Source organism: Salvelinus alpinus, chromosome 6 (assembly GCF_045679555.1).
Source record: "Salvelinus alpinus chromosome 6, SLU_Salpinus.1, whole genome shotgun sequence".
Classification (NCBI taxonomy): Eukaryota; Metazoa; Chordata; class Actinopteri; order Salmoniformes; family Salmonidae; genus Salvelinus; species Salvelinus alpinus.
Genome location: NC_092091.1, coordinates 42,749,863 through 42,894,041, shown reverse-complemented (window position 1 = coordinate 42,894,041; position 144,179 = coordinate 42,749,863). Strand labels below are relative to the sequence as shown.

The 144,179-nt window shown below is 45.1% G+C and overlaps 2 protein-coding genes across 7 annotated transcripts in view; both read left to right on the top strand.

The window, feature by feature from the left end:
- The first annotated feature begins 28,203 nt into the window (after nt 1-28,203).
- LOC139577547 (VWFA and cache domain-containing protein 1) lies at nt 28,204-111,472 on the top strand. Its single transcript, XM_071404601.1, has 26 exons — nt 28,204-28,739; nt 64,330-64,392; nt 72,812-72,960; nt 77,503-77,609; nt 81,221-81,347; nt 84,949-85,093; nt 85,345-85,561; nt 85,791-85,940; nt 87,545-87,778; nt 88,320-88,469; nt 90,156-90,279; nt 90,536-90,653; nt 95,153-95,321; nt 95,520-95,662; nt 96,155-96,336; nt 97,183-97,293; nt 97,878-98,000; nt 99,067-99,283; nt 99,616-99,776; nt 100,001-100,087; nt 103,694-103,810; nt 104,347-104,498; nt 104,902-105,063; nt 105,473-105,550; nt 106,704-106,805; nt 108,494-111,472. The coding sequence occupies exons 1-26, from the start codon at nt 28,488-28,490 to the stop codon at nt 108,733-108,735; spliced, it is 3,882 nt and encodes a 1,293-aa protein (XP_071260702.1). The 5' UTR covers nt 28,204-28,487; the 3' UTR covers nt 108,736-111,472.
- A 3,817-nt stretch (nt 111,473-115,289) lies between these two features.
- Nucleotides 115,290-144,179, top strand: part of LOC139577552 (ribonucleoprotein PTB-binding 2-like) — a 71,511-nt gene continuing 42,621 nt past the window's right edge. The window contains exons 1-2 of one of the 6 annotated variants that reach the window (XM_071404610.1): nt 115,290-115,660; nt 132,654-132,720. In XM_071404610.1, coding sequence (XP_071260711.1) covers nt 115,334-115,660; nt 132,654-132,720 — 394 coding nt within the window. In that variant the 5' untranslated portion in view covers nt 115,290-115,333. The remainder of the gene's footprint in view (nt 115,661-132,653; nt 132,721-144,179) is intronic. The other 5 variants (XM_071404611.1, XM_071404608.1, XM_071404606.1 and 2 more) reach the window with 5 other exon arrangements.

Below are 144,179 nucleotides of genomic sequence, written 5' to 3'. Positions count from 1 at the left end.
GCAGTGGCTTCTTCCTTGCTGAGCGGCCTTTCAGGTTATGTCGATATAGGACTAATTTTACTGTGGATATAGATACTTTTGTACCTGTTTCCTCCAGCATCTTCACAAGGTCCTTTGCTGTTGTTCTGGGATTTATTTGCACTTTTCGCACCAAAGTATGTTCATCTCTAGGAGACAGAATGCGTCTCCTTCCTGAGAGGTATGATGGCTGTGTGGTCCCATGGTGTTTATACTTGCGTACTATTGTTTGTACAGATGAACGTTTTACCTTCAGGCGTTTCGAAATTACTCCCAAGGAAGAACCAGACTTGTGGGGCTCTACCATTTTTTTCTGAGGTCTTGGCTGACTTCTTTTGATTGTCCCATGATGTCAAGCAAGAGGCACTGAGTTTGAAGGTAGACCTTGAAATCCATCCACAGGTACACCTCCAATTGACTCAAATGATGTCAACTAGCCTATCAGAAGCTTCTAAAGCCATGACATAATTTTCTGGAATTTTCCAAGTTGCTTTAAAGGCACAGTCAACTTAGTGTATGTAAGCTTCTGACCCACTGGAATTGTGATACAGTGAATTATAAGTTAAATAATCTATCTGTAAACAATTGTTGGAAAAATTACTTGTGTCATGCACAAAGTAGGTGTCTTAACTGACTTGCCAAACTGTAGTTTGTTAACAAGAAATTTGTGGAGTGGTTGAAAAACGAGTTTTAATGACTCCAACCTAAGTGTAAGTAAACTTCCGACTTCAACTGTATGTATCTCAAGAAGAGTGACATTATCATAGAAAAGGATTCCTAGTAAATGAATACAAAGGTTTGTGAATAGCCTAATGATGGGTAGTTATTCAGCGCACCTGCCATTAACAGGAAATCATGTAGCCAGTTCACTTCACAAGCTGTAAGTGCTCACATGTGATAACACTGAGGAGGACAAGCATTTAATAACTGTGCTTTGGATGTAGCTGTAACTTGGACCAACATCTGACTGATCTACTGTATAGCAGGAACACTCGTGGAGTGTAGTTTATGTACTAAAATATATATGGTATTTAGAGAGAAGCTAATTGTACCCAGGGAGTTTTTTTTACAGTATTGAAGTCGTGTCATGATGGCAGAGTGAACATAAAGAACACACCAGTCAGCCTTTTTGTATGATGAAGTGGTAATATTGCGATGACAGAAATGGGTTGAGAGAGTACAGAATATCTCCTGCCGGTCTTCACTGTTATGCTCCTTTGGTTGAGAATGACCCTTACCAGTTTTTGTATTCATTTGTTCCTGAAAGAGGAAAGCTTTGAGTTGATGATAACACCAACGACAATTTTCTCCACCTTGGAGAGCTTAATACCTCTATTGGCACAAACTATTTTTCACACCTCCAATACATGTCATTAAAAACTGTGGCAGGTAGCCTAGCAGTTAAGTAACAGAAAGGTCACTGGTTCGAATCCCCGAGCCAACTAGGTGAAAAATATGTTGATGTGCCCTTGAGCAAGGCAATTAATCGTAATTGCTCCTGTAAGTTGCTCTGGATAAGAGTGTCTGCTAAATGACTATATTCTGTTGAAAATTTTTTTTACAACTGGCTGCCGTTCCATGACGATTTATGAGTCTTCACTCTACATTCTTAACTTCCGGCGCCGAAAAGAGATGGCCGCCTCGCTTCGCGTTCCTTGGAAAATATGCAGTATTTTGTTTTTTTACGTGTTATTTCTTACATCGGTACCCCAGGTAATCTTAGGTTTCATTACATACAGTCGGGAGGAACTACTGAATATACGATTAACGTCAACTCATCATCGTTCCTACCAGGAATATGACTTTCCCGAAACGGATCCAGTGTTTTGCCTTCCACCCAATACAATGGATCTGATCCCAGCCGGCGACCCTGTGCGACGCCGAAAAAGGGGAAAACGAGGCGGTCTCGTGGTCAGGCTTCGGAGACGGGCACATCGCGCTCCACTCCCTAGCATACTACTCGCCAATGTCCAGTCTCTTGACAATAAGGTTGATGAAATCCGAGCACGGGTAGCATTCCAGAGAGACATCAGGGATTGCAACGTGCTCTGCTTCACGGAAACATGGCTAACTCAAGGGACGCTAACGGAGTCGGTGCAGCCAGCTGGTTTCTTCATGCATCGCGCCGACAGAAACAAACATCTTTCCGGTAAGAAGAGGGGCGGGGGGGTATGCCTTATGATTAACGAGAAGTGGTGTGATCATCATAACAACACACAGGAACTCAAGTCCTTCTGTTCACCTGATCTAGAACTCCTCACAATCAAATGTCGACCGCATTATCTACCAAGGGAATTCTCTTCAATCATAATCACAGCCGTATATATTCCCCCCCAAGCAGACACATCGATGGCCCTGAACGAACTTTATCTGACTCTTTGTAAACTGGAAACCACACACCCTGAGGCTGCATTCATCGTAGCTGGGGATTTTAACAAGGCTAATCTAAAAACAAAACTCCCTAAATTCTATCAGCATATCGATTGTGCTACCAGGGCTGGAAAAACACTAGACCATTGTTATACTAATTTCCGCGACGCTTATAAGGCCCTCCCCCGCCCCCCTTTCGGAAAAGCTGACCACGACTCCATTTTGTTGATTCCAGCCTACAAACAGAAACTCAAACAACAAGCTCCCGCGCTCAGGTCTGTTCAACGCTGGTCCGACCAATCTGAATCCACGCTTCAAGACTGCTTCGATCACGCGGATTGCAATATGTTCCGCATCGCGTCCAACAACAATATTGACGAATATGCTGATTCGGTGAGCGAGTTCATTAGGAAGTGCATTGACGATGTCGTACCCACAGCAACGATAAAAACATTCCCAAACCAGAAACCGTGGATTGACGGCAGCATTCGCGTGAAACTGAAAGCGCGAACCACTGCTTTTAACCAGGGCAAGGTGACCGGAAGCATGACCGAATACAAACAGTGTAGCTATTCTCTCCGCAAGGCAATCAAACAGGCTAAGTCTCAGTACAGAGACAAAATCGAGTCGCAATTCAACAGCTCAGACACAAGAGGTATGTGGCAGGGTCTACAGTCAATCACGGATTACAAAAAGAAAACCAGCCCCGTCGCGGACCAGGATGTCTTGCTCCCAGACAGGCTAAACAACTTTTTTGCCCGCTTTGAGGACAATACAGTGCCACTGACACGGCCCCCTACCAAAACCTGCGGGCTCTCCTTCACTGCAGCCGAGGTGAGTAAAACATTTAAACGTGTTAACCCTCGCAAGGCTGCAGGCCCAGACGGCATTCCCAGCCGCGTCCTCAGAGCATGCGCAGACCAGCTGGCTGGTGTGTTTACGGACATATTCAATCAATCCTTATCCCAGTCTGCTGTTCCCACATGCTTCAAGAGGGCCACCATTGTTCCTGTTCCCAAGAAAGCTAAGGTAACTGAGCTAAACGACTACCGCCCCGTAGCACTCACTTCCGTCATCATGAAGTGCTTTGAGAGACTAGTCAAGGACCATATCACCTCCACCCTACCGGACACCCTAGACCCACTCCAATTTGCTTACCGACCCAATAGGTCCACAGACGACGCAATCGCAACCACACTGCACACTGCCCTAACCCATCTGGACAAGAGGAATACCCATGTGAGAATGCTGTTCATCGATTACAGCTCAGCATTTAACACCATAGTACCCTCCAAACTCGTCATCAAGCTCGAGACCCTGGGTCTCGACCCCGCCCTGTGCAACTGGGTCCTGGACTTCCTGACGGGCCGCCCCCAGGTGGTGAGGGTAGGTAACAACATCTCCACCCCGCTGATCCTCAACACTGGGGCCCCACAAGGGTGCGTTCTGAGCCCTCTCCTGTACTCCCTGTTCACCCACGACTGCGTGGCCATGCACGCCTCCAACTCAATCATCAAGTTTGCGGATGACACTACAGTGGTAGGCTTGATTACCAACAACGACGAGACGGCCTACAGGGAGGAGGTGAGGGCCCTCGGAGTGTGGTGTCAGGAAAATAACCTCACACTCAACGTCAACAAAACAAAGGAGATGATTGTGGACTTCAGGAAACAGCAGAGGGAGCACCCCCCTATCCACATCGACGGGTCAGTAGTGGAGAAGGTGGAAAGTTTTAAGTTCCTCGGTGTACACATCACGGACAAACTGAATTGGTCCACCCACACAGACAGCGTTGTGAAGAAGGCGCAGCAGCGCCTCTTCAACCTCAGGAGGCTGAAGAAATTCGGCTTGTCACCAAAAGCACTCACAAACTTCTACAGATGCACAATCGAGAGCATCCTGTCGGGCTGTATCACCGCCTGGTACGGCAACTGCTCCGCCCACAACCGTAAGGCTCTCCAGAGGGTAGTGAGGTCTGCAGAACGCATCACCAGGGGCAAACTACCTGCCCTCCAGGACACCTACACCACCCGATGTCACAGGAAGGCCATAAAGATCATCAAGGACAACAACCACCCAAGCCACTGCCTGTTCACCCCGCTATCATCCAGAAGGCGAGGTCAGTACAGGTGCATCAAAGCAGGGACCGAGAGACTGAAAAACAGCTTCTATCTCAAGGCCATCAGACTGTTAAACAGCCACCACTAACATTTAGCGGCCGCTGCCAACATACTGACTCAACTCCAGCCACTTTAAAAATGGGAATTGATGGAAATTATGTAAAAATGTACCACTAGCCACTTTAAACAATGCCACTTAATACAATGTTTACATACCCTACATTACCCATCTCATATGTATATACTGTACTCTATATCATCTACTGCATCTTGCCATCTTTATGTAATACATGTACCACTAGCCACTTTAAACTATGCCACTTTATGTTTACATACCCTACAGTACTCATCTCATATGTATATACCGCACTCTATACCATCTACTGCATCTGCCATGCCGTTCTGTACCACCACTCATTCATATATCTTTATGTACATATTCTTTATCCCTTTACACTTGTGTGTGTGTGTAAGGTAGTAGTTGTGGAATTGTTAGGTTAGATTACTGTTGGTTATTAGTGCATTGTCGGAACTAGAAGCACAAGCATTTCGCTACACTCGCATTAACATCTGCTAACCATGTGTATGTGACTAATAAAATTTGATTTGATTTGATTTGATACTGGAAGAAGAATATGTTAACTCTCAGTATTGGACATGGTTTTCATCAGCAAGATCTGACTACGCCCTTCTGCTCTAATCATCCCTCTATCACTATCACTGAATCTCTCTCTCGCTTTCTCCCTTTCTATCTATATCTCTTCCCTCTCCATCATAGACGATTACTAATTTCCTGCTAGTTAAGTGGGAAGTGAACAAAGCTCCTTCTGCATTATTCACAGAGGGGGGAAATATTGAATATGGACAGAGTGGGAAGAAGAGAAAGGGAGAGAGAGAGAGAGAGAGGCCTCATATCCTCTATGTTTTTTTTTAAGTGGCTGTAGGTGCATGGATTAATATTAGATCTTAACCTGTAATCAGAGGCCCAGTAATGAATGCATAATACCACAGCATTACATGCTGACCAAACTGCATGCACGCCATCGCGCATAACTTGTTTTGTTCACCCACACCTGACGCAATCAGGACACGCAGGTTGAAATATCAAAACAAACTCTGAACCAAATATATTATTTTGGGGACAGGTCAAAGAGCATTAAACATTTATGGCAATTTAGCTAGCTAGCTAGCTTGCTGTTGCTAGATCATCTGTCCTGGGATATAAACATTGGGTTGTTATTTTACATGAAATGCACAAGGTCCTCTACTCCCGACAAATAATCCCACAGATAAAACGATAAACCAAGTTTGTTTCTCCTCATCTCTCCTCCTTCCTTCAGGCTTCTTTTTCTTCTTTGGACTTCATATGGCGGTTGGCAACCGACTTTACGGTGCATTACCACAAAGATGAACTGAGTGTGGACCTCAGTTCATCTTTCAATCACCCACGTGGGTATATGCTCCTAAAAACCAATGAGGGGATGGCACATGGGTATGTGCCCCTAAAAACCAAATTGAGATATGGGAGAGGCCAGACTTGCATGATGTTGCACGTCACAAATATACCCAATTTCTATTTTAGCGCCTGGCTACGCAGACGCGCGCGAGCAGTGTGGGTGCAATGATTGAATAACATGTATGTGTACATTTATTTTGCAATGCTGAGGCACGCAACGCGAGCTGTGTGGTCAGCATGTTAGCCTACCCTCCTCTTCTCATCTACTGACTTTGGTTTCTGTTTTAAAGGCAGAGCTGACTTTATTTTCAGAAATGTATACACACACATACTATTAGCCATTATCCTTTATCAACCCTAACAAGCAGGCAAGCCAAGCAGGCTAATCAGCCGGCTGTGGTTTGTGGTTCTGCACTCCCTCATGCACACACACACACACACGCACACGCACACGCACACGCACACACACAAGTCTCATCAGAAAAAAAAGCACACTGTTCCAAGTAGTCCATGGGGCGTCCTTTTTAACCATGACAGACGCCCACCAATAACCTAGCAACATTAAAAGCTGCGCTGATTGGTCAGAGTTCGGACATTCCCTGTGACGAAGTAAATGCACGTGAGCGAGGAAGAACGCTAGAGAGCGAATCCCCGCGAACGGGGAGTTCGGAGCTTGCTGTGCATGCCATGCCACGAAGGAGATTCGCGGCCTCGTTTGAGCGAAACGAAAGGCAAGCAACAAGTGACTCAGTAGATAGCTAACATTACATGATTGTCAGTAATAGTGTGTCAATGGAGTTAGCTTTGCCCATTCAGCTAGAGCCGGCTATGCAGCATCTCTTTTAGTTGCCAACTAACACAAATGTCATGTAACGTTAGTTAAGTATCTCAATAGTCCTTTTGTAAACACTTCGATAACCACACTAAGCTAATGCTAGACGACGCACACTACTAGACAGCTTCAGCCCAAAATGGATTTATACATGTAAATATTCATGGCTGTGAGCTGATATTAACTGTTTTCATAACTGTTTTCATAAAACAGAGGAATAGAAACTTGTAAAATTCCATAGATAGATAACATCCGTGATAGATAACATTGTATACTGTATAACATTGTACATTCTTTATACACCGAGTGTACAAAACATTAGGAACACCTTTCTAATATTGAGTTGCACCCCTTTTGCACTCAGAACAGCCTCAATGCATCGGGGCATGGACTGCAAGGTGTCGAAAGCATTCCACAGGGATGCTGGCCCATGTTGACTCCAATTAATTTAGTCCGTTTTTTAATTGAACCTTTATTTAATTAGGCACGTCAGTTAAGAACCAATTCTTATTTGCAATGACGGCCTACCACGGACGATGCTGTGCCAATTGCGCGCCACCCTAAGGGACTCCCAATCACAGCCGGTTGTGATACAACCTGGATTCGAACCAGGGTGTCTATAGTGACTCCTCTAGCACTGAGATGCAGTGCCTTAGACCGCTGTGACACTCGGAAGCCCCAATGCTTCCAATGCGCCATGCCAATGCTTTCCATAGTTGTGTAAAGTTGTCTGGATGTCCTTTGGGTGGTGGACCATTCTTGATACACACAGGAAACTGTTGAAAGTGGAAAACCCAGCAGCTTTACAGTTCTTGAAACACTCAAACCGGTGCGCTTGGCACATACTACCATACCCCGCTCAAAGGCACTTAAATCTTTTGTCATGCCGATTCACCCTCTGAATGGCACACATGCACAATCCATGTCTCAGTTGTCTCAAGGCTTCAAAATCCTTCTTTAACCTGTCTCCTCCCCTTCATCTACACTGATTGAAGTGGATTTAACAGGTGACATGAATAAGGGATCATAGCTTTCACCTGGATTCACCTGGTCAGTCTATGTCATGGAAAGAGCAGGTGTTCCTAATGTTTTGTACACTCAGCGTATATCTGGCACACCTGGCTCATTTGGTTGTGTATTCTAAATCCCTATGAACATTTTAAGATATTATTGGGAATACTACAATGACATCTTCATACAGGTATGGTGATGCAAAATGGATCCTATGAGACCTAATGGAGTTGTTTGGCGGCCATATTGGGAAAAGGCTTCTGTGGGGTTAATGCGCGAATCCACATTCGGAAAGCTTGTCTGATGGATAGCTGTGAATCTAAGCTTTCCAATGATACAGTTTATGATTAAAGGGCATGTTTGTTGTATACTGACAATGTCATAGGGTCAAATCCCTATGGGGAAAATGAATGGGATGGAGGGATGAAAGAAAGAGCGATATCCCAGAGAAAGCTGCCATTACTGCACTGCTATCACACGTGTTCCAACTCTAGGGACATAGACCTTCAAGAAAATCCCTATGAGACATCATCAGCCCAAGTGAGCCCGACGGCCCACATTAGGGGGTCTGGCCCATGTACTAAAGCTTGAGGCACAGTCATAAATACAGACAGAAATAGCAATGGCTTCAACTGGGAATTGGCTTAGTCTCAAAGGCATATTCTGATGTAGTTAAAGAGAGGGGAAATGGGGGGGGGTCTGGTTATATTCTTCTGTAAAAATAAAAAAATCTTTCAAAAAAAAGATCCAGAATCTCAAACAAATGCATTTTCATGGCAGCTGGGTCTGCTTTCTTTTAAAGTGTCCCTCCCCCAAATATATACCAATTGAGGGTAATAGAGGATATTTTGTGGGGGGGCAGATTTGTCCTAAAAACCCTCCAACTGACCCAGACACTTTTCCTCTCTTCTTCCACAGCAGCACTTCAACAATGTCTAAGCAGGTCCTTGTGTGTTATTTAAGCCTAGCGTGGCGGCTAACTGAAATTAAAAACCCATAGAGCAGCAACTCCTCCCGTTTCCCCTTGGAGGTGAGCAGCTCTGCAGCCCTCTCTGATCCAGCAGTGGAAGGGTTACTGTCTAGGGATGTACATCTTTCCCTTTCAAGACGGTTCGATCCGTATCTAGATACATGGTCTCCGATACCATACAGGAACGATACAGTTTCAGTTTGAAACAATTCGGTGCTATTCGGTTTGATTAGAGAAATGGATCGATGCGATTTGGTTCGACGTGATACGAGTCGATGCACTAACATTTGTGTAATCCTATTCATTATTCCATTCTAAATAAAAAATCTGCTGCTGATGGAGCTCATGAGCTGGGCACATCTCTGAGCTGGATCTCTCTGAGCAGACTTCTATGTGTGTGTGTGTGTGTGTGTGTGTGTATATATAAATATGATGTATACGTCTACGGTGTATGTAGGCACCTGAGCTGAGCCATAAGGGAAACTGGGCATCTACCCCCGCACTATAAGTTTGGGTGGGGGCAATGTTTTGACAGACTGAGTGAGATTCTCTTCTTCTCCTGCTTTGACAATGCAGTGCCGGTAGCAAAAGTGATTGCTGTCCTTGTTATGAAATGATCAACTTTAGCCTGTATATCTAATGACCATATATACTGATTGTTTAAAGCAAAACTACCAAAACTATTGCTGATGGTGAACCTGAACAATTCACATAGAATCTAATGTAAGGCCCAATCAGAATGTGGCCTACCTATAGCGAGATGAGAGTTGTGTCTCCAACCATAGCTTAGTTTACTTTTATTCCGGTAAAACAAAAGATTCAACAGCGCATTTGATCAAAAATAACAGAGCAAATTTAATTGGTTGTCCCCTCAACTAATAAAGCCTAATATTGCTCAAGCCATTTTACAAACATTTGAATGCTGAAGGTAACGCTCAGATTTTCCAGATCAGGAATAGGCCTGCCTCTCGTTGGACAGCGTGCGAAACAGCGCACAGTTTGACTTGGCTACTGATTGATATTGCCTGGGGTTGTTCGGCATGCAAAGCTCAATGACTGTCAACATAATTACATGCTTCGTTCGACACTGAAGGAGAGGACGCAGTTGTCACAAAAGATGAGAGGTATTTTCAGAAGAAAGCAATTTGAGGAAAAAAACGTTAGCAGTGGTGGAAATGCTCGTCATGCTTGAGTAAAAGTAAAGACACCTTAGTATAAAATTACGAAAATAAAAGGAAGTAATTGGTTTTAAATATACTTAAGTATCAAAAGTACAAGTATAAATCATTTCAAATGACTTATATTAAGCAAACCAGATGGCACAATTGTATATATTTTTAAATGTGTATTACTGATAGCCAGGGGCGCTCTTAAACACTCAAACATAATTTACAGATGAAGCATGTGTGTTTAATGAGTCAGCCAGATCAGAGGCAGTAGAGATGACTAGGGATGTTCACTTGAATTGGACCATTTTCCTGTCCTGCTAAGTTCGGTGTCAGGGGAAATGTATTGAGTAAAAAGTACATTATTTTCTTTAGGAATGTAGTGAAGTAAAAGTAAAAGTTGTCAAAAATATAAAGTAGTACTTCAAAGTATTTTTACTTCAGTACTTTACACAACTGAACATTAATGAACCAGTGATTCCTAATGTTTGAATCAGTTTTTCTGACTGATGCATTCTACATTTGAATCCGTTTGAGGTCCTGCAGGCCAATCCCACTGGGCACAGATGTCAATTCAACGTCTATTCCACATTGGTTCAACATAATTTCAGTGAAATGACTTGGAAACAACGTTGATTCCACCAGTGTGTGCCCAGTGGAATGCACTCATATCGTATTGGTGAATTGTTACATCCCTATTACTGTCCCATATAGGCTTTTTATTATATCTGTCTGGTTAGATTTGCCCCCTCCTAAAATCTGAGTTAAATCAAGGTTGGACCAATACCTCCCTAGACAAAAATAATAACCCTGACACCTAATGGAGCACAAAAAACCCAACTGAAAACCAAACCAGTGATAGAGCGCTGCATGCCAAGCAATGGCTGCTGATTTTGATACTGTACATGATTGGCCATGATCCCAGATGATGCCAGCCTTACTATTGGTAAATGTGGCTGTCACGCAGCCATGTTGTTATAAGGGGAACCTGTTTGAAGGAAAGGGGAGAGGTCATTTTCAGGAAACCCCCTTCCCTACCATTGCCAGGAGGAGAGGACCCTGTGCCTGTTATCTATTAAGTCCTGGTGTCCTCTGAGGTTTTCCGATCTGCTGATAGATCACCGTAATGGGACAGTCTGAAGTACTGTAGTTGAAATCTGATCTATGGCTAGCTGAGAAGGAAGAGGAGGAGGATGGCTCATAGCTCATCATGTTTGTGGCAAAGAAAATACTGACCGACTCAATGTCTATTTATTTACTGCAATCCAACTTCAGATATGTACTGTACACAATGCAGTTTTGCTAATCATAAATTACTTGTCTCTAGCTCTCTAAACGGTTCACTCAAACCAACTGGTAAACAATGTTTTACAGAGAAATTGACTAACTATCACAACTTTTCTCTAGACTGGGATATTGAGTAAGACATAAATAGAATTAATTGAACGGGCTTGGAACCTCTAACCCTGGCAATTTTGCTACTCATTGATACACTCGCATTGTCTGCCTGATATTATGATGCCATAATTTCCATGGTAATGTGGAATGTTCATTCAAATGATGCTAACTGATGTGGCTCATGCAATGGAATGTATTTCTTGTAATGTCAGTTGATTTAATTATACAAATCACACCACAGACTGATGGGCACAGATTTACTTCCTGCTTTTACTTCCCGCTTTCCCACATTAAAAAATACTCCAGTTTACTATAGAATACTACAGTACTTACTGTATAATTCTATAGTAAACTATAGAATAGTATAGTAAATACTACATACAGTATTATCCACGCAAAAAAACACTGTCGTAAATAATGCGTTAGTGTCTGCAAAAACACTACACTTTTTTAACTATAGTAAATACTAAAGTATTTATTTGCATATATTGTACCCTGCCCATTCACCTCCCCCATTATTTAACCAGGTAGGCCAGTTGATAACAAGTTCTCATTTACAACTGCGACCTGGCCAAGATAAAGCAAAGCAGTGCGACAAAAACAACAACACAGAGTTACACATGGGATAAACAAACGTAAAGTCAATAACACAATAGAAAAATCTATATACAGTGTGTGCAAATGTAGTAAGATTAGGGAGGTAAGGCAATAAATAGGCCATAGAGGCAAAATAATTACAATTTAGCATTAACACTGGAGTGATAGATGTGCAGATGATGATGTGCAAGTAGAGATACTGGGGTGCAAAAGAGCAACAACAAAAAAAGAACAATATGGGGATGAGGTAGTTGGGTGTGCTATTTACAGATGGGCTGTGTACAGGTACGGTGATCGATAAGCTGCTCTGACAGCTGATGCTTAAAGTTAGAGAGGGCGATATAAGTCTCCAGCTTCAGTGATTTTTGCAATTCGTTCCAGTCATTGGCAGCAGAGAACGGGAAGGAAAGGCAGCCAAAGGAGGTGTTGGCTTTGGGGATGAAATATACCTGCTGGAGCGCGTGCTACGGGTAGGTGTTGCTATGGTGACCAGTGAGCTGAAATAAGGTGGGGCTTTACCTAGCAAAGACTTATAGATGATCTGGAGCCAGTGGGTTTGGCGACGAATATCTAGCAAGGACCAGCCAACGAGAGCATACAGGTCGCAGTGGTGGTTAGTATATGGGGCTTTGGTGAAAAAACGGATGGCACTGTGATAGACTACATCCAATTTGCTGAGTAGAGTGTTGGAGGCTATTTTGTAAATGACATCGCTAAAGTCAAGGATCGGTAGGATAGTCAGTTTTACGAGGGTATGTTTGGCAGCATGAGTGAAGGAGGCTTTGTTGCGAAATAGGAAGCCGATTCTAGATTTAATTTTGGATTGGAGATGCTTAATGTGAGTCTGGAAGGAGAGTGTACAGTCTAACCAGACACCTAGGTATTTATAGTTGTCCACATATTCTAAGTCAGAACCGTCCAGAGTAGTGATGCTAGTCGGGCGGGAGGGTGCGGGCAGCAATCGGTTGAAGAGCATGCATTTAGTTTTACTAGCATTTAAAAGCAGTTGGAGGCCACGGAAGGAGTGTTGTATGGAATTGAAGTTCGTTTGGAGGTTTGATAACACAGTGTCCAAAGAAGGGCCCGGTGTATACAGAATGGTGTCGTCTGCGTAGAGGTGTATCAGAGAATCACCAGCAGCAAGAGCAACATCATTGATATATACAGAGAAAAGAGTCGGCCTGAGAATTGAACTCTGTGGCACCTCCATAGAGACTGCCAGAGGTCCGGACAACAGGCCCTCCGATTTGACACACTGACCTCTATCTGAGAAGTAGTTATGATTATGATATTGGTTATGATATCGTTTAGGACCTTGAGCGTGGCTGAGGTGCACCCATGACCAGCTCGTAAACCAGACCCCAGTTCTAACTACCTACAGGTTATGGAAAATGTGCTCTTTTAGTATTTCTCCAGTAAGGTCCAGTAGCCTCCACTTCTGTGTCAAAGAGAGTAAAACAAAAACACTATTGTAAATACTATAGTAATGTCTGTAAAAACACTGCAGTAAATAGTACAGTATACTATGGTCCACAAAAACACTACATTAATTACTATTGTATATGCAAAAGTTTTCTTTAACTACAGTGTTTATACTACAGTTAACTGTAAATACTACAGTATACTACAGTGAATTTTATAGTATTTATACCATAGTATACTATAGTATTTTTTTATGTGGGTTGCTCCAATTGCTACATTCGCAATGGCCACCAGCCACCCATTATGCCATCATTGTTGCTGCAGGATTATTTTCCTGCTGTAGCAAACTGGCTCAAATTAAGATCCTATATCTGTAGCTGGGTTAGTAGAGGTAACAATGGAGCATTCAAGCACAGCACCATGATAATACAAGGTCTAACAAGACTCTATAAGGAGAGCCATGGTCTGCTGCTTTATATATATATATATATATGAGAGAGAGAGAGAGAGAGAAGAGAGAAGAGAGAGAGAGAGAGAGAGAGAGAGAGAGAGAGAGAGAGAGAGAGAGAGAGAGAGAGAGAGAGAGAGAGAGAGAGAGAGAGAGAGAGAGAGAGAGAGAGTATACCCATACCCATACTTTAACGATTACAGCTTCTCCATCCTAGAGGGGGAGATCAACAATTTCCAGGCTCGGGGACATGTACTAGTTTGTGACGACCTAAATGTCAGAACTGGACAAGAGCCTGACACACTCAGCACACAGGAGGACAAACACCGACCTGGAAGTGACAGCATTCCCTCACCCATATGCCCCCCTAGACACAACTACGACAACATAACCAACAACAACGGGTCGCAACTCCTGCACCTCTGTCGGACGCTGGGTATATACATAATCAATGGTAGGCTTCGAGGGGACTCCTATGGTAGGTACACCTATAGCTCTTTTAGTAGTACCGTGGACAACTTTATCACTGACCTCAACCCAGAGTCTCTTAGAGCGCTCACAGTCAGTCCACTGACACACCTATCAGATCACAGCATAGCACAGCATATAGATGGAAGGAAAATAGTGTGGAAATCTACCAAAAACAGTTAGACAACAACAAATTCAATCCCTTCTAGACCATTTCCTGGACAAAAGGTTTCACTATAATAGTGAAGGTGTAAACTTGGTAGTAGAAAACCTAAGCAGTATATTTGACCTCTCAGCTTCCCTATCAGATCTAAAATTTTATAGTAACAACAATTAATGCTTTGATGAAGAATGTAAAAACCTAAGAAAGAAATTGAGAAACCTATCCAAACAAAAACATAGAGACCCAGAACACCTGAGCCTACACCTTCACTATGGTGAATCACTAAAACAATACAGAAATACACTACGGAAAAAGAAGGAACAGCACGTCAGAAATCAGCTCAATGTAATTGAAGAACCCATAGAATCTAACCACTTCTGGGAAAATTGGAAAACAAACAACAACACAAAGAGTTATCTATCCAAAATGGCGATGGTATGGATAAACCACTTCTCCAATCTTTTTGGCTCTATAACAAAGAACAAACAGCAAAAACATATACATGATCAAATACAAATCTTAGAATCAACTATTAAAGAATACCAGAACCCATTGGATTCTCCAATTACATTGAATGAACTACAGCACCAAATACAAACCCTCCAACCCAAAAAGGGCTTTGGGGTTGATGGTATCCTAAATGATAAAATATACAGACCATGAATTCCAATTGGCTATACTTAAACTCTTTAACATCATCCTCAGCTCTGACATCTTCCCTAATATTTGGAACCAAGGACTAATCACCCCAATCCACAAAAGTGGAGACAAATTTGACCCCAATAACTACCGTGGGATATGCGTCAACAGTAACCTTGGTAAAATCCTCTGCATTATCATTAACAGCAGACTCGTACATTTCCTCAGCGAAAACAATGTACTGAGCAAATGTCAAATAGTTTTTTTACTAAATGACCGTACGACAGACCACGTAGTCACCTTGCACACCCTAATTGACAAACAAACAAAACAAAACAAAGGCAAAGTCTTCTCATGCTTTGTTGATTTCAAAAAAGCATTGAACTCAATTTGGCATGAGGGTCTGTTATACAAATTGACAGAAAGTGGTGTTGGGGGAAAAACATACGACATTATGAAATCCATGTACACAAACATGTGTGCGGTTAAAATTGGCAAAAAACACACATTTCTTTCCACAGGGCCGGGGGGTGAGACAGGGATGCAGCTTAAGCCCCACCCTCTTGAACAGACATATCAATGAATTGGCGAGGGCACTAGAACAGTCTGCAGCACCCGGCCTCACCCTACTAGAGTCGGAAGTCAAATGTCTACTGTTTGCTGACTATCTGGTGCTTCTGTCCCCAACCAAGGAGGTCTTACAGCAGCACCTAGATCTTCTGCACAGATTCTGTCAGACCTGGGCCCTGACAGTAAACTCAGTAAGACAAAAATAATGATGTTCTAAAAAAGGTCCAGTAGCTAGGACCACAAATAAATATTCCATCTAGACACCATTGCCCTAGAGCACACAAGAAACCATACATAACTCGATCTAAACACGAACTTGGGAGAGGCGAAGGTCGAGAGCCGTGTGTCCCCCGAAACATGACCCAACCAAGCCACACTGCTTCTTGACACAATGCCCACTTAACCCAGAAGCCAGCCACACCAATGTGTCAGAGGAAACACCGTACATCTGGCAACCGTGTCAGCGTGCATTCGGCTGGCCCGCCACAGGAGTCACTAGAGCGCAATGGGACAAGGACATCCCTGCCCGGCCAAACCCTCCCCTAAACCGGACAATGCTGGGTCAATTGTGCACCGCTCCATGGGTCTCCCGGTCGCGGCCAGCTGCAACAGAGCCTGGACTCGAACCAGGATCTCTAGTGGCACAGCTAGCACTGCAATGCAGCGCCTTCGAACACTGCACCGTTCGGGGGGCCGTGAGTGTAACGTTTACTGTTAATTTTTTATTGTTTATTTCACTTTTGTTTATTATCTATTTCACTTGCTTTGGCAATGTAAACATATGTTTCCCATGCGAAAAAAGCCCCTTAAATTGAATTGAAATTGAGAGAGAGAGAAAGAGAGTGAGAGATAATCAAGATTGTTGTTACTGATTGTCTTGTTTGTGACAATCTTAATTATATATTTTTTTATGATGTTATTATTGATATTGTTAATGAATAACCTCCAAAGGAGATTGTTACATCAAGCAATTGAAATGTAATTGAGAGAGAGAAAGAAAGAGAGAGATGAGCAGAGCAGAGCAGTTATTTCTGCCATTCCCTGCCTGCCTGTCTGTCTCTCCTCTCCTCGGATCCGGCTAATGTATTCACGACTCCAGGATCCCGTGCTAATCAGCCACACTTACCCTCTCTCACTTCTTTCTCTGTCTCACTCCCTTTATCTTCCCCAACCAGGTGGCTTTGTAGCCACACGGGATAATTAAAATTATGCAAATGAGATAATCCTACAAGACAAATCCCTCCCCCTTAATGAGGAACCCTCCCTGGCTTCTTGTGTAATGAAGTATTTCTCCCCAAATAAACGACTCGTCAGTCATCTGAGACGATAGGCCAACCAGGCATTAGGATTAGTGTTTAATACACTACACTCTTAGAAAATAGTGTTTCAAAAGTGTTCTTCGGCTTTCCCCATAGGATAATCCTTTTTGGTTGCAGGTAGAACCTTTTGGGTTCCAGGTAGAAGCCTCTTTAGAAAGGAACCAAAAGGGTTCTACCTGCAACCAAAAAGGGTTCTCCTATGGGGACAACTGAAGAACCCTTTAAAGGTTGTAGATAGCACCTTTTTTCCCTAAGAGTGTACTTAGTTGCTGTCTGAAAACTATCCAATTGATAACCTGTCAGTAGCGAATAACTCCAAAGTATTAATGAATAGTGAAAGGCATATTTGAATTGCCTGTCAAACATTTATGACATGGTTGCTATTCGAATCATGTACCGTAGATCACAGCTGCTCACTGTAGCAGCAATTCAAAGGCAGGCTGGCATTTCTGTTTCATGTGTGTTCCAACTACCAATGAGTGGAGTGGAACTAATGGGGCTTTCTAAAGGTAACGGGGGCTGGAAATGGGGCTTTCTAAAGGTAATGATCGTGAGCTCCAGCTTGTTAGTGCGACATTGTCTGTCTGTCTGTCTGTCTGTCTGTCTGTCTGTCTGTCTGTCTGTCTGTCTGTCTGTCTGTCTGTCTGTCTGTCTGTCTGTCTGTCTGTCTGTCTGTCTGTCTGTCTGTCTGTCTGTCTGTCTGTCTGTCTGTCTGTCTGTGTTTCATATAGTTGTCTCTCTTCTGAGAGAGAAAGTGAGGTCTCTGCGTGTAAAGGGGCTTAGTCCAGAGGATAACCGTGTTTGTGTCATCATGCGTGTGGTTGCTCATATGTGTGTGAGCTTGGTGCAGAGAACATTACACAGAGACCCCAGCATGTGACAGCGCACCGATCCACAGTGCTCTGTTTAATGTGTTTGTGTTTGTGTGTATGCGTGTGTGTGTGTGTGTGTGTGTGTGTGTTTGCGCGTGTGTTTGTCGAATATATGTGCTTGTGTGTCACTGTTTGATGTGGCCCGGTCTTGGAGCGATAGTACTGGCTAATTAGGCATAGGGTGTTTAAAGTGTACACACGCACACACACACACACACACTTGTTGCGCTGTGTCCCATAAGGGTGTGTGGTTAAGTGTGTGTGTGCGTACGTCCGATGTGTCAAAACAGACATGTTTTTCAACTGTCTTCGTCTGTCTTCTAGTCAACAATAAGCATGCACTGACATGCTTTGGTCTTTGTCTGGTGCCTAGCCCATCCACTGGACCAATCCAATCCCTGATTCACTGGAATCCACAATGGAGCAGGTCTCTCTCTCTCTCTCTCTCTCTCTCTCTCGCTCTCTCTCTCTCTCTCGTGTCAACAGCATCCTCTTTGGCAAGTTCGACTTGTAAAAGCCAGGGCTCTGCTATTTTCTCTGGAATTTACCTGTCTTATATCAGCTCGCTTGCGCTGAAGTGGGAGGGGTGGACATATTTCAGGTGTGTCCTTAAAAACGTGTGCCAATGTGCCAATTTCAAGCAGCGCTACTGGTGACATTTAAGACTCACCAAAAGCTGGTCTTAGCGTTAACGCAGTTGGTTATGACATCGATGTTGCCGGCTGAGGTGCTCAGTAGCCTAATCAGTAGCCTGTTTTATTAAAATATCAACAAAATGGTCAACAGACATTCCCGTTTTTACTTTCTATTGGACATCATTTTTCTCCATGCAGATTCTGTGAAAAGTCTGGACTCATTAGGCCTATGTGCAATGCCCATTGAATGGAAGGTGTCAGTGATTGTAGGAAGTCTGTTTAGGAACATCAAGTTATTACAATGGACTGCTTATTGTTTTTCATCTGTTGGACCTAACTGTCAAAATGCGGGAATTCAAATCAAATCAAACTTTATTTGTCACATGCGCCAAATACAACAAGTCAAATACAACCTTACTGTGAAATGCTTACTTACAAGCCCTTAAACAACAGTGCAGTTCAAGAAGAGTTAAGAAAATATTTACCAAATAAACTAAAGTAAAAAATTATAAAAAGGAAAACACAATAAAATAACAATATTGAGGCTATATACAGGGGGTACCAGTACTAAGTCAATGTGCGGGGGTACAGGTTAGGTCATTTGTAAATGTAGGTAGGGGTGAAGTGACTATGCATAGATAATAAACAGCGAGTAGCAGCAGTGTACAGAACAAATGGGGGGGTGTCAATGTAAATTGTCCGGTGGCCATTTGATTAATTGTTCAGCAGTCTTATGGCTTGGGGGTAGAAGCTGTTAAGAAGCCTTTTGGTCCTAGACTTGGCGCTCCGGTACTGCTTGCCGTGCGGTAGCAGAGAAAACAGTCTATGACTTGGGTGACTGAAGTCTCTGACAATTTTATGAGCTTTCCTCTGACAACACCTATTATATAGGTCCTGGGTGGCAGGAAGCTTGGCCCCAGTGATGTACTGGGCCGTACGCACTACCTTCTGTAGCGCCTTACAGTCAGATGCCGAGCAGTTGCCATACCAGGAGGTGATGCAACCGGTCAGGATGCTCTCGATGGTGCAGCTGTAGAACTTTTTGAGGATCTGGGGACCCATGCCAAAACTTTTCAGTCTCCTGAGGGGGAAAAGGTTTTGTCATGCCCTCTTCACAACTGTCTTGGTGTGTTTGGACCATGATAGTTCGTTGTTGATGTGGACACCAAGGAACTTGAAACTCTCGAACCGCTCCACTACAGCCCTGTCGATGTTAATGGGGGCCTGTTCAGTCCGCCTTAACCTGTAGTCCACGATCAGCTCCTTTGTCTTGCTCACATTGAGGGAGAGGTTGTTGTACTGGCACCACACAGCCAGAATTCTGATTGCTGTCTTTGGTGCTGAATCCTTTTGTAGCCTAGGCTATTTACCTGTTCATTTATTTAACTTTCACGTGGTAAAGTCACTAACAGGCCATATCAGCCATATCAGGTGATGGTAGGCTACCATTATAACATTATAACATAATATTATAACATTTGCGTAAAGTGGTACTATGTTGGATGAGTGTGTTAGGGGCAACCCCCCCCCCCCCCCCACCCCCCCATTATGAATGTGTTTCTACCTTTAGACAATGACCATCCCAGTTAGCGCTAGTTTATGCTAACTTGGTAGCTTGAACCTTCACTAGCAGTAAATGCTAGCCAACTAGCTAGTTAGCATAAGCTGCTAGGAGTGCTAGCTAGCAACCTTACTACCAGATCGTCTGAGGTAAAATACATAAAAAAAGATAACGTAACTTAATTGCAGTTGTAAATGTTTCCACTAGTCACTGATAGCGTTACTGTTAATGCAACTTTATAGCCTTTTAGCTATTTTACACAGCATTTTATGTCATATAGCTAGATAGCTAGCTAAGTTTTTAAGAGAGAGCTTTTCAATTGGCATCCCTCGCCCTGTTTTCAGTCACAGGTAGGGACTGGATTAGGTGTGAGTAGTGCAGGAGGTGGGCACATGAGTTGTGCTCCAATTTTACTGGAGATAGCTTTATTTGTGACCTATGTACAAAGTAGAATCGTGCAATAGCAGAGCATAAGAGAATTGCCACATCAATGTTACACTGAATTAATTAGTTAAGTTATGAGTTATTGTTATTATATGTTATATTCCAATGTTAATGTTATATTTCATTCCAATATTATAATCCAATTAATATATTTTTTTATGAATTAAAAACAACAACTGAAAACCTTTTGCTCCCGAATGCCCCTTTTCTAAAAACAACATTTCATGAAATACCTAAAAAAGTGTAAACTGTAGCCATTTGTTTCCCCTTTTATAGTTTATTCGCCTCAGCATGACCTTCATACACATACCAATTTTTTCCCAAACGTTGCTTTTTTGTGTCAGCAATTAGACATTGTTCTTAGGGGGGGCTAGTTACCCCTTAAGTCCCTACTATTTAATAAACTATATTCAATGGATAGGACAAACATCCATGCCTCCTGCTGAAGAACCCTTAGCCCTACTACTTGTGCACACATTGCCTTATGCTCATGGAACGAGAGATGCAATTTATGACATCATGCTTAGAAAAATTGTTGGTTTAAAAAACAGATTGGGTTTTAAGACAATTTTACGGAAAACAATCAAACTTATTAGAAAGATTCACTGTCCATGGGTTTGTGGTGAGAACATACATGGCTCGTATGCAATTTGCAATGCAATTTCATCTGCTATATCTGGAGAAGTGCAAATATGATCTTTAAGATGGTTCCATGATGTTTATAAAGCGTTACATTTGCGAGCAGTAGGCTATAACGCTGAGTGGACATTCCCCCTTTGTCTTTATTCTGGATCTTTATCCAGCTCCTGTGAACAGTTTGGATGTGCGTAAAACCCTCCGTAGTCTAAGTTGCCTTGTCTGTATTATACGCAATTATGGTACCTGTAACTGTATTTAGACATAGCCTATTTAAAACAAGTTGTTTTGTTTTCATTAGAATTTGATGAGAATTATTTACTGTCTTTTTAGGCCTTATCAATAGCCTAGTGAATTTAATCTTGCTTATTGACCACGATTGACATGTCCATGTGCAGATCGCAATTTACAGTACGCCTAGCTCCTATATCAGTATGAATGCTATAGCCTATGTTTAACAATGTACTTTCATATTGAAGCAATGCAACTAGAACAATGTGGACTGCAAACATGTTCAAAGTATTTAGCAAATATGGGGCAGGCTATTTAACGAACTTCATCAAAACCCAGCCCTTTTGCGCCTCCGCCAGCTACTGCACCCATAACTCTGGTTGTGAAAATAGCAAAAATATTTCTGACACACCCCCGTAAGATTTACCATTGTGTCACGTTCTGACCTTAGTTCCTTTTTTATGTCTTTATTTTAGTTTGGTCAGGGCGTGAGTTGGGGTGGGCATTCTATGTTGTTTTTCTATGTTTTGTTCTGTATGTTATATTTCTATGTGTTTGGCCTAGTATGGTTCTCAATCAGAGGCAGGTGTCGATCGTTGTCTCTGATTGAGAATCATACTTAGGTAGCCTGTTTTCCCACTATGGGTTGTGGGTAGTTATTTTCCGTTTCAGTGTTTGCACCATACGGGACTGTGTCGGTTTTCATTTATTCTCTTGTTCATTTTGTATTCATTCTCGATTAAACGATATTATGGATACGTACCACGCTGCATTTTGGTCCTCCTCTCCTTCCACCAACGAAAGCCGTTACACATTGCGTTAGAATATAGCCCATAGCCTCAAAACAAGGTTAAAACTTGAATTTTGATATAATGGATGATCAGTCCATCCATAGCTCTGTCTATGAATTTGAGAGTGGTTACATTTCTCCAGACCAATCCCTCAGGTTTTTACGAAACAGGGGTGGTAAGAACGCTTTGTTATTGTTTCAAGTGCTGATTGCCAATTTATGAAGAGCAAAGTCAGGCATGGGATGCATACACATGCTCATAGGAACCCAGACACGTGTGCCTGCACGTACGCTAGGGCTGGGCGATATGGACCAAAATCCATATCACGATAAATGTAGTGATTTATCACGATAAATTGAACGATACACTTTTAACATTAATGTGCACGACAGTTATTTTGTTTATATTACCCTTAAAACTAATACTACTACTTTGAATGTAGTAGCTATCAATTGTCTCATTAAGGTATACACACACACACACACACACACACACACACACACACACACACACACACTGAGAATGCACCTGTAGCACTCTCCCCATGCAGGTGTGAAGCAGAGAGCTGTCTGTCTCTATGTTCTAATCCTCTCCATTAATAAACACATCTCCTTGACATCAAAGCTCAGATGAGGTCTCCTCACTGTGGCCTGGACACATGAGGAGAGGAGAAATGTTTTCCTGTACTGCCTTTGTTAAAATGGACATATATTTCACCATGGTTTGTTTACTGTTAAAATATATGCTTTTATGCACTGTGCATATATTTGACCCTTCTTCAGCAAACATCCTTCTGTTTGGAAGTGTCTAAAAGCATCTTTTACGACTATAAAAACATCTGACAGCTTCTCGGGCCAAGGACACAAAAACAGACGTCTCATTCATGCTGCGTGTCTGTGCTCTCCATCTGCCCACCGGCTGACTCCCCTGGCTCCGGCTCTAGCCCTCCCACAGCAGGCTTTGAGGAGTGGGGCTGGGACTGAGGCTGGGGCTGGGACTTCTCTACTTCTCCGGGGCAGGCAAACACTAATCAGATCACTGGGAATGGGAGAGAGGCTAGTTCCAGGCTACACTCATAGAAAAAAGCAGTCCAAAAGGGTTCTTTGGTCATCTCTATAGGACTACAGCTACAGTAGAACCCTTTTTGGTTCCAGGTAGAACTATTTTGGGTTCCATGTAGAACCCTCTGTGGAAAGGGTTTTTACATGTAATCCAAAAGGTTTCTACTTGGATCCAAAAGGGTTCTACCTGGAATCAAAAAGGGTTCTTCAAAGGGTTTGTGAGGGAAAAATAACTTATTTACCTGATTTATTTGATATTAATGGTTAACAATTCATACTTAACTATTAGTAAGACATTTCTGTCCTACTAGTGCATGTTTTTATGGTCTCCACTCTAGTTCCCTGCAGCTAATCTGGGCATATGGTCACCAGAAATGGCTTGAGCTGACAAATGAGTTAAAGACTGCATTACATAGACAAGAATGTGTTTTACTAGGGATAGTTTAGGAGTAGATCAATCCCTCTGTCACGCCCTGATCTTAGTTATCTCTGTTTTCGTTATTATTTTGGTTAGGTCAGGGTGTGACGAGGGTGGGTATGCTTGTTTTGTCTTGTCTAGGGTTTTTGTAGATCTAGGGTTTTTGTAGATCTACGGTTTTTGTAAGTCTAGGTAATTGTAGGTCTATGGTGGCCTGAATTGGTTCCCAATCAGAGGCAGCTGTTTATCGTTGTCTCTGATTGGGGATCCTATTTAGGTAGCCATTTTCCCTTTTGGTTTTGTGGGTTCTTGTCTATGTGTAGTTGCCTGTCAGCACTCGTTTTGTACAGCGGTTTGTTTAGTGGTCTTTCTTCATTAAAAGAGGAATGTATGCATATCAAGCTGCGCCTTGGTCTCCTCATTACAACGTTCGTGACACCCTCATTGTCTCAAAATCATCCTTGCATCTGGGAAACTAAACCAGGGTGGGGTTAAGACAACAACCCTGTGCAGATAACGACCAGATGAACCCAGAGTGGTTTATGATGCCCCAATCTGCATGGGATGAGTGGAACCAATCATGACTAAGCATTTTTAGTGTCAGCTATATATAGTACTCTGCATTTGTGTGAAGGTTAGGTTACTCGGTCCAACACTCAAGGGTGTGTGGTCGACCAGCCTCATTATTGCAATAATTAGTCAATATTAAATAAAGATGATTGTTTGAAGAAATGACAAAGTCTCTCTCAGTTGATCAGAATATTCCACTACAGGTTCTCCTATGGGGACAGCTGAAGAACTGTTTAAGGTTCTAGATTGCACCTTTTTTTCTAAGAGTGTATATCCGGATAGACTGAAAAACGTCCTCCCCTCCCTCCTTACCTCTGACCATGGATAGTAGCTACTGAATATGAGCAAAATGTTGGAGATTTATAGATAGAGTATCCACCTTATTTGCGCCAGCTACCCAGTCCTGGTCAGTGTTACTTTTTATCTTCCAGACTAAAGGGCAAAAGAGGAGACTAGAGTTGAAAATTAGCTGGCAGGCTAAATCTGGCATATTTACAGAAATGCTGATTAAATGTAATAAAGTAGCCTAAAGTAAAATCCTGGTTAAGACATGGCTTCATTGTTGAAAATACATTTTCCAAAGGTCAAAGAAACAGTAATGACAGGGAGGAGGCTAATCGGGTGTTCATGTAACAGTGTAGCTTCCGTCCCTCTCCTCGGCTCGAACCAGGGACCCTCTGCACACATCAACAACAGTCACCCACGAAGCATTGTTACCCATCGCGCCAACAAAGCGGCGGCCCTTGCAACTACTTCAGGTCTCAGAGCGAGTGACGTCACCGAATGAAACACTATTAGCGTGCACCACCGCTAACTAGCTAGCCATTTCACATCGGTTACATTCACATGCTATAAGAGTTATCGGATGTTCGGAGTTCTGACTGGGAAGTTTCAGTTGGATGACCCTCCAAGTCGTAATTCCAAGTGGGAAACTCAGAGACAATCCTGTTACCCAAGTTGTGATGTTTCACCACTGACCTTTCACCTTTTTAACCAAAAGATGACCACAAATCTGCTTTTGACAATTACACACTTATCAATATGGATAATGTGGAGCTAGTTTGACCTTTTGTCAATGTTAAGCACACTAGCTAACTTTATTAGTGTAATAGCCGATTTATGCTTGATCCAGCAATGCGGTCCAGAGGCTCCGTGTGGAATTTTACGCAATTGCGGAGCCTCCGGAGTCTTGCGGAGGTCAAATCTAGCACCGTACCGCACCGCTGTGCGCCTCCCAAATGTTGTAACAATGCAGAGGGCTCCGTATAGCGCCATATAGCTCTGCATTAACATGATTGGTTGACGGCACTAAACACAAACTCACTTCTTTGACAACTTCCTTCACAACAGCTCCGCGAAGCGCAAGAAGTATGAATGCCCTGACTTCTGCAGAGGCCAAATGGCAGTAAATGTGGCAAATGCAGAACCCCCCCCCAGATTGACCATACATTTACTTTCAGGCCATTGGTTATAGGTCTTGTAGTTGAAGAAGCTGACAATGCGCCATCAGTGCATTAAACTGCAAACTTTAATGATGAGACTCTGCATAACTCATAAGGGGATATAAAATAAATAAATGATAAGGGGAGAGGAAATGGCGACAACTCCACACACTACATCATGGCAGCTCTGACTGATCTTTTACCAAGAAGCTCTCGCTCTAATACAGGAGCCAATTAGAATACAGGTATGGTTGCATGTCACAATAAAAGTCCTATACACATATAAACATCACATTCCAGTCCCACATTAGCAATGTTAGCTAGCTTATCAAGCTAACTAAAATATTACTGGTTGAAGAATTGAAGAATTGACCAACTTCAAAAGCACTTGAACACAATTCGATTTTAGGATTTCCCATTTCTCAGTTTCCTACTTTCCATGAGCACATGAATGCCCCAAAAGACCTCAGCTGGGTCATAATTAAGTTGCGTTCCCCTGCTCAGACGTTGCACGCATCAACCAATGGTTGCGTGGCACGTTATCGACTGTGCAGTCGCCAGTCGGGCACCAAATTGATATAACATATGATGAGGTTAGCTGATACGTAAAATACCTATCCAGGCATTGTACGATTTGGCATGCGTCAGCAACATCTGAGCAGAGGAACACGACTTTACGCTCATGTGTACTATTCTCCAATCAGGGCTTGGAACAGAGCGAGGCCCTTTTTAAAGGCGGCTGTTGATTGGAGGTCATCAACTGGATGGAAGTAGGCATGTGGCAGCCCTTCTAAAGAATCACATGAAATGTATATTACTCTGAGCAGGACTTTACTGTCATTAGAAACCCATATTCTTCCAAACACAGTCACATCTTATTATCAGATCTCAGTTACATTCATAAAATAAAATACAGAGATCATTTAAATGACATACAGTATAGTATATGGAGTAGCCTAGAACCCGGTGTGTCTGTTCTGTGAATTACATTATGGACACCGAAGACAGTATGTTCTATGGGAGACTCCGGCCCCGGTTTAACTTGCTTTACATTATGGACACTGAAGACAGTATGTTCTATGGGAGACTCCGGCCCCGGTTTTACTTGCTTTACATTATGGACACTGAAGACAGTATGTTCTATGGGAGACTCCGGCCCCGGTTTTACTTGCTTTACATTATGGACACTGAAGACAGTATGTTCTATGGGAGACTCCGGCCCCGGTTTTACTTGCTTTACATTATGGACACTGAAGACAGTATGTTCTATGGGAGACTCCGGCCCCGGTTTTACTTGCTTTACATTATGGACACTGAAGACAGTATGTTCTATGGGAGACTCCGGCCCCGGTTTTACTTGCTTTACATTATGGACACTGAAGACAGTATGTTCTATGGGAGACTCCGGCCCCGGTTTTACTTGCTTTACATTATGGACACTGAAGACAGTATGTTCTATGGGAGACTCCGGCACCGGTTTTACTTGCTTTACATTATGGACACTGAAGACATTATGTTCTATGGGAGACTCCGGCCCCGGTTTTACTTGCTTTACATTATGGACACTGAAGACAGTATGTTCTATGGGAGACTCCGGCCCCGGTTTTACTTGCTTTACATTATGGACACTGAAGACAGTATGTTCTATGGGAGACTCCGGCCCCGGTTTTACTTGCTTTACATTATGGACACTGAAGACAGTATGTTCTATGGGAGACTCCGGCCCCGGTTTTACTTGCTTTACATTATGGACACTGAAGACAGTATGTTCTATGGGAGACTCCGGCCCCGGTTTTACTTGCTTTACATTATGGACACTGAAGACAGTATGTTCTATGGGAGACTCCGGCACCGGTTTTACTTGCTTTACATTATGGACACTGAAGACATTATGTTCTATGGGAGACTCCGGCCCCGGTTTTACTTGCTTTACATTATGGACACTGAAGACAGTATGTTCTATGGGAGACTCCGGCCCCGGTTTTACTTGCTTTACATTATGGACACTGAAGACAGTATGTTCTATGGGAGACTCCGGCCCCGGTTTTACTTGCTTTACATTATGGACACTGAAGACAGTATGTTCTATGGGAGACTCCGGTCCTGGTTTTACTGGCTAGTTTCAATTTCACAAATAAGAAATGTAGCCTATTGGTGAGTTCCAGACCGACAAGGTAAGGCTCCTGCGCAGCCAGTTGGTTCTCCCTCACCTGGGACGACTTTAGAGATTCTTGTTTTTCTGCAGTCAGAAGACTACAATATCCACCATTACTGCAGTAACATAGCAGTCAACCTAAAGCACCTAAAAAAGTTTTTTAGCCCTATGTAATTTCTATCCGCTTGATGAACATTTAAATATAAACGATATTCCACAGTATTTGTCTATACTGTGGTTTGTTGTTTTATAAAATACTATGTTGCTTCTACAGATGTAGAGCAGCTATTGGTAGATCATATGTCCAGCATATTGTTTTACAGTAGCCAAGTTGTTTTGGGAGACCGTTCTCCAAATACAATCCCAATCCATTCCCAACTCAAACGCCATGCCGTTGTTTTGCTGCCGTACTCCTACTTTCACCCCCATTGTGATTCTCCGGCTTACGCTGTACTGGAGTTGGTGCGGAGTGAGCAGGATCTATCGACAAATGCACAACTATCAGCGCTTTTATGGATTGTATTCTCCTACCTTCGTGGATTTCCAAAATATGAATTGATGTCGTCGTTTAAAGTCGAGGAATTTCGTCTTGAAATTAAGGCCAGGTATAGCTACGAAGTTGTGAAATAGTTCCCTTGGAAGTTTTTCTCACGGCTGCAAAGCGAATTTCCAGTTTACTATTCAACAACTACACCAGCCATCATATGGCGAGGCGAGTAGGGGGAGAAGGATCCGTGATTTTAACACGAATTCCATACACAAATTGGAATAAGAACGCGAGACTCCACTGGTGTAACTTCATGGCTGTTTTTTGGAGCTTTGTGGCAGTATTGTCGCTTCTATGTTGTGGATTTTGTGGCGCTGAAACTGAGTTTTCGATCTTGGAGGAGGCACAAGTTTTAGCCGTACAAATGAAAAAACTGTCCTCGCAGGAGCTTGGAGTCTTCACCATGCAGGTAACCACACTTTTCTGTTTCGATTTCTGTCAACATTCGACACATTTTAAATATTCATTCAACAACATACTTTTTAATATATTGTATGTAGTCCTAATTGCGCATTGTATCATCAATTGGTTCATTTGCAATCTACAATCGGCGAATCATTTTGCATTATCTTTAGTTACTACATTGTTGCAGTGCTACACTATTGTAACTTTGTTGTCAGAAATGTAATTAATGTTCCATCAAACTATATCTATTACAGCCGCGTTCTTTCTTAGCTTGCGGTATATTTGCCTTTGAATGGCTCAGTAACAACCATTCTGAAAGGCGTTCTCTTTGAAGGATATTGACAATGTTGCTGTGTAACAACAGTAACAGCACCTTGAAATAGTTGGTGTTGGGACACATTATCTGGAACTTTATCGCTTATAGGAAGGATTAATTGAAGGGGTCAGAGGATCAATTATTCTGATAACGTTGTTTACTGGCAGGATTTCAACATTGGTTAGCCGCATTATCTTCTCAGAACCTTATTATTGGCGTGACAAATGTTTTTGGCGGCCTATAGCATAAAACACCCAAATTGGTGTGTGAATGGAGAGGGGAGGAAGACGGTTTCTTTGAACTTCAAACACTGGGTTCACATTTCCCCCTCCTGTCACCACTGCTCTTATTCCAATGAATAGTATGACATTGCTACATATTAATTCATTCGATATGCCGTTAGTTTGAATAAAAAACATAATATTTCAGCCGGATTTTTAAAAATTAAACGAATTGGTCGGCCTATACTTATTTTTCCTTTGCCTGATAGTAGGCTATGAGGAGAACACCAGTAATTAGAATGGTTGTTTATTTAATAGTTGTACATTTTAATTATCGATGGATTGAAATGACTAGGCTACCTTCATTTTGCTTCCACATTTTGTAGTTATTTTGTGAATACAAAGTGTATTGTACACAATAGCATGCCATTACAGATTGATACTTCATTTTTTATAAACCTTTCTAAATATCCCAGAAAAGAAATCTGTGTTATTTGAAATGTAATCCAGACTACTTCTGTAATGGGAAACACTGTTTTGTATTGTTAATTTTGAAGGTAGTGTCTCTTGATCAACAAATGGCTAACCGACTATACTACAGTGGTGGCTGTGAGACATGTGGTGACGGTGGTGATGCAGGGGGTTACTTCAGAGGCAGGCCCCATAGTTCTGGTCAGTAGGGGGCCCGGCCCAAATTGTGTTTCATCTCCCCACTACTCTGTATCCTACCACTGAGACCCAGCTTTCAGGCCTGCTCTGATCCCCGGAGCGTCCTTTGTCACGATTTCTCTTCTCTTGCCCCCTTCACAATTTCTCTCTCTCATTCTATCTGTTTTTGTTTTGTTCTCTCTCTCTCTCTCTCTCTCATTGGCCTCACAATACCATATTATCCATTTTATTTTACGATTGATGTCTTTAAATATTCCTGCCTTTGCTGTGGTGTACTTCTAATGAGTGGACTGAATGAAGGCTCATATTCTGTCTTCTGGTTTGAGGCTGAGGTCTGTTTGTTTCTGATTTATCCCACAAAAACATTTCATGCCAAAATGTATTTTCATCGTTTCCCTTCTCTTTTTTTTTTAAACTTTTTTTTGCAACATTCTAGGTTGACTCATATTATTTGACAAGCTGTAAAAATCTAACTTGGCATTTTAGCTCATTTCTCATTTAATCCAGGTGTTGCTTTGATATAAATCTGTGTTTGGTCAGACCTCTTTGACCGCACAGCGAGGTGATGTGAATCCAGTCAAAACTGTAATCTGCCCATGTAAATAAATCCCGAGATGTGGCTATGGGATGGTAGCTCTCTGCCCTGACACCTGTGTGTTGCTGCTTAGTCAGACACGGTCTGGCCCGGGCCTGTTGCTCCAGGTGTGTAGAACGGTCTCTAGCAATGCTACCTGGGATTTTCCATATGCCGTGGTCAGGATGAGGTGCTCCGGCCATGGCGAAGCCAGGGGGAATATGACAGGGGAAAAAAGACAAGACGCACAAAATAATCTGATAAACCTGACAAAATTCCTGTGCTCATGGCGTGGTTTCTAACAGCGGTCTAGGCCAGTCCGTTTTTGCTCCTCTTTTAATTAACCAAACCTCACTTTGTCCTCTTAACTCCAAATCTGTGGATGTAATGCAACGCCAACCAAACCCCATCCCCAAACCCTGGTCTTGTTTGTAATTTGATGTGTGTCACTGCCCTGTCATGGTCTCTTGAGTCAATGGGTCAAATTGATGCAATCTGTCAGTGAGTTATTCAATTATCAAGGGAGCCTGGTAGCACAGACAACCCTATGTTCTCAATCGTGTTTGTAACTTAATGCGTAGATAATCAAGTGCTTCTGTGGAGAGGAGCTTTGCCGATGAGTGAGTAGGCCTACCTCTGCAAGCATTTTTATGGGCATTCAGTGGTTGAAATTGTTATAATTTTGAATGAATAATTGTTGACCCAGTTTTAGCTGGTTTTGAAGTTTAAAATCGTAAGTTAAACAAACAGATGTTGTGGTTGATATTTTTATACACTAGTGCAGTGGTCACCAACCGGGCGATCGACTGGTCGATCTTCAAGGCATTCCTCGTCAATCGGCAAACATTTCTGTAGAAAAGCTTGTGCTCCCCTTTTAAAATTTTTTTGTTGCACTGTTGGCGCACTTGATTCAGAAACCCTGCGCGCTGGATCGGCAAAGTGTTCCCAATTTGAACCATTTAATTTGCAAACTCCTGCTACCTGGCGGACCGGGAGAGCTGTGGCTAAATGGGATAGCTCAAATCACCATGCCTGCAGCTTGCACATCCCCGGCCCCAGCTAAGTTTGATACTAGCCTACTTGACATATCATAACTTTTAAAACGATGACCAGAGAGTCTGTCAAAGAATACAGCAAAGTGATGCTGTCTTTTTGTGAGTTCATGTTGAAGTTTTTATTCAGCACTGTCAACACTGTTTTTATTCAACACTTTTACTAAACATAAAACACACTTCTGCCTACTTCCACTCGTGCTTCAGCTGGAATTAATGAGTAGCCAAGTGTATCAATAGGCCTGCGTTTTATTATTAGCATCTCGTCGTGTCTATTTTAATATCACGGAATATTTAACTTTCTCTCGTCATAGGAATAACATGAATTTGTGCCTGAGGCGGATGCAGTGCGAATTGAGTTTCGCCATCAGGTGGAGGACAATGTCCCCTCTCTGGTCAGTCTCACAGGAGGAAAGGAATGAGCAGGGACCGTGAGAGCTAGACCCTCTGCTGCTCTCTCCCTCCGCTCAGACTAATGCTGTGTTCAAGGCAACTGGGAACTCGGGAATCTCAGACTAATGCTGTTCAAAGCAGCTGGGAACTCGGGCATCTTTCTAGAGCTCCGGCCTGAAGATCACGGACATGATTTGACCCCCCCCCCCCCCCCCCGAGTTCCCAGTTGTCTTGAAAGCACCATGACCATCAGATGCAGGTACCATCAGACCAGTAAAATAAACAAGCAAATTATTTTAATTTGTGTTCAGCTGTGCCTCGCAAGTGCTACACGAACTGATCTATTTTATTATCAAAGCTTGAGTTTTGAAATATGATATGGTCTGAGAACAATATCGGCGGGCCGGGCATATAGCCGATATGCTGTGGTAATGTATTAGGCCTACTCCACAAAACTCATTCCTACATAACAGTTTTTAATAGGTTAATGTAAAAAAAAAAATGTAATGTTTAATAATTTTTTAATATATATTTTTTTAAATCTGAGCAGTACATCTTTGCTTGCTAAGTGATGTTGACTCAGTAAATGTTGGTGGCCACTGTGCTAGTGGGTGTATTCTTTCTCAGCTGTTGAGACAGGCAGGTAGCCTAGTGGTTCGAGCGTTGGACTAGTAACCGAAAAGTTACAAGATCGAATCCCCGAGCTGACAAGGTTATAAAATATGTCGTTCTGCCCCTGAACAAGGCAGTTAACCCACTGTTCCTAGGACGTCATTGAAAATAAGAATTTGCTCTTAACTGACTTGCCTAGTTAAATAAGGTTAATAAATTAAATAAAAAAACACCGACCCAGGCCTACAGTATAGGCTTTAGGTCCAGTTAGGCCTAGCGACCTAAGCAGAGCATAGGGAATGCATTATAAGCTTGGTTAGACCTCTCTCGGCACATCCTATCTCTCACTCTCTTCCTCCCTCCCATTGGTCAAAAGACAAACTATAAAATAGTAAAATGCACCAAAATATTCAGATGTTTCTCTGCAGAGCAGCTTCAAAGCTGGCTATGCTCCTCTTGTAATGGCTTAGGTTGCTTTAAATCATGACACATATATTTTCTAAATTGCACTGTAGTAGACGATGCAGCCCCCCCCCCAAAAAACACAGAAGTACACTCAGAAAGATGGCTTCGTCTAGATCAGTATTGCCTGATCCTGTGGCGGTTACCGGCCCTGGCTCTCACATCCATCACTCTTAGCCATGCTGGGGTAGAGTGGCTGGGTCTCTGTGGCGGTTACCGGCCCTGGCTCTCACATCCATCACTCTTAGCCATGCTGGGGTAGAGTGGCTGGGTCTCTGTGGCGGTTACCGGCCCTGGCTCTCACATCCGTCACTCTTAGCCATGCTGGGGTAGAGTGGCTGGGTCTCTGTGGCGGTTACCGGCCCTGGCTCTCACATCCATCACTCTTAGCCATGCTGGGGTAGAGTGGCTGGGTCTCTGTGGCGGTTACCGGCCCTGGCTCTCACATCCGTCACTCTTAGCCATGCTGGGGTAGAGTGGCTGGGTCTCTGTGGCGGTTACCGGCCCTGGCTCTCACATCCGTCACTCTTAGCCATGCTGGGGTAGAGTGGCTGGGTCTCTGTGGCGGTTACCGGCCCTGGCTCTCACATCCGTCACTCTTAGCCATGCTGGGGTAGAGTGGCTGGGTCTCTGTGGCGGTTACCGGCCCTGGCTCTCACATCCATCACTCTTAGCCATGCTGGGGTAGAGTGGCTGGGTCTCTGTGGCGGTTACCGGCCCTGGCTCTCACATCCGTCACTCTTAGCCATGCTGGGGTAGAGTGGCTGGGTCTCTGTGGCGGTTACCGGCCCTGGCTCTCACATCCGTCACTCTTAGCCATGCTGGGGTAGAGTGGCTGGGTCTCTGTGGCGGTTACCGGCCCTGGCTCTCACATCCGTCACTCTTAGCCATGCTGGGGTAGAGTGGCTGGGTCTCTGTGGCGGGCCTCCGGCTGTTGCCCTCCCGGCCCCCTGGCTACTTTACTCCCTTGCACATGTTTCTCTGACAGGGCGAGCTGCTACTCCTTTGTTCCAATGCCTGAACTCCCGCTGACCTCGCCTCTTAAAAGCTGTGTTCTGTTTGTTCAAAAGATCTCGAACGTGGTTACTGGGTGATCTTCCTTTTCGGGTTTATGGGCTCTCTGTCGTCCTGTCGTATTCTATTTTGTTTTACGTTGAAGCAGTTGGTTACGATTCCACATAGCATTTGTTAATCGGCAAGGTTTAGGGACCAGTCTCGTTTACTTATTGGAGCAATTTAAGATGCGTGTAAAATTTTTGGTTGTCAAGAAGAACCTAGTGAAATAGCTCAGCTCTGAAGCAGTATGCTCCCTCGCTTCCAATGCTGCAGGAGACTAGCCATGGCAACATTTTCAATACATGTGAGTTGCTTGTGTTTCAGCCTTGCTCCAGGCGGTGAGATACTCAATCCCCTTGTTTCAGCCCCTTTTAAACCCCCCCCCCCCCCCCCCCATCTCCCCTCGCCAAGGCCAGGAATGAATAAAATGGTGAACAGCGTTGTTCGAGATGAAGGATTGACGGTCCAGTCTCCAGAACACGGCTGTTTTCCAAATGTCACACTATATAGGCCCCTGTGGGCCCTTTTCAAAAAAGTTGCGCACTATAAAGGGAATAGGGTGCCATTTGGGACATTTTCTCATCTGGTCTGGACAAAAGGAGTGAGTTACAGTATGACTACATAGTTGATCTCCTTTCCTTCCCGCCTGAGTTGACTGGTCTGGGCCAGCTGCTGGGTTTAAATCAGTTGGTACACTACGGCGTGGTAGACTAGATCATTTATCTGATGGGATTCCCACATAACTGTTTTTGTAAAAGTTTTTTTTGTTGTATGTTCGCAGACCAAATCGTTTTTAAGTTAGCTCGCTACCTCTTCTGTTTTTGCTCTTGTCCTCCCCCCCCCCCACCCGCCTCTCTCCCACCTTCCTGGTATCTTGTACAAACTGTCCCCTGGGATGCCATGCCAGAGTTAAGAATCAGGAGGGAATGTTCCTCTGCAACTGTCTCACTTAAATGGACCAAAACATTGGGCTATATTTTTGTTTTTCCTTAGTTATAGAAAACCGCCTGGCCTCCTCACATTCCTGAATTTCCTGACTTTTAAAAAAATCAGTTCCATCAAAGCTATGTTCCCTTCGAGTGTCCGGTGATCAGTTAGTTAGGCCCAGAAACTGAAGGTGGGGTGGCCAGTAGCAAGAAATGGCACAATCCAGTTAGCCTAACACTCTCCTCTCAATCTCTCTCTCTCGCTCTCAGAAAAGGAGCTTTATGGTAGCCTGTCTTTGTGTGTGTGTGTCCTCGGGGGGGATCCCTGTGTGTAGATCCAGCACGCATGACCCAGTATAGCAGGGCAGAGACCTCTCCATACCACCCCTTCACTCACCACAATGGGCTCGGCTAAAATTAACTGAACTCCCAAAAAAAGAAAGAGGTAAAGAATAAGGAATGGGGGATGGGGAGGAGCAGGCACACTGTTGAGGGAAGTAGGGAGATCAATGGCTACCCTCCCTCCTCCCACAGCCCCGTACGTTTGTTAGCTCTTGAGAATTCCCCAACCCCCCTCTTCTATTCTCTTCTCACTCTTCTTCAGGAGGCTTTGCATTCCCAATGAGGGGAGAGTTGGAGCCCCTACTGTTACGAGACCAGGTTGGTTTTCAGTCGCTAGCTTTGGCTCTGTTCTCACGAATTTAAGGAGAACATCGAGAGATGTAATGTGAACTTGCGTATTTTTGGCGTCTCAAACGCTACCGCCGGAGGTTGCATGCCACTTGCCCGACGGTTGCCCCCCTTAAGCAGAGCAGTGTGAGCAGAATTGTCTCGTTTAGCTCAACGTTCATGAAGCAAAAAATCCTAATAGCAGATTATTTTCAAACAGCTGTAATGTATAGACATTTTCACAATATTTTAAACTTGTTTTATTGAGTTTTACCTGAGATCGCAGTGACATGCTGTTACGTTCTAAAAGTGTTTCTTAATAGATCCTGTTAGTCCCTGTTAAGGGGGACCGGTTCAACATTTTTTGGTGACGTAGGATGTGAAATGTAAAACCACTTGAAGCTGGGATGTCCCTCCTACCATTTTATTCGGTCTTCCGACTATGCATTAACTCCTGGCTGAACCCGACCCCACAGTCACTGACAAAGCACATGCCCGCAGTCTTTACATCGTAACGCAGCAGGAGAGAGCGGTTTCATCGCTGTAACACATCCAGAGATCATTTTTTTATAGCCATGAATTAAAATGAATCGTAGATTTTAAACGAAAAAGCACTCTTTGTCATAGATTAATATGAGATCAGAGGCGAGTTCCTCGTGATTTCAGGAAGCCAAGCTAGAGCTTTGTGAGACGTCCACAGCGATGAGGGCAGACGTTTTGATTAAGAGAGACCTTTAGTAAATATGCACATTTTCTATAACACTAAACTTAGAAATATGTATTTAACAGTTGTAAAGGAAGGTGATATCTTAGTTGTTTTATAAATAAATGTTGTTTGATATGCTAATATTATTAGCTAGCTAGTGTTACTGTCTTGCAAGCTACATGCTTGTGAATTGTTGCATTATTCAAGAATGTAATATGGTTTCGTTGCATTATTCAAGGGTAGAGGAAACGCCCCTTGCATTGTTGAATAGTTCGCAAGCTTACTGGCTAGTCGGTGGCTACTGATATTTATGGTAAGTTTGGAGCCGCAGCGCAAGAATGTCACGTTGGCAGGCACAACGAAAGGTAGAAATGAGGTTGTTGTCTTAGATTGAAATGTTTAAAGGTCAACTTCCCCATAGAACCAACTTCTCAGCTTTTAAATGGCCTATGTGGCATTGATATGAGTCAGAAATGTTAATTCTAGTGTCAAAATGGACTACAAAGTTTAACTAGGATAATTTTGGTATTTTTTATTTTATTTTACCGTTATTTTACCAGGTAAGTTGACTGAGAACACGTTCTCATTTGCAGCAACGACCTGGGGAATAGTTACAGGGGAGAGGAGGGGGATGAATGAGCCAATTGTAAACTGGGGATTATTAGGTGACCGTGATGGTTGAGGGCCAGATTGGGAATTTAGCCAGGACACCGGGGTTAACACCCCTACTCTTACGATAAGTGCCATGGGATCTTTAATGACCTCAGAGAGTCAGGACACCCGTTTAACGTCCCATCCGAAAGACGGCACCCTACACAGAGCAGTGTCCCCAATCACTGCCCTGGGGCATTGGGATCTTTGTTTAGACCAGAGGAAAGAGTGCCTCCTACTGGCCCTCCAACACCACTTCCAGCAGCACCTGGTCTCCCATCCAGGGACTGACCAGGACCAACCCTGCTTAGCTTCAGAAGCAAGCCAGCAGTGGTATGCAGGGTGGTATGCTGCTGGCAATTAATGTCATTAATTATTAATTATTATTAATTATTAATGTCAGTCTCGTCCAAAACGGAATTTGGTAAGTGACTGTCATGACTTGAGGGTTTGAATTACAATTATCTCAACAATTCATGTCCCCTTTTGCTTATTAACATGTGGTGGCACTGTGTTTTCTGGGAAAAGACTGGGCGAGTTCGCTTTGCGTGGCTGAGACCTCTCCTTAGGAGGATCAATTGAATGGTAATTGAGCAAAACCCCCGGCGTACCGTGCAAACATTGAATTCCCCAAACAACACAGTGCATCTTTGGTCGTAAACTTCATGTGCAATGCACACACTGATCGGAAAATAGCTACTCTAGTGAAAATAGCTTCCGTAAAGTTGTTCGACAATCAGATGGGCAGGGTATGTATTACATCCGACGCTAGCTACAAGTTCTGTGGGCTGTCAAACGTGAGACTGTGCCTGGTGTTGGTTACGGTTGCTAGCTACTCTGACCCAGAAAATATAAACGCAACAATTTCAACGGTTTTACTGAGTTACAGTTCATATAAGGAAATCACTCAATTGAAATAAAATTAATTAGGGCCTTAATCTATGGATTTCACATGTCTCAGAATACAGATATGCCTCTGTTGGTCACATAAAAAAAGAATTTAAAAAAAGTAGGAGCGTGGGTCAGAAAACCAGTCAGTATCTGGTCTGACCACCATTTTCCTCACGTGTGGCACATCTCCTTCGCATTGAGTTGATCAGGCTGTTGATTGTGGCCTGTGGAATGTTGTCCCACTACTTCCCAAACATGCTCAATGGGTGATATCTCTGGTGACTATGCAGGCCATGGAAGAAGTGGGACGTTTTTATCTTCCAGGAATTGTGTACAGATCCTTGCGACATGGGGCCGTGCATTTTCATGCTGAAACATGAGATGATGGCGCCGGATGAATGGCACGACAATTGGCCTCAGGATCTCATTCACGGTATCTCTGTGCATTCAAATTGCCATTGATAAAATGCAATTGTGTTCATTGTGTGTAGCTTATGCCTTCCCCATACCATAACGCCACGCCACCATGATGCACTCTGTTCACAACGTTGACATCAGCAACCTGCTCGCCCACACGACGCCACACACGTTGTCTGCCATCTGCCCGGTACAGTTGAAACCGGGATTAATCCGTAAAGACCACACTTCGGTGGTCAACGATGGTGAGCATTTGGCCGCTGGAGTCGGTCGCGACGCCAAACTGTAGTCGGGTCAAGATCCTGGTGAGGACGACGAGCACGCAGATGAGCTTCCCTGAGACGGTTTCTGACGGTTTGTGTAGGAATTCTTCGGTTGTGAAAAACCCACAGTTTCATCAGCTGTCCGGGTGGCTGGTCTGACCCTCAGGTGACGATGCCGGATGTGGAGGTCCTGGGCTGTTGTGGTTACACTTGGCCTGCGCTTGTGAGGCCGGTTGGACTTACTGCCAAATTCTCCAAAACGATGGAGGCAGTTTATGGTAGAGAAATTAACATAAAATTCTCTGGCAACAGCTCTGGTCAGCATGCCACTTGCAGGCTCACCTCAACTTGACAGTGTGTTGTGACAAAACTGCACATTTTAGTAGCCAGCACAAGTTGCACCTGTGTAATGATCATTGTGTTGATTTCGCTCCCTTGATATGTCATTCTCTCAGGTGGATGGATTATCTGGGCAAATGAGAGAGGCTCACTAATAGGGATGTAAAGAGATGCATCTAGAACATTTCTGTGATCTTTAATTTCAGCTCATGAAACATGAGATGAACACTACATGCTGCGTTTTGTGTTTTAGTTGATAATGTTAGCGAGTAGCAAGGTGTTGCAGAACGAGTCCTATGAAACGCGTTCCAGACACTGGTTCTTGCCATAACTGATTTTTGACAGTGTTTTTTCCCAATGTCCTCGGGCCCACGGTGTTTATAGTGGAAGTGACTTGGATGGTGTTCAGGCCCTGCTGATGAGCAGCCAAAGGGAAGTAAAGGAGATGTTTGGACTTGGTGGCGCAGGTCCTAATCCAGGACCTTGTCATCTTCCGTCTGGACTACTGCAACTTCCTGTTGGCTGGGCTCCCTGGTTGTGCCATCAAACCCCTGCAACTTATCCAGAACGCTGCAGCCCGCCTGGTGTTCATCCGTTCCAAATTCTCTCATGTCACCCCGCTGATCCGCACCTTCCACTGGCTTCCTTCCAGTCGAAGCTCGCATCCACTGTGAGACCATGTTACTTTCTCACGGAGCATCAAGAGGATCTGCCTCTCCCTAGCTTCAGGCTACGCTCCAACCCTACACCCCAACCAGAGTACGCTGTTCTGCCACCTCAGGTCTCTTGGCCCTGCCACCCCTACAGGAGGGCAGCTCCCGCTCAGCCCAGCCCAAGCTCTTCTCTGTCCTGGAACCCAAATGGTGGAACCAGCTTCCCCCTGAAGCTAGGACAGCAGAGTCCCTGCCCGTCTTGCGAAAACATCTGAAACCCTACCCTCTTCAAAGAGTATCTTTAAATAGGAAGTGACCCTGGATGAACTCTGACCACTTGTCTCGCTGTAACACAATGTTGTTTGGCAGATGAAAGGATAAAAAGAGTGGTGGTCTTTCTTTGTATTTATTTATTTTTAGAAAGGAGAGTGGGGGGAAAATGGCTCACTGATTCGGAGACCACTTTCATACACAGACAAAGTTTCCACTAATTTACCATGCCTGCAACTTTTTACCTGCTATTTGTTATAAAGGGGCAGGGGCTAAAATACTTCATGATTCCTGCATTTTCACACCCTGTATCCAAAATACAGGAATCGGGTCCTGAATGGTTCTCTGCTTCTATACAGTAAATTAATTAACACTTCAATTGTTTAACACCTTCCTAATTTGAAATGCAAACAGTCCCACTGGTTTAACACCCGCCACCCCTCCCAATCTTCCAATTACCCACTGATATGTATAGATCGGGTTACACATACAAGGTGGTAAATAACCAGCTGTTTAAAAGGGGGTCATATAAACATCGACTTCTATTTATTTATTTTTTACAGGTAATATACCACATCTTCTTTCTGAAATGGGTAATAGAGTAGTGTTGGGTGCTTTGAGTGAGAGGGGAGACCAGGTGTGTGAGAGACACACACACACACACACGCAGCAGCAGCTGTGTTTGGCTATCAGTGTCTCTAAGCTCAGAGCTCTGTCTGCCGAGGACTGGGTCATGCTATCTGGACTGACTCACTGGCTGGTTGGGTATGGCAAAACGGGCATTAGCAGCACCAAACGGGCCCGCTGCTCAACATCAAACTGTACATTTCCTCCTGCTACTACGTCAACATTACATTACATGGCTGTCAGAAGAATACAGCTCGTATGGTTTGGGCTTTATGTGTCCCATTACGATCTGCTGGGTTGAGACTTTCTCTTTCTGTGTGTGTGTAAGTTTATGACCTGACGAGTAAGAGGTGTGATTTATTTAGATGCAGGAAAGAGATTTGGCGGAGATATGCCTGTCTTGGTGAAAGTGTGGTCATACCACCCAGCCCTATGATTTGTAGTCCTCCCCCAGTCTCCTTTCCAGCACATTTATCACCTGATTTACTTAACAAAAGGCACATCTCAGTAGGTAGTCCAGGTATCCTCAAGACACATGAGTGGGGGTGGCATTTCCTCTTTTGTCCCTCAAGTTAGGGGGGGGGGGTGATACCATCACAAATTCCCGATCAGACGATCTCCTTGAATGCCCTATTGTTTGAAATTAGCAGCGCTATTTTGCAACACTATTTTGTTTTTACCCTTTTAGTGTGTGTACTTTACTGTATTTATACTTGGGATGTTATTTTTAAACTTAAAAAAAGAAGAAAAAAAAGATGATTGATGTCTTTAAGCACCAGACTGTGGTAAACAGGCAGTATATGGGTATAGCCTGGTACCCAGAACTACCCTCTGGCATTCTTTTCAGTATGCGGGTTGAGTAGCTGCTGAGTTGGGTTGACTACCCAGGCTTTAAGAGGCTTGTAGGACAGATGTTAGGTCAAATCAGATTTTATTTGTCACTTGCGTTGTGTAGAACTTACAGTGAAATGCTTTTTTTTAGCCCAAACCAACAATGCAGTAAAAAAAAAAATAATATATATATATATCTCTCTAAAGAAATAAAAGTAACAAATAATTGAAGAGCAACAGTAAAATAACAACAGCGAGGCTATATACAGGGGGGTACCGGTGAAGAGTCAGTGTGCGGGGGCACCGGTTAGTCGAGGTAATTGAGGTGTTTGTCTGTGCCAAGGCTGGTGGGCTGGCTGGTCCTGTGCCAACGCGCCTCTAGCAGAGCCTTGGGGACAGCTTGTGTCAGTCCCCGGTCCCTGGCGTCTGCTGAAAGAGCTAGTGTGTGTGTAAAGGAGGCTTGGAGAAAGACACCGAACACTGTGGGAATGCAGGTGGGCTGTAAAGTGTGAATGCATGTGTGTCTGTGTTTTTTTTTTTTTTTTTTTTTAATTTTATCCCCTTTTCTCCCCAATTTTTCGTGGTATCCAATCGCTAGTAATTACTATCTTGTCTCATCGCTACAACTCCCGTACGGGCTCGGGAGAGACGAAGGTCGAAAGTCATGCGTCCTCCGAAGCACAACCCAACCTAGCCGCACTGCTTCTTAACACAGCGCGCCTCCAACCCGGAAGCCAGCCGCACCAATGTGTCGGAGGAAACACCGTGCACCCGCCCCCTCGGTTAGCGCGCACTGCGCCCGGCCCGCCACAGGAGTCGCTGGAGCGCGATGAGACAAGGATATCCCTACCGGCCAAACCCTCCCTAACCCGGACGACGCTAAGCCAATTGTGCGTCGCCCCACGGACCTCCCGGTCGCGGCCGGCTGCGACAGAGCCTGGGCGCGAACCCAGACTCTGGTGGCGCAGCATAGCACTGCGATGCAGTGCCCTAGACCACTGCGCCACCCGGGAGGCCCTGTGTCTGTGTTTTTAACGAGGCCTCTATCCTAGTGTTTTGGTTCGCTGCAGTGTGAGGGGAAAGCCATATGGAGTATTCCAACATGAGAGGCTAGCTGTCATATGTTTCCTGCATCATCGGAATTGAAGCACAGGCTCGCTGTCTCTCCCTCCTCCTGTGTCTCTACCCTTCTTTCTATTGCTCAAGGTGTGAAATCCTGTCATGATTTGCATTCAAGAAACGTGTTGATGTCCTTGGGGTGTTCTCTTTTGGTGCATTTACATTGAGAAAGGTACCCCATTGTTTTACCCAAAAGGCTCAGACTTTTGTCTGCCTGGACCATGGGTCCAGTAGATCTGCTCTAACTTGGAACCAAGGCATGGTCTTGGCTCCAAGGTACTTTTCAGCGTGCATTTACATTACGGCTAACTCTTCAGCTCCACTATATGCTCCGCAATGTGCTGTTTTACTCGGGGCGCCTTATTTTTGAGAGCGGAACAGCATCTTTATTCTATTTTGCCTACTGTACAGTAGCATATTCATCAATTCTGCGTAAGTACAATAACTTTGGTCCAGTTTTTCGCGGGTACTCATTAAATTGTTGCTAGTTGTTGTATTAAATTCTATTCTAATTTCACAAGTTGCTTTTGTTTACATTGTGAACGTAGCTAGTCTATATAGCTAGCGTGCTAGTAGTAGCTTCTTGATTTCATTCATCTTAATAAAACAACCAGTGGTGTATAGTCGAGGCCATGTACAACAAAGCTAGAATGCGCACGTCATCCATCGCGATTTGAACCTCTCTGATTCTTGAGCATGGACACTGCCATTGGACATGACGTGACGCAACGCGAGTGCGTCACGGGCAGTGCCGGACGCCCGGTGGCTGTAGTGTCACTGTGAACGTTAATACCTTCTTGAATGATGCGGAGGTAGTTGATTCTGCTTGCCACGTGTCTTTAGCGTCACACTCCTGATGTATACAATGACCCCAGAGCTTACAATAACGTAAAACACTGGTGTGTGGGGGTCTCAATGGAAAAACAAAATATCTCACACAAATCCACAATGACAGTGTACCCACAATAATGATTGTGACTGAATAGCTGAGAGAACCCGGCCTATTTTGGGAGATTTCCCCGTATGCTCGCTGTCAGTAGACTGTGTTTGACACATTGTCAGACGCAACAACAGCTCGTTTCGCTTCACATATCTCACGCCACATCTTTGTGTGTGGTGAAATCATTCACCAATTCCCCCTCTCTTTGCTTTATCCTTGGGTAAAATGTTCCCTAATGTGTTCTAGCTACCTGGAACGCAGTGAAACACTGCACGGATGTTTTCCCTGTTCTCATTCCATTCAGCTGGTAATCCAATGTTGAAGGACCTTAGCCACGGGGTCTGGTGCGGTGAGCTATAGATTGCTAGTGTATTGTATTTGCCTCTGTCTTTTCTCTGCGTTGGTTATCTCAGCTGAGTCTGGCACCCGCTGGGTTAAAGCCAGGATTTGGCACGTCTTATCGTCCTTCATCCAGACGCCATTGTTGTTTGGGTTTAAAACAAATGATTAGGTGTGACAGTTTGTCAGAATGCCGGTGCTTCCAGTGGGCATTTCAACTCGCGCCAAAACCAACAGCTGGTCATTTCCATGTGAAAAGACCCATGAGCACCTAGGGGAAGTTTATAGGAGCAGATCAAATTGGGTGTCAAATGAAAGATAAGAGTCTCTCTCTTTGGGGGAAATGAAGGCATAGATACCATTTTCCATCTGAAAAAGGTGTCCGTAAGTAATAGCTTTGATTTCTGGTCAAGCAGATTGAAAAGAGGTCTTAGAAAACATCTACCAGGAAGTCACAATAATGTTGAAGTAAATACCCCTGCCAACTAGTAGTCACACTTTTTTGGGGGAGAAATGCTTTGCCTTCTGTAAGTTTGAGAAACAGTGCCTTGTAACGCTACCAAAAACTAGGGATGCACGATATATCGGTGAACATATCGGACGATAGTAGCTAAAAATGCCCACATCGGTATCGGCCCGATGTCGAGTTTAACACCGATGTTAAAAAAATGATGTCAAAGCTACTGTGCATACCTATATAACGTACATGACGTAATGATGCTACGTAAAAGTTTGCGCTGCACGTGCAACACAGCGTTCCTAAACTAGCCCGCCATGTCAGCCCGCAATGTCTGCTGTGTGGATCGAGCAGTCAATAAGTCGAGCAGTCATTTGAAAGAGTAAGAAAATTTCAGCGAGACAACTCAGAGACGAAATCTATTAAAGCCAAGATAATGGAATTCATTGACCTTGGCAATCAACCGGTCTCTGTCGTGTGTGATGTTGGCTTTCGCCGACTGGTCGAGCACCGGTACACACTACCAAGTGCGCTATTTTTCAGATGTTGCCCTACCGGATTTACACAGTAATAGCGTCACTGCTATTAGCTTCACAACATACATACTATGGAACGCCGTTTGGGTCTTTTGCGTGTCAAAATAGATACAGTAGCTCTGTCAAAGCTGTACAGAAAAGTCTGCAAACAAACACCAGGCCACGAACAATGTGTTTTACATTACCGCGTTGGCAATAAAGCATCATTTGTTTGACCGCAACTTCTGGGGTATCTAGCTTTAGCTTGGTACCTAGCTAGCACCAATACAACCAGCCTGAAAACAATGACCAGTAGGAACTGCAGTCATTTTCATTATTCTTATTGGTGCAAAGGATCACACAACTCACGGTTCAGATCGGATCACGGTTTTGAGTCACGGATCGCATCCTTTTTCAGATCAGCAATAAAAAGGGAGATGAATAACTTTGCTTTCCATTTATTACTTAAAGAACACTTAAAGCAAGGAATTTTTCAAAGTTAAAAGAAAATCTTGAAATAAATGGTCAATACTCAATTGTTAAATTAAAGTGCAATATGAGGCATGATACCTTCTTCCTTTGAAGAATAGTGAATGAAAAAAAATAATATATATAATAAATATAAAAAGATAAAATATAATATAAAAAGATATTGAGATTATAACTTCAAATAATTTTTCAAAAAGATGAGGATGTCTACATTGTCTGGGGAGAGGGTAGACCTCTTTGCAGTCACTGTGTCCCCTGCCGTGGAGAACATCCTCTCGCTGGGAACTGAAGTGCCAGGCACTGCCAGGTAGCATTTTTCCATCATGGCAATGTGAGGGTACTTACACATTGCTTTTCCACCATGCCAGTGGATCACCATCCACTGGAATGACGCTCGCTGCCTTGTAGGATGCCACCTCCTCTTTGGTGTTGGCAAACGTCTTGCATGCATCCTTGCTCGCAAAGGTCTCCCCGAAAAGCTCCTTCGTTGCCAAATTATTTTGAAGGAGGAGATGCGTCTGAGTCTGCTCCTGTCGGCTCTGTGGCTTGACCCTGCAGAAAAAAATTACTTGATCTATTAAACTAACTAAATATAAATTTTCACATTTCATAGAACTATAATTGTGGCAATAACATTTAATAAAAGCCATTATTCCAATAAAAAAATTGACGATTCTAATAGCAAAAGCATAGACTAAGATTAGACTGCAGTATATTTATTAAGTAATTCACTTTTTTTGCTCTCTCTTCAGTGGCCACAGTCTCAGTGGTGAGATCACTGTATGTCCTCCGGTGTAGTGCAGCGTCTAGGTGAGGCAGGGACTGGAACAGGCAGGAACTGGAACAGGCAGGGACTCGATCCTTTGGATCCAGTGCAGTCGATCTATGAAGGTATTCCTGTACTTTAAGGGGGGGGTATCTGGTGCTCAGGTCCTCTCTTATGGCAGCCTTTTTATCTCTAGTGATGGTGCGTCTTCCTCACTTGGGGCCATGGGTTGTAGAATCGTTGTTTTCAGAGGTAGGATCATGGACACAGACGGTGCAGTGTCAGTGCTCCATAGGGCTGTAACAGTTTTGAGGGGTTTGAGCACCTGGAGGACCTCCTCTGCCACTTTCACGTCATCAGACAAGGTGACGACGTCTTTATTTCTGTCAGGGTTTTGTCTGCCAGTGCAGAGTATACAGCGCTCCAACATGTCATAAGTAGAGTTCCATCTTGTTGTGACATGGTGTATGAGCTCGTGGGTCGGTAGCTGTAACATTTCTTGCTTGGTCTTAAGCACATGAGCGGCTGTTGTGCTTCGGTGGAAAAAGGAAACCACCTTCCTGATCCTCCCAAGGAGGTCGGTCCATCTGGTTCACTGAGATTCCCCTTTGGGATGCTAAATTGATCACATGTGCAAGCTATCTGTGGCCCCAGTCCAGCCTCTATCACTGCATTTACTTGGTTCTTGGCATTATCTGTGGTGGTTGGGATATTGCTATTGGGCCTCTCTAGCTTCCACTCTGCTACTGCTCTTAGCAGTACCTGTGGCAGATTTGTGCCTGTGTGACTCTCATAGAGGGGGCGTGTCTGTAGCGCCAGACTTTGCATCTACCACTCCTCTGTGGTGTAGTGAGTAGTCAGTCACAGTCACGTAGCTTTCCGTTCCCCTGGAGGTTCACCCGTCTGTGGTGAGGTCAACAGAGAATATCTTGGATAGTTTGTCGGCAATTTTGATATTTTCCTGTTCATAAAGATCTGGCACGATCTTCATAGTGAAGTGGGTGCGTGAGGGGATTTCCTAGCGTGGCTCAAGCACCTTTACCATATTTTTTAAAACCCTTTGTTTTCCACAACAGAGGATGTCTGCAGCGATAAACATCCCAAGAGATTTGGTGATGGCTTCAGCCCGGTCGGATTCTATAGCAAAGGGTTTAAATGCCGCGGTGAGAAGTTGTCTCTTGGCTGAGTTGGCTCCCGCCACTGATACACCAGGCTGATGACGCTTTAACTGTGTGGCCACGCTCGATGTATTTCCATGATCAAACGGCCAACTTGTGGCACGATGGCTGCAAACCGTAATGGTGTTGTCCTCCACCCTTCTTCCGTCTTCATATTTAACAGGAAAGCCTTTTCCAGTTCCACTTTTCCAGTTCCAGACTTTTCCAGTTCTTCAGCTCTTCCACTGCTCTTTTTTTTTCTTGGCTTTTTGCAACGCGAGAATCCAGGATCGATTCGTTGGGATTCAACGTTCCCCGTTCACGTGAGCAGTACACACAACTGCTTTTTAAAATAATCAAATCAGCCTTTTTGGCTTCAGAGTAAAACACAGCATGTATCTGTCTTTATTTTTTCACTGCGACTCTGCATCGAGATTTAGGGAATTATTACTTTAAAAAGTAACAGCGGCAGTAAAACCTGTGTTTCACACTATGATGGTTGAACTTTGCAATTGATCTGCGGTTCACATGCGTGCCGAACCGTGGGTGGTGATTGATACGGATCAACTACGGTCCGTTACACCACTAATTCTTAGCAATGATTTAGGAATCCTTATGAGTAAGTATTGTTCGCCTATTGAAATTGAACTTCAGTTCATGAAAATACATAGCTAGCCAGCTACTTAACCCTGTTGCCTGAAGCTAACGTTATAAGCAGCCAGCTAGCTTCATCTGGCTAGTGAGGCTCGACCGGACAGGGGTTGTGTTGTGAAGCTAGCCACAATAAGGATTAGGCACAATAGTGGAATTTGCGGTTTGCCTTCAAAATAAAAGTATGTCATTGACAGTGATGCAAATGAATACAAATAGTAGAATTATGCCATACTTTTATTTTGAAGGCTAAACGCAAAGTCCACTATTGTGGCTAATCTTTAATGTAATAATTATGTATACTACAGATCAGGGACCCATTATGCAGTGCCATTACTGTAATTCTGTTACCGGGTGTAAAATCACTTCACTTACTGTAGTCCAATAACCAAAATATTTTTGTTCAAACTCAAGTGGTGCTTTTCAACTGTAACACCTGTTTTATACTTGTGTATGATGTAATACTAGGGAAATAGTTTCCGTAGTTAGACTTGTGCAGAGCAGAATCAACAACCCCTGCATAATCAAAACAGTTGCTCTTTGAGAAGGTGTTATCAATCGAAGGTGTAAACAGTTAGTCATTGTTATGGAAATGGACCCGAAAAGCCCCAGCGGCCTTGACTTTGGCCCAAGTCAGAGCCGGCCCACTGAAGCCATGGTCCAGTATCATGCTTGCAGATACCCATAGACCTCTAGTCACTGCGCTAACGCTAGTTAGCTATTACGCTAGTTAGCTATTACGCTAGTTAGCAACTTCCTTCAAACCGCACGCGTAGACATAGAAATGGTATCCGCTATTTCATCTGACTCTGGGGATGTAGATTAAGGGCCTCGTTGTCAAAATCGTGAAGTTTTTTTGGAAGCTTGGTCGCATAAACTGAGGGAGATTTTGGCTGTGCACCTGCACGGTTCTTTGTAAATTGTTTTAAAGTCGTCCTTATGCATAGTTGTACGGTTTGCTAAATGTTGAAATCACTTTTTTTTGGCATACATTTTTTAAGTCTCGGCGTACATCTACATTTTTAGTAATTTAGCCAATGTACTTATCCAGAGCGACTTACAATAGTGAGTGCACACATTGTCGTACTTTTGTGTAATTCCATTTACCATGGAATTTCCCAGCTGCAACACATCTCTAGATTCTCTCTCGGCTCCCAGCTCTCCCGCGCTCTCTCTCTCTGTCTCTCTCTCTGTCTCTCTCTCTGTCTCTGTCTCTCTGTCTCTCTCCGAAGGGAGAAAAGCAAACATAAGTTTATTTTTAATGAGAAGCCTGGTAAAAATGTTGAAAAAATGTTATTTCAATACTAAATGTCTCACAGTCGTGCTAGATAGAGCTGTGTGGTTTCGTTATTGCCGCTGTGCTAGTTCTGAAGCACAGGCCCTTTCTCTGCCTCCAGCTCTTCCCTTTCTCGGTCCTTCCTTCCTCTATCTCCCTTTGTTGTAGCCTTTAGGTTGGTCGAGATGAAGCTCATTGTCCCATAGGAAACAGTACGGGTGATTAGTTTTATCCTTATAGGAACATCCCATCAACATCTGTCAATGTTCCTACTGTCTGGCGCGTGACTGTGAAGTAGACTGGTGTCTTTCCATGCAGTTCCTTGGTTGATAAAGTACTTCCCTCCCCTCTCTGCTCAACCATGGCCGGGTGGATGGAGATTCTCTGTGTGTGTGCGCATTCATTGAGTGTTTTACCTGTGTTCTTTGGCATTGTGGTTTCCTGCCGCATAAGGGGCTCGCCGCATAAGGGGCTCGCCGCTCGTAATCCTTCTCTGAAGCTCTAATTCATTTATCAGTGTGGATGTGACGCCAGCAGCTGTCACAGTCTAGTGGCTGCATGAACAGGTCGGAGTTGGAATGACCAAACGTCTTCTAGGGATGTGTGAGCGGCGCGCGCGTTTCCTTTATTTGCCTAGACTGGGCTGATGTTTTCCTTCCTTGCTCACCACAGTCCCTTTCCTTTCCCCTTAGCACCCTTGCTAGCCAACACAAATTGTATGGGGAGTTAATCATGTCTTGTGCAGTGCTAGACTAATGTCAAACTAGGACATGCGGCAAGGCCAGGCCAGGAAATGCTATGCTAGGCTATCAAATGCTACAGTAAGCAAGCGTTTTGCTATCAAGGCCAGGGAAGGTTCTCTATGTATAGGTGATGTCGTGCAGGCTAAGTCACAGTAGGTTTAGTGTTGGCCATGCCAGACCTAAGTATGACGAATCAGTCAGACCTCCTCCTGTAGGATGGATCACCTCTTCTCGTGATCGTCAGAGTCCAGAACTCCATAACTGGCCTCAGTGTGTGAGTGAGTCCTAAATAACAAAGAGTTCGACTGATTAATCAGCATGGCCGATTTAATTAGGGCCGGTTTCAATTTTTCATAACAATCGGAAATCAGCATTTTTGGATGCCGATTTACATTGCAATCCACGAGGAGAATGTGCGGCAGGCTGACCAGCTTACGTGAGTGCAGCAAAGAGGTAAGGTAAGTTGCTAGCTAGCATTAAACTTATCTTATAAAAAAACAATAAATCTTAACAATCACTAGCTAACTACACATGGTTGACGATATTACTAGTTTATCTAGCTTGTCCTGCGTAGCATATAATCAGTGCAGTGCCTGTTAATTTATCATCGAATCACAGTCTACTTTGCCAAACGGGGGATGATTTAACAAAAGAGCATTCGCGTCAGGGTATATGCAGCAGTTTGGCCCGCCTGGCTCGTTGCGACCTGTGTGAAGACCATTTCTTCCTAACAAAGACCGTAATTAATTTGCCAGAATTTTACATAATTATGACATAACATTGAAGGTTGTGCAATGTAACCGCAATGCCTAGACTTAGGGTTGCCACCCATTCGATAAAATACGGAATGGTTCCGTATTTCACTGAAAGAATAAACGTTTTGTTTTCGAAATGATAGGTCATTCATATGGTCAAATCCAGAAACTAAGGATCGTATTTCTGTGTGTTTATTATAATTAAGTCAATGATTTGATCAATCAGTCTGAGCAGTGGTAGGCAGCAGCAGGCGTGTAAGGATTCATTCAAACAGCACTTTCCTGTGTTTGCCAGCAGCTCTTCGCAATGCTTGAAACACAGCGCTGTTTATGACTTCAAGCCTATGAACTCCCGAGTTTAGGCTGGCAATACTATAGTGCCTATAAGAATAGTCAAAGGTGTATATGAAATACAAATGGTATAGAGAGAAATAGTCCTATAATTCCTATAATGACTACAACCTAAAACTTCTTAACTGGGAATACTCATGTTAGAAGGAACCACCAGCTTTCATATGTTCTCGTGTTCTGAGCAAGGAACTTAAACGTTAGCTTTTTTACATGGCACATATTGCACTTTTACTTTCTTCTCCAGCACTGTGTTTTTGCATTATTTAAACCAAATTGAACATGTTTCATTATTTATTTGAGACTAAATGTATTATATTAGGTAAAAATAAGTGTTCATTCAGTATTGTTGTAATTGTCATTCTATATCGGCTTTTTTTGGTCCTCCAATAATCGGTATCGGCGTTGAAAAATCATAATCGGTCGACCTCTGTAACAAAGACCCCGAAACTACAGCCAGACAGGATCTCACACCACACACTGAAAGTGGAGGACGAGGACCACCCCAGGACTACTGCTCATCCCTTTCTTCTCTCCCTCCCTCTCTTGCTCTTTCTCCTTTCTCACATGTTCTGATGATCTCTGTTGTGCTTCAGAGAGAGAACTTCAGGCCAGTACTGTGCTAGATTCTTCTGAAGTAGATAGGCAGTTCTTTCTGAGTGTCGATATGGTAGGGGAGCGGTTGGCTTTGTCCTCTGAGGTGGTTTGAGCCGGGGCCGTTAACAAGCCTTCAGGACACCGTGTGTTTGCCTTGTTAGACTTTTGTTAAACACTTTCTCTGGGACGTTTGATCAGAATTTACTCTATCTGGAAAAAACGCCTACTTCCTCAAAGTATGTTGAAAAGTTACGTTTCCCACATATGCCGTATAGCAGGATGGATAAATGCCATTTCTGTTCTCTTTCAGCCTCTCATTCGTCCTCTTTCCCTCCTTCTTTCCCCACCCCTCGTTCACCTCCTATCTCTCTCTCTCTTCACAGTGAAAGACTCCAGTACGGGGTGTGTCACCAGAGTGTGACTCTGTCTGGCACTGCCAGGGCGGCTGGCTGGCTGGCTGGCACGGGGGTCTAGCTAGCGGCTGGCACGAGGTCTCTCCTCTACAGAAGGTGTGGGTGAGACCCTGGGCACAGGGCGGCCTGGCAGGCACCTGGTCGTCTGTGAGCACCGCGGGTGGGAGAGGGCACAGAGGGCACGGTTTAGTCAGAGCCAGGAGGTGCTGGGGTCAGGGCAGGGTTCAAAAGAGTGACCCATAATGGCAAACGCACGCACTTGGTCAGGCGTGGGTAAGTGTGCACACGCCGAACACCACGCGTCTTATCGATAACAAAAAAAAAACGACATACACACTTAGAGGCACTCTAAAAGCGGCTCTGCAATATAGCATCATGTGAAACACACACACTGGCATGTGGCGTGCAATGTCTTGTACTAACAGCCGACACACCTTTTTTTTAACGATTCTTGGCCCGTCTTATATCCCGGACAATATTACACTCCGCTCCTCGTAAAAAGTGGCAAGTAGTCTCATCTGTTCATTCCAGGATTGTTACCGAACTCCATACAGTGGGAGGTTGTTCTGGCCTCCCAACTCTAAAGGATTTGTATCAGCTTAATGGAAGGGCTTAGATATATTTGGTTTTGAGCTTGTGTTGGAACAGTTCCCACTTCAGTGACATGCTGTTATTCCCATCCAGACTTGTGTGTGTGATAAAGTCTGAGAAGTTGGACGGAGCTCCGTTGCTGTGAGACTTTGATAGCCGCGGTGGAAGAGTCTTTCCGTGGTCAATTTGTTTCCCGTTATACGGTAGGGTGCGCAGCAGGCGTCTACTTTGGGTCGGCGTCCTGACGTGAAAAGGATGTCTCTGTAAGGAGCACGGTAACCCTAACAGCCTGTAGGCGGGCTCTAGTAAAAAAAGCACTTTAGCGGTGGAGGACCGCAGACATTACAGAAGTGTCATGTGTCCTCCTTGAGAGCACTACCTCTTATCCCAGAGCACTGTATTATGTCCCCAACTCTAGACTCAATGGGTTGTAGCCTGTTATTATGAGAATTCGGTCCTCTTCTTCGAAACCACTATGGTTTATGTCACGATGGTATAGATTAGCCCGACTCCCTCTGACTTCTCCGTTTCTTCTGGCGTCTGTGGATGTCCTGAAGGGACTGAGAGGAAGGCATCTACCTCCACACGTTCCGTCTGATTTAGCCTGGCTCTGGCAGCGCCCCTGACTGCCGGCATAAACATGGAATAGAGTCTGACTGGGGCGTGGTTATACTGGGCTAAGCTGGGCTTGTTCGTCAGATCCAGGTATGCTCTGCCCAATTGCAGACCGTCACGTTTATAGATTCCGTCGTGACTCTGAGAGAGAAAATGGCTGCCTGGATCACTCCTCTGTCTCTCAGACGTCTTCTAGACCGCTGCACTCTTTTCTCTTAACTCTGTCACCCATTTAAGTGTTGTATCATTCAGCTCATTGGATTGGTTGTTTCTTTTTTAACAAGCCCTTGGTTACAGTACGAGGGCTAGGTCTGCTCTTCTCCCCACTCAAATGGCAAGCCCAGAGGGAAGGGTGGAAAAGTCCCAGGCTGAGGTAGAATCCCTCCACTTCTCCACACCTCGGCTCCAGTTTTACAACCCCACATCTGTCTTACCCCTCTTCTCCCCTGGCCTACACCAACTCAACATCCACCTCTCTGCTCCCCCTGGCCTACACCCCTACAACCAGCCCTCTGCTCCCCCTGGCCTACACCCACTACAACCAGCCCTCTGCTCCCCCTGGCCTACACCCACTACAACCAGCCCTCTGCTCCCCCTGGCCTACACCCACTACAACCAGCCCTCGGCTCCCCCTGGCCTACACCCACTACAACCAGCCCTCGGCTCCCCCTGGCCTACACCCACTACAACCAGCCCAGTCCTCCCTGTTGGCCCCCTTCTACAGCACTCCTGCTATCTGGGTTTGATTGGATCCCCCTCCACCCAAAGCTCCAGACTGCATGGTAACCGACAGTAGACACCGGGGCAGAGGGGGTAGTCCTGGCCCCAGCCCAGTCCGGAGCTCTGTCTGTGGGGCAGGAAGTGAGGGAGCGCGGGGGCTTTGTGATCCATCTGGGGGGAGATGGATGAGCACGGGGAATGTCAGACGGAGATGTGAGCTCTCTCTTGGTTCTCTCTCGTTTTCCATTCTCTCCACTTGTCGCCCTATTGCGAGCAGTGCATTTCTCTTTGAAGCTCAGAGTTCGGCGCTGGCGCGGAGGCAAGGTTCACCTCGCGATTTCTAACACCTTCAGAAGGATGAGATCAGACGCAGGCGCCGCTGCTCTCACTCTCCCATCAGCCACTGCAGCAAAGCAGCCTTACGACTCACAAATTCACAATGTGCTTTTTTTGGGGGACGGGAGCAGAGAACAATTCATCTCGTTTGTGTGTCTGTGTACACGTAAAACGGCCTTAGGATGTCCAGACAGACTTTAAAAAAAGTAAATTTGAACTCCAGGTAGATGGAACACTGAGCTGTTATTTTGGCACAGCAGTTGGCATTCCCCTTCCATGTTTACTGATCATTCTCTCTCTCCCTTCTCTCGTCTGTCTGTCGGTCTGTGTCTGTCGTCGTAGGTATGTAGTGAAGGGTTAGGGAAAGGTTCTAGTTGTTTTTCTCTGTTCCTATAGACCTTGAGCTTATTCGCCTCATTAGACAAATCCCCGTGTCTTGAAAGAATGCATGGATCTTGTTCGGGTCAACATTTATGACCCCGTTTTCTGTTGATATTCAGTTACAATCTAGAAGCAAAAATAATTGTTATCTTTGTTTCTGATTTGGAATGACATTTCCCTGTGCACATTATTTCTCAGTTGGACACTTTACAATAAACAGGTGTAGCTGCGGGGAGAGGTGTGGAGAGTGAAAGTTTGTAATAAAACACCAGCCTCCACTGTTGTCATTGTTCTCTCCCTCTCTCCATCCTTCCCCCTCTCTCCCTCACATGTGGAAAGCATTATGTTCTGTCTACTGGAGCAGTGAGTGGGGCAGCAAACAGTGTCTGTGCTGTGGGCCTGGGAGGCTGGGACATGTCTGGGATCAGTGTAGGGGATCTGCTCTGTGCTGGGTGTCCCGGCCTCTCTATGGCCCCGCTGTTTGCACAAAAGGGGGTTTGTTATTTCAGAACCGCACACTCTTGACAGGCCTCTCTCCCTTGACTGGGGGAGGAGGGAGAGGCAGGGGGAAGGGAGGCCCCTCCAGAGTTCACCAAAGTAGAGATCAGGCCTAAAGCACAGGCTAGTCTAGGCTGCTACATGGGTGTGATCATGATATAGCTTGGTTTTTGCTATGGTTATATTTTTAGGAGCCTTTTTTTTTTTTTTTCAGGGTGCCTGTATTGCTGTTTACTGCATGCTCCGTTCTATAACTGAGGTTCTTAACATGATGGTTAATGAGGGTATCCCCATGCTGAGAAGCCATCGTATGTGGCTAGTCGGAGCGGTTCTTTGGGCCCGAGGCCTTGGAATGGCATGGTGTGATTTATGGGCTTTCAATGTTTTAGGCCATGCCACAGTAGGTTAGCGTAGCAACGAACTAGAATCATTACTCTACCAGACGTACGCGTACTGGACCTCCAGTATTCCTGTGATTAACCATGTTTTTCGACCTAAATTGAGTTGTAGATGTGTTTTTTTTCCTTCTCTCCAATAAACAGCCACTTGACCTGTCATTTATTATGGTTCAGTCAGAGTACCATGACAACTGAGGCATATTTTCAACAATACAGAAAAAATATGTGGAACTAATTGCATGTGAACTCATTTTGCTGTGTTTTCTTTCCCCCTCTGCATAGCGACGCACGTACACACTACTCCATACTCCGACGTTGTCCTAACATTTCTATGTCTTAATTCCATTCTTTTACTTTTAGATTGTTGTATATTGTTAGATATTACTGTAGTGTTGGAGCTAGGAACACAAGCATTTTGCTACACCCGCATAATAACATCTGCTAAATACGTGTATGCGACCAATAAAATGTGATTTGACACACCACACACACACGCACACACCGTTCCCAAAAGCCTCCCTCTTCAGTGCAGAGACAAGAGGGGGTGTGGATTTAGAGATGTAGCCTGAGGGTCAGAGGGTTCGTTAGTAAAAGCTGAGACACATTGGTAGGATTGTTAGTAATGCCTGCCGACATTGACTGCCGACACTCTGTTCAGAGGTGCTAAGTAATCTCTTGTGTTCACACAGCAAAGACCTTGGAAGTCGTCAGCCACTCACTCAGCCTTGTGAAATCACTCCAAACCAGAACGTGGCAATGGCGTTGTTTGGCAATGCATATCCGTGTGTATTCCTTATGGTTTAGATTTCAAGCTATCTTGAGCTATTTTGTAGAAATTCCTTGTTGACACCTAGCAAAATGTCAAAGAATCAATTGAATTCATTCTCCATACTGCCATTTCCAGCCCATAGCCAAATGTTTAGCTAGCTAACGTTAGCATATTGACTAGCTAGCACAACAGTGCAGTGTCCTTAGCTAGCTAGCTAACACAGGCAGCTGTTTCATGGAAACTAGCTAATCCATTGTGATTTAATTATGTCAATACTAGTTACAGTAGCTAGTTACCTTGGAGGAAGTATTTAGTATTGTGTGCATTGCATCTGTCCACTTAGCTAGCTACTATCCATAGCCTACATTGCATTCGGGACAGCAGGTAACCTAGTGGTTAGAGCGTTAGGCCAGTAACCGAAATGTTGCTGGATCGAATCCCAGAGCTGACGAGGTAAAAAAAAACTGTCGTTCTGCCCCTGAACAAGGCAGTTAACCCACTGTTCCCCGGTAGGCCGTCATTGTAAATACGAATTTGTTCTTAACTGACTTGCCTAGTTAAATAAATAAATACGAATTGTGACTGGCTCATCCGTTAATGTACGGAGAAAATGCTAACTTTTAGCTTTTTGTTGTTTGCTCCCACGTGGTAACGCTGTTGTTCGAGTAAGAGAAGGAACGGCCTCCTATCGGCAGTGAGATTCTGTGTGCTTTCATACTTAAGATTAACAATTGAAATTGATTACATCAAGTGTTTTGCAGACAAGCAGGGACGGCCCAGTCACTTCATTAGAAAATGTTGTCTTAATCTGTGGCGCTGAATTGAAATGCAGACATTAATAAACTAGAACATGTTTCTGAGGTTTTAGAAATGTCGCATTTTGGACTTGCTCTCCCCAATAGTGAACCCTTTGGTTTCTCCAGTACTCCCAAGATATCGGCATATAGAGCTAAAATGCTCCAAGTAACAAATACACTGCAATATGGAAACTAACCCTACAATCAAAATGGTGTATAGCAGGGAATCTGTGTTATAGTATGTGTAGAGAGCCTGAAGAAAACCTTCACATCGGAGGCAGAACTAGGGTTGCCTGACTCCCGGCTCTAGCCCTTTCTAGTGCAATGAGCGAAGCGTTTCTGAGAGTGGGGATGGCAAGGAGAGAACCAGCGTACCAGCAGCAGGATGCAGCATCTACCTCCGTCTATCTCAGCCTCCTAAAGGCTGTCTGTCTGTCTTTTCATCTCTTGATGTTTGTACCACGCTTGAGTCGTCTGTCCTTCCCGCCCACCCCCTGGGCCTCCCACCATCGCCTCCCTCTGCGAAGCACGTGGAATATATACTCCCAAACACACACATGCAGGCATACTATGGGCGAACTTGGTGCACCACACCGAAGCAATGCGTCCATGTTTCCATCACCCCTTCAGGGTGTCAGACAGACCGATAGACAGACCAACGGGGATCTCCCAAACCCTGGTCCACTGATCAGTCCGCACCAAAGAGAGGATTAAATCCTGTAGTTTTCTGTGACTGACCCCCAACCCACTCCCTCCCTCACCAGTCCAACCCGAAATGACTGTGGCTCAAGGCTTCGGACTGGCCTTTGAAGGTGACTGAATTGCTAATAGGTTTATTTTCTCCACTCCACCACAACCTTCTCTCGTCACAGCCTTCTAATGAAAATGCTTCGCCGCCTGTGTCCGCTCCCTATCCCCAGCCTGGATGATTTGAGGATTCTCTATTTTCCAGCTGTGGTTTGTCGGCTATTTTTAAACTGTCAGCATTGTTGTGTGCGTTGTAACTGTGCTCAATGTCATATTTTAGTTTTCATTGAATCTGTTAGGCTACAATGGGGCGGCAGGGTAGCCTAGTGGTTAGAGCGTTGGACTAGTAAACGGAAGGTTGCTGGATCGAATCCCCGAGCTGACAATGTTAAAAACTCTGTTCTGCCCCTGAACAAGGGGCTGTTCTGTTCCTAACCCACTGTTCCTAGGCCGTCGTTGTAAATAAGAATTTGTTCTTAACTTCTTACGGCTGAGATCCCGTTAACGGGATCGACTTGACAACAGCCAGTGAAAGTGCAGGGCACCAAATTCAAACAAATCTCATAATTAAAATTCCTCAAACATACAAGTGTTTTACACCATTTTAAAGATAAACTTGTTAATCCCACCACAGTGTCCGATTTCAAAAAGGCTTTACGACGAAAGCACACCATCGAATATGTCAGATAGGTCAGTACCTAGTCACAGAAAAACACAGCCATTTTTCCAGCCAAAGAGAGGAGTCACAAAAAGCAGAAATAGAGATAAAATGAATCACTAACCTTTGATGATCTTCATCAGATGACACTCATAGGACTTCATGTTACACAATACATGTATGTTTTGTTCGATAAAGTTCATATTTATATCCCAGAATCTTAGTTTATATTGGCGCGTTATGTTCAGTAATGTTTTGCCTCCAAAACATCTGGTGATTTTGCAGAGAGCCACATCAATTTACAGAAATACTCATAATAAACATTGATAAAAGATACAAGTGTTATACATGGAACTTTAGATAAACTTCTCCTTAATGCAACCGCTGTGTCAGATTTCTAAAAAACTTTACGGAAAAAGCACACCATGCAATAATCTGAGTACAGTGCTCAGACACAAAAACAAGCCATACAGGTACCCGCCATGTCGTGGAGTCAACAGAAGTCAGAAATAGCATTATAAATATTCACTTACCTTTGGTGATCTTCATCAGAATGCACTCCCAGGAATCCCAGTTCAACAATAAATGTTTGTTTTGTTCGATAAAGTCCATCATTTATGTCCAAATACCTCCTTTTTGTTTGCATGTTTAGTACACAAATCCAAACTCAGGAGACATGGGCAAGTCCAGGTGAAAGTTCAGACGAGAAGTCATATGCAGTTCGTAGAAACATGTCAAACGAAGTATAGAATCAATCTTTAGGATGTTTAAATCATAAATCTTCAATAATGTTTCAACCGGAGAATTCCTTTGTCTGTAGAAATGCAATGGAACGCAGCTAACTCTCACGGGAGCGCGCGAGACTGAGCTCGTGGCACTCTGCCAGACACCTGACTCAAACAGCTCTCATTCCCCTCTCCTTCACAGTAGAAGCATCAAACAAGGTTTTAAAGACTGTTGACATCTAGTGGAAGCCGTAGGAAGTGCAATATGACTCCATAGACACTGTATATTCGATAGGCAATGACTTGAAAAACTACAAACCTCAGATTTCCCACTTCCTGGTTGGATTTTTTCGCAGGTTTTTCCTGCCATATGAGTTCTGTTATACTCACAGACATCATTCAAACAGTTTCAGAAACTTCAGAGTGTTTTCTATCCAAATCTACTAATTATGTGCATATCTTAGCTTCTGGGCCTGAGTAGCAGGCAGTTTACTCTGGGCACCTTACAAGCTACTCAATACTGCCCCCAGCCATAAGAAGTTAACTGACTTGCCTAGTTAAATAAAAAATAATAAATAAAGTTAGGCTGGGGAATTGTTAGCTAAATTGAGATGAGTGCTGCTCATGATGATATTAATCTAGTTGGCTCATTTATCCGCACTGATCAGAACATTTTGCGCTCACGTTATGTAGCGTAACAAAGTGGATTATTTTACTCTTCAGTCGTGAAGTGGAAACGGCTATGAGCAACAACGGCTCAGCCGCGAAGTGGTAGGCCACACAAGATTCTCTTGTCTGATGAAACCATGATTGAACTCTTTGGCCTGAATGCCAAGCGTCACTTCTGGAGGAAACCTGGCGCCATCCCTAAGGTGAAGCATGGTGGTGGCAGCATCATGCTGTGGGGATGTTTTTCAGCGGCAGGTACTGGGAGACCAGTCGGGTTTGATGGAAAGATGAACGGACTGGGTGTCTATTGAAAGTCTATTTTTTGGTAAATTAAGGCATAGATACATTTTTCAACCCTTTGCCGTCTTAAACATTAGGCATAAGTAAAGGCTGATTTCTGGATAACCAGATGCAATTACTCCAACTGAATTGGCTACAATGAGAAATCAGTCACAAACCACAAGTGGGTCACCTGCTACTGTGATCCCTTCCGCTGGCATACTGTTATGTTCAGCTCATAGCGATTTTCTTTGCAAATTCTGTCGTCTGGTGGTCTAACCAAGTGTTAAAACAGTCGGTCTGGACAAACCCTCTCTTCCGGCCAATCTATCTTTCTCATTCGCTCTTTCATATCCCAACTCCTCCTGAGACACCCGCAGGGAGTGGGGTCATGGCCAGGGTCGCCATTTGTATCTCACCCCTGGAGCAATCAGGCTTAAGTGCCTTGCTCAAAGGCACAGCAACAGATTTGTATTTCCGAGCCAGCAACCTTTTGGTTACTGTCCCTAGCTCTCTAACCTCGAGGCTACCTGCCACCCCGGTAGAGTAGACGACAATATATTGTACTGTGCTGAACCATACTGTACTCTATTGTACTGTACTCTACTGTGCTGTATTGTACTGCACTGTACTGCACTGCACTCTACTATGCTGTCCAAACTTGTGAAACTTGAGAAGAATGACATACCCATCATTATGCATTTCGGTGTAGTACAGATCAGGGAACCAGAATGTAGTTCCGTAACCGGAGTGTGAATCCACTTCACATAACATAGTTCAATAACCTAAAGGGATTTATTTAAACTCAAGGTGCCATATCATAGCTCACACACCATTATTTCTGCAGACATCTTTGAGTCTTAATTCGGAGCATATATTTAAGAGTTTTAGGAAAAAGTGGACATATAAAAACCTGAGGAAGATTTGACTGTAATTCCGTTACCAAAGTTTGCTTCTGCACAGTTCTTCCACTAAATTAGTTTTCGTAAATGTTTCAGTGGAAATTGTTAAGTAGTCCTTGTACATAGTTGTATGGTTTTCTAAAGTTTTTGAAATCAATGTTTTTTTTGTTTTCAAACCTTTTAAAGTAAAAAGAACTGAGTCAAAGCGTAATTCCGTTAACTTGGAATTTCCCGTATGTAAAAAGGGTCACGTTTGAGCACCTTTTATCTCCTGAATGTTTTGGCATTCAGGTCCAAAAAGTCACTGTCTGGCCACTTCTTCAACGTGCAAACATGTATGGAAAGTTTGGTTTAAATCAAAAGGGATGCTGTCAAAGTGATTGATTTCAAATGGATTTACCCTGGATTTATTCAAATAGACGCCCACCCACATCTGCACACCCCTCCCACTCGTCGCCAGCGTGGCATGGAATGTATAGAAGGCTTATCTCAGCAAGAACGTGGTAAAAATGGGCCATTTTGAGGGGGGGGGTCATATAAATGTAAATCTTATGTGAAAGGTGTATAAGTCTTAGTTAATTTGGGCAAATTAGGCCGTGGGTGGGTTTGGTCATTGAAGAGGCCACCCCAAGCTTTAGGTATAAGACAGAATATAGGGGCGTCACATCAACTGGGCCCGGTGGCCCAGCCAGGGTGAGCCGTATTTGGTTAGAGATTGAGGCATTCCCCCCCCGCCCAGGGTATAGGGAGGAATCCCAAAACAAACGGCCTGCACGGTGGGAGACCAGCCAACGATACAGTGTTAAGCTAACTCTAACACTAGCTAGCTAGCTGTGGTGGTTCAGTTTGTTTTTGTGCTTCGTGTGATTTTATTTCACAATTGAATAGGTTGGGGTAGTTTTCTAAATAACACTGTGGGTGAAATGTGCAGCTTTTTGTCTTTTTGTGTCTATGTTTCCCCCAAGTTTTACGAACACATACCTCCCAGTGTCGACCGAAGCCTACCACTTTAACAACAGTAGAGAGAATAAAACCAGCTCAGACAGGACTGTTCTCTACCTGACAGCCGGCTTTTTAGGTTTTCCTTGTGTTGATATTTAGGAACCTAGTTCAGCGTGACAAGTCTCCTCTTGATTGTGTGAGGTCCCATAAATCACCGCTTGTTTTGACATCTACTTTTATTGGGGGGGTGGGGTGGTTGGTTACCATGGTAATGCAATAAAGTGGAGTGAACTCTGCGTTGGCGGGCGGAGTGGAGTGAAGCATGCCGGGTAGTTGGTGCCCCTCTGCTCTGTAATGTGTCCTACAGTATGTGTGGACAGGACTGGACAGGGGGGTGGTGTGTGTGTGTTTAGTGAAGCAGCAGAGAAGCTTACAGTGAAACACCTGCCACTTTAAGTCAACATTTATTTAACTGTTGTTTTAGTGTGCCTCCACCTTGCACTAAATGTTGTGCCTGATGTTTGGGGGGGCGTGCGTGTGTGTGTGTGTGTGTGTGGTACTCAGGAGACAAGCTTGCTTAAAAAGTTGTGTTCTTGGGTGTGTATTTTGTGTGTACCAGTATTTTATTTGATTTATTTCACCTTTATTTAACCAGGTAGGCAAGTTGAGACCAAGTTCTCATTTACAATTGCGACCTGGCCAAGATCAAGCAAAGCAGTTCGACACATACAACAACACAGAGTTACACATGGAGTAAAACAAACATACAGTCAATAATACAGTAGAAAAATAAGTCTATATACAATGTGAGCAAATGAGGTGAGATAAGGGAGGTAAAGGCAAATAAAGGCCATGGTGGCGAAGTAAATACAATATAGCAAGTAAAACACTGGAATGGTAGATTTGCAGTGGAAGAATGTGCAAAGTAGAAATATAAATAATGGGGTGCTAATGAGCTAAATAAATACAGTAGGGGAAGAGGTAGTTGTTTGGGCTAAATTATAGATGGGCTATGTACAGGTGCAGTAATCTGTGAGCTGCTCTGACAGCTGGTGCTTAAAGCTAGTGAGGGAGATAAGTGTTTCCAGTTTCAGTGATTTTTGTAGTGCGTTCCAGTCATTGGCAGCAGAGAACTGGAAGGAGAGGCGACCAAAGGAGTATTTGGCTTTGGGGGTGACCAGAGAGATATACTTGCTGGAGTGCGTGCTACCTAGCAGGATCTTGAAGATCACCTGGAGCCAGTGGGTTTGGCGACGAGTATGACGCAAGGGCCAGCCAACGAGAGCGTACAGGTCGCAGTGGTGGGTAGTATATGGGGCTTTGGTGACAAAACGGATGGCACTGTGATAGACTGCATCCAATTTATTGAGTAGAGTGTTGGAGGCTATTTTGTAAATGACATCGCTGAAGTCAAGGATCGGTTGGATGGTCAGTTTTACGAGGGTATGTTTGGCAGCATAAGTGAAGGATGCTTTTTTTGAGAAATAGGAAGCCAATTCTAGATTTAACTTTGGATTGGAGATGTTTGATGTGAGTCTGGAAGGAGAGTTTACAATCTAACCAGACACCTAGGTATTTGTAGTTGTCCACATATTCTAAGTCAGAACCGTCCAGAGTAGTGATGCTGGATGTGCGGGCAGGTGCAGGCAGCGATCGGTTGAAGAGCATGCATTTAGTTTTACTTGTATTTAAGAGCAGTTGGAGGCCACGGAAGGAGAGTTGTAATGGCATTGAAGCTCGTCTGGAGGGTTGTTATGTATGTATGGGTTGGTATTGGTATGCATAGCATGCATAGCATACCAACCTATACCAGTGCAGGTGTTAACTGTTTTCTTGAGGGCTCATTGAGTTTGTGTTGGTGCTCGTGGTCGTTCAAGGACATCTACTATTGCTTCAAGGTCCAACGTGTTTTTAGGATTTGTGGATGATGTCTATTGTTGCCTACACCGAACATGTTGAATGGGTCCAGGTTGTTTTGCAGTCAGTCAGCCTGTAGGCAGCATTTGACCAGCTGTTATTGGCAGAGAGGTTTGGAGCTCTTTCTTATTGGTCTATTAAATCATTTACCGCATGGCGATGTTACCATGGAAGGCCAAAACCCCATACCACCAAAACAGGCTGAAATTTCAGGTGGTCTATTCAAACAGCTCTTACATTAAAAGGGAATTATACTTTTTTTTTTTTTTTTTTAAATGTCACAGTATTTTTCCAACCTCATAGTGTGGAAATATACTGAAAACACAGGGAAATATTATTTTTTGACTGCTGTGGGCCTTTAAGCAATCAGAATAAATCCCATGTGGATTTGCATCTGTGTGCAGTGATTTTTTTTTTTTTTTAAATGAACGACTGCAGTAAGTCTTTCTACAGCATACTAACCATGTTTCTCTCTCTCTCTCTGCAGAGAATCTTCAACTCGTTTGTGTACACAGAGAAGACCTCAAACGGAGAGACGGAGGTACAGCAGGTGAGTCACCGGGTGCTTCTGTGTGTGTGTGTGTGTGTGTGTGCGTGCGCACACGCACAAGTGTATTTGCACAGTATGTGTGCTTGTGACTCTGTCTGTGCTGCAGAAACAAACACACACACACACACACACACACACACACACACACACACATAGCCATCATCAGAGGAAAGGAGGGCTTATTAAAATTCTACAGCTGCCGTCTCATTGGCTTTGAAGTTGTCTTTTGTTTTTCCCTCCCCCAGTCTCTAATGCACTACACAGTGTCAGTGCAGGAAGGCTTCGCTCTGACTAGGAGATGCTTGAATAGAAACATGGCTCCTCTACCTGTACTCTAATGCAGCGTTAGAGACCGAGATATCATCTGCGCACTCCCATGGTTTGCAATAAAGAGGCTACTTTAGTATATAAGAGTAGAATGTTTCTCAACACTTCTACATTGAAATCCAAATGCTACCATGATTACGGATAGTTCTGAACAAATCGTGAATACTGATGAGTGAGAAGGTTACAGACGCACAGATGTCATGTCCCTCCAGAAATGCTAACCTCCCCTGTAATTGTAATGGCGAGAGGTTAGCGTGTCTCGGGGATATGATATTTGTGCGTCTAACGTTCTCGCTCGTCATTATTCACGATTCGTTCAGGACTATCCGTAGTCATCCGTAGCATCCACATTTAATGTGGAAGTGTTCAGAAACACTCAACTATTGACTATTTTAATGTGCAAGTGAATTTGTCCCAATACTTTTGGTCCCCTAAAATGAGGGACTTTGTATAAAAAGTGCTGTAATTTCTAAACGGTTCCCCCAATATGGCTGAAAATACCCTCGAATTAAAGCTGACAGTCTGCACTTTAACCTTATAGTCGTTGTATCGTGGAGTACAGCGCCAAAACAACAACATTTGTTCATGTCTCAATACTTTGGGGATTTGGAAGCTGTGTGTGTGTGTGTGTGTGTGTGTGTGTGTGTGTGTGTGTGTGTGTGTGTGTGTGTGTGTGTGTTATAGGTCTGGTCACTGTTGGCAGAGCAAATAAGCTGGCACTGTTCGCTTACTGCCCATTCCTGCACTGCAGTGGTCGGTGATGTTTCGACTGCATGGTTTGGTAGACTGGCTACTACTATTTCCACTGGCTCAGTATAATATACAGTTCAGCGCTTGGTTCTGGATCAGTTTAATCGATCGGTCCATTTGATAGATCTGTTTCTGCCCCACAGCTACTGATCCTGAATGCTAATCAAGTTCACAGCTCTGTTGCTGGTTTACCGCGGGTCATTTCATAGGGAGTTGTAACCATACGAGAGCGCCTCCAACATCAACCAACATTTCAAAGAATGAAGGTCAATATGGGCGCTAACATGGCGGCTGTTCTTAAACCCTGGCCTAACTCTCTCTGTACGGTGCATTCGGAAAGTATTCAGACCCCTTGACTCTTTCCACATTTTGTTACGTTACAGCCGTATTCTAAACTTTGATTACATTTAAATGTTTCCCTCATCAATCTACCCACAATGCTCCATAATGACAAAGTGAAAACAGGTTTTTAGACGTTTTTGCAAATGTATTCAAAACTAAAAAACTGATTTACACTTATTTACACAAGTATTCAGACCATTTCCTATGAGACTCGAAATTGAGTTCAAGTGCATCATGTTTCCATTGATCATCCTTGAGATGTTTCTACAACTTGATTGGATATGATTTGGAAAGGCACACAGCTGTCTATTTAAGGTCCCACAGTTGATAGTGCATGTCAGAGCAAAAACGAAGCCATGAGGTTGAAAGGGCTTGATTGTGTCGGAGGCACAGATCTGGGGAAGGGTACCAAAAAATTCCTGCAGCATTGAATGTTCCCAAGAACACAGTGGCCTCCATCATTCTTAAATGGAAGAAGTTTGGAACCACTAAGACTCTTGCTCGAGCTGGCAGCCTGGCAAAACTGAGCAATCAGGGGAGAAGGGCCTTGGTCAGGGAGGTGACCAAGAACCCGATGGTCACTCTGACAGAGCTCCAGAGTTCCTCTGTGGAGATGGGAGAACCTTCCAGAAGGACAACCATCTCTGCAGCACTCCACTAATCAAGCCTTTATGGTTGAGTGGCCAGAAGGAAGCCAGTCCTTTACAGCCCGCTTGGAGGCACCTAAAGGACTCTGACCATAAAACAAGTTTCTCTGGTCTGATGAAAACAAAATTTGGCCTGAATGCCAAGGGTCACGTTGGGAAGAAACCTGGCACCATCCCTACGGTGAAGCATGGTGGCGGCAGCATCATGCTGTGGGTGTGTTTTTCAGCGGCAGGGACTGGGATTCTAGTCAGGATCGAGGGAAAGATGAACAGAGCAAAGTACAGAGATCCTTAATAAAAATCTGCTCCAGAGCGCTCAGGACCGTAGACTGGGGCGAAGGTTCACCTTCCAACAGGACAACGACCCTAAGCACGCAGCCAAGACAACGCAAGAGTGGCTTCGGGACAATTCTCTGAATGTCATTGAGTGGCCCAGCCAGAGCCTGGACTTGAACCCGGTTGAACATTTCTGGAGAGACCTGAAAATAACTCCGCAGTGACGCTCCTCATCCAACCTGACAGAGCTCGAGAGGATCTGCAAAGGGGAATGGGGAAAAACTTCTCAAATACAGTTGTGCCAAGCTTGTAACGTCATACTCCAGGAGATTTGAGGCTGTAATCGCTGCTAAAGGTTCTTCAACAAAGTACTAAGCAATTGGTTTGAATACTTATGTAAATGTGATATTTCCATATTTTAAGTTTTTTATTAATAAATTAGCAAACATTTCAATAAACTCGTTTTTGCTTTGTCAAAATGGGGTATCATGTGTAGATTGAGGGATATTATTGAAAAAAAAAGATATTTTAGAAAAAGACTAACACAATGTTGAAGTACTTTCCGATTGAACTGTACAGTGGGGAGAACAAGTATTTGATACACTGACGATTTTGCAGGTTTTCCTACTTACAAAGCATGTAGAGGTCTGTAATTTTTATCATAGGTACACTTCAACTGTGAGAGAAGGAATCTAAAACAAAAATCCAGAAAATCACATTGTATGATTTTTAATTAATTAATTTGCATTTTATTGCATGACATAAGTATTTGATACATCAGAAAAGCAGAACTTAATATTTGGTACAGAAACCTTTGTTTGCAATTACAGAGATCATACGTTTCCTGTAGTTCTTGACCAGGTTTGCACACACTGCAGCAGGGATTTTGGCCCACTCCTCCATACAGACCTTCTCCAGATCCTTCAGGTTTCGGGGCTGTCGCTGGGCAATACGGACTTTCGGCTCCCTCCAAAGATTTTCTATTGGGTTCAGGTCTGGAGACTGGCTAGGCCACTCCAGGACCTTGAGATGCTTCTTACGGAGCCACTCCTTAGTTGCCCTGGCTGTGTGTTTCGGGTCGTTGTCATGCTGGAAGACCCAGCCACGACCCATCTTCAATGCTCTTACTGAGGGAAGGAGGTTGTTGGTCAAGATCTCGCGATACATGGCCCCATCCATCCTCTCCTCAATACGGTGCAGTCGTCCTGTCCCCTTTGCAGAAAAGCATCCCCAAAGAATGATGTTTCCACCTCCATGCTTCACGGCTGGGATGGTGTTCTTGGGGTTGTACTCATCCTTCTTCTTCCTCCAAACACGGCGAGTGGAGTTTAGACCAAAAAGCTCTATTTTTGTCTCATCAGACCACATGACCTTCTCCCATTCCTCCTCTGGATCATCCAGATGGTCATTGGCAAACTTCAGACTGGCCTGGACATGCGCTGGCTTGAGCAGGGGGACCTTGCGTGCGCTGCAGGATTTTAATCCATGACGGCGTAGTGTGTTACTAATGGTTTTCTTTGAGACTGTGGTCCCAGCTCTCTTCAGGTCATTGACCAGGTCCTGCCGTGTAGTTCTGGGCTGATCCCTCACATTCCTCATGATCATTGATGCCCCACGAGGTGAGATCTTGCATGGAGCCCCAGACCGAGGGTGATTGACCGTCATCTTGAACTTCTTCCATTTTCTAATAATTGTGCCAACAGTTGTTGCCTTCTCACCAAGCTGCTTGCCTATTGTCCTGTAGCCCATCCCAGCCTTGTACAGGTCTACAATTTATCCCTGATGTCCTTACACAGCTCTCTGGTCTTGGCCATTGTGGAGAGGTTGGAGTCTGTTTGATTGAGTGTGTGGACAGGTGTCTTTTATACAGGTAACGAGTTCAAACAGGTGCAGTTAATACAGGTAATGAGTGGAGAACAGGAGGGCTTCTTAAAGAAAAACTAACAGGTCTGTGAGAGCCGGAATTCTTACTGGTTGGTAGGTGATCAAATACTTATGTCATGCAATAAAATGCAAATTAATTACTTAAAAATCATACAATGTGATTTTCTGGATTTTTGTTTTAGATTCCGTCTCTCACAGTTGAAGTGTACCTATGATAAAAATGACAGACCTCTACATGCTTTGTAAGTAGGAAAACCTGCAAAATCGGCAGTGTATCAAATACTTGTTCTCCCCACTGTATATGGCTCCGGTAGTATCCATCTGTGGACTGTATAGGTTACCACCCCTTGTGTGTGGACATTTAGTTACAGTATGTTTATTTTTTTATATATTTTTTACGGTTTTAAGAAACCATGCTAAATGCATCCGACCAGTAGATACCTTGGTTGATAAAAATGTTCCCTTGTCCGTTTCCTTGGAGGTAGGCTGGAGATTTTTCCATGTATCCATCTTGTTTTTTTTAAGAATGATTCTTAAGCTGTTCGAATTCATCAGAAATATTGACAAGATGTACAACAGTGTCTCTGTAGCAATTGCATGCCTCTAAGACTCTTGCCAATTTAGCATTACCAAGACCAGACGGTGCCAGCCCTGGCATTGCTGGCATGGTTCTCCCCGGGTAGGAGGCAGGTGGGAAATGACACTTTGGCACCATGGCAGCCAAACAGCACCAATTAGAGCTGAATCCACAGTGGGGAGGAAGCCCAAAGGAAAAAAGACTGACTGAAAGACAGGCAGAGAGACAGAGCCCGGCTTTGAGACTGGCACCCTGGCTCCCCTTCACTATCTCCCTCTCGTTACTCAGCCAGGAGAGGAGCAGGGTGAGGACATCTGCCACTGAGTAATGACATAGGCTGGCCATCTCCACTCATCCCAGAAATGTTTAAAGTGTAATGAACATGATTCTAGATGTTTATTTGGTTTTAGCCTGTGTTTTTACAGTAATTATACCGTGCAGGTTACTGCTCTCTTATCAGGAAATGAATTTCAGACCAAAATGAAGAAGATATCCCGCTTGGACAGAGCCAGACAGCGGAGTGGACATTTCCTATTAGAAGTCTTCAGCGTTGTCTGTTGTTTGGTCCTCTGGGGAGATGAGATGGAATCAGCAAAACGAGAGAGACGGCAGACAATGGGCAGCTAACCAGAGGTCAAAACGGCCTATAGATAGACACATTGTTGTATGTACGTGTGTGTGTGTGTGTGTGTGTGTGTGTAGCCAGAGGACGAGGTGGTCACGCCAGTCTAATAGCCCAGTCTGTCTATCAGTGTGCCTGGGCCCCCAGGGACTCAGTAGACTAGAGGTGGAGGCAGTAGTCTGATGGTGACATTTATGTAGAAGGCCAGTCAGGGCTAGTGGAGGGGTTTCTGTGTTTAAAAAAAAGAAGTAAAAAATCACTTCCATGGAATGACCTTGATGGTCTATTTTATTCTCTAACATTCTCCCAGTCTACCCTGGTACTGACACGGGTCACAGCTCTCCTCCCTAACCCAGACCTAGCCGTAACGGTTCTGAACCAGAGCCACACAATGAAACTGCGTGGTCTGGGACTGCCTGGTCAGGGCTACAGCAACCACAGAGCCCAACATGTGTTATAGTGAAGGTGGGAGGAGTAAGCGGTAAGGCCGGGGTAGTCGGGTGGTTGGTTGGGATTTGTGGGTAGGGAGGGGGCGGGGGGAGGAAGGAGGGTGGGTTTGGCTAAGGAAAAGTAGTCCTAAATCACTAAACCTGTGCCTTGCAGGTCTTTTGGTTTCTCGTTCCACTGTAGTTCCTCTGGACTCATGAATGGGTATTTCTCAGTCTTAACCACACTGGGTTGTGAAGGCACTCGGACAGCTCAACAGTGGTTGAGACGCACCTAATAGTGAGTCCACATTGGGCCTAATTGCTGGTCCGGCCCAGTCTGGGAGGGGTGGGGGGTGAAACAGTATTTTGGGTCGCGTCCCAAATGACAACCTACTACCGACACAGTGCACTACTTTTGACCGTAGCCCTATGGGCCCTTGTCAAAAGTAGTGCACTATATAGGGAATACGGTGCCGTCTTTGGGCTCGCGTATCGGGTGGCCCTGTAATTCAGGGTGACGCCGCTGGCCCTTGTATTATGACATAATAGGAGAAGTGGCTGGGCCTGCGGATTAATAGGAACAGCGACTGGCTGATTGGGTGTAGCTCGGTTAATGGGTCACAGCACATTTCTCCTGTTCCTGGCCTGGGCAGTGTTGGCAGGCACGCCTCATTATGGGATGTGGACAGACGTGGAGACTGGCTGCCGGCAGTGGAGACTGGCTGCCGGCAGTGGAGACTGGCTGCCGGTAGAGGCGGTTCTCCCAAGTTGTTATTTTCTTCTCTCCAGGCAGTGAGTGAATGTAGTGACTTGATTTGACTCTTTGAGTCTTGTTAAAGCCTACTGTATGTTCTGAGTTTGTGTTATCAGTGCTTGTTTGTGTTGATTTCTAGCTTTATCTTATCCTACGCAGGCCATGTAGCCTGTGCTTGAATGCGTGGGAGTGGGTGTGAGTTGCCACGGTCCTGTAGGTTCTAACGAGGTTGGTTCCCTGTGGGGTTTTTCATTGGCTCCAGAGTAGGAACAGGAACCTGTTGTGAGGAGCTGCTAGTGCGCTCGTTATTAGTGTCCCCCAGGTGGGAACCCTTTTTTTGAAAGAGGCTCCGAGATGCGTGCAGTCAGCCATATCTCCCCCTCTGAGAGCTGTAATGTATGCCTAGCGTTAGCTGACACACTAACACAGGACAGACAGGGGCCTAGTCAGGCCGAACACTAACCAGCACTATTCAATTATCTGCCCCTTTTTTTAATGAACTACATTTTTCCTTCTGAGTGATTTCTCACAAAACCAGGGCAAAAAAAACCCCACCATGACTTGGGGGGTTTTCACAATTTAATCTGTAGAATGGTCTTTTTGGGGGAACGATTGTTTAAATGTATTTGACATTTTGGCCTTACTCGGTCCTCCTTTTAAGACGCCATCTTGTATAAAAGGGAATAGGTACTCAACTAAAATATAATCATACTAAACGTATCAAATCAAATTTGATTTGTCACATACACATGGTTAGCAGATGTTAATGCGAGTGTAGCGAAATGCTTGTGCTTCTAGTTCCGACAATGCAGTAATAACCAACGAGTAATCTAACCTAACAATTCCACAACAACTACCTTATACACACAGTGTGAAGGAATGAAAGAATATGTACATAAAAATATATGAATGAGTGATGGTACAGAATGGCATAGGCAAGATGCAGTAGATGGTATCGAGTACAGTATACATATGAGATGAGTAATGTAGGGTATGTAAACATATGAAGTGGAATTGTTTAAAGTGGCTAGTGATACATTTTTACATTTTTAAAGTGGCTGGAGTTGAGTCTGTATGTTGGCAGCAGCCTCTCTGTGTTAGTGATGGCTGTTTAACAGTCTGATGGCCTTGAGATAGAAGCTGTTTTTCAGTCTCTCGGTCCCTGCTTTGATGCACCTGTACTGACCTCGCCTTCTGGATGATAGCGGGGTGAACAGGCAGTGGCTCAGGTGGTTGTTGTCCTTGATGATCTTTATGACCTTCCTGTGACATCGGATGGTGTAGGTTTCCTGGAGGGCAGGTAGTTTGCCCCCGGTGATGCGTTGTGCAGACCTCACTACCCTCTGGAGAGCCTTACGGTTGTGGGCGGAGCAGTTGCCGTACCAGGCGGTGATACAGCCCGACAGGATGCTCTCGATTGTGCATCTGTAAAAGTATGTGAGTGCTTTTGGTGACAAGCCGAATTTCTTCAGCCTCCTGAGATTGAAGAGGCGATGCTGCGCCTTCTTCACAACGCTGTCTGTGTGGGTGGACCATTTCAGTTTGTCAGTGATGTGTACGCCGAGGAACTTAAAACTTACTACCCTCTCCACTACTGTCCTGTCGATGTGGATAGGGGGGTGCTCCCTCTGCTGTTTCCTGAAGTCCACGATCATCTGTTTTGTTGACGTTGAGTGTGAGGGTATTTTCCTGTGTGTGTGTGTGCGTGCTATGTTTTCCATGAGTAATTCCACCATGTTGAGGAGAACCTTACGTATGATGTGTGCTATACAGAATATATCCAACTGTGTGTGTGTGTGTGATTGGTTGTAGCTTGCGAAGAAGATCCGTGAGAAGTTTAACCGTTACCTGGACGTGGTGAACAGGAACAAGCAGGTGGTGGAGGCGTCCTACACAGCCCACCTGACGTCCCCCCTCACCGCCATCCAGGACTGCTGCACCATCCCCCCCTCCATGATGGAGTGAGTATACACACACACACACACACACACACACACACACACACACACACACACACACACACACACACACACACACACACACACACACACAACCCCTTACCCCTTCTTCTGTTTAAATATATCCTTTCTAGAAACAGTCCTCTCCATGTGTGCAAAATCTGCACATTGAATTTACATTTGAGTCATTTACCAGATGCTCTTATCCAGAGCGACTTAGTTAGGGTTGAGTGCCTTGCTCAACGGCACATCGGCAAGATGTTTCACCTAATCGGCGCATGGATTCAAACCAGCAACCTTTCGTTCACACATGCACGCGCAGCAGTGGTGGTGATGGGCGCCACTGCTCTGCTCGGCGGCCATTTAATTCCCCCAGACAGATGCGGTTGTTTATGGGTAATGGAGTTGTCTGAAGGCCTATTTCCACCAATCTCCCGCTACTGCAGGAGCAAACGCACGTCAAGCGAGCGAGCGAGGGAGATAGTGGAGAGGGGAAAGAGCGTTGCTTTCAACCCTAATCTCTACAGCTCCAGCTGTCTACGTATCTCTCTCTCTCTCTCCCTCTTCCTATCTTCTTCTGCTTCTCTCTCCCTTCCGCTATCTCTCAGTCCTAATGTAGTTTTGATGGTGTTTTCTTTCGCTCTGAAGTTTCTCCCCTGACTTATCTGGAGTTCCAGGGTCTGTCTCTGCTTCTCCCGCAATCAGCCTGGCTCCGCTCCAGCACAATACCTGTAGACTTTCATCCGGATAGAGTCCAGTTCAGGTTTTTCTCTCGCACACTTATTCTGGAGGAGAGGGAGGAAGCTGGGAGAGCTAGGGTGGACAGAGAGTGAAGAAGATGATGATGTTGCGGATGGGGTGTGGAAGGGACGCAACGAGGGTTGAACAGAATTGAGGCTCACTTCTGAGGGCTGTCTGTCAGTCTGATAGCAGTGCATCGCTCCCACAACTTCAAAGAATCCCATTGGGGGGAAAAAGCTGACTTCTCTCAGTTTGAAAAAGTTCATCTGGGAGCGTGACCGTTTTGAAGGAGCGCAGAATAACTTCTCCTCTCAGCAGGCTCACCCAGTCCCAGCCAGGGGAAGTTAAAGATCCAAACATCGGATGTGTGCCCATGAAATGCCATGAAGCCTGTTTTCAGATTCGGTGCCGTGCTGGACCCTCCAGAGAGGCTGGTGGCAGACCCACCCGTCCCCAGGTCAGGGTGTCCTTCGTTGGGCTTTGAGTCAGCTGCTGCTGCCTGCTCCTGGGTCATATGGCGGGTCATAGCTGGGGGGAGGTGTCAGGTGGTTCACAGGATTTCCAATGTCACACAGCCGCCACGCGACCACGGTGGTGTCAGCTCGCCCATTGCCCCCCCCCCCCCCCCACACACACACACACACACACACACACACAACGCTGCAATGCTTTGGTCAGGGGGCCAGCTTCCAGGTCTAGTCAACCAATCAATGCCTGAAAATGGCATGCGTTTTAGGTTTTAGTGACTGATTGTCAGGTACCAGCTAGATCACAGTCATTTCCGACTTATTTTGAGGGGCGGACGACAAGATCCGTGTGCACGTCTGATAGTTGATCATAGCCGTGACGTCCTGTCCTCCAGTGCAAGTCAGCTAGCTGAGAGTTGTGTGCGTGTAGGTAAAGCCGCCGCATCTGTCACTCCTACCGCAGGCGCTGTACAGATACACATACACCCGTAGGCTTGTACGCCGAGTACACAAAAAATATAGAACACCTGTTCTTTCCATGACATAGAATGACCCAGGTGAATCCAGGTGAAAGCTTATGATCCTTTTATTGATGTGACTTGTTAAATCCACTTCAATCAGTGTAGATGGAAAGGGGGGGGGGTGGCGCATACTCACTATTAGGAAGAGGTTCCTAATGTTTGCTATACTCAGTGTATCTCTATGGTTACAGCTGCCTCAGAAAAGACAAACGGTCGCTAGCCAGCCAGGCAGGCTGGTGGAGATAAGAACAGGCGTTTAGCTGGCCAGCTGTGTGTTTTTCGATAACGACAGGGGCTATACGGGGTTGTAAATTCTTCTAATGGGTATTCCTTCCATGTTGTCATTTTACTACATGGAGACGGGAGGAAAAGCCGTAGACCACCCAGCCATTCCTGATGTTCTTGTCTGGCTACGGTCTCCAGTGAGGTGGTGCAGTTGTGTTGCTGGAGGAGTATTATGAGAACACGTTACCTCCTGCGCGTCGTTATGACTTTCTAGTCAGTGGGTTAGGAAATGGATGCAAAATGCTACAGCAATTTTAATGTGAATCGGCCACTGGTGACTGAGCTCCTCTCCTCTGGCTGTGGCGTGTTGATCCTGCACTGATCTCTGTGAGGGAGAGCTGGGATCAGGGACGTGGGGTCAGCTGGTTTTCCCGTTTTTTTTGCTCTGAGTGAACTAATGAAGCCTCTGTTTGAGCATGAGGGGGCGCGAGAGGGGGAGGGAGGGGGCGCGAGAGGGGGAGGGAGGGGGCGCGAGGGAGGGAGGGAGGGGGAGAGACTTAGCAGGCTTTAAACCCCGGGCTGATAGGAGCCCTCTATCTCTCCGACCAAATGCTTCTGTCCCTATTAAGAGACCTTCCTCCGCCCTCACTCCCTGCTCCCCAAATCCCCATTGAGCCCCCCCCCCCTCTTATCCTTCCCGGCCACTACGCTAACGAAACGCATTGCTATGTGCACTGATGGATTAAAAGAGGGAGGGGGGGCTTGGGAAAAAGGGGGGGGGGGGTCTTTCTCTCAGCAGGGCAATACTGTAACTCACTGTGGAGATGATGTAAAACACTCTTTTGAAGAAGAACAATATCCGTATTCCTTGCGGTCAAATTGAATACGGTAGCACAGCAAGCTTCTTCAGAAGCAGTGGTAGTGCATACCGGCATCCACATGGTAATACAATCCATTTATCTCAATGTTCATCATGCCCAACCCTGGATAACAGGGCTACAGGCGTTCAGTACAACGGTTTGGTGGAGTCGGCCGCCACGGTTCAAAATCAAACGTAGGACCAATAGCGTTCTGCAGTATTCCTATTATCTCCCCGATCGAAGCGAGGAGAACTCCTCCCTATAGGATATTGAAACACAGCATAGCAACCCCCTTCGTTATTGAACATTATGCCGGCAGGGGCCTCGTCATAAGCTAGCTGAAGCTTCAGATAATGGAAGAGCGGTGTTGTGTGTGGTTCTGGTGTAAGGAAACGCTCTGTATCCGCTGTGCACTCTCAATGCAGCTTCAGGGGTTATTTCATCTATATTTATTTATTTTCTCTACGTATTTAAAAAAAAAAATTTTTTTTACTCCTTTTAAAAGCAGGGATGTTTTTCAAGACCCTCATTTGCATGTTGAATCCAAATCGGGGCCAGAAGGTTTTCCTTCTTGCTCGCTCTCTCTCTCGCCTCCCTTTCTCTCTCTCTCTCTCTCGCCTCCCTCACTTTCTCTCTCTCGCTTCCCTTTCTCTTTCTCTCGCCTCCCTTTCTCTCTCTCTCCCCTTCCTCTCGCTCGCTTTCCCCTTTCTCTCTCCGTCTATCCCTCTCTCCGGCGCCGCTCTCGTTCTCCTGGTTTTGATGTCAAATTCAAAGCGCTTGCAAATGTATTTTTTTTTTTTATCCGGCACATTTTGCTTAGCCCCCGCGTGTAAAGTGTGTTGAAGGAGAATAATAATGAATGTAGCCTAATGGGAATTTAATGTCTGAAGTTCAAAGAAGCTGGTACATCAGAGCAGCTGTCAATCAAATACACTCTCTCAAGCTCCGGAGGGGGAGGGGGGGGGGTGAGCGGTAGGAAGAGAGGAAGGCGAGAGTGTACGTGCGTTCGGTGAGGATAGCGGCTTGCTACGTGCGTGCGTCTGCAGGCGTGCGTATTTGTGTGTGTCGGCGGGTTACCGGTGGTCGGTTGTGTTTTCCTGTGTGCAAGGAAGGACAGAATGTCAACCAGCAGGGGGACGGGGTTTAGTGGAGCTGGTAAGGGAGTGTGGGATCAAAGCGACCCAGCCGCGGTGCAGTGTGGAGCAGGCTACTCCCCTGAGGACCCCCCCCCCCCCCCCTACTCTCGTCTCCCCATCCCTCTCTCAGCTCTTCATGAGTGAAGCTGAGGCACTCTGGGAGCTAGCTGCTATGAGACTAGCTCCTATGACTGCGTGGAGGCACCCGGGGGCTGACAACCCAATGTAATGCTGTGTTAGGGTATCGACTGGGCTTAGAGGACCCCCCCCCCCCCGAGGACTCCACAAACATTCACTCACTACATGTACCCCACCTATGCATGCAAGGGGTGCGTCTACTGAGAATGAGAGAAGCATATATTCCACACACAGCATGAGCATCATCGAGATGGTTGCTACAGTTTGCGTCAGCACTCTTGTGTATTTCCCGATTCAGTCCTCTCCTTGATGTCCCCTCTTTCCTTTTGCTTATCTCTCTGCATCTCCCTCCAGCCGTGGCTGTTTCTGAGAGATATTACTTCTATGGTGGGTAAGTGAAGTCTACTTTCTTTGCAGTAGTGCTGTCGCTAATGTGATGTGCTCTGTCTCGGTTCAGGTTCGACGGTAACTTCAATACCAACGTGTCCAAGACCATCTGCTGTGACCGGCTGTCCCCCACTGTCAACAGTCGAGCCTTTAACCCTGGACGGGACCTCAACTCAGGTGGGTCACCTTCTACCCCTACCACTACACACCCTTACCCTTACCAACCCACAACACCCTCTTCATCATGTTTATCTCCTATACGTCCCCATTGAGACATAAGGCCACAATAAGCTCCCCTTTACTTCCTGTCCACTTCTTCCTGTTGTCCAACCCCCCCCCCCCCGCACCTTCTAACCCATCATTCATCCAGCAGTCTTCACCTCTTAACATGGACAGCCATGGCCTTGCTTACGAACAATTGCCATGACAACAGCAACCCGTAGAAGTGAATATTCCTCACCATATCGTTCAATCTTAAAAGGAAAAGGACCCAGATGGAAATAATGAACTGTGCCTGTTTCACACGTTATTAAACCACTGTGTTCTTTCCTCTCTCCCCTCTTTCTCCCGCTCTCTTTCTTTCTCTTTTGCTTCAAGAATAGTGATTTTGTTTTCTGCGCTGAAAATTCTGACATCAAATTAGGTGTTTTTTCCCCCCCCGCCTTCGATCTCTGTTCTGCTTCTCCATTCAGTAAGAGGATGTTTTTTTAGTTTTTTTTTAATCATTCTACATTAGGAGGCTTTGTCGAGCCTTGCCATGTGCCCCCGTTGCACCTCTGTTATCCAATCACTCGAAATCATAACCGGATGTGATTGACGTCATACGTTTTACCTCGGCACCTGAACACTCCCAGTCCACATCCACACTCCAAACAAACAACGACAAGCGCTGTGATTGCGGCTAGACTTTCTGTTCGTTTTATGACGTCCGTCCGTTTCATGGCAGAACACTGCCGACTGTACTGATGCAGCTGCAGCCGGTTGCTCGATTATTTTCTACTCCTAATCCCGCTCTCGCTAATGGTCATTTATTTTTTTGGTCTCGGTGTGGAAACACTGGCAAAGCCAACCGCTCTCTCACACACACTAACCCTCCTGTGTTAGGGCTGTAGAAACTCTTAACAGCCCTTTCTCTTACCTGCCTCCTCGTCTCTCACACCCTCTCCGTCCAAATCCACGCCCGCTCCGCCTCTGAGCAGATTAGGATGATTCATCGTCACCTCCCCGGAGTTTATTATCCCAAGGCAGCCGTCAGGAGTTCACGTTACCACCAGGCCTCCATTTCTCAGGCCGTCTTGACCTCAAGCCTCTGCTACCATTCATCGTCCCCATTTGTCTGCGCCCAGTCTAAACAAGCAGGGGGAGGGAGGGTGGGAGAGGAGGAGGAGGAATAGGCAGATTATCCAGAGGAGGACGGAGAAGATGGTTTGGAGCGAGAAGAGGAGAACGACTGTAATGGAGGAAAGGGAGGCAAAGAGAAGGAAACGTCAGATTATCCAGAGAAGGAGAGCGAGAAATGACTGGGGGGAGCAAGAGAAGTGAGTGAATAAACGAGGGTGGAAAGAGTGAGAGATGGCACCGGTTGTAGTAAATACGAAGAAGGTGTTGGGTGAAGTTTCACATCTGTTTTTCCCCTGGGACTCGTCCTTTCCTTCTGGTTCTTGTTCTCCTCATCTCCTCTGACACACCAGCGCCTTTCTCGGTCGCAGTTCCCACGTCGCTCCGGGCACCGGTTTGACTCGAGGGCGGTTCGTTTTCCACCCCTGCCCAGTGGACACATTAACCCCTCTGCACTTAGCCAAAGTGTTAGTGAGCGACGAGGAGGGAAGCTGGGAATGGGAAGTGTGATTGAGTAATGAGCGCGGATGGAGGGGGTTAGAGGAAGCGGCGCTCCCTCAGCCTGTCGTCTATGTGGTTCTAGTGTTTCCTAAACACTGGTGGCGGGATTAAGCGCTGGCAGCCTAGCCGATGTATACATGCTCTTTATAGACTGTCAACATCCCAAGTGGTTCCTGTTTATACCAGGCCTGGAGATGGATGAAGTGGCCTAGAGCGCAGATGTATGGCATGCTAGAGCGCCTCTGCTCGATAACCGCCGCCGTAGGAAGTCCTAGCGTGCCGCTAACCCATATCCATTCCCGTGTTGTAGTGGAGAGTGTAGTGTTGGTCTCTATATCGGGTACTGTGTGTACATGCTGTTGACTCTGTACGGTTAGTGTTATAGCTAGCTCTGACATGCATGTCTTTTCTAAGGTAGCGCGGCTAAATACTTTCAACGGTGACGTCATGTTTGCTATTATCTGTCTTGAAGGGCTTACTTTACACACGCACGTTTTTGTTGACACGGGCAGTGGTGGAAAAAGTAGCCAATTGTCATACTTGAGTAAAAGTAAAGATACCTTAATAGAAAATGACACAAGTAAAAGTGAAAGTCACCCAGTAAAATACTACTTAGAGTAAAAGTCTAAAAGTATTTGGTTTTAAATATACTTAAGTATCAAAAGTAAATGTAATTGATAAAATGTACTTAAGTATCAAAAGTAAAAGTGTAAATCATTTCAAATTTCTTATATTAAGCAAACTTTCTTGTTTTTAAATGTGAGGATAGCCAGGGGTACACTCCAACACTCAGAAATAATTTACAAACAATGCATTTGTGTTTACTGAGTCTGCCAGATCAGAGGCAGTAGATGAGCAGGGATGTTCTCTTGATAAGTGTGTGAATTGGACCATGTTCCTGTCCCGCTAAGCATTCAAAATGTAACGAGTACTTTTAGATGTCAGGGAAAATGTATGGAGTAAAAACGACATCATTTTCTTTAGGAACGTAGTTAAAAAAAAAAAAAGTAAAAAAAAGTAAAGTACAGATACCAAAAAACACTACGTAAGTAGTACTTGAAAGTATTTTTACTTAAGTACTTTACACCACTGGACACGGCTTCAAGAATCTGGCTCTATTTGTCTCTCCTACTTTTCTCTCTCTCTCTCTCCCCCCCCCCCCCCCCCCCTTCGAGAGGAAGCTGCAGGGTTTGTGATCTGATCTCTCTGAAGATTCCGCCATCTCCTCTGACCCAATAAGTCTGTTTGTTTAGACATCTACTTTGGCCCAGTTCCCTGGCAGATGCTGCCGTTATATCAGCCTGCAGTGCAGTGACGTAACGAACCAGTAACAGTTACTATGTCCGCCTTTATCTGTTGCGAGTTGGAATTCTTAAATTCTCTTTATCTATTTAAAATCACTTTTTTGTTGATGCTCTGAGAGAAGGTGTTGGCTTAAAATAGCTAGGCCTTGTGTCGTCGTGTGTTGCATGCCAACGGCACCTTGTATAACTACTAAGAGCACACACTATAGTGAAACTATTAAAAAACATCTCGGTTATACGGCAGGAATAAGCAGTTTAGTCTGCTATCCAGTGGGACAAATGCACCCTGGGAATGTGAGTTTATGCAGGGCCTTATAGGATGTGAGCTCGCTCTCACCTACAGACTAGAGGAGATATGGAAGGCTTTGCCATCTACCAGTGGGCTCTGACAGGTGTCTGAGAGACCAGAATGACCCCCCCCCCCCCCCCTCCTGTAGGGTAATTCGTTTTAAAGAGTGGGTGAAGGAGAGCGAAATGATAGCCATGTAGGGAGCTCTTTTCTTTGTTTCGCAATACTTAATCTCCCAGAATTCCCTCCAATTTTGTACTGTATCAACCCTACCGCTCTCTCAGGATCTCTGAGTATTAATCCCGCCTACCGTTTTACAGAACTGACCTCTCCCTCTGCTCCTCTCTCCTCTGTAGTGTTGGCAGATAACCTGAAGTCCAACCCGGGCATCAAGTGGCAGTACTTCAGCTCAGAGGAGGGCATCTTCACCGTGTTCCCCGCCCACAAGTTCCACTGCAAGGGCAACTACGAGCACCGCAGCAGGTAATGTCACGCTAGCAGACCAGCAGCGCTATCACACAGCATCACTCGGAGAACCAGTACAGTCAACTAGCCCAAAACACACGGGCAAGAATGGAGTCGTCATTGTAACAGTAAATCATCACTGTCTGCACATTCCTCACACGTTTTTAAGTTTTGCGTGGCCACATCAAAGATATTGCTTGACTCTCCAAGATGGCCACGTCCTAGACAAAGAGGAACAGAAAACCAGTATTCTTCTGTTCCACCTCCTCCCTCTCCTTTATTCCTGTGTGGCGCAGTGAAGAGGACATGTACATAGTATTTATTCTCTGCTCTTGGGTTGTTGGGGTTTCCTCTCCACTCTGAGACAGACAGACTCCCTGACCACACATGCCCTTGATGCCCCTGGCAGGAATGTGTTCTGAGACCAGTGAAGACCACTGGAATCTCTCACCAACTGTTGTGGTTTCTCTGGCTTAGCCTGGTGAAAGACATCTCTCTCTTCTCTCGCGCGTCTCTGTCGGTGTCTCTCTCTCGCTCTCTCTCTCTCTCTCTCTCGCTCTCGCTCTCGCTCTCGCTCTCTCTCGCTCGCTCTCGCTCGCTCTTACACCAAATACTCAAAGGCCAGTGTCTCGCAACCAGCCAGCTGGCGTTCAGCGATGAGAAAAATGATGTCGCCCTCACCCTGGCTGGCTACAAAGACAAATGTGGACTCAAGACTAGAACCACCAAGACTGTCCTTCTGACCGTTTTTTACATTTTGTCATTTCAATTTCTTAATTTCAATAAAAACATTGGACCCCTGACTTTTCCGAAATACGTGTATTTTACACTCTAGCAATACTTTGAGATAAATACCATGAAGACATTCTGATCATTCCTACCTAAAAGCACCATGACGGGCAAAATGACATATGCATATTTAACAGTAGAATAGCAGGGCCTCGACGAGTACCAATAGCAGCCAATCTAACATTTTAATATACACAATCGCAAAGAAATCTATTCGTATTTTGTTTAGAAAGGTCATACAATACTATTTATTTCAAAAGAACAAAAGAGCATGTTTTGAGTTTTATTTATCTGCGCTTAATAGCCAAGGCTTTGCCATTCCAGTGAAATCAACTTGTTCATTTAGCAGACATCACACGGTTATATTCCCCTGCCCTACTACTGTCAACACACACATATGTTACAGTAAGAATATAATGGAATATAACATAATTAAATAGAAAGGCTATTGCTGATTGTCGCCAGTACTCGAACGAGGAACTCGCCGAGCCGCGTTTATTCCAGGAAAAAGTCATATTTTGAAACCGAGCCCATCCTCACAATTTTGAGAGTTGTTTGGGAGAGCAAGGTGAATTCGTTTACCTTAGAATCTGCTCTTTCCTATAGGGTATTGCAATTGTTCCCTTCGCCAATGCACGCTGCGCTGGTCATCAGTCTCTTCATTCTCAATTTGACAATAGCTAATCTTGTCACCCATCAGACTATTGTCAATTTAGATGGTACAATGATTCCCTACGCAAGTGTTTGCTGAAATTGGGGAAACATTTTAAATCTTAGCTGGGATTTGACAGTTTTAGCATCCAGAGCGTTTTCTACTGCCCAAGTCTGCCGTTGTTGATTCTGCTTGGGAGGAGATGACCAGCCCTCTGAGTGACGCTGATGGAAAATAGAGGGAGGGTGCAGCGTTCCCATTTGACGATAGAAGACGGACGGACTGTCTTTTGTTGTCAAAAAGGAAGGCCACGTCTATTATTATACAGTATGTGTGAAATTAGTTTCAATATAGTTCAGGTGTAGTTTGGATGCGCCATTAGCTAGGTAGGCAACTGTGGTCTTAGTCAGAAAATACACTTGTCTTATTTGAGTATTTACAGTCTATGCGCTTCTGGATCTATCAATACGTTTTCTGACTGATTACAATTTACAATGGGGCTTGGGACCTATTGTAACATAATACATGCATTCATTTACAAATGTGTAATTTATTCTGGAATATTTACCCAATTTAAATATCAACGGTCAGAATGACTGGCACGAACACACACGTCCCCTTTCACCTGCCGGTGCCGCCTAGTGCTGTGCTACCACACTGATCAATACCAGACACAAAACCAACCAAACAACGCAGCTTGGAATGCTGCTAGACTCTAATACAGAGGTTTCAAAGATACATCAAATGACTAAAACCAAATCGAAACATGTGTAGAAATAATGGACTAACATTCATACAGTTTCTTGACTATGTCCAGCTCGCTAACAATCCCTTAAATGAAAGCTAGTCGGGGAGCATTGAAAATTCCAAAAACATTGGATAAGGGACATTTGTTTTGCTAATTTTGACTGCTAGGAAATATAACCAATTTTCTGTTTGGCCCGAACCTCATCGACTACCCTGCCTGCTCTAATGTTAACCAGATGGTTTTGGTCACTTCAGTCACACCCATAGCCGTCTCCTTTTATAGACTTATTTAGTCCTAAACAGGGGTTTTGGCACTAGGAGTTTTACAAAGGGCAGTGGTGTTGGTTAGTTAGATCTTAAAGGGGTTACATGTGAAATGCAGCCCCCTCTTGGAAACGAGGCGAATTGCAACATCACTTAGCCTGAATTCGAACACCTCTTCGTCCCTCTCCTGGATTTTACCCCCCCCCCCCCCCTAAAGTTTTGCTTGAGTATCTTTTTTACTTTTGATTTTGTACACCAGCTTCAAACAGCTGGAAATACAATGTTGTCGGTCATTGAAAAGATATGCCACAGAGATTTTAGCTGGTATAAGGGTTCCCTACGCAAGCGTTTGCTTGATTTGTCCCAAACTGCAATTTTAGCAACCAGGGTGTTTTCTACTGCCCAAGTCTGCCGTTGTTGATTCTGCTTGGGAGGAGATGACCAGCCCTCTGAGTGACGCTGATGGAAAAGAGGGAGGGTGCAGCTTACCCATTTGACGATAGAAGACGGACGGACTGTTTTTTGTTGTCAAAAAGGATGGCTGCATAATCAGAATACGATTTGTGTATGGACCCAAAAACGCACACACCATAAAAATGGGGAAACACTATCATTCCACTATTACTGCAGATATAGTATGGACATTTTCAGCAATTACAATTCAAAAAAATCGACATGCAGCTTATTTTAATAGGAACAGGAAACCGATTACTTTTGGTCACTTCAACTTTCGACTAGGTTTGTCCGACACAAACGGGTTTGGCAATAGGATCTTGACAAAGGGTGGTGTTGGTTGGAAAAGCGTTGGCGGTGCCTCCCAAAAGCAACAGTAGTCCTGGGAAAGGGGATCTCTTGTGAAAACAGTGTGTGGAGGGCTCAGGGCAGCCGGAGGTAGAGGGGACAGCCCTGGGAACTTTCAGTTCAGCTCAGGCCACCATGAAGCAGTGGGGATATAAGAGCGTGGATAGGGTTACCAGCCTGGGGGCAGACGATGGGAGAATGTTGTCTGGTGTCAATAAACCGCCATTCTAAACTGATTATTGTGTTTGTGTATGTTTTTGAGTGGGATTGTGTTGAGCGTATGTGTTAGATTTGTGTGTACGGGTACGTGTGGTGTGTGTACCATGTGTGTCCTCATCACGCGTATGTGTGTGTGTGTTCTCGCAGGCCAGTGTACGTGTCGGCGGTGCGGCCCCAATCGAAACACATTGTGGTGATCATCGATCACGGCGTGACCATTACAGACACGCAGCTCCAGATCGCCAGAGACGCTGCGCTCGTCGTCCTCAGCTCCGTAGACGAACATGACAAGGTGAGGAGTACTCTTCTGATTTGATTACCCATCCCTAACTTACTGCCCTGCCCCAATTCCCCTTCACCTCCCCCTCGCCCCCCTTTTATCCCCTGACAAGTCATCCATATTCGTTCTCCTCCCTCTGAAGCGAAGAACTACGTATGCCCAGGGATGACAATCTTGATCCCAGCAGTTGTCGTTTCGGTCGTTCGAATGCATCTGCGATAAGGCTAAAAGGGAGTGTCCGTCTTTGTTTCCCTCTCCCCCAGGTCTCGATCCTGTCCTCAGCGGAGGTGGTGCGGTCCTGTTCTCTGGACCCGTGCTATAAGAGCTACCTGTCTCCTGCCACCAGCGAGACCAAGAGGAAGATGAGCACCTTCGTCAACAACCTCAAGGCTTCCGACAGCCCTACCCTGCACGCACTGGGCTTCCAAAAGGCCTTCCAGCTGCTCCGGAACACCAGCAACATCACCCGCCAACTCACCAGTAAGAACAGGGCACCATGGGAAATGCGGTCTTTAGCACTGGCCACTGATGCCGCAGGCTTGTTCTATAGGAAATGGCAATTTGTTATTTTTCAACACTTGTGGCAATGTATTTGTGTATTTATTTAATGGTTGAAATAAATGTGACTCGAGATAAAGGATTTGTGAGTTGAAGGGTTCATGAACAAGGAAGTGTGTAATTCTTTTTTGTTGTTGTGTGTTCCTGTCAGATACGGACATGGTGATCATCTACCTGTCGTCTGGCATCACGTCCCGAGATGCTTCGGAGCACGAGAAGAGGGACACCCTGCGCGTGGTCAAAGAGGAGAACCGCCACCTCAACAACTCAGTCATGATCCTCACCTACGCCCTCATGAACGGTAGGAGCCCTCCACCACACGCGGTTGGTCTGTGGTCAAAATCACCCTCGACCCCACGCGTGCTCGTCTACGGTCAGAAATCGCATTGAGATTCGCTCGATCAAGAGAAAAGGAAATGTTATGGTTGTGACTGAAAGTGTCACGGGTGGTTTTACAATTGGAATTCAGAATCCAGTAGGTTTTGTAATGTGACTAATGTTGTACCAATCATGATACGTAGTGGATGTGTTTGTGTCATGGGTAGTATTGCTGGACCTACCCAGCCACCTGGATGGGGGAGGAGGAAGGTGTGAGAGGGGATGGGGGGGGGGGGTTGGGATGGATGTGTCATATGGGAAGGGGGATGGGTGAATGGGGGGAGTGTGGACTCAAGAGGTGCTCAGGAACCTCAAAGAGCTTTTTGTTTTCTGCAGTGTGTCTGTGATGTATCCCCCTCCCCCCTCTCTATTGTCCCTCTCTTTTACCCGTCTCGCCTCCCTCCCCTTCTCCTCATCCTTCAGTCCACGTCCGACACAGAGAGACCCCTCCACAGGGCATGCATTAGTCTGGAATTAGCACACATACTTTTTTTTTCACGAGGAAATTAAAACGAGAGACTCGGAGAGAGCCTCGAGTCTAAAGACTTCAAAGGGAGAGTGTGTGTGTGACAGTCAAGCGTTGCTTGTTTAAAAGGGTCGGCGATGAAAAGGATTCAGAAATATACAATCATGCTAAGTTGAGTAGCTTTGTATCCAGAAAGCTCTTGTTTGTGTACCGCAGGCGATTGTAATCAGTCGATAGAGGTCCGTGTGTGTCCAGATGTGAGCTGTTGATTGTTAAAAGGTCAACGGTCTTTTCTCCTACATCAACTCTGATGTTTGAACTTAGTGCGTGCGTGTGTTGACGAGATGCTAGAACTAGAAGGGCCAAATGGCTGGAACGGGAAATCTTGAGAAATGGGCTGTTAATGCTCTGTAGCTGTCTAATAATACTTTCCAGTCTCTCCTGCCAGATTGTGGATCACGGACCGACTCAATCTCTCGAAAATGCCCTGTCAGATATGAAAAAAAAACAGGAGAATGATTTATGCTTTTAACATTAACCAGTGAAATCAGCCACAGATTCTTTCATGGAGTTTTGCAGAGAACGCCAAACGTCCGTCTACAACCAAGCTGGCTCTGATGTCCAGTTTGACCCTGCGGTCCACACATGCCTGGCTATATTGACTTGAATCCTTTTACATTCCCATGTGTCTTATCATCTGATCAGACCAGGGCCCTAAGCATAAGGCTTGACCCCCCCCCCCCCCCCTTTAATCCAATCGGTGATATGGCTGGCATGCATGCGTTTAAACCCTGTGCCCGGTGACAGCTGTCGGGCCAGCCATGTTGGAGAGGTCGTTCTAGTCTGTCCTCTATGATAAAGGAATATGCTGGGGGACTTATGCGTGCTTTTCCTACGTTGACGTCAATACATTCAGGAGGATCTCCTAGGCGGCTGCTTTATGCCCCCCATTGAGAACGATCGGGATGACTGAGTAGGCGTGTCAGTGTATCAACGAATCATATTGCTTTGAGTCATGAAGCCGCAAAAATGATAACAAATCTCTCTCCCCTCCTCCACAGAGGGTGTGACCGGTCTGAAGGAGCTAGCGTTCCTGCGCGACCTGGCGGAGCAGAACTCGCTGAAGTACGGCGTGCCCGACCGCTCGGCGCTGCCGGTGGTGAAGGGGAGCATGATGGTCCTGAACCAGCTCAGTAACCTGGAGACCACCGTGGGACGCTTCTACATCAACCTGCCCAACCGCATGATCGACCTGGCCCGCTTCAGCCTGTCCTACCAGGACGCCATGGGAGACGGTGGGTTAGCAACTGGTCCTAGATCAGTTTGTTTTAGTGGCTCACAGTTAACGTTTGGTTTATAAAATCTGACCCCAAGCGCATGATTGACTTTGTCCGCTTCCGTACCAGGAGCCCATAGGAGACTGTGGGTTTATATACTGATCTAGGGCCAGTCTTACTGTTGGTCATTATGGTTAAGGTTAGAGCTAGGGTACAGTGATCGGATCCTAAATCAGTGTTAACAAATATATGCTATACCAGTTCTGTTTTGGCCTGCCCTACCAGGACCCCATGGGAGACGGGGGTTCCTAACAACTGGTCCTGGGCCAGTTTCTGTTAAGTTAAATCAAGAAAATGGGCGTTGTATTTTTTTAGGTTATAGTTGACCTAAAAACTGGTCTGGGACCAGATGTGCTCTTACGTGCGCATAATGGAGCTATGGTACAGAGAGCTGCTGATCAGTGGTAAAGAAGGATTTATGAACAGAATCGGATAGATTTTCGGCTCTCGGTCATAAATCAGTGCGGTTGTTTAACGATCTGTGTCTTCCACCCTGCAGGTTTCATCATGACGGCGAGCCGGCCATGTTACTTTGGCAACCTGTTGCTAGGCGTGGTGGGAGTAGACGTGAACCTGGCCTACATTCTCGAGGACGTCACCTACCACCAGGATTCCTTGGCCTCCTACACCTTCCTCATAGACAACAAAGGTACCTTACCTATCTCTCTCTTCTACTGACATTTTACTTTATGTTCGTGTTCTTGTCTTTTATTATTTCTTGTTTTGTCGGGCGACGAATACCATGTGTATCCCTTACGTACGACTAATACAACTTGAAGCTCTTTCCTCGCACTAACACACACACACAACTTCTGCATAGGCTCAGAAAAACCTGGTATGTAGTTAATACAACTCCTACTGGAGCAATTATTCTCACGGAGAACAGGTTCCGTTGGCAAGTCCCGTCTCAGCCCTCTAGTCATCCCAGGACAGATGGCATTGGCTCTTCAGAGCCCTGACTGACTGGGAGGTCCAGTAGAAATATGAAAGTGGCACGGCCGCCGGGTCTGAGTGAGGCAGGTCAGCAGGCCTGAGAGGGAAAGTCATTAAGTTTACACCCCATTAGGGGAACTACCTGGCTGTGACACACCAGACTGACAGACCCACTGACAGGCCGTGAGGTGACATCACCAGGGCAGGGCTGTCCAGGGTAACAGTGGTTCTGTTCACACACAGAGAGACTGAGTCAGGGGCGAGAGGTGGAGTTTTGGCTCGCTACTTCTCTGCCACTCATTTTAGGCTTGCCTTTAGAGAGGCTTAGTGTCACCAAAGGCTGCATTTAAGAGGTAGTTTTTGCGAATGCTTTTCAAATAAAGGAGGATGTTTCCTTGGCTGGCCAGGGAAGGTTAGGTTTTTGTAAACAATCTGAATGGCTGGCAGTATTGTTATTGTAATGGGTATGTTGTCAGATGACGGCTTGTTGCAGCATGGTACTTATTACACTGTCATTCGATGAACAAACCACGATTTAATGAAGCTATTAAAGTTGTTAGGTGTGTTCTGACTAATAGGCCACTCAATTAGACAGAAGGTAGACAGTTCAGTGGAGAGTTGAATGATGCTGTAATGTTAATTGACTGTTATAGTGTGGAGGTAATGAGGTCAGATGAGTGTTTCTCCTCTCTCCTCACCCCCCCCCCCTCCCCTCTCTCCTTCATCTCATTCTCTCTCCCCCTCTCCATCTCTTTCTCCGCCTCCATCTCTTTCTCTCCCCCTCTCTTTCGTCTGTCTCTCTCTCTCCCCCTCTCTTTCATCTGTGTCTCTCTCTAGCCCTCTCTTTCATCTGTGTCTCTCTCTAGCCCTCTCTTTCATCTGTGTCTCTCTCTAGCCCTCTCTTTCATCCGTGTTTCTCTCTCCCCCTCTCCTTCATTTCTCTCTCCCCCTTTCCTTCATTTCTCTCTCCCCCTTTCCTTCATCTCTCTCTCTCCCCCTCTCCTTCATCTCTCTCTCCCCCTCTCCTTCATCTCTTTGTGTCTGTGTCTCTGTCTGTCTCTCTGTCTGTCAGAGAGAACCTGCTCCATCCGGCTGGCTGCTAGAAACAGACAGCCGTAGAACTGGCACTAGGCCAAGCCGTTTGTTTACCCTCATTAAAGTACAACCCCTCCCCCCCATTCCCTCCTCCCTCGTAAGGGCTCTCACTCTTCCATTGCTTACTGTTACTGCTGCTCTGAGCTCACTGGTGTCTGCCTGGAGAATGGTTAGGGACCACAGCAGTAGGGGAGGTTTGGCCTTGCCTTGCCCAGGGAGTAGTAAGCTTGCCCCTGGGGTAAGGTGTGTTTCGATCCTGTGAAGATCCCCTGACACCGCTGTTCTCCTGTTGTTTTTGGTTAACCAGGTTACACCCTGATGCACCCGTCCCTCACACGGCCCTACCTGATGACCGAGCCTCCGCTGCACACTGACATCATCCACTATGAAAACATCCCAGGGTTCCCCGTAGTACGGGACAACATACTCCGGTGAGTTAGGGTATAGGGGGCTATGACCAAGAGGTGCGGTTTCATCAGTTTCGTGTAGATGCTGGAAACTCGAGGTGGGCTACTAATGTAGTTGGATGCCTTTTCATCCGCTCTCTGTTATAGCAATCTTTATTTACATATTGTAATCTGAGGCGTTTTTTTTTTAACGGACTGCAATTCACGCTCGGTGTTATCGTACAGACAGCGTTAATTGTTTTTGCTAACGCTAACCCTCCTGCTCCCTGTGTCGCTCCAGTCTGCCGCTGGGCAGTCAGGTGATAGCTGTGCCAACCAACTCCTCTCTGTCCTGGCACACCAACCGGCTACGAGACCCCAGCAGGGAGGCCTACAACGTCAGCTACGCATGGAAACTGGTACGAGGGCACTGCCGTCGCTCACCGCCCGTCTCCGTTTAACTCTGACTCCGTATATCTCCTCTCTAGAGGTCTCTTTTCTCTTTCTCTCCCCCCTGTCCCTCTCTCTCTCTTTCTTTCTTCTCCCTTTCTTTCTTCTCCCCTCTCAATAATAGAGCAAGCCAACAATGCAATGCTGCGTCTTTGTTTTCTCTTCCTCCAGCTCCAATTAGCCGAATTTTCATCTTAATAGTGGCCTTTTAAATATTTTTTATTACTTGGCCCAAGCATTAGAGGGGCAATTGCAGTGTTATGGACATTACGTTGCAAAATCACAACTTTAATGCCTCACAGAATGGACAAACAACATATAAATGAAACTCTTGATGGCTTTAGTAACCCTTGGGCGGAGTGTATACCCAAGAAAGCGGACTTCTAAATATTGGCATGTTGGAGAAATAAAGAAAATAAGAGGGGTTATGGATGTTACATGAAATTGACATGCTTTTTGGGGAGACTGAATATATTAGCAGAAGTCTGTTTAGTTTCTAAGTCGTAGGTCAAAACGTGGATAGTTTCGAAGGAAAGGCTTGGCTGAACACAAAAATTATAATTTTGAAAATATTATTTCCATTATTAATTTTGAGTCTATCCGAACACATTTGTTGTCATTTGGAATGTTTTTAAATATGTCACCAGAAGGGCATAGTGCCTTACGATTGCATAATTACAGATATTACAGCCCGAATAGTACAAACTGGTTGAATCAACGTTGTTTCAACGTAATTTGTCAATGTATTGTGACGTGGCTTCTACGTGGAAAATACATTGGATTTGACAAAAAGGCATCAACGTAAACTGTTTTGAGTGTGAAATTTCAACCACAGGATTGTCATCATTGTAACCAGGTTCTAAAACTATATTTTTGGTCCACCAGCCACTGTCAGGTAGATTTAAAAATCTCCAACCACTCAAATTGTTTAACAGACATAATATTTTCCCCCCGCTAAAATTACACTAACAAAACACACAAAAACAGATGAGCATGCGTTGTAATGTTTCTAAAACAATAAATGTATTACTAGTAAGAAGTAATGTGGTATATTGTTTCCTTTTTTTTTTTTTTGCGACCTCAGCCATTTAACCAAAATATCACAAATTAGATAAAAATGTTCACCTGCACCTTTAAGGGCGGGAGGTTACCTGGTAACACGGCTTGGGAGTCATGTGCCTATGAGATGGAGTCTGACTAAAAGCTGCGTTGTCTTATCTTCGCTAGCAGTTGAAACTCAAACATTGAAAAACAACCTGGCTTGTGAACAAACAATGTCAATTAGCCAAGAAGCACAAGGACAAAGTCTCACTTCAGTAGACTTTAATTTCAAGAAAAGTAGACCAACTGTCATGCCTGTGCACAGCGCTTCTAAAAACCAATCTTTCAATCAGCTCTTCACGTGCGCACAACCTAGCCAGGCAGTGTTGCAGCTTGAGGTGGGATAGGCTATAGGATTCGTAGTTCTTTTGACGTTGTGCGATTCATTTACCGGCTGTGAAACAAAACGGCAGAAATACTTTGAAAACAGCTACTACGGCATTTATTTGACTATACATGGTAATCATACTTGACTATTTTTTTTATTCACAAGTGTGAGTGAAATGCTCGCACTGTGGAGTCCTGACGACCCGCCAACGTGGCCGGCTGGTAAAATGGACATCTTACCCCTGGTGTTAATTTTAAGCCCTGATTGTAACCAAAACCTTATACGAAATATGTTGAATGTGTACCTTTGAAACAACGTCAGATCTTCAACGTTACCTCCACTATCAGAAATAGACTATAGGCTGGGCAGCACCTCCTACTGGAGATTTGATCCATCTACAGCTATTCGTTTGGTCTCCCATCCAGGGTTTAAAACCAAACCTGGTTAGCTTTATTTGTCACTGACTACTACCAATGTGCTATGGTGAGGATGATTATTGAGAGATCTCTTGTCTAAATACACTGAGTGTACAAAACATTAAGAACACCTTCCTAATATTGTGTTGCATCCAGAGTGACATTTTATGTATTTCCCAAGCTAAAGCAGATATCATACAGCAGGTTTTTAAAGGACACAAGAGTTTAGTCTGCTTCGTGTTTTCATTTTTGCCGTTGAAAAATATCACGATACTGGTATCGTCACAGCCCTAGTCAAAGTTCTGTGGAGATCTTCACAAATAATATAATAATCTGTGCAGAATCTCGAACAGCACTGATCACTTGCACTATGTACTTTTTTATGTCATCTCAACTGCAATCCATGTCGTTTGGTTGTGCTATTAGATGAAGCACAGTGGTAACACATTTAAGTTGTATGAATACAAAATGTCTGACATTAGATTCCCATTTGATCTTTTTTTGTGCTTCTAAATGGCTGAAAGCGCAGTGGTAATACACTTCGATGACCACTAAACAAGCAATCAGACATTGCTTTTCCATTGGAATTTGGTTGTGCTTTCAGATGGTTGAAATCATAGTGTGATAACACATTGGGAATTCAACAAACTTCTGGTGGTCTTTTTGAGCGAATACAGGTTGAAATCTCATTTGAACAACTCAAACGAACATTAGCAAAATGTCCATGTTGAAATGTGGTGTGACCAGTGGAATACAAGACCAAGACTCCCCCTTGTTATGTATATCAAAATGAACCTTTACCAGTTGAATGTAGACACAAATGTATGAATATATTAAACATTTTATGAAATATTGTAAAAAAAAAATATATATATATATATATATCAACAATTTACATGTGCCTATACTGCCGATCCACTTTTCTGGACACTGGATTTTAAAAAGACACTCCAGGACTATTCACAGAAACAACAAACACTTCTCTTTCTATCTAAAGAAAACAGTGCCGTGTATGAGAAATGCATTTCAGTGTATGTTTTCTAAGAGAATCTTCGCTAGAACACATAATTTAAGAGATCAACAATTGCTTCAGTAAAAGTATGAAGAATACATCTCAGAACAAGCACACAAAATGTGGTGAATGCACAAGCTTCCGAAGCTAAGATATGATCCGTCACGTCCACAACCGTTATGGATGTTAAGGGCACCAGAATGCCGGGAAAATAAGAAAAAAAAGGATACTGACAATGAAAGGAAAAACAAATTATAGACCATAAAACCTTGATCAAAGTTAGCTTTACAGAGAATTTCAAGAGCTGAAAAACATTTCCTGAAAAAACAGTATGAATGTTACATTGCCTGTCCCAGCCACCCCTCTATCTTTACAGGACCGTGGAACACGCAAACAAAACTCAACACTTCAATTTGGTCTGTATTGTATCAATAACATCAACTTCATAACTAAAAGTGGGGCACAGCTGTGAGTGGAAAAATGAGCTCTTTTCTAAATGTCATGAATGTAATGGGGCGGCAGGTAGCCTAAATGGTTAGAGCGTTGGGCCAGTAACCGAAAGGTTGCTCGATCGAATCCCCGAGCTGACAAGGCAGTTAGCGAATCCCCTGAACAAGGCAGTTAACCCACTGTTCCTAGGCTGTCATTGTAAATAAGAATTTGTTCTTAACTGACTTGCTTAGTTAAATAAAGGTAAAATGGTCAAAATTCATGCAATTTCCTACAGCATACGGGTAATTATAAAAGTGGTTTCATTTGGAAATTACTAACTTTATTTGATCATGCTCAGGTTGACCTTCCTGTCTCTATATTTTTTGTCAAGGTCAGCGTGAAAAGGATAACTTTGCTTAGGAATGTCTTGTTGTACCAGAGATCCTAAACGGTTCTGGTGTGCCGCAGCCTCCCAGACAGATCCACTCCACGTGGTTCATTGAAAATGTGGACGAGGCCAGGCGAGTCGTACGCGGCAGTCGCTCTTGTCTGTTGCTGGCGCCGTCGTTACGCACAGCACATTTCTCTTTCTCATTGGCAGCAGTGCTGGGAAAGGACCGCCTGTTCGCGTGTGTGTACACTCGTGCGGCAGGGTCATAAAACACTCGCGGTGACATCTGACGGTAAACACACTTGAGGAGAAGCCGGACAGGAGTAGGAGTGTGTGTCATGTCTGAGTTCTAGAGTTTCTAAACCACAAGTTCAGATCAGTCGTATCTTATCAATGGATTGTACAAATCTCATAGGAAAATGTTTTTTTTTTAAACTTTATTGAACTAGGTAATTCGGTTAAGAACAAATTCTTATTTACAATGATGGCCTACCGGGGAACGGTGGGTTAACTGCCTTGTTCAGTGGCAGAAACAGTTTTTTTTTTACTTTGTCAGCTCGGGGATTCGTACCAGCAACCTTCCGGTTACTGGCCCAACGCTCTAACCACTAGGCTACCAAGCTGTGCCTCTGCTCTGTACGTCTCTATTCTAAGTCGAAGCTCCTACACAAAACGGCCATCCTGTTCTCCCTCCACCTCTCTCCGTCCCACCCGGTGTCTATATTACACTGCTGTGTCTGTGCACCAGGGATGGCCCCGTTAACACATGAACACCTTCCTCTCCCCAGGTCCAGGACACATCGTTCATCCTGTGCATAGTGTACGTCCAGCCAGAGATCCCAGTGAAACACCTGAAGAACCTGAACACTGCTCCCAGCTCCAAGCTGCTCTATCACCGTCTGGACCTGCTGGGACAGCCCTCCTCCTGTCTGCACTTCAAACAGCTGGCCACCGTCGGTAAGAACCAAGGCTAAGGCCATACAGTCAATGACTGGGGCAGAGGAACCCAGGCTAGAGGCAGAGGTTGCATTTGAAAGATGATGCCGGCGGCTGTTTTTAGCGTTCTTTGTCTCACAGCTTGCTAATGTTTGTAGAACTGTAAGTCGTTATTCATTTTTGTCTCTCTCTCCCTCTCTCTCTCTCACCGTCTCTCAGAGAGCCCTACGGTGATGCTGTCTGCAGGGAGTTTCTCCTCTCCCTACGAGCACCTCAGTCAGCCAGAGACCAAACGCATGGTGGAACACTACACAGCCTACCTCAGTGACAACACACGCCTCATAGCCAACCCTGGCCTTAAGGTACACACACACACACACACACCAAGTTATGTAAAGGTATTGGTAAATGGGGGGGAAACGGTGAAGTTCCTGTCAATATGCTAGTCGTTTAACAGTAGGGACCGCCTTAGAGCGATGCGGCGGCAGTATCGAGACGCCATCAAACAGACATCTTCCCGGGAAAGACTCGAGAGCCAGCGCACACTAGCGAAAGCCACCAAAAGAAAGGAAATTAACTGCCGCTCAAGTCTCTTTCTTACACTTCTCTCTGTGTCTTTAAGGAGAAGCTGGAGAAAAGCTCCATGTTTTTGGCAAGCTGTGTGCATAGCGTTCTCAGCCCCTCTCTGTAACGGGGTGGGGGGAGAGACTGAGAGACTCTCGGTAAAGGGTGAGGGGGGAGAAGAGTATCTGAGATCCTGAGCCGGGCTTAAAGAGAGAGCTCGGCTCCTCTCCTCTCTTCCCAGGCCCATCTAAACGAAACCCTGCCATGTCCCTCTTTGTCCCCCCCTGCAGTCGTCGGTCAGGAACGAGGTGATGGCGACCAGTCACGTCACAGATGAATGGATGACACTCATGGAGATGAGTAGCCTCAACTGCTACATTGTGCGCCGTTACATAGCAACGCCCAATGGGGTGCTGCGGATTTACCCCGGCTCGCTAATGGACAAAGCCTTCGACCCAACCCGGAGACAATGGTGAGGTTTATTAAGGGGGGTGGGGGGGGCTGCTTTGAAATAATTCTAGACTCCTAGAGAGGGATAGAAAGTTATGTCCTACTGCACAGCGTTTTGGCCCGGCTTAGTACACAACTTTCTCTGTTTTCAGTTAAAATGATTGAATTTGTACGGAAAAGTTTGAATCTACTAAAACCCTGCGTTTCACACTTTTCATTTTGCACGGCAGTTGTAGAGTAGGCCGTTTCTATATTTTCACCCTGGAATGTTCCGGTAGGAATGTTTGTCAGTCAACTTTTCTTCCCCTCTTTATTTTCCCACGTCTTCAGTTAGTACGGAACCCACCATGTATCGTCGTGGAATTAGCATGTCGCATCAACTTGTTTGTTTTGACCTGACCCTGCCCGCCAACCTCCTTAACTGACCTTTGATCCATACAGGTACCAGCACGCTGTAGCCAACCCAGGCCTCATCACCTTCACTGACCTTTGACCTATACAGGTACCAGCACGCTGTAGCCAACCCAGGCCTCATCACCTTCACTGACCTTTGACCCATACAGGTACCTGTACGCTGTAGCCAACCCAGGCCTCATCACCTTCACTGACCTTTGACCCATACAGGTACCAGCACGCTGTAGCCAACCCTGGCCTCATCGCCTTCACTGACCTTTGACCCATACAGGTACCAGCACGCTGTAGCCAACCCAGGCCTCATCACCTTCACTGACCTTTGACCCATACAGGTACCAGCACGCTGTAGCCAACCCAGGCCTCATCACCTTCACTGACCTTTGACCAATACAGGTACCTGTACGCTGTAGCCAACCCTGGCCTCATCGCCTTCACTGACCTTTGACCCATACAGGTACCAGCACGCTGTAGCCAATCCAGGCCTCATCACCTTCACTGGGCCTTACCTGGATGTGGGCGGGGCTGGCTACGTGGTCACCATCAGCCACACCATCCACGCCTCAAGGTACTTTGTTTTGGGCCCTTCAAAGAATTACACGATACAGTGAAAAATAGCGCGTCGGCATTTCAAGCTGTACAAGTGGCCTGCACATAAAGGCGCAGTGTGAAATGGCGTCCAGAGACTGAAGTTTTATTAGTTCATCTGCATGTGTAGTTACTGTGTAATCTCTGTGAAGGCTGTAGACTGGAGGCAACGCTAACACAGGCTGCATGTTAAGATGTGTATTTATATTCTGTTTATCTTTAAGACACACACACACACACACACACACACACACACACACACACACACACAGCTCTGATAATGCAGGCGCAGTGTGTGTAGGTGTGTGTGAGCGTGAGCACATGTGGTTGGTATCACCTTAATTGGGGAGGCCGGGCTCACGGTAATGGCTGGGGGCGGAATATGTGGAACGGTATCAAACACATTCGCGCCGTCCCAGACACATTGTGAGCCGTCCTCCCCTCAGCAGCCTTCACTGGTTTGTGGGGGTAGGTTTGCATCCACAAGCAGGGAAGGGAGGTAGAGAACATGAAATGTGTACCGTTTTTAATAACTGTTCTCTCCTCTCCGGTCTCTCGGTGCAGTTCTCAGATGGCCTCAGGGTATGCGGTAGCCGTGATGGGCATAGACTTCACCCTGCGTTACTTGTACAAGGTTCTGCTGGACCTGCTACCCATCTGCAACCAGGACAAGGGCAACAAGATCCGGTACGTCATTCTTTGAGGGCTCCTTCTCTCCCGTCGTTAAAGGTTTGCGGCTATGCCTGATAGGGCTGCTGAGGGATGACCCACTGGTGGCTTTGTTTTTTTAAGACTCTGAATCAAGCGAATCTGATTTGAATGGCTCGTAATACTTAGTTCGCCAGGATCCCAGCATGCCCTCTGCTCAGCGGGAGACACCATATGAAGAGACTGGCGGAAGTTCTCTGTTGTGGTCCAGAAATAAACTCTATGCTGGTTAGAAGAGGCGGAGAGGGAGGGAGGGAGAGAGAGAAATGGAGACAAAAGGAGATAAGCTGATTATAATTGCATTCCAGAGACATCCTGTTACGTTAGATGCTGCTGCATTCTCCCTCTCTCTCATTCTCTTTTCAGTCTCTTTCCCTCTCCCTCCTTTCCTCTCACTCCCTCCCTCTCTCGCTCTCCCTCCCTCTCTCTCCCTCCTTCTCCCTCCCTCTCTCTCCCCCATCCTCCCTCTTTCTATACCTCTCTCTCTCTCTCTCTGAGTCTTGGTGTTCAGTGGTTCATGTGTAACAGGATTAACCCAGGGTAAGAGGACTGGGGTCTGGCTGGGGTCGGTTGGCGTTGAATGGGTTTGGATCAGGCAATATGGGGTAATTTAGGGCTCAGGGGGACTTGGTTGGGGTTGATTTGTGTTTGGCTCAGGCAGGATGGGGTAATATGGGGCTCAGGAGGACAATAGAATGAGCTGAGCTGGAGTCTGGCCCATGTGGCGCTCTTTACCCCCAGATCCTGCTCTCTCTCCCTCGAACACCACCCCCCTCTCTCTTCTGACTTAACACTGCTCTCTCTCTACCACCCCCCCCTCTCTTCTGATTTAACCCTGTTCTCTCTCTCTACCACCCCTTCTCTTCTGACTTAACACGGTTCTCTGCCTTCTACATCCACTCTGGGTTCTATTGTGTTGAAGTCAGATGGGTTTCAGTGGGCATGTGGTCCCGTTTTTTGGCTCAAGTGCGTTAAGTCAAATTCATTGTACTGTTCAGTAAAAGGAATGGTACTTGAACTGGAGTTTCTCTCTCTGTGTGTTTAGGTGTTTCATCATGGAGGACAGGGGTTACCTGGTGGCCCACCCCACCCTCATCGACCCGAAAGGCCACGCCCCCGCCGAACAGCAGCACATCACCCACAAGGAACCGCTGGTGGCCAACGACATCTTGAACCACCCCAACTTTGTCAAGAAGAACCTCTGCAACAGCTTCAGTGATCGTACAGTCCAGCGCTTCTACAAGTTCAACAGCAGTATCATTGTGAGTGGATGGGTTATGACGCGGTCACTGAGACTAGGTTAGCGACACAAACGGGAGAGTGCGAGCCCAGTTCGACTGCTAGATAGATGCACACTGTGTTGTCCTCGTAAAACCACTTTGTCCGGGCCGATTATTCTAACGTGTAATATTTATCAGTGTCATAGCCCCACCAAGTGGTGGGAAATAATATAGCAGGCGCACTGTTGCTTTCTCAGAAGAAAGAACAGCAAAATACTGTAGACCCTTGGTGCTTTCCTCGTAAGAGCCATTTGATAAACCATAGTATAGTAGCATATTTTCTTTCTCTCACTGTATCCATCGCCTTCACTCAGGGTGACCTGACCAACCTCGTCCACGGGAGCCACTGCTCCAAGTACCGTCTGACCCGTATCCCAGGGACCAACGCTTTCGCCGGCATCGTCAACGAGACGTGCGATTCGCTGGCTTTCTGTGCCTGCAGCACCGTGGACCGCCTCTGTCTCAACTGTCACAGGTCAGGACACGGTCACAGGACACAGAGTTGCAAAGGAGATGAGCTGCGGTGGTTTTCTTGTTACTATGAACGAGTGATTTATCTGTGTAAATAGTTGTATGAACAGGGTGGAATAGTACGCGTTACGTTATTTAAACTCTATCCATTTTCTTTTTGTTGAATCATCTCTGTAGATAATGCAATTCTTTTTGAAAAACGTTTTTAAAGTCTGACTTTTGCTGCAGGATGGAGCAGAATGAGTGTGAGTGTCCATGTGAGTGCCCCCTGGAGGTCAATGAATGTACTGGCAACCTTAGCTACGCTGAAAACAGGTGAGTGTTAGGCTCCATAATTATGGTCCTGTATTGCGTAGCCTACCACCAACAACAGTTACAGTCCTGCATGTTTAAAAAATAAAGAGATGTGTGTGTGTGTGTACTGTATATGTGCCAACTCTTTAGTGCCTGCATACTCTTTAGTGGCTGTTAGTCATCTTAGTCAACATCGTTCTACCAGGCTGTCTCTGTCATGATAATCAAATAGCTGTGATGATTGCTCAGGTACCCCAATGGTGGAACAAGCTTCCCCCGAATGTCAGGATACATCCCGAAAACCTACCTTTTCACAGTGTCTCTCTCCGCAAAAAAACAATTGTCTTTTGGTCAGTGCTAGCCTGGATCCCTGGGACGTCCCTACCCTAAACCCTTACCTAACCATTCCCCTGACCGTTTTACATGTCAACTTCAATGGGGTAAGGATATCCCAAGGATCCCGGATAGCATGGACCCTTGTCTTTTCCTGCTTGTACTGACTTTGCTGATAACTACTTTTACTGAGGTAAAATGTGCTTGCAGTGACTGTGATATGTGGTTATCTCACCTAGCTATCTTAAGATGAATGCACTTAACTGTACGTCGCTCTGTATATACAGTACAATCGGAAAGTATTCAGACCCCTTGACTTTTTCGAAATAGTTTTATGTTTACAGCTTTATTATTAAAAAAATGTCCCCCTCATCAATCTACACACAATACCCCATAATGACAAAGCAAAAACAGGTTTTTAAACATTTTTGGAAATGTATTAAAAAAATACTTTTAATATCACATTTACATAAGTATTCAGACCCTTTACTCAGTACTTTGTTGAAGCACCTTTGGAAGTGATTACAGCCTCGAGTCTTCTTTGGTATGACGCTATCTGCATGGCACACCTGTATTTGTGGAGTTTTTCCCCATTCCTCTCTGCATCCTCTCATGCTCTGTCAGGTTGGATGGGGAGCTGAGCGCTCTGGAGCAGGTTTTCATCAAGGATCTCTCTGTACTTTGCTCCGTTCATCTTTGCCTCGATCCTGACTAGTCTCCCACTCCCTGCCGCTGAAAAACATCCCCACAGCATGATGCTGCCGCCACCATACGCCACCGCAGGGATGGTAGCAGGTTTCCTCCAGACGTTGCGCTTGGCATTCAGGCCAAGGAGTTCAATCTTGGTTTCATCAAATCAAAGTGTATTTGTCATGTGTGCCGAATACAACAGGTACAGTGAAATGCTTACTTACAGGCTCTAACCAATAGTGCAAAAAAGGTATTGGGTGAACAATTTGTAGGTAAAGAAATAAAAACAACAGTAAAAAGACAGTGAAAAATAAAAGTAGCGAGGCTACATACAGACACCGGTTAGTCAGGCTGATTGAGGTAGTATGTACATGTAGATATGGTTAAAGTGACTATGCATATATGATGAACAGAGAGTAGCAGTAGCGTAAAAAGAGGGGCTGGCGGGTGGTGGGACACAATTCAGATAGCCCGGTTAGCCAATGTGTGGGAGCACTGGTTGGTTGGGCCAATTGAGGTAGTATGTACTTGAATGTATAGTTAAAGTGACTATGCATATATGATAAACAGAGTAGCAGCAGTGTAAAAGAGGGGTTGGGGGGGCACACAGTGCAAATAGTCCGGGTAGCCATTTGATTACCTGTTCAGGAGTCTTATGGCTTGGGGGTAAAAACTGTTGAGAAGCATTTTTGTCCTAGACTTGGCACTCTGGTACTGCTTGCCATGCGGTAGTAGAGAGAACAGTCTATGGCTGGGGTCTTTGACAATTTTTAGGGCCTTCCTCTGACACCAGAGAATCCTGTTTCTCATTCTCTGAGAGTCTTTAGGTGCATTTTGACAAACTCCAAGCGGGCTGTCATGCATTTTATTTGAGGAGAGGCTTCCGTCTGGCCACTCTACCATAATGGCCTGATTGGTGGAGTGCTGCAAAGGTGGTTGTCCTTCTGAAAGATTCTCCCATCTCCACAGAGGAACTCTAGAGCTCTGTCCGTGTGACCATTGGGTTCTTGGTCACCTCCCTGACCAAGGCCCTTCTCCACCGATTGCTCAGTTTGGCTTGGCGGCCAGCTCTTGGAAGACTCTTGGTGGTTCCAAACTTCTTCCATCTAAAAATGGTGGAGGCCACTGTGTTCTTGGGGCTGCAGCATTTTTTGGGGCCCCCTTCCCCAGATCTGTGCCATGACACAATCCTGTCTTAGAGCTCTACAGACAATTCCTTCATCCTCATGGCTTGGTTTTTGCTCTGACATGCACTGTCAACTGTGGGACCTTATATAGACAGGTGTGTTCCTTTCCAAATCATGTCCAATCAATTGCATTTACCACAGGTGGACTTCAATCAAGGATTATTTTTGTTGTTGTTGTACTTTTACCCTTTTTTCTCCCCAATTCCTTGATATCCAATTGGTAGTTACAGTCTTGTCCCATCTCTGCAACTCCCCTATGGACTCGGGAGAGGCCTTGGTCGAGATCCATGCGTCCTCTGAAACATAAACCTGCCAAAACTCCTTAACTCCTTCTTGACACACTCCTTGCTTAACCCAGAAGCCAGCCGCACCAATGTGTCGAAGGAAACACCGTACAACTGGCAACCCGGGGTCAGCTTGCAGGCGTACAGCCCGCCACAAGGAGTCGCTAGAGCACGATGGGATAAGGAAATCCCGGCCGGCCAAACCCCTAACCCGGACGACGCTGGACCAATTGTGCGCCGCCTCATCGGTCTCCCGGTCACGGCCGGCTGTGACACAGCCTGGGATCGAATCCGGGGCTGTAGTGAAGCCTCAAGCACTGCGATACAGGGCCGTAGACCACTGCGCCTCTCGGGAGGCCCGACTCCAATCAAGTTGCAGAAACATCTCAAGGATGATCAATGGAAACAGGATGCACCAGAGCTCAATTTCGAGTCTCATTGCAAAGGGTCTGAATACTTATGTAAATAAAGTAATTCCTGTTTTGGCTTTGTCATTATGGGGTATTGTGTGTATTTTGCTGGAAAAAAACACATATTTTATATATTTTTTTAGAATAAGGCTGTAACGTAACAAACAGTGGGGAAAGTCAAGGGGTCTAAATAGTTTCCAGAGGCACTGTTAAGCGTCTGTTATTTGACTAAATGTAATACACACACCGAGACCCCTGTCTTCAGTCAACCATTTCACTGTGTCTGCATCATTCCACTGACATACTCTACGTCTGGCTGGAGGGGGCTTTTTTGGGGGGGAAAGAAATGGAGGAATGTGTGGTGGATAGAGGGGGTGCGTAGTCGAGATCACCCACAAAGCTATCGTTCTGCGGACAGTCCGGCGTTCATGTGTCGTGTTCCCTCTTTTGACCTTCGCTCTATAATGTGAGATTCTCCCTCAGTTGAGCTGTTGAAAGCGGTAGCCTAAATGATAGTTGTACTGTCATTATCCCTTTTTTGTCTTTTCCGTTCACGGATTGAACTGTTTCGACCACGCCGTTTCTCCACTTCATTAGTGTCTTTTCATTATTTGGCTTGTAAATTGCTGCCGTGGACCACGCGGTCGCAACGCCAGAAACGTATGACCGGTGACCGCGTGGTCCACGGTCATCGTGGTCTGACCACGTGTGGTTGTTCTTTAGGAATCCAAGCTGCGAGGTGCACCAGGAGCCCCTGTCTCTGACGGTGATGGACTCCAGTCTGCAGGACACCCTGCCCCAGTGCATCAACACCCGCTGCAGCCAGCGCTTCACCAGCAGGTAGAGCACACGCAGGGGTTTAACACTCTATTTTGGTCGTCCGTCTGTAGATGCTCTACAGACCATCAGTAACGTTTCAACTAACGATCTACTAATTCTAAACTTAGCCTTTACCCTAGGTCTTATTTTTAAACCTTACCCTAAACCTAACCCTAACCTTAGCAAGCAGTTGCTTATCCACATATAGTCTGTTGCTTATCAACAAAGTTTGTTGATAGTATGGCCATTTTGTAGAACATTTACAGATGGACTGTCCCAAAGAAAGTGTGACCCATTACAGCCCACATCACCAACCTGGGGGAACGACAGGGGGAGGAAATACTGTACCGGAGAATAAACTCTTTCATTTATACCTCACCTTTTGTCGTCTGTCGGTATATAGATGGATTAAATCATGTAGTGACGCTGATTTTAGAAGAGCAACGTTTCAGATTACAAATCATTTCCAAAAATAGATTTGCTGAGATTAACTGTGAAGGAAATCCCTTGCACGTCATAGACTTTATTAACTCTGACCTTTACTCTGTGATCCTCAGTGACTGTTTTGGCGTGCTGGACTGTGAGTGGTGCATGGTGGACAGTGATGGGAAGACCCACCTGGAGAAGCCTTACTGTGCCTTGCAGAAAGAGTGCTTCGGGGGCATCGTGGGGGCCAAGAGCCCTTACATGGACAGCATGGGGATGCTGGGTGAGTACACATAACCTTGCTGTCACGAGGTCATGCAAACAGAATGAGCTAGACTTTGTGGAATGATTTTTGATTTCCCACAGCTATGTGATAGTCCTCCAAGAAGAATATTTAGTTAACTTTAAGGCTCGGACAGACCGGCAGAATTGTTGAGCATCTTACAGCCTGTAGTACTTGGCACCTCTGAAGAGAGTGTCGGAGGTCATTTAAAAACCTATTCTACATGTAGAAATGGGCGAACATGGCTGCCGTCAGTCGCCCACCGGCGGGTGGCCCCTATAACGCACCACGCTGACGGAAAATGAACGGCCCGCGCTGTGCAGACCGACAATTTGTCCGGTGAGTTTTCTCCTTTTATAGATGGAATGTAACCCTTCGCCCTTCTCTCCCCTCCCCCTTCCAGATGAAGAGGTGGTGTCTCTGAACATGATGAAGAGTGCCCCGGTTGGGCCGGTTGCCGGGGGTATTATGGGCTGTATCATGGTGCTGGTGTTGGCTGTCTACGCCTACAGACACCAGATCCACCGACGCTCACATCAACACATGTCCCCTCTGGCTGCACAGGGTAAGACACCGTGACATACTTAGGATGGCCGTCACCCAGAAACAACTGACTGTGTAGTTGGTGCATGCAAGTTGGACAACGTCGGTGACGCTAGTCGCCTTTTTGATTTTAGGTTTGATTCAAGTCTCATGCCTAGGAAATGTTATTGACATTCAAGACCACTTTGTGATTTGTCTAAGTCTGCTATGAAAGTACTCCCAACTCGAAGACCGTTATTGCGCCAATGTTGTCTGAGTGTCTTAGGTCTTAGTGTCGCTAGAGAAAGCTGCTACGGCTGCCGTGGGAATGATGTAAAATGAACGGCTGACCTTTCTAGACGCTGCAACATAGAGCCTCTTCTTAATGGTAGCATTGCTCATTATTAACACTGGCTAAAGAGAATCCATCGCTCTCTCCCTCCTTCCTACAGAGATGTCCGTCAGGATGTCTAACCTGGATAATGAGAGAGACGAGCGAGACGAGGACAGCCACGAAGACAGGGGGATCAGTAAGTACGCCATATACACCGAGTGGACAGAACGTTAGGAACGCCTTCCTAATATTGAGTTGCACCCCCTTTGGCCCTCAGAACAGCTTCAATTCTCGTCGGGGCGTGGACTCGACAAGGTGTCGAAAGAGTTCCGTAGGGATGCTGGCCCGTGTTGACTCCAACGCTTCCCACAGTTGTCATGTTGGCTGGATGTCCTTTGGGTGGTGGACCATTCTTGATACACACGGGAAACTGTTGAGTGTGAAAAACCCAGCAGCATTGCAGTTTTTGACAGGCGCCTGGCACCTACTACCATACCTCGTTCAAAGGCACTTAAATCTTTCGTCTTGCCCATTCACCCTCTGAATGGCACACAATCCAGGTTGCATTTGTCTCAAGGCTTAGAAACCTGTCTCCTCCCCATCATCTACACTGATTTGAAGTGGATTTAGCAAGTGACATCAATAAGGGATCATGGCTTTCACCTGGATTCACCTGGGTCAGTCTGTCCTAATGTTTTGTACACTCGGTGTAGATTAGTGTCCGTGTGCTTTACCTCAACAATGGGTTCCATTAATAATAAAAGTGTTCTGTAAGGTTGTGAGCCGTTGCAATCCTGAAAGGAACTCTTGGTGCACCCGTTAAAGGCACAATCCTTGATTAGTTTCTCGCTTGAAATTTTTATTTTTTATTTCACCTTTATTTAACCAGGTAGGCAAGTTGAGAACAAGTTCTCATTTACAATTGCAACCTGGCCAAGATAAAGCAAAGCAGTTCGACACATACAACAACACAGAGTTACACATGGAGTAAAACAAACATACAGTCGATAATACCGTAGAAAAATAAGTCTATATACAATGTGAGCAAATGAGGTGAGATAAGGGAGGTAAAGGCAAAAAAAAGGCCATGGTGGCGAAGTAAATACAATATAGAAAGTAAAACACTGGAATGGTAGATTTGCAGTGGAAGAATGTGCAAAGTAGAAATATAAATAATGGTGTGCAAAGGAGCAAAATAAATAAATACAGTAGGGGAAGAGGTAGTTGTTTGACTGCTAAACCGCTATAAATATTGCATATTGCACCTCTAACTTGATTTGACCTTGTGTTCGCTAACCTTTGCCCTTGAGTTGACCTGTATTGTTGCCTTGTTGTTCCTCGTCTTGCAGTCAGTAACACCCGGTTCATCGCGGCGGTCATCGAGAGACACACCCACAGCCCTGAACGCAGGAGGCGGTACTGGGGACGGTCAGGGACGGAGAGTGACCACGGTAAGACCACAAGACGACCACAGAGGAAACGGGGCACTGTACTCCCCTTAAAATCACACCCGTTCTGGTTAAACGGGGAGAAGAGTGGTACAACTCTGAAAACCCACATAGCAGATAGCACCCGCTGCCTTTGTTGTTCCCTCGCTTCCCCTCTGGAGACGAGTCTCTTTCTAGCTAGCGCCGGTTGTGTAACCACTGATCAGAGAGGGAAGTGAAGGAGGGAGAAGTGAAGGAGAGGCAGTTGAGAAACGGAGAGAGTGTGTAAGAAAGGGGGCGGAAGCGCTTCAGATCAAACGGCAAAGTGTTAAAAAGTTGCCGGTTCTTTTCCTCGGCTCAGTCGGAGGTGTCCTCCCACAGTCCACGCACTCACACAGCTGAAGGGTCTCTGTTACACTCTGAGAACACACACCACACTCACTCACAGTTTTAACACTCAAACACATTTTAACACTGTGTGTGTGTGTGGAAACACTGAGCTGGTATCTGTTGGTACACACGCCAGGGAATTGGAGGAGCATTTGGTGTTTGTTCGGGGTCAAGGATGTTGTCTAACAGCCTGCAGGCAAACAGACATCCTGCTATGGGCATTAGTAATTCAGCCTCTCTCTGTGTATTATGTCTTTGTGTAAGTTATTACCGCACTCCTGACCTTTTTCACATCCTCCGTTCCAGTCCCGGTCTCTGTTCTCTCACAAAAAACTGACGACAACAGCAGTAGCACTGTCTGAAATGACTTCTCATCAGGAGATGGCAGTAGTTGTGGGTAGGAGAGAGGAGTTATATAGTCTGTGTCTTTCCTCTCCCCCGGATCCTATTGAACTTCCCTCTGACTGTTTTCGGAGAACATTTTGAAAGCCCAAATCCCATTCAGAAGCTCTGCTAGCAAGTCTATATCAGTACCTCTCTGTTTTCGCTTCGATAGATCCCGATAGACGCCTACCATTGCCCATCATCCACTCCAATCTACCTTCCACTACACTCAGCAAGTTTCTCGTCTTTTGACCGTTCTAGTGTTTTCTAAGAGTTGATGTTTTCTCTTTGGAGTCTAAAAGGGCCTGAGGGCTTGCTGAGTGTTGGGCGTTTGGCAGTTTCAGAGGCAGAGATGAGATGTACGATGTTGCAACGCCAATAATCTGCGGGGATTCAGAGGAGAGATGGATGGAGGAATAGATAGAGGCGTTGAAGATGGAGGGATTGATTCAAACGTGTAGGCGACCCCCCCCCCCCACCCCTCTTGAATGCGCGCTCTTCCCCTCCACTGCGGGGGCACAAACTTTCCCTTAGCTCGCCCCTTCAAACCACCCCACGTGCAACGCACACCACTCGCTGCACATACAGCTCTCTTTCTCCAGAGCTTTCTACAGCGATTGAGATTTCACACGGATGTAATTAACGAGGCGTGGTGGCTAAGAATTGTGTTCCCTAGACTGTAATTATAGATCGCCGTAAGTATACTCTGGTGTGTAAAGTCTTGCTTATTTTCTTCAGACGTTTCTACTGCTCTGTCGTGGTACGCTGTTCAGATTACAGTAAGAGGCAGCGAAGCAATCGCAAGGCATCCAAGTTTGGGACACATCACTGTGCTTCTGTGTGCTTGTATCCGTGTCTGTGTTTTAGAATGTCTGTCTTGTTTGTATGTATGTATGTATGTAAATTGAATGTGTATTAACATGTGTTTGTCACATCAGGCTACAGCACCATGAGTCCTCAGGAGGACAGCGAGAACCCTCCCTGCAACAACGACCCCCTGTCGGCCGGCGTGGATGTGGGTAACCACGACGACGACCTGGACCTGGACACGCCCCCTCAGACGGCGGCGCTTCTCAGCCACAAGTTCCACCCGTACCGCCACCCCCCTTACCATCACCCGCTCCACACGCACCGCCTGCAGGCGGCCGTCACCGTGCACAGTGTGGACGCAGAGTGCTGATCCTAAACCTCCATTCCCCTCCCTTCCCCCCAGGCCTTGGCTCTCCTCCACCCCCACCGGCCCTCTTCCTCGACCTGGCTACGCCTCGCTACATTGGTGGGGCCCCTGACATGCAACGCTACCACTACCGTCACCTCCAGACTCCACCACCATGTAGGCTCCCACTGGGCCCAGCCAGGGTGAGGGGAGGTGGGCTGAGAGAGAATATGAGCAGACCCCCCCCCCCCTCTCCCGCTGGAAGTTTCCTTGGAAGATCATACACTGTAGGAGGAACACTAGCCTCTGTAGCCCAGCAGAGCTCCACTCAGAACGTGGGGGGGGGGATGAGACGCAGCTGCTGGCCTTATTCTAAAAGGGTCTGAACTTGTTTAAAAGTGTCAACAAAGGATCTCCCATGTTTAAGAAGACAACAATTAAAAAAAAAAAAGGAAGAATTAAAGGATTATTTTTCTACTATTTATTGAACCGGATTTGAGGTGGATCAGAGTAGAGACTGACCGTGTGGCTGGAGCTGAACTGAAAGGACTCTGGTCGCTAAGGTAACCAGAGTGGCTGATCATGGACCACAGTGAGCCTCTGCTGCACACTTCCCTCGCTTTCTGTCGAGGATGCATCGAGGAAGTGGTTATTCACGCTATCGTTTTGATTATTTTCAGTTGTGAAGATAAGCTCTTTGTGATGACTGGACGTGCTGAATACAAGACATTGAGAAACCCACCCACTTGTCTGAACTAGATGTCGTACTCCGATCACCTGGCCTACCATCAGTCACTGGGGCTGCTGTATGACTGAATAAGCAATTGGCATGCAAGGACCCTGGCAGAATGACTCGGACACAGGAAGTACAGTGCCCATGCTTTGGTGCCCTGTTATCTGCCTGAAAAGAAAGGTATAATGAGGCTTGGTGGAATTGGTTGGTCTGTCTTCGGACCTCACACTGGCATCTGGACCTGGTGGACCAAGCTATGGCTCTCTCTGTCTCTATGCCTGAGTGGGACCTATTAGTGTTGAACAGAGGTGTGTGGGTGTGTGTGTGTGAGAGAGCTGTTATGGCTGCATCCATTATTCTGTTCCTTTTGTGGTCAATTAATAAAAACAGTCTTCTGTACACACTGCTTGTGCTACAGTCATGGTGTGTGTGTGTGTGTACACTCTGCTTGTGCTACAGTCATGGTGTGTGTGTGTGTGTACACTCTGCTTGTGCTACAGTCATGGTGTGTGTGTGTGTGTACACTCTGCTTGTGCTACAGTCATGGTGTGTGTGTGTGTGTACACTCTGCTTGTGCTACAGTCATGGTGTGTGTGTGTGTGTACACTCTGCTTGTGCTACAGTCATGGTGTGTGTGTGTGTACACTCTGCTTGTGCTACAGTCATGGTGTGTGTGTGTGTGTACACTCTGCTTGTGCTACAGTCATGGTGTGTGTGTGTGTGTACACTCTGCTTGTGCTACAGTCATGGTGTGTGTGTGTGTGTACACACTGCTTGTGCTACAGTCATGGTGTGTGTGTGTGTACACACTGCTTGTGCGTGTGTTTGGTCTGATTGTAGGAAGGTGGTCAGAGCATCTCCATTGAAGGCATCTTTATATGTTTTAATTGTTTCCCCCTATGACTGTGTGCTTTTTTTCAGTCATGCGATCCATGGTTTAACTGTTCCAAATCAAGTCATCATGATATTCATTTAGTTTGGGTAAAGAATGTCTGTTTTTTTCTTCTTCTACTGAACGAATAGTATAAAGTGTACATATGTTAAAATAAATATCACAAATAGCTATTAATGTGTTGTTACACTCCATATGTCTATGTTGAAAATGAAATATTGTGTGCTCAAAATGATGCTCAGATATTTGAGTATATTTTGCTATTTTTCAGCACATGGTATGGATCTGACTATACGCTGCGATTTCGATGTTATTAGGTCTACCTTTCTTTAGGTCCATATTGGATGGAAAACAGACTGACATTGTGGTATTTTACACACTTAAGTTGGAGAGCAATCGTCTTTAAAAGCCTCGTATTTTTATTACACTTAGGGGTCCAAATGTCACGGAAGACAATATCAATTGACAGGAAGAGATTTCATTTGCGACTACATTGGAACTTTCTCCCTGTTCGTTGAGTTGAGTTAGTTCTAGACAGGTTATGGGTCAATTTAATTTCGATTAGAAATGTTTTACCCGGTTACTTCCTGCAATAGAATTGACCCCAATGTCGCCTAACCCTAAAGCTGACATTATGGGATGTTGTGGTACTCTCCTCTCGATGTAGTTAAAAGCAGTCATTTGATTTAGTCACAATTAGCATCTACTGTCCTCTTAACTACCACCACTGAAATCGTAGCACTGAACGTTACTCCTAACACGACACCGCTCTGGTGAATGTACTGATTCTGGAATGTCAGTGCATATTTCCTACTCAGGATGGTACCAAAGCATAAGTGGGTTTGGTTCTGGAAAAACATTTACTGAGTAGTGTTGCGAATAACTCTGTTTTTACATTAGTTTTTCTTTTTAGTTCCGTTGTAGTAATAACATTTTTAACAGGAGAGAGCATTAACAGTATTTACCAGCTGTTGTAAGCAAGTATAATTTTGTTTATACCGAACGCTATGAATTGTATTAATGTACTGAAGGAACTTCAATGTGTGTATATCATTCCTTTTTTCCCCAGTGTAACATATACAGTTATAATATGGAGATTTATTGCAATGTGAATGTGATAAAAAGTCAATTTTAAACCCCTTGCCTCTTTCAATGTGTTGTCCATTTACTATGCTACAGTTCACTGTGTACAATGTACTGCCTCAATATTACATTCACTCTGTACCATGTACTGCATCAATATTTCATTCACTGGGTACCATGTACTGCCTCTATATTTCATTCACTGTGTACCATAATGTATTACTCCATTCAATTCAACATAGTCATTTTAGTTTAGACAGCGGTCCTCTTAGTTCAGCAATAACATGACACCTTAAACACCACCCATGGCAGACACAATCACAGTACAACATGGCAGGCCTACAAAATGACACATTTTACTACTGGATCATCATGTTCTTAGGTCAGTCAGTGGGGCACCACGTCATGTCTGCCAGTACAGATACAGTAGGACTAACTGATGGAGACGACCTACTCCTCCATCCAGCCTCATCCTCAGTGTCCGGTCCAAATTGCTATGTGTCACCCACCCATATTTATTGTTGGATAAAAAAAAATCTTTAACCTTTATTTAACTATACAAGTCGGTTAAGAACAAATTCTTATTTACAACGACGACCTAGGAACAGTGGGTTAACTGCCTTGTTCAGGGGCAGAGCGACAGATTTTTACCTTGTCAGCTCGGGGATTGGACCTAGCAACCTTTCGGCTACTGGCCCAACTAGATTGGGTTGGGAAGGTAATTTAGGTCAACTGAAAGGTACGAGACAAAATGGCTTTTCAATCCCGGACGGCGTGTTTTAGCTAGCAGTTGGCCATGGTGGGGGGAGGTAGGGGAAGAGCTATGCATTGTTGCCTGAGAGCATCATTTATTTATCTGAATTGCCATATAGAGTTCTGTAACAAACAGCCTTGCAGCTTGAAGACATGTTTTGATGCGTGTAGATTTAAGAACATGCGCGTTTCATTATAGTCCGTCTCTTTTGGAGGTGGTGAATACATGTCCAAAGTGATGTTTTGGCGTCACTGTTTGGAAGGTATTTTTTATTTATTTAAATGATCAAAGTATAATGTATAGGTATATGAATGTAGAGAGGTTGAGGAGGACATGCATAATGCATCAGTTATGAATAATGGGTGAATGCTCAAGTGGCATCCAGTCTGTCCTCTATTTAACCAGGTCTCTCCATATTTCGAAAACAAAGTTTCTCCTTCAGATGCAGAGAAGGACATGGTGAAGGTTTTTCCTTAATGACCATGGGTAGCAGGACAGGGGAAGTGGACCAGCTATAGTTCTGCAGTGCTAAAGGCTGGGCCAGGGCCATCAGGGAGAAGAGAGGAGCTCCACTCTGTCTCACTATTTCTCCCTCTCTCTGCCAGGGATCTGCTCGGGAATTAGAGCACGCTCACTGTTACCAACTTTCCTCAGGCCATTATTCCATTCTGGGTGCACCCAAGGCGTTCCCAGCCAACTTGGGAGTAAGCATATTGTACACATGATCAAACAGGCCAGAATATTCTGAAGTAGGCCTATACCTATTTGCTTCCTGCTCCTTCTATTAATCTATGTGGTTTAGGGCCACCGGTTGAGGCTGATACCGTTACTAATTGTAACATCAGGGAACAGAGGGAAAGTTGTGTTGAAGGGTGTTGAGTAGATGAGAGCGGACTGTGGTCCTGCTCATGCATAATCCATTGCGTGATCTTGTTGAAATCCGTGATTTTCTGTTCTTCAAGCCCAGATATGTGCAAATGTATGGTGAGGACAACCATCCAGTGTCGTGGATTAAATGCAAGGAATGTCCAATGAGCGTGTAAATGTATGAAATGGATAGGTCTACAAATAAGTATTTTTCTTCTGGATCGAAAATTGAGATAACTGTTCCTCTTCCACTCCCACACACTCAGCACACACACGCACACACACACACACAGCTCCTTGCTCACAGCCCTTCAGGGTTCAAGGTTCTGTCCGCCTACATCACTTATACATGCCTCCCAGGTACTCGCTTTGCCCGCTCAGTCACTCGCTGACACCCACTCACAGGTCCCAACAAGCACTGAAATTTCCTCATGTCTTCTCATACTCCCACTCGGTGGAGCTGTGAATCATTCTCATAGCAGTTCAACCCAGCACCCCCATCCCCATTTGTATCATTGTACCTATGTCGTTGGTTTGCCTGCCTTGCCTTTTACATGTGCAAAGAATCTCTGATTCGCATTGGTGAACACAGGGACAGACTTTGACGAGTTTAGGATGAGGGGAGATACAGTGTATGCGTGCATGTCTAAATGAGAGAGAGACAGAAAAATAGATGAATTCATTGTTCTCTTGAGGGGAGTTTATGTTGTTTATCACTGCTTTGAATGAATTATGGCTGTCCATTATCTTGTTACTGACAAGCATCACCGACCATCATTTCAGAGAAAACACTGTTCTCAGCGATTCACGTCTTCCAATTTGTCAGTATATTGAGACGTCATTCTGCAGGTAGGCACACATACAGTACAGTTTAGAGAATGCTCTCATTTAAGCTCTCTTGTTATAGCCTGTATCCCTGGAATAGGCCTATTATTCCACTCACCCTCCCGTCAGACATTAGGTGGGTTAGTTTGATTTACTGTATGTATGCATAAATGAGGTATGGTTCCGCTTCAGTCTAAAGCCTGTCATTTAATTTACCAGTTGCGTGCAGGATTTTTCCATCCCTTAATTGTGACAGTGTGTATAGCCCTACATATATAGCTGCCAAAAATCTCACGAGGAAAAAGGAGCATATCTATTTTGGATGATTGTTTTGTTTCCATCCCTTTTTATAAACATAATTGTGCTGTAAATATTTCCTAAGTGGGTTGCAATGTGTAAATTCGGATCTGAGGCGCACACTGACACACACATATACATGGCCATTGGACATTGTGAGGGTCCTGAAAGAAAGCTGCCATTTACTGCTCAGTCTGACTCAGTCACAGCCTCCACCCACAGGAAAAGGATTGACTGACTTTGGCTGACTGAGAGAAAGGTCCTGGCCATTCATGTTTATAATCTGCACAGCAGGGGGACATGGTATTCCATTTTCCTCGTCCTGGTTTAATTTTAGGCCTATTTATTTATTATTTATAGGATAAATAAAGTGTTGCCTGGGGCTTTTATCCTACATTGCAATGTATACTGAACAAAAATATAAATGCAACATGTAACGTGTTGGTCCCATGTTTCATGAGCTGAAATAAAAGATCCCCAAAATGTTCCATACGCACAAAAAGCTTATTTCTCTCAAATTTTGTGCAAAAATGTGTTTACATCCCTGTTAGTGAGCATTTCTACTTTGCCAAGATAATCCATCTACCTTACAGGTATCAAGAAGCTGAATAAACAGCATGATCATTACACAGATGCACCTTGTAATGAACACAATGCCACAAATATCTCAAGTTTTGAGAGAGAGTGCAATTGGCATGCTCACTGCAGGAATGTCCACCAGAGCTGTTGTCAGAGAATTTAATGTTCATTTCTCTACCATAGTCCGCCTCCAACGTCGTTTTAGAGAATTTGTTAGGAGGTCCAACCCGTCCCAAGTGGGTGGGCCTATGCCCTCCCAAGCCCACCTATGGCTGTGCCCCTGCCCAGTCATGTGAAATATATAGATTAGGGCCTTAATTCATTTATTTAAATTGACTGATTTCCAAATATGAACTGTAACTCTGTAAAATCATTGAAATTGTCGCATGTTGACTTTATATTTTTGTTCAGTATATATTTGAGCAATGTTTATTTGAAATAGAGTATATGCATGCATTATGCTTTTTCATAAAACGAATTATGCAACCTGTAGATTCGTTTCCCCTTCTCTGTATTGCTATAGCCTCTCTATGATGTGCTTATTGACAGGTAACATTTAGTTAATTAGCCATAGGGTATAGTCTACCACAGGATGGCGATAAAATATTATCCATGGTTTCATAGCTCACCTACCGCTGCCTCCACTCACTTTCATTCACAGCTACTCAAGATGGCGGCAGCTTCCTCCATCCAGCCGCCGAGCGTTCACTCTTTAAACCATGAAAACGCACCTTTCCTGGATTCTGACAGCCCGGAGATCCGTCAGGATGAGGACGCAGGTTCCGAGGGGACCAGTCTCCGAGACTTACCCGATTTGGAACCGGATGAAATTGAGAAGAGGCTGGAGAAAACTCGCCACGAGCTGAGCAACAGGAGGAAAATCCTCATTAAAAACCTGCCACAAGATACAACCAACCAGGTGCGCTATTCTCTATTTTGACAGATGGAGTGAAGTTGGCTTGTTGTAGGCTAGGCTAATGTTTTGCGTCTCTCAAAGTAAAAAATGATTTCTGGCGTGCTCTTACGCAATACTTTGCTATACTTAGTTGTAGTTTATTTGCAGAAAAACGAACATAATAAACTTTAACGGTTTAGGAGAACCGTTAATTTTGCTACGAGTCTTGTCTAGGCTATGCGATCAGGAATGATCATATTCATATGTAAACATCAGCATTTTTAGCAGGCTAATTCCTAGAAAGGCTAAACAATGTAAATTCTGAAAGGCATTTAAAGACGGCCGCGCTCAATGCGCGTTATTTTTTTGTGGTTAACGTGCAGCGAGGAATTATATCAAACAGACTACCTTTGCCTCAAGTTTGTTAATCATTTCTACAATGTGACCGATGCACCCACATATTTGCCACTAGCGACAACTCCTGCCGTAGTTTAGGCTACAATTTAACAAATAGAAGTGAAGCCAATATAAATGGTTTGCATTTTTTATTCAGCCTAACAACGCGGACATAGACTTGATATGAGCCATTTATTTGCACGATATGCGTGAGTCGTTTTTGATGTTGCGAAATGACAATCAAATCGCTACAATATGGCATTCTCTTAAGTAGAGAAATGTTTAATGTGCAAATACAAATGTCCGTTGAACGTGGTGGACGTACTACGACGTTGAACGGACATTTGTATTTGCACATCAAACATTTGTTTGAAAATTATTGAACGCTTATAATATTTTAGTAAGGGTTTAATAAGGGTTTTATAGTAGGACAATAGGCTTATTTGAATTCAGCAGGTGGGAAAATGTGATGGTATTCATTCTCTGCACAGTCCATAATGTTTAGGATATAGCCTACTAATAGCCCTGTTCTAACAATACACTTAAATTCTCCACAAACCTATAGGCCTAGATATATTGATCAAATCAGGATTGGAATTTGTTTATGAACTTGAGAATTCCCAATGTAATATCCCATTTCTGTAACTGCTTGTATTATGGTGGGTAGGCTACAATACTGTTCCATTCAGTCATACTGTATGGTCTTGGGGTATACGTAATAAACTAGAGGCTGATTGCGAGTTCCTCCAGACTGTAGCAGCTAGCTAACATTTCCCAGCCAGAGGCAGGCAGGGTGCCAGGGCAGGGAGACAACCAGGAAGAACCAACACACACAGAGCCCAGAGCTGCTGGAGGAGCCAATGAAACAGTACGAGAAACACTATAAAGCCAGAGACACACTTAGAGAGCCAAGCAGGTGAGGCGGAGAGACAGAGAGAGAAAGATGTGGTTTCCACATTATTACACTCTAAAAAATGCTGGGTTGTTTGGTTGACCTAGCTGCTGGGTTGCAGGCGTTGGGTCCCTTAGCTGAGTTGTTTTCTTTAAAAACTGCTGGGTAATTGATGCTGGTTGCTGAGTTATTGGCGCTGGGTTATTGAGATATGACCCAGCGTGTCAGATCAGAAGACCGGAGCCATAGTTTAGTAGGGGTGTGGCTTTCAGATAGTTATTTTTAGCCACCCATGAGAGTAAATGTCATTCCTGTTCTTCTGTTCTGTTGTATAGTTATCACATGTTAAAGTGGAACATTTACATTTTTGTAGCTTCATTGAGGCGTACAGAAGTGCATGAGTTCCCTAAAAGCCTATGTAAATCCCATTGTTGGGATACAATAAGGTGGTATACCATATTATAATATATAATAAATAATGTTAAAATTATATGACAATGTGTAAAATGCAAAAAGAAAATAATGAAAATGTCAATCTGCAGTCGGTAAACTTAACATGATGAAAATAAAGGAGAGCCGCACACTCTAGGAGCTCAGATGCAAAAATTTAATGTCCAACGTTTCGACAGCCAAGCTGTCTTCATCAGGGTATGATCAAACACTGCGGTATGACTCGTTTATATAGTGTCAAAAGACACAGGTGTCTGTAATCATGGCCAAGTGTGGCCTAATATCATTGGTTAATTATCAAATATTAAAATGGCATACAAAGAACAGCATAGAAAAAACCAAACGGATAGCATACGATCATAGATTCATTTTAGACTACACAAGCTTACAAACAATTACAATGGCAAAGTCACAATAATCACAAGAATGGCTTCAGATCAAAGTCTACGTTGAGACCGAAGGGAGCAAGGGTCTTTAAGTTAAAGATCCAGGCAGCCTCTCGTTTTAACAATAAATTATCAAGGTCACACCCTCTCCTAGGGAGGGTGACATGTTCGATGCCAATATAACGCAGAGACGAAATCGAGTGGTTTCCAAAAAGTGGGCCGCAACTGGGTAAGTCAAGTTTTTGCACTTAATGGTGCTACGATGCTCTGAGATACGTACTTTTAATTCGCGCTTTGTTTTACCCACATCATTTTTACCACAAGGACAAGTTATAAGATAAATAACTGCCTTAGTGGAGCACGTGAGAACACTTTTGATAACACCTTTGAAACTTAACATGATGAACAGGAATGGCATTTACTCTCACCGGTGGCCAATAAGATCTAGCTGAAAGGCACCTAATAAGCCACGCCTCCTGAAAATAACCTAAGTATTACATTAAGACCCAGCTGCTAGGTCAAAGATTTAACTGATGGTTAAATTAACCCATGCTTGGGTAATCCTAACACCCAATTTGTTGGGTTATTCACGCAACCCAACTGGCTGGGTAAAATAACCAAGCGTGTGTTCTGTCCAATATTTACCCAGCGCTGGGTTACCAAATAACCCAAATTGGGTTGTTTTTAACCCAGCATTTTTAAGAGTGTAGTGTCAACTCAACTCAGAAGCCAACAGATCAGGGGTCCTTGAGCACTATTTTATGAGAAAGAGAAGGTAGTGAGGAAATGAGGGAGGAAAACCAGTCTGCTCACTTCTCCTGTCTCCCATAGTATTTGCAGACCTGGTGTGTGTGTCTTTGTGTGCACAGTGCCTTCAGAATGTATTCACACCCCTTGACTTGTTACACATTTTGTTGTGTTACAGCCTGAATTGAAAATGTATTACATTTATATTTTGTGTCAAAGATCTACACACAATTCCCCATAATATCAAAGTGGAAATATGTTTTTAGACATTTTTACTAATTAATAAAACATTTAAAGCTGAAATGACTTAATTAAGAGGATAAGTATTTAACCCCTTCGTTATGACAAGCCTAAATACGTTCAGGAGTATTTTTTTTTTAAACAAGTCATAATAAGTTGCATGGACTAACTCTGTGTGCAATAATATTGTTTAACATGATTTTGGTGACTTGAATGACTTCCCCATCTCTGTACCCCGCACATACAAGTATTTGTAAGGTCCCTCAGTCAAACAGTGAATTCCAAGCACAGATTCAACGACGAAAACCAGGGAGGTCTTCCAATGCCTTGCAAGGGCACCTATTGGTAGATGGTTAAAAATAAAAATAAATATTGAATATCCCTTTGAGCATGGTGAAGTTATTGATTACACTTTGGATGGTGTATCAATACACCCAGCCACTACAAAGATACAGGCATTCTTCATAAGTCAGTTGATGGAGAGAAAGGAAACTGCTCAGAGATTTCACCATGAGGCAAATGGTGATTTTTAAACCAGTTACCGAGTTAAATGGCTGTGAAAGGAGAAACTGAGGATGGATCAACAACATTGTAGTTACTCCACAATACTAACCTGAATGATAGAGTGAAAAGAAGGAAGCTTGTACAGAATAAAAATATTCCAAAACATGCATTTTGTTTGCAATAAGGCAGGCACTAAAGTAAAACTGCAAAAAAATGTGGCAAAGAAATTTACTTTTTGTCCTGAATACCACACATTAGGTTTGGGGCAAATCCAACACATCACTGAGTACCACTCTTCATATTTTCAAGCATGGTGGTGGCTGCATCATGTAATGGGTATGCTTGTCATCGGCAAGGACTAGGGAGTTTTTTAGGATAAGCACAGGCAAAGTCCTAGATGAAAACTTGGCCCAGTCTGCTTTCCAACAGACACTGGGACAATAACCTAAAATGCAAGGCCAATTATACACTGAAGTTACTTACCAAGATGACATTAAATGTTACTGAGTGGCCTAGTTACAGTTTTGACTTAAATCGGCTTGAAAATCTATGACAAGACATAAAAATGGCTGTCTAGCAATGATCAACAACCAACTTGACAGAACTTGAAGAATCTTTTAAAGAAAGATGGGCAAATATTGTACAATCCAGGGTTGCAATGCTCTTCGAGACTTGACCAGAAAGACAACGCTGTAATCGCTGCCAAAGGTGATTCTAACATCAATATTAATGTTTTATTTGACATTTTAATTTAAACAAATGTTAGCATTTGTCTTCCACTTTGACATGACAGAGTATTTAGTGTGGACCGTTGTGTGAGCCCGACTAGCTTCATTTTAACGGCGTCCTTGTCCAGGGTGGATGGTGTCAGACATATAACTATGCTGACACTCCTCAGGTCAACGGGAGGGAGGAGGGGAGTGGTGTGGAGGTAGGGAGGAAACGGGTTGAGAGAGGAGATGGATGTTAATGGGTGTGGAGGATATAGAGGGTTTTCCGTGCCCATTAACCAGGTCTCTCTTGGAAAATAGATTTCGTCTCAGTGAGACTAACCTGGATAAATAAGGTTAAATAGAAAAATATGACAGTGGAAGGTGAGGCATGGGTGGAGGTTTGACGGAAGGGGGGGGGGGGGGATGAGGCATCAAACTACCGCCTCACCTCCTGCTATTAGTTAAGCTGTTTAATTATTTAGAGCCTCTCTGGAACAGGTGAGACTCACGCGGGCGGTGTGTGTATGTCACTCTCTCTCTGCCCACCCCTCTCCTGGATAGTGCGGCTGCGTGTGTCAATAGCAGACAGCAGTTCTAAAATCTGCCCCTCGTAGAACAGGACGTACCCTTCATCGCCACCTTGCACACACAAAACACACACACACACACACACACACACACACACACACACACACACACACACACACACACACACACACACACACACACACACACACACACACACAAAAAACACACAAATACACAAGGCTGCATACAGATACATTCGCCTCCAAAATGTTTGGCCCCCTTGATAAAGATGAGCAAAAAGACTGCATAAGAAATATAATACAAATACTGAGCTATATTGTATGGTCAAAAACAATATCATTTTGTAGTAATACAATTGCTCAGAGAAAAAGATTTTCTAATTAAAAATATCTCCAAAAGATCTTGGTATCAAAATTATTGGCACCCAAATTGTCAATACTTTGTGCACCCTTCCTTTGCGATGATAATGGCACTTTGCCTTTTTCTATAATGTTTAATGAGATTGGAGAGCACATTGGGAGGGATCTTAGGCCATTCTTCCATACAGACTCTTTCCTTATTCTTCGGTCTGCACTTATGGACTTCAAACCACAGAGACTGCGATGGCCATTGCAACATTTTTTGTGGTCAGTTAACCATTTCTTTGTGCATTTTGATGTGCGCTTGGGGTCATTGACTCGCTGGAAGATCCACTTGTGGCCAAGTTTCAGCCCCCTGACAGAGGCAGACAGTTTTCTGGGGGGCTAAAATGTCCTTGTACTCGGTAGAATTCATGATGCCGTTGACTTTAACAAGGGCCCCAGGAACAGTGGAAGCACAACAGCCCCATAACATCAAAGATCCACCACCATATTCTACAGTAGGTATGAGGTTATTGTCTGCATATGCGTTCTTCTTTCGAGGCCAAACCCACCACTGATGTACGTGGCCAAAGAGCTCTATTTTATTCTCATCTGACCATGGCACCCGGTTGGTTGTTGGTTGCTCTCAATAAAGGCTTTTTCATGGCAACCCTTCCAAATAGCCTATTGGCATGGATGTGGTGTCAAATTGTAGATTTGGCAACTTGATAACCCTAAGATGCAATTTAAGTTCTGTAATTCTCCAACTGTGGCTCTTGGACTTTTCTTGCCTCCCGAACCATCTTCCCCACTGTGCGTGGGGACAAGATACTCTTGGATCCTCTACCAGGCAAGTTTACCACTGTTCCACTGGTTTTAAACTTCTTAATGGTTGCCCTAATAGTGGTAAATGGTATATTTGTTTTTTTCTTTCGGGTTTTTTTTTCAACCCGTTGCCTGATTTTATGAAGGTCAACAACCATTTGTCTCTTTTAATTTGTGAGTTCTTTGCCTTTCCCAATGGTGATGGATGACAAACATATTTGAAATGGGTGTTACCTCATTTTTATACCCTAGTGAAACAGGAAGCCATAGGCCGCAATACGGTTCCTTAAAATGAGATGAACTTAAAAAAGTTGAATATTAAGGCAGATTTTATTGTATTTTATTTACAAGAATCTTTAGGTGTGGCAATAATTTTGACGTATCTTCTGATATTTTTTTTTTTTTTACTTGTTATTAAACAAAATCTCTTTCTCTAAGCAATTGTATTAGTATAGAATAATATAATTTTCAAATTTTTGGGAGCATACAATAACTTGGTATTTGTATTTATTTTATACAGTCTTTTTTTGCTCAGCTTTATTAAGGGTTGAATAGATTATTATTAGTATTGATATAATGGTATCCCCCCCCCTCCCTGAGTAGCTCCCTAAGGGGACTGAAATAGCTGACAAGACAGCTGAGTGGTGCAGCCTGCCTGACTCTGAGCCTGGGTGTAGGAGCTATCTGCCTGGCTGACTGGTGTAGAGCTAGCTGCCTGCGGAGGGGTGGTCATTAGAGCAGCATGATGCCTGGTTACACACTGTGGAGCACAGTCTCTATTCACAGTTACATTCCCACTCATTGCATTGTGGAGCACAGCCTCTATTCATACAGTCACTCTTTCATCACACGCTCACAGATTATTACACTGTTATTATCAGAGCTGGTCCAGAGTAATTGACTTGACAAGCATTGAGAAGAAAGGACTCTTGGCAACTTAAAGTGGAATATGTTGCGCTCACAGTAGCCTATGACATTTCATACTGTATACAGCAATTCCACTGAAATGTAAACAGTTTGTGTTGCATTCACAACAGGATATCCATGTAGTACTATTTCTCACCTCCATGTCCCTATCTCCCTCTCTGTTCAACACTCCGCTCTCCCCTGAAGAAAGGCAAACCCGAAACACTGTTGACAGTGAATGAACAGTAGTCTCGTATTACCAGACTGATTACCACTGCAATAAACAGAGCAGGGACGGAGCCTGTGGAGAAAGAGTGAGGAGAGAGTGGAGTGGAGGGAGAGAGAGTGGAGTGGAGGGAGAGAGAGAGACCGAGAGGAGAGAGAGTGGAGTGGAGGGGGGGAGAGAGACCGAGAGGAGAGAGTGGAGTGGAGGGGGAGAGAGAGAGACAGAGAGGAGAGAGAGTAAAGGGAGAGAGAGACAGAGTTTGCTGCCTGTGCTGCCTGCTTCTGGCCTAAATGCTAGCCAATATAGTGGAGCCGGTGGAGGAGAGAGCGGAGCAAGAAGGAGCAGCCTCCTACCTGCTGTCTGCTTCCTGCTGCTGCCTGTTTACCAGAGCCCATCTCTCTGTCTGTCATGCTATCTCTTTGCCTGTTTGTCTCAGGCACTGACTCAGAAGCTGTTATTGCAACTCACTCCCTGGTGGGAGCATATCATTGTAGTCCAATATCTGTGTTCATTCTCCTTTTCAAGTGTATATTTCGGAAGCTGGGACTGACACTTAAAACCACCATAGTTCTTGTGCATTCTGACTGAAACACCTGGGGTACACCACGTGACATGTTAGGATCTATTTCCCCACAGATATCCTTCGACTTTGTGTGCTTCTGCACCTGCATTGCTTGCTGTCTGGGGTTTTAGGCCGGGTGTCTGTGTAGCACTCTGTGACATCTGCTGATGTAAAGAAGGGCTTCATAATATGCGTTTGATTGATTGACTTTGTAAACCTGTCAACCTTCAGAAAGCTGTATTTCCAATCATTCACAGAGCAGTTTGAACTGCTAAGGACTGGAGTTGCGTATGGTACTAAAGCTGCACATTCGAAAAAAGTAATTTTACTTATGTAGCACAAACCATGTCATTCTGTTATCTAATATCTATGTAAATTTGAAGTGGCTGTTATGCGTTCTAGCGGGCAATGCACTTAAAAAAGATTTGCAAGGTACTAACATGTCATTATAGCTTTGCCCTTGGAAGCCCATTGTAACCTCTGTGGCTGGGTTAGCTTTCATCTGTGAGGAGGTTTTGCTGGTGGCAGCTCTCTGTATATCCCAGTCAGTGTTGCGGTTTTGCTGGTGCCATGGTATGTGACGAGCCTCTGCTGAGGCGGCAGTGTGCCGCTGTGCCCCAACCTGAGTCCTGAGCTCCAGCAGGGACACACAGAGACGGGGGGGGATCAGGTGAGGTGACTGGTAAACGAGTCCAGGTATGACCCATGCCTGTAGAGAGAGGAGAAAGAGCGAGAAGAGAGAGTAAGAGGAGATAGTGTTTAGCCCCCTGAGAAGATAAAGGAGAGGACAGTGTGATAAATAGAGGAAGAGGAGATAGTGTTTAGCCCCCTGAGAAGATAAAGGAGAGGACAGTGTGATAAATAGAGGAAGAGGAGATAGTGTTTAGCCCCCTGAGAAGATAAAGGAGAGGACAGTGTGATAAATAGAGGAAGAGGAGATAGTGTTTAGCCCCCTGAGAAGATAAAGGAGAGGACAGTGTGATAAATAGAGGAAGAGGAGATAGTGTTTAGCCCCCTGAGAAGATAAAGGAGAGGACAGTGTGATAAATAGAGGAAGAGGAGATAGTGTTTAGCCCCCTGAGAAGATAAAGGAGAGGACAGTGTGTGAAATAGAGGAAGAGGGTGTTAGAAAGGGAGTGAGGGAGGGAATAGGTCATACAGAGGGAGAGAGTGAGATCTGATTACGTGTCCATGTGCATGTTCTTGTTCTCTCTGGGCTCCGGGGGTACTGTAACACTGCATGGACATTTCGTCAGAGAGACGAGTAGCAGAGGAGAAGAGGGGGATGAGGAGAGGAAACGGGGTTGTTAAACCCTTATCGATGCCGCAGCGGAGAAAGCCTGTTAGCCCGGCCTACGAGATGTCCTATGAAGTGAGACTGTTCAGCTTTGTGTGTGTGTGTGTGATCCGTGCTGTGCTATAGTGAGCCACCTGTCACACACTCCATAGAGGAAGTCACCGGGGACAGTACAGGGAACAGGAGGTCAGAGTGGAATATGGGGACACAGTAAGTCGTGGCACGGTCATGTTTACCACATACAGTGGAAGTAATACCTATATTATAATATTGTATGACAGTCTTCTTCCTGGATCGTGTCCCACACTGTTTTTTTGAATGGCCTTCAAGATTATATTATCAAATTCATGAAAAGCCGGTCATTTAAGATATACGTAAAATTATATATTTTCCGTGGATTCATTTACTTCTAATCGAAAACCTTCATGAAATGCATCATGTAGAAGGAAATTTTATCCACAAATACGAATAGAATTGAACATATACAGTGCCTTCGGACAGTATTCAGACCCCTTCACTTTTTCCTCATTTTGTTACGTTACAGCCTTATTGTCACACCCTGATCTGTTTCACCTGTCTTTTTGCTTGTCTCTACCCCCTTCCAGGTGTCGCCCATCTTCCTCATTATCCCCTGTGTATTTATACCTGTGTTCTCTGTTTGTTTGTTGCCAGTTCATTTCGGTTTGTCAAGCCTACCAGCGTTTTGTCCCGTGCGCCTTTCTGTCTCTAGTTCCTGTTTTCTAGCTTTTCCGTTTTTTGAACATTCTGCCTGCCCTGACCCTGAGCCTGCCTGTCGTTCTGTACCTTGTCACACCACCCTGGATTACTGACCTCTGCCTGCCCGGACCCTGAGCCTGCCTGCTGTTCTGTACCTTTCGGACTCTGCTCTGGACTACTGACCTCTGCCTGCCCCCCCTGTTGTTTTAAACTTTTGTTACTTCGAAACTGTCTGCATCTGGTTCTTCTCCTGAGCCTTGACACTTATTCTAAAATGGATTAAATATATTTTTTTTCTCAGCAATCTACACACAATTCCCCATAAGGACAAAGTCAAAACAAGACATTTTTGCTAATTTATTAAAAATAAAAACATTTCTGCATTATTGAAGGTCCCCAAGAACACATTGGCCTCCATCATTATTAATTGGAAGATGTTTGGAACCACCAAGACTCTTCCTATAGCTGGCCGTCCGTCCAAACTGAGCAATCGGGGGAGAAAGGCCTTGGTCAGGGAGGTGACCAAGAACCTGATGGTCACTCTGACAGAGCTCTAGAGTTCGTCTGTGGAGATGGGAGAACCTTTCAGAAGCACAACCATCTCTGCAGCACTCCACCAATCAGGACATCATGGTAGAGTGGCCAGAAGGAAGGCACTCCTCAGTAGAAGGCACATGATAGCCCTCTTGGAGTTTGCCAAAAGGCACCTAAAGACTCTCAGAGCATGAGAAACAAGATTCTCTGGTCTGATGAAACCAAGATTAAACTCTTTGGCCTGAATGCCAAGCGTCACGTCTGGAGGAAAACTGGCACCATCCCTATGGTGAAGCATGGTGGTGGTAGCATCATGCTGTGGGGATGATTTTCAGCGGCAGGTACTGGGAGACCAGTCAGGACCAAGGAAAAGATTAACGGAGCAGGGCCTCCTGAGTGGCGCAGTGGTCTAAGGCACTGCATTACAGTGCCGGCAGGGATATCCTTGTCCCATCGCGCACTAGCGACTCCTGTGGCAGAGTGCAAGCTGACATGGTTGCCAGGTGTACGGTGTTTCCTCCAACACATTGGTGCAGCTGGCTTCCAGGTTAAGCAATGCGGCTTGGTTGGGTTGTGTTTCAGAGGACGCACGGCTCTCGACCTTCGCCTCTCTCTCTCTTGAGGCCTTACGGGAGTTGCAGCGATGAGACAAGACTAACTACCAATTGAATACCACGAAATTGGGGTGTAAAAGGGGTAATATATATATATATATATATATATATACAGTGGGGAGAACAAGTATTTGATACACTGCCGATTTTGAAGGTTTTCCTACTTACAAAGCATGTAGAGGTCTGTAATTTTTATCATAGGTACACTTCAACTGTGAGAGACGGAATCTAAAACAAAAATCCAGAAAATCACATTGCATGATTTTTAAGTAATTAATTTGCATTTTATTGCATGACATAAGTATTTGAACACCTACCAACCAGTAAGAATTCCAGCTCTCACAGACCTGTTAGTTTTTCTTTAAGAAGCCCTCCTGTTCTCCACTCATTACCTGTATTAACTGCACCTGTTTGAACTCGTTACCTGTATAAAAGACACCTGTCCACACACTCAATCAAACAGACTCCAACCTCTCCACAATGGCCAAGACCAGAGAGCTGTGTAAGGACATCCGGGATAAAATTGTAGACCTGCACAAGGCTGGGATGGGCTACAGGACAATAGGCAAGCAGCTTGATGAGAAGGCAACAACTGTTGGCGCAATTATTAGAAAATGGAAGAAGTTCAAGATGACGGTCAATCACCCTCGGTCTGGGGTGATTGAAGAAGGATGAGTACAACCCCAAGAACACCATCCCAACCGTGAAGCATGGAGGTGGAAACATCATTCTTTGGGGATGCTTTTCTGCAAAGGGGACAGGACGACTGCACCGTATTGAGGGGAGGATGGATGGGGCCATGTTTCGCGAGATCTTGGCCAACAACCTCCTTCCCTCAGTAAGAGCATTGAAGATGGGTCGTGGCTGGGTCTTCCAGCATGACAACGACCCGAAACACACAGCCAGGGCAACTAAGGAGTGGTTCCGTAAGAAGCATCTCAAGGTCCTGGAGTGGCCTAGCCAGTCTCCAGACCTGAACCCAATAGAAAATCTTTGGAAGGAGCTGAAAGTCCGTATTGCCCAGCGACAGCCCCGAAACCTGAAGGATCTGGAGAAGGTCTGTATGGAGGAGTGGGCCAAAATCCCTGCTGCAGTGTGTGCAAACCTGGTCAAGAACTACAGGAAACGTATGATCTCTGTAATTGCAAACAAAGGTTTCTGTACCAAATATTAAGTTCTGCTTTTCTGATGTATCAAATACTTATGTCATGCAATAAAATGCAAATTAATTACTTAAAAATCATACAATGTGATTTTCTGGATTTTTGTCTCTCACAGTTGAAGTGTACCTATGCTAAAAATTACAGACCTCTACATGCTTTGTAAGTAGGAATACCTGCAAAATCGGCAGTGTATCAAATACTTGTTCTCCCCACTGTATATATATATATAAATAAATAAAAGATGAACGGAGCTTCAATTTTGTAAATTATGTCTGGGTGTTGGAGTGTACCCCTGGCTATCAGTACATTTTAAAAACATGAAAATTATGCCGTCTGGCTTGCTTGATATAAGGAAGTTGAAATGATTTATACTTTTACACTTGGTACTTAAGTATAGTTTAGCAATTACATTTAATTTTGATGCTTAAGTATATTTCAAACCAAATACTTTTCGACTTTTACTCAAGTAGTATTTTACTGGGTGACTTTCACTTTCACTTGAGTCATTTTCTTTTAAGGTATCTTTACTTTTACTCAAGTATGACAATTGGGTACTGTTTCCACCACTGGTAATCATATACCTGACCCATTCAAGGGCATGAAGACCTCCCGTACTTGGCGCCAACAGCCATTCAGTGTTCTACGCTGGCCCTCTAGTAACTACCCAGAGCTTAAACTCAGACTGGCTGGCTGTTTAAGATGCACTCCCTCTAACGCAGCCACTCACTGTAATTCCTCAGCCCCTCTCTCTGTCCCTCTCTCTGTCTCTCTCTCTGTCCCTCTACTCTCTCTCTATCTCTCTCTTTCTCACTGACCCACATGGTCACTCAGACAGGATAGACTTTGAGACTTGTACCCCAAATCCTCTCAGGCCACTGTCCCTGTGTTTGTAAACCACCTGATTAAGCTTCTGTGACTGGGGAGTAGGTGTGCGTACGTGCGTTAAGAGCTGAGGTGTAACTCAATGATTGTCACTCCCTGTGTAAATATATTAGCCCTGGCTAAGGGAATCAGCTCCCTGTGTCCTGTCCTTGTTCTGCTCTGCCCTGGCCACGTCGCCTGCCTGCCTGGCCTGTACTGGGGCTGTGTCCCAAATTGCACCTATATGGGCACTGGTCAAAAGTAGTGCACTATAGAGGGAATAGGGTGTAATTTAGGACGCATCCAGGGTCAGGGCCACAGCCTGCCCAGACCACCCCTTTAAATGATTTCTAGGCCGATTTACATTTGAAAGACTGGGATTGTGCGCAGGAGAGACAACAAATCCTGACGTGTAGTATGCCTTAATCCATATCTCTGATTATTGTGTCCGGGAAGGGCTTTGGACTCATTTAAGGCCCATTATCCACTGTGGGCGGAGACGCGTTAGGAGGAGAGAGGGAGAGGGGGAGGCAGAGGAGGAAAAGAGAGAGAGAGAGATGGAGATATAGAGGAAAATGCTCTCTGTGTTGTGTACACTGTATATCTCTCTCTGAATGGAGATGAGTTTAGACAGCTCCCCTCCGTGCCTCGTATGGTAGAGTGAATTAGAGGCTTTGTCCCAAATGGCATCCTGTTCCCTATATAGTGTACTACTTTTGACCAGGGCTCATATAGGGCTCTGCTTAAAAGTAGGTGCTGGGCCCTGGTCAGAATTAGTGCAATATGTATGAATTGGGTGCAATTTAGGATGCATTCAGATATCTTTCCCTCTCAGTAAGAGAAACAGACAGCATACGTACGTATACCGCTGTTTCTTGTTAACTGAGTTAAGTTATCGCTGTACTATTTAACCTTTTAACTGCAGTGGGCTGAATCAGGGTCACACAGAGTGTTTCTTGGTAGTCTTAAACAAATGTACTTTGAAACAAAAGTATACACCTCACACACATGGTTATGGGCTTAAACAAAAGAAAACACCTCCATTATGTCAGATATAGAGTTTAAATGTATTCCATTTTGAGTTTGCAACCCAATATTACACTTTATATACACTACATGTACAAAGGTATGTGGACACCCCCTCAAATGAGGGGATTCGGCTATTTCAGCCACACCCATTGCTGACAGGTGTATAAAATCGAGCACACAGCCATGCAATCTCCATAGACACATTGGCAGTAGCCCGTATTGAAGTGGTGTAAAGCTTGCCGCCATTGGACTGGAGCAGTGGAAACGTGTTCTCCGGAGGGATGAATCACGCTTCACCATATGGCAGTCCGACAGACGACTCTGGGGTTGGCGGATGCCAGGAGAACGCTACCTGTCCGAATGCATAGTGCTAACTGTAATGTTTGGTGGGGGAGGAACAATGGTCTGGGGCTGTTTTTCATTGTTCGGGCTAGGCCCCTTAGTTCTAGTGAAGGGAAATCTTAACGCTACAACATAGTGACATTCTAGATGATTCTGTGCTTCCAACTTTGTGGCAACAGTTTAGGGAAGGCCCTTTCCTGTTTCGGCATGACAATGCCCCAGTGCACAAAGCGAGGTCAATACAAAAATGGTTTGTCGAGATCGGTGAGGAAGAACTTGACTTGCCTGCGCAGCGCCCTGACCTCAAACCCCATCGAACACCTTTGGGATGAATTGGAAAGTCGACTGCGAGCCAGGCCTAATTGCCCAACATCAGTGCCCGACCTCACTAAAGCTCTTGTGGCTGAATGGAAGCAAGTCCCCGCAGCAATGTTCCAACATCTAGTGGAAAGCCTTCGCAGAATAGTGGAGGCTGTTATAGCAGCAAAGGGATCGGGGGGGGGATCAACGCTATATTAATGCCCATGATTTTAGAATGAGATGTTCGACGAGCAGGTGTCCACATACTCTTGGCCATGTAGTGTACATCACCGAAGACTGATATATAACAAAACCGTTTGACATAAAAACACAGGATTTTCTGCGTGTTTAAAAAAATATGTTTATTAATTATTTTTCATTATGAAAAATACTAATAACATTCCACACCTGAGGCCACAAGTGGGCAATTTGGTATTTTTACTGCAGGAAAGGGGTAGCTGCAGGAATACTTTGGGATTTTGGCAACGAGGCCCTTTTGTCTACTTCACCAGAGTCAGAGGGACTTGTGGATACCATTTTTATGTTTCTGTGTCCAGTATAAAGGAAGTCGGGCGTAGTTTCGCGAGCCAACGCTAACTAGTATTAGAACAATGACTGGAAGTCTATGGGTATCCGCTAGCATGCTAGCAACATCCTTTAAACCGCACGCGCAGAGACATACAAATGGTATCCACGAAGTTCATCTGACTGTGGGGAAGTAATTAAAAGGGCATCGTTGCCAAAATCCTGAAGTATCCCTTTAATGTCAGACCACTGCCAGCACAGCAGGACACACACAGGAGTCACAACCAAAGCAGAGACACCCACCGCAGGGGCTGGAGTGGGTGGCTGGTAGGCTGATGCTTTGGAACCAACGGACTTTGCTCAAAATGTCACCACCTTTTTAGATGTAGAAACGCCACGAACACTCGTCACAGCACGGAGCGGAGCAGCGTAGAAATAGAGTAGCGTAGAGCCGTACGGCATGGTCTGACACAGCATGCGTGTCTAAAGTGCTCTAAAGTGTCTCAGCGGGGTTCTACAGGACGCTGATGTGGGGCTTCGGAGTGGCTTAATGGAGGTTTGTCAGCAGGCTAGTTCGGCCTCGCTGCCTTCACCCATCTCCGATCTGTGAGCGCCGAGACATACAAGTTTGAGGAAATACAACAGCTCTGTTTTGATCTCACCCCGGACAGACAAACACAGTGACGCTCACAGCAGTGAGCGGTGTGTGTGCTTGGGCTTAAAAGGAGCGAATGGGAGAGAAAGCATACAGAAAGAGGGAGGTAGGTAGGTAGGTAGGGCGAGGGGGGGAGAGAGAAGAGCAATGGGCTGCTGTGCAGGATGTACAGCTCTCTGCTCTCCTTCTCTCCTCTCTCTTTTCTCTCTCTCTCTCTCTCTCTCTCTCTCTGTGGTAGGTGAGTCAGATAGTCATCTATCTACCTACGGGACACGTTGCTCTGCTCTCTCTGTACAGTACCCTGGGATGAAGGAGGAGTGGAGAGAGAGCGGGCTTGTTGAAGTGCTTTGATTTCCTCTTACATCCCATAAGAGCTGCTCTTTTTTTTTTTTTTGCTACGAGTGACCCTGCGTGGGTGTGTGTGGCCTTCCGCGATAAGAGGATGACTCGTAGCGTGGTGTGTGTGTGTTGGAGCGGAGAGGGTAGCAGAGAGGGTAGCGTTGAGCGAAACGGAACAGGGAGGTAAAACGATATACGCCTCTCTTTGATGTTATATGCAGCCCATCTCCTGCCTGCTTGCATTCTGCTCGGCACTTCCCCAGGCCGTGTTTTAAACGAAGTCATGTTTACAGTTCCCCAGAGACCAGCCATACGTCTCTCAGGCAGCAGGCAGGCACCACTACCCCCGCGGTTCGTGTGGAAGTATACAGTAGCCATGGAAGTATACCGTAGCCACTGCACTTTGACCTCTGCCCTCTCCTCTGTCAGATAATGCATGGGCTGCTGGGTTGGTGGGCAGTATGCTTTGACTGTGTGTCGCTCTGGATAGGAGCCTCTGTTAAATGTGTGGGCAGAAGGGTGTCTGATTTAGTGTCTTCATATTCCGATTCACATGTTTTTGGGAATGTATCTCCACTGTGAGTGTAAACGACATGTTCTTGTTAAAGAACCCAAAAAAGCGATTCAACTTGAGGATATGTTTGATCTAATTCCCCAATACAAGAGAACGATTACAATAGGGAAACCTTCCACCAAAGACTTCTGAAAAGTATTTCTGAGGGGGGAAATTGCCTCAGCTGTCAACGAATCGAAGAAGTGTCCCATCGGGAAACACCGAGACGTTAGTGTGTTCGGTTGTTCCAAAGAATCCAGCATTTATTCCCCCATGTTTAAACTCACCTCTCTCTGTTTCTACCCCTCTCTCCCTCCCTACACCCCTTCCTCCCTCTCTCTCTCTCTGCAGGAGGTCCATGAGATTCTGAGAGAGTACGAGCTCAAGTACTGCTTTGTGGACCGCAACAAAGGGACAGGTAAGCCAAAACCAACCTCCCACTTCTCCAAACCATCAACATCCTCTTCAGTGCACAGAACAACCCCACCATGTCTGTCCAGTCACCTTTCCCGGGGCGTCAAGTTAAAGGGGATACCTATACATAGAGGAGAGCGAGAGCCAAACACTTGAAATCGAATACCTTTTTTGAAATGCCGATCTGCAAACAGCTGAGATAGCAGAGGGCAACATGTCACAGGGTTAAAGGTATTTAATGGCTGATGAGAGCTTAATGTGAAATGGCCTTATCCACTGTGTGTGTGTGTGTTATCCACGGCTCACGTCACACGGTTAATTATTCCAACAGGCCGCGGTGTCGAGGGTAGGATGGCTCCTGAAGTAGCAGTAGAAGGAAGGACGTCGAGACGGTTCTCTCTTTTTCCACACTGTAATTCATTTTCTTAACACAGATCCCTTGGTGATATTTTGACAGCTCCACTTTCCTTCTCTCTTTACTCCTCTCTATTCTCTCTCTATTCTCTCTCTATTCTCTCTCTATTCTCTCTCTATTCTCTCTCTTTTGCTCTCTATTCTCTCTCTCTCTTTTGCTCTCTCTCTCTACTCCTCTCTCTCTCTATTATCTCTCTCTCTCTCTCTCTCTCTACTCCTCTCTCTCTCTATTCTCTCTCTTTCGCTCTCTCTATTCTCTCTCTCTTTCGCTCTCTCTCTCTATTCTCTCTCTCTCTCTCTCTCAAATCAATAGATGTCCATGCTTTAAATAGCTTAGCTCATTTTAGAGAAGGTAGCTAGTTGCAGAACTTGATGCGTCAGTGTTAGTGGAATTCTAATGATTGCTCTTTTGAATTAAAAGACGGAGACAGAACTATTTTTAATCAAATCTCAGTTGAAAGTGGTGGGACTTCAAAGAGATTGTCAGGACAAGGACGAGGGAGAGAGAGAGAAAGAGAGAACAATCAACCTGCACATGTCCTCTACTGTATGCTTATTGTTATCGTTCAATGTATGGTTATTTTGGCCCTTGGTTATTGTTGTTACTGTTGTCCCGTTGACAGTTTTGATTCCTATTATTTTCATATTGTAAATAGCCAAAGTAAGCTTTGGCAATATGTACATTGTTGAGAGAGAGAGAGAGAGAGAGAGAGAGAAAGATTTCTAGTGTGATATATTCACGTAATAATACCATATCACAGCAGCACAGTAGTGTTATCTCTGAGGCCAGGACCAGTATGGTCAAGATCAGTCATCTTTAACATCAGACACAGCGAGTCAATCACAGCTCCCCCAGAAAGGATCTGACAGCAGTTGAACTCTGTCATCAATCTTTGTCGATCACAGAGAGAATCTCTGTAGGTGTGTGTGTGTTATGGTGTTATGGTGTTCCAGAATAGCTGACTGAGGAGTCGGCACACCACAACGTGTTAACCCCAAGCCTGATTAGCAGGTGTTACACTGTAACCTTCCCCCTGTCAATCACTACCTCCCCAACCACCAATACCCAGCCACCCCTCTCGCCCCTCCCAAGACCACACTGTGGGAAATCTTGAAAGACACCTTGTAGCTTTACCCCCCCCCCCCACCCCCCAACCTTCTCGCGAGCCCCCTCCCGCCTCCTGGGGTACCACTGTCCAATGGGAGAATCTTGTGTCCTGTTGACCAATCAAATCCAATTGTATTGGTCACATACACAAGGTTAGCTGATGTTAATGTGAGTGTAGTGAAATGCGTGTGCTTCTAGTTCCGACAGTGCAGTAATATCTAACAAGTAATCTAACAATTCCACAATAACTACCTAATAATAGCGGCATAGGCAAGATGTAATAGATGGTATAAAATGCAGTATATACATGAGATGAGTAATGTAAGATATGTAAACATTATTGAAGTGGCATTATTTAAAGTGACTCGTGATACATTTATTAAAGTGGACAATGATTAGAGTCTGTGTTAGTGATGGCTGTCTAACAGTCTGATGGCCTTGAGATAGAAGCTGTTTTTCAGTCTCTCGGTCCCAGCTTTGATGCACCTGTATTGACCTCGCCTTCTGGATGGTAGCGGGGTGAACAGGCAGTGTCTCGGTTGGCTGTTGTCCTTGATGATCTTTTTGATCTTCCTGTGACATCGGGTGCTGTATGTGTCCTGGAGGGCAGGTAGTTTGCCCCCGGCGATGCGTTATGCAGACCGCACCACCCTCTGGAGAGCCTTGCGGTTGTGGGCGGTGCAGTTGCCGTACCAGGCGGTGAGACGGTCCGACAGGATGCTCTCAATTGTGCGTCTGTAAAAGTTTGTGAGGGTTTTAGGTGACAAGCCACATTTCTTCAGCCTCCTGAGGTTGAAGAGGCGCTGTTGCGCCTTCTTCACCACACTGGCTGTATGGGTGGACCATTTCACTTTGTCCGTGATGTGTACGCTGAGGAACTTAACTTTTGATGTGGAAATGGGGTGCTCCCTCTGCTGTTTCCTGAAGTCCACGATCATCTCCTTTGTTTTGTTGATGTTGAGTGAGAGGTTGTTTTCCTGACACCAGACTCCGAGGGCCCTCACCTCCTCCCTGTACTCTGTCTCGTCGTTGTTGGTAATCAAGCCCACTACTGTTGTGTTGTCTGCAAACTTGATGATTGAGTTGGAGGCGTGCAAGGCCACGCAGTCATGGGTGAACAGGGAGTACAGGAGGGGGCTGAGCAAGGATCGTTGTAGGGCCCCAGTGTTGAGGATCAGCTAAGTGGAGATGTTGTTTCCTACCTTCACCACCTGGGGGCGGCCCGTCAGAAAGTCCAGGACCCAATTGCACAGGGCGGGGTTGAGACCCAGGTCCTCAAGCTTAATGACGAGTTTCGAGGCTACTACGGTGTTGAATGCTGAGCTGTAGTCAATTACATAGGTATTCCTCTTGTCCAGATAGGATAGGGCAGTGTTCTGTGTGATGGCAATTGCATTGTCTGTGGACCTATTGGGGCGGTATGCAAACTAAAGTGGGTCCAGGGTGGCAGGTAAGGTGGAGGTGATATGATCCTTGACTAGTCTCTCAAAGCACTTCATGATGACAGAAGTGAGGGCTACGGGCGATAGTCATTTAGCTCTGTTATTTTTGCCTTCTTTGGTACAGGAACAATGGAGGCCATCTTGTAGCATGTGGGGACGACAGACTGGAATAGGGAGTGATTGAATATGTCCGTAAACACACCAGCCAGCTGGTCTGCGCATGCTCTGAGGACGCGGCTAGGGATGCCGTCTGGGCCAGCAGCCTTGCGAGGGTTAACGCGTTTAAATGTCTTACTCACGTCGGCCACAGAGAAGGAGAGGAGGTGCCCGCAGTCCTTGGTAGTGGGCCGCGTTGGTGGCACTGTATTATCCTCAAAGCGGGCAAAGAAGGTGTTTAGTTAGTCTGGAAGCAAGACGTCGGTGTCCGTGACGTGGCTTGTTTTCTTTTTGTAGTCTGTAATTGCCTGTAGACCCTGCCACATACGTCTCGTGTCTGAGCCGTTGAATTGCGACTCCACTTTGTCCCTATACCGACATTTCGCTTGTTTGATTGCCTTGCGGAGGGAATAACTACACTGTTTATATTTAGCCATATTCTCAAAAATATTTACATGGTTAAATGCGGCCATCTATCCACAGTTTCTGGTTAGGGTAGGTTTTCATAGTCATAGTGGGTACAACATCTCCAATGCACTTCCTTATAAACTCACTCACCGAATCAGTGTATAAATCGATGTTATTCTCTGAGGCTGCCCGGAACATTTCCCATTCTGCGTGATCAAAACAATCTTGAAGCGTGGATTCTGATTGGTCAGACCAGCGTTGAATGGTTCTTGTCACGGGTTTGAGTTTCTGTTTGAGTTTCTGCAGGAGCAAAATTAAGTTGTAGTCGGATTTGTAGAAGGGAGAGTGGGGGAGGGCCTTGTATGCATCGCGGAAGTTAGAGTAGCAGTGATCCAGTATATTGCCCGTGCGAGTGCTACAATATGCTGATAGAATTGAGGTAGCCTAGTTCTCAAAATTGCTTTGTTAAAATCCCCAGCTACAATAAATGCAGCCTCAGGATATATGGTTTACAGTTTACATGGAGTCAAGTGAAGTTCTTTGAGGGCCGTCGAGGTATCTGCTTGGGGGGGGACATACACGGCTGTGACAATAACCGAAGATAACTCTCTTGGGAGTAATATGGTTGGCATTTGATTGTAAGGAATTCTAGGTCAGGTGAACAAAAGGGCTTGAGTTCCTGTATGTTGTTATGATTACGCCATGAGTCATTAATCATGACGCATACATCCCCGCCCTTCTCCTTCCCAGAGAGATGTGTATTTCTGTCGGCGCAACTCGTGAAGAAATCCGGTGGCTGTTCCGACTCCGACAACATATCCCGAGAGAGCCATGTTTCCGTGAAACAGAGAATGTTACAATCTCTGACGTCTCTCTGGAAGGCAACCCTTGCCCTAATTTCGTCTACCTTGTTGTCTAAAGACTGGACATTAGCGGGTAATATACTCGGAAGCGGTGGGGTGGTGTGCACACCTTCTAAGTCTGACCAGGAGTCCGCTCCGTCTACCTCTTCTGCGGCGACGTTGTTTTTGGGTCGGCCTCTGGGATTAGATCCAATGTCCTGGGTGGTGGTGCGAACAAAGGATCCGCTTCGGGAAAGTCGTACTCCTGGTCATAATGTTGGTAAGTTGACCTTGCCTTTATATCCAGTAGTTCTTCCCGGCTGTATGTAATAACGCTTGAGATTTTCTGGGCTAACAATGTAAGAAATACTCAATGTAAGAAAAAAAACAAAATACTCCATAGTTTCCTAAGGACTCGAAGCGACCATCGCTGTCGGTGCCATCTTGCATCTTGCCATTCTCTGCCTGTTCCCACCGTCCCTTACCCTTGTGTGGTCTCTAGGCTGTGGGATGTGTGAGCGCTGAGGAGGGGTCTTATATCTCTGTGCCGTGTGGGGGATCTTATATGTCCCTCTACATTGTGGAGAATTCCCTAATTAGAGGTGTAGTGGGTTGAATGCGAGCCCCGTAATCCAACTCTCGGACCCCTCAAACTCTCCAGGCTTGTCACCTCACAGACCCCCAGCTCCGTTCTCAGGACAGGGTCCCGCTTGGAGACACAGTGATCTCTCCAGTCCACACACCAACTCATAGACGTGCAGAGTTTGAAATGGAGAGAGAGAGAGAGAGAAAGATGATAGACAACAATAAAGAAGGGATAGGAGAAATAAAGTGAAAGGTGTGTGTGTGTGTGTGTGTGTGTGTGTGTGTGTGTGTGTGTGTGTGTGTGTGTGTGTGTGTGTGTGAAAGTGTGTGTGCTTGTATATATGTGTGTGTGTACATGTTTCTGTGTATGTCCATCTGTGTTTAAACTATATAGTGAGTATATGATTCTAACTATATAGTGAGTATATGATTCTGTTATGGAGCCTGAATAGTTCTCCTCGGCATCTGTACGACGTTGATCTTTCTAAATGTTTATATAGTATGTCCTGTGTGAGAAGCAGCGCTATCCCTTAAACCAAGGTTCCCCAACTGAATTTGGCCCACAGGTGGTTTTATTTCCCCCCCCCCCCCCCCCCCCCTCTTATTGAACAAATCTGTTCCCAAGTATTCCCATGCACAATAGAGATACAAATGTAAGCAAGGTTTGAAATTATGTTTTAATCAAACATTATATCTGTTTGGGCTTCTCGCGGTCAATTTGCAGTCTACAAATGATTTGTAAATTAGGTTCCGGCCACCCGACCATCCACTCAAGAAAAAAATCGGCTTCATCTAGCTTGATCCCTGCCTTAAACTGCCTTCAGCCCCCCCACACCGCCACACACGCACAAACTCTCCCCCCTACTCCCTATCTCCCTCAGCACCATACCAAAGAACACCGGGCCATTAAAGGACTCAAACCATCGTAAATCACCAGATAACGAGTGTACATTACTCACCATTCATCTCATGCCGCGCGTGTGTACAAACTCTGTGTGTGTACAAACTCTGTGTACGCTTAATGCTGAATTAGCCGAACAGCATGTTTCGTTTGGATGTAATATCTATCGTTGTAAGTATGGGGTGTAAATTTAATCTTCCCTTTGGGGAAATGGTGAAACAGATTTTATGTGATTTTTATTGGGCCATGGTTTTAATTGGTGTGAAACACTAGCTTGGCTTCAAATGGCACCCTATTCCCTATTTAGTGTTTTACTTTTGACCAGGTGCCCGTATAGGGCTCTGGTCAAAAGTAGGGCACTATATAGGAAATAGGGTGCCGTTTGGGATGCAAGACACTGTCGTATAATATATTCCCTGTGCTGATTGTGGGATGCAGATGGCTTGGTTTGCCCTGAAACACGGGCTACCCAACAGGGATTGTTTTCTGGTGAAATAAGTGGTATGTGTCAGAGAATTCCTGGAAATGACAATTGTGCAATGATTCCTTTTGGAAGAAAACAACAGGGAGTGAATTCAAAGGAGTGTCACATCTTGTTTTGCAGCCGGTCTCTCTTGCCTGGAGGAGAGTGGAGAGTGTGTGTATGTGAGGGCTGATTCCCAACCCCTTGCCTATTACCAATAACTGAGATGTACGACTGTTCCATCTGTGACATCAAATCCGTCCCCATATAGACATTTCAGTTCATTTTAGAGGGCTGCTTGTGCTGATTAGAGCTTATGTGTGCACGTCTGTGTCCCTGTCTCTCTCTCTCTCTCTCTCTGTGAGAATTTGCTCCAGGACGTTGCTCAGAAGTTGGTAGCCTCTAGGTAATGAGGGGTATATCTCCCTCCTCATCCCCTGTGTTATTCTGCCTTTGCTTCAGTGCACCCACCGTGCAAATTAGAGCGCTGCACCGCAGCGAGGACTCCTCATGACTTCCTCATTACGGAGTGTTATGGTGTTGATTTTAACAGTTAGCGTCTGTCGTTACCTGGCCTCCCAGCCCAATCCTACGCCTGGGAATTTCCACGCCAGCCATAGAGCCTCGATAGAGCGCCCCGGATGCGGAATTCGGGAATTTCCAAAGGTATACGCGGCGTTGCGGAACTGTCCGCTGGGATGACAATGGAAGGGGTCAGCAGGGGGATCCTGGGCACACAATGGGCCTTCTGTGTGAGCCGATTACCGTCCCCATAATAGAGACACTGCACTCAATAGAAAAAGGGTTCCAAAAGTGATCTTCAGCCGTCCCCGTATGGTAACTCTTTTTGGTTCCAGGTGTTAGGTTCTAAATAAACGGAGTAAAACACTCACGGACGCTTAGTAAAGCTCAAACCAAGTTTATTCACCCAAAGGGTCGGACAGCTGCACAGACAAAGACATGGTTCCACCAGTGGTAGTATATATACCCCAATTTGGGTGGAGTATCCTCCTTCCCTCTAAGCATTACATCTTTATTGCTAGGCAGGAAGTTAAGTGATGCGGGCAATAAACTATTCCTTCTCCCTTAATGTGACCTGAACTGACCTCGGCCCCCATTCCTCACTGAACCACATCTCTCCACCCTTATCAGTGCCGGCAACCATGTGATTGCCTTTCCGTTACTAAGTACATTCCAAGCTTAATTGCCTCCACCATATACATTCCTCCTACAGATAACCATTGACTTCCGTTTTAGGAACCAGATTATGGCACTCAATATTTTTTGTATTTTATTTCAACTTTATTTAACCAGGTAGGCTAGTTGAGAACAAGTTCTCATTTACAACTGCGACCTGGCCAAGATAAAGCAAAGCAGTGCGACACAAACAACAACACAGAGTTACACATGGAATAAACAAGCGTACAGTCAATAACACAATAGGGAGAAAAAGAGTCTATATACAGTGTGTGCAAATGGTGTGAGTAGGTAAGGCAATAAATAGGCCATAGTAGCAAAGTAATTACAATTTAGCAAATTAACACTGAAGTGATAGATATGATGATGTGCAAGTATAAATACTGGTTACATTTTTTTTTTACATTAACCTAATAAAAACAGTTCTGTAGGAATGAGGTTTGTGCAGTAGGCCTAATACATTATCACAGCATATCGGCTATATGCCTGGTCTGCCAATATTGTTCTTCTCAGAACATATTATATTTTAAAACTCAAGCTTTGATAATAAAATAGATCAGTTGGTAAAAGAGCTTTATAATAAATTGAAATAATTAGCTAATTATTCACTTTTGTTTATTTGACTGGATTGATGGTGCCTGCATCTGATGGTCATGGTGATTTCAAGGTAACTGGGAACTCGGAAAAAACAAGGTCAAATTATGACGTCGGTGAACTTCAAGATGGAAAATCCGAGCTCTACATAGGAGAACCCTTTTGGTTCCAGTTAGAACTATTTTGGGTTCCTTGTAGAACACTCTGTAGAAAGGGTTCTACATGGAACTGAAAAGGGTTCTACCTGGAACCAAAAAGAGTTATTCAAAGCGTTCTCCTATGGGGACAGCCGAAGAACCCTTTTAGGTTCTACATAGCACCTAAGAGTGTTGAAAGATGCCTAAGTTTCTGAGTTGGATGACCGCACTGAAGTCAGAAGTTGGAGATTTCCCGAGTTCCCAGTTGTTTTGGCATTAGTCTCAGCGGAGGCAGGAAGAGAGCCGCAGATGGTCTGCCTCTCACGGTCCCTGCTCTCTCCTCCCCCCCCCCCCCCCCGTCAGACTGACCAGAGAGCGGGGACACCGTCTTCCACCTGATGGTGAAACTCGACTGGCACCGATGCCATGTATTCTTTGACAGTCTCTCTGGTCATGGTTTTAAAAGTTATGCAATCTTATATAGGCTAGTATCAAACTTTTCTGTGGCTGGGGTCGTGGAAGCTGTAGGTAGGCACTGTGATTTGAGCTATCCGATTGGCCAGCGCAGTAGGCGCACTCGTTTTAGCAACTGATCTCCCGCTCCGCTGGGTAGGAAATGGTTCAAAATGGGAACACTTTGCCTGCCTGGTGCGCAGGGCACCTGAATCAAGTGCACCTACCGGCAACAGCGCAAGACGGGGGCAAAAACGAGTACAAGCCTTTATCGTTGGATTTTCTACAGAAATGCTTGTTGATCGACTAGGAATGCCATCCCGACCGACCGGTTGTTGACCGCTGCCCTCGGGAGTCGTCTTCCTACCTTCGCCCTGTGTTTTCAAAGGTTCCTAGATCTCAATGATCACAAACAATTTCACTATTTCCCCACAGTTAACGGTGTTGCTTTAAAATGGCGAGCTGACGATGGTCCCTGTATTTATATAGGATGTTTAGGAGAAATGTTCAGCTATATAGAGCGTGGAAGAGCAACAGTGTGCCAAGAAAGCCAGTGTCAGTACATTGCTTGCGTCACAAACCACTGGCATCTCCGAGGAAGGAGAGCTTGTATCCAACCTGGCAGCTCACACCATCTCATCATATAACCCAATGTATTGAAGCTCCATCCGGTTTCTACTTGCCAATTACCTAAAGATGCAAAATATTTCCTGTTGTTTCTGAGAGAGCAATGTTCTGACTCGCCCTTTCACTTGTTTTCCAGAACGCCTATGTTCTTTTTTTGTTATTAGTGTTATTATTACTGTAGAATGCGACCAATCCGTTACGGGTCTACTCGTCTATGACTCAGCTCTGACTGACAATATGACTTGAGACCTCTCAGCCCTGTAGTTACCTCTGAGGACGACTGCAGGCAGCTCTCTCACTCGCGCTCGCTCTCTCTCTCTCACTCTCTCCGTCTCTCCCATTTTTCTTTCTTTCTTTCTGTTTCTCTCTCTCCCCCTCTCCCCTCCCCCCTCTCTCACTCCATCGTCATCTGTCCATCTGTGTGCTGTGTGAGTCAGTATCTGTAAATGAGAGCAGCAGCCCACATGCCAGGCCGTGTGAGTTATGTGATTGATATCGCCAGGGTTGATCGCGCTCTGTAGCGAACTCATAGCTAGTTACATGTTCCCTGATAAGTCGCTGTTACTGAACCTGGACAAAACGATGGTGTTTTACTCTGCGGCATTATGGGAAAAGGTGTGTGTGTGTGTCACATATCACTGTCTCATAGATTTGATTCTCTATGACACTTCGCTCCTAGTTTCATAGTATTTGATGGAGCTGTTTTTGCAGCTGTTTGGACACAGGAAGTCAACTCCTGAGAATCCTCCTGTAGGGCTCTGTTCTCCTCTCTGCTGTTGCCTCTTCTTACAATAGTCACATCTCAAGAGGTAGCAATTAGCCTTAGTACTGTGCAGGTTGTTCATTAAGCTATTAGCCGCTACACCCCTTCTTAGTGCCCCAACAACACCTCTCCTCATAACACCGAAGAGCCTGTCTGTGGTTTAACTGAAGGTTGAGGTGATGATGACGATGATGACGGCGAAGGCAGCATTGGTAATGATAGTGAGAAAACAACAGTTGGCATAGGAACACTTGTTCACAGCCAGCCCCATCTGGTGTTATCTCCACAAACAGCAGGTGTGTGTGTGTGTGTGTGTGTGTGTGTGTGTGTGTGTGTGTGTGTGTGTGTGTGTGTGTGTGTGTGTGTGTGTGTGTGTGTGTGTGTGTGTGTGTGTGTGTGTGTGTGTGTTTTGTCTGACAAGCACCACTGACAACATCCATCTATCCACCCACACACGCACTGCGCTGACCCTTTTTGCAGTGGGTTTAACAAAAACCAACAGGCCTGAAGGCGTCACGAAAGACCCCGCGACAAAATTGTTGTGTGCTGCTTACCTGCCGCACAGGCAATATTTGACCCTTGAGGGCAGCTGTACCGTGCACGGGGATCGTACGGCTGTACCGTGCACGGGGATCGTACGGCTGTACCGTGCACGGGGATCGTACGGCTGTACCGTGCACAGGGGATCGTACGATTCACCGTTCCGTCAGATCTAGTTCTGGATCATGTTTCGATCACTAGCACAGCGGATAGTTCCGTTTCACTTCAGCCCTCTGAACCCGTGTTTGGATAGTCTTGTTTTAGATAGAACTTCCCCTCAGAGAGTTTCTCCCTTCAGTGATCTGACCATACACTACGGCTGTGTCACACATGCCCCCCCCCCCTCCCCCCCCTCCCTACGTAGTGCACTGTATAGGGAAAAGGGTACCATTCGGGACGGACCGTATCAGTCGTTGTTTTTGGGGTGGGGGTCAAGTTGAGTTTATTTGATCATTTCCTAACAAGGTACACGTACAAAACGACACACTCAATTAAGAATCACCGAGGAGAAGCCTACGATTTATTTCCGCCGTGGTCGTCAACAGCAGCAGGTCCACGTTGAGATTAGTATGTATGTTCTCCATTCCACTCAGTCCCCCCCCCTTATCAGTTCTGACTGCCGTGTCGTCAACAGTCTACGACTGGAGAGCAAACGGGCTATATGTGTCCCCTATACTTCTCTAAAATGTCTCCGTCGTGTTATCGTGGCTAACAGACCTCCTAGACGGGGCTAGTTTCAGCCTCTACCGAAAGGGGAAGGAAGCAGCGTGTGATGTGGTGGGGGAGTGATATTTGTTCAGGTGGGTGTTAGACTTGATGGTTCAGAGGTCTGT

Coding starts and splice junctions, on each gene's coding strand:
- LOC139577547 (XM_071404601.1), top strand. CDS start 28,488: ATGGCGAGGCGAGTAGGGGGAGAAGGATCCGTGATTTTAACACGAATT. Junction 77,610..81,220: donor TGGACGGGACCTCAACTCAG/GTGGGTCACCTT, acceptor TCTCCTCTGTAG/TGTTGGCAGATAACCTGAAG. Junction 81,348..84,948: donor AACTACGAGCACCGCAGCAG/GTAATGTCACGC, acceptor GTGTTCTCGCAG/GCCAGTGTACGTGTCGGCGG.